At 38.3% G+C, this 144,179-nt stretch overlaps 1 protein-coding gene and 1 non-coding gene across 6 annotated transcripts; both read left to right on the forward strand.

Moving 5' to 3' along the window:
- Positions 1-37,770: 37,770 nt before the first annotated feature.
- CD28 (CD28 molecule) lies at positions 37,771-101,278 on the forward strand. Of its 5 annotated transcripts, XR_013173004.1 has the most exons (6): positions 67,302-67,522; positions 85,715-86,071; positions 87,758-87,882; positions 94,407-94,501; positions 96,593-96,694; positions 97,580-97,679. XR_013173004.1 is itself a non-coding variant. In XM_077154791.1 (5 exons), the coding sequence occupies exons 3-5, from the start codon at positions 85,744-85,746 to the stop codon at positions 97,706-97,708; spliced, it is 582 nt and encodes a 193-aa protein (XP_077010906.1). In that variant the 5' UTR covers positions 37,771-37,832; positions 38,132-38,288; positions 85,715-85,743; the 3' UTR covers positions 97,709-101,278. The 5 variants fall into 5 exon arrangements, 4 of the variants coding, with proteins under 4 accessions (XP_077010906.1, XP_077010903.1, XP_077010905.1 ...); XM_077154791.1 differs by lacking the exons at positions 67,302-67,522; positions 94,407-94,501; positions 96,593-96,694 and adding exons at positions 37,771-37,832; positions 38,132-38,288 and having other exon boundaries at positions 97,580-101,278; XM_077154788.1 differs by lacking the exon at positions 96,593-96,694 and having other exon boundaries at positions 97,580-97,688.
- On the forward strand, positions 66,000-66,106 carry LOC143678429 (U6 spliceosomal RNA). The gene has a single exon (XR_013173239.1). It is a non-coding gene; the product is annotated as a U6 spliceosomal RNA (small nuclear RNA).
- Positions 101,279-144,179: the final 42,901 nt, after the last annotated feature.

Consider the following 144,179-nt stretch of genomic DNA (forward strand, 5'->3'; position numbering starts at 1 on the left):
ACCCTGAGGGACAGTTATATCTCAAAGCACAAACTAAACTAAAGAGAATTTCTGAGATTATATAGAGACTTCAGATCTGGGGTTTGACTAATTTACTTTGACTACTTGTTTCTGAAAACTGCCTCTGGGGTGCAGGGTCCATCCTGAAATTAAGCCTTCCCCTTATTCCATATACTACACAAGGAGCTATAAACTCGAATCAGTGTCAATCTATATATATTCTCCAGGTTTTCCATAAAACTATAACACTTTTTGTTGTATTAGAGGTTCTCAATCTTCTGTGTTTTCAGCATAGATTTTTTGCTACATATATGAAAGGATTAAAAGAATTACACCTCCGTCCCCATGCTAAAATAATATCTCATGGTGTCCATAAGAGGAACTACTGCAAGAACCTGGCTCACCTGCTTGCATCTTGGCAAGGTTGCAGGACAGCTGTTTACTGCTTTTACCTGGATGTCATATATACACATGGAACAAGGTGTTTGCATTTCCCAGAGAACTTGCAGTCTTTCTTTGTTGCTGGGGTGCCCATATGGCACATATCTAACATTTCACTCTCTGCAAGGTGAATCCTGACTAAGTATGTATACGTAGATGCTTCAAAAATAAATTTTATATGCTGATCAAAATTTAGTAAAGGGTTAAAGTGCTGTGGACTGAAGCATACTGTTTTAAAACCACTAACTTACGTAAATTAAATTTAATTTACATTAAATTAATAAACAAAGTAAATTAAAGTAAAAGGAAGAACAGAATAAATAGGAAAGACATAAGAAAGAAATGCATCTGAGGGAGTGTGCTGGTTTGAAACTTATGTGCTCCAGAAAAGCCATGCTCTTTTAATCCTAATCCAGTGTGGTGAGGGCAGCCATGTTCTTTAAATCCTGATCCAGTATTGCAGGGTGGGACCTCTTGATTAAGGTTGTTGCCATGGAGACGTGACACACCTAATTGAGGGTGAGACCTTTTGATTACATGGAGATGTGACTCTGCCCATTCAAGGTGGGTCTTAATTAATTTGTTGGAGTCCTTAAAAGAGCCAACACAGGGAAACATTTGGAGAAAGCTCATTTGCAGAGGTTTGGAGATGCGAAGAAAAATGCCAGAAGAACCCATAGGATCTGTGAGAGCCATTTGAAACCAGAAGCTGAGCAATGGGCCCAGCAGACATGGACATATACCTTCCCATAACATGCTAAGTGAACCAGAACCCAAAGTTTTTCCCTGGACAAGCTAAGTGAGGGCCCACAGATGCTTAGAGAGGAAGACCCTGGACTTAGAAGCACAAGGCAACAAACTGGGAGCAAGGACCTCAGATGTCAGCCCTGTGTCTTCCCATGTGACAGAAATCCTAGATGTCATTTGGCTTTTGAGTTAAGGTATCTTTCTCTGGACACCTTAGTTTGGGCATTTTTAGGGCCTTAGAATGGCACACTTGTAACTTAACAAATCCCCTTTGTAAAAGCTGTTCCATTTCTGGTATATTGTATTCTGGCAGCTTTAGCAAACTAAAACAGGGGCTTGCCCAGTGGCAAGTAGCATCTGAAACAGACCTTCAGCTTCTCCTTTTGGGGTGACAATTCTAGGTTGCATCCCAGTTAGTGACCCATGGAATTGGCTGCTTTGGGGATAATGTGCCAGGAATTTCAATAGTTTGGTGAGTTAGAGGTGGGGACATACAAAATAGCATAAATACATATTTTTAAAAGTTGGATCTTGTTTGGTAGTAAAGGATCAGGTTGGCAAGTGCCTGCCATACATTTAGAGAAGCTGTGGTATCATCATACCATGTTCAAAATTATTCAAGTGATCGCAAGGATATTAGGCAAGTTTATTTAATTCCTGTGCACATTAATTGGAGAATTTGGATGAAAACTTTTCCTTTTTCTTAAAGAAAATATCTAAAGATAATCCATTTTAAATGCTGCAGAATTCATTTTCCTCCAGTTTCTTAGTGTCATAGCCAAATGTAAATCCTGAGTAGTTTTGAGAAATGGACCAGAAAGAAAAGGAATGAATAAACCCAACAAATTTCATTCAGAATGGCACATATGAATTTATGCTTAATGGTAATGTGCAGGATGGCTAGGGAAGGGGTCCCTGATTCATTTATTATTCAGCAAATACTTTGGATAGTCTATCATGTACCAGATCTCTTCTAGACAAAACAGTGAACAAGACAGACAAGTTCCTGCTGTCACTTACCTTAAATTTTTGAGAGTGGGGCAAATGATAAATGAGTACATAACTGAATTGATAACACATCAGATAGGAAAGAAATAAAGAGGGATGGGGTGAGGCTATTGCCAATTCATATCGGGTAGTCAGGGAAGGCCTTCTGATAGGTGGCATTTGTACAGAGAATCAATGAACTATGTGAATATCTGTGGCAACGGTATTTTAGGCTGAAGAACATGAAGGGCAGAGAACCTGAGGGGGGCAGCCCAATGGGCAAGCTCAAGACCAGCAAGAAGCCATTGTATAAGTGAGCCAAAGAGACACTTGTAGATGATTAGATGGGGAAAGGAAGATCATACTGTTCCTTGTAGACGACTGTAAAAGTTTGGCTTTTCTTCTAAGTAAGACAGGAATCCATTGAAGAGTTTTGAGGAGTACTATGATCAGGCATACATTTTAAGCCCGCCCTGTGGCTGCCACGTGGGAGAGATATAGTGGCAGAGAGACTAGGTAGAAAGCTATTGCAATAATCCAGGTGAGAGATGGTGGCCTGGAACAGCCTGGTGATGGTGGCAGTGGTGAGAAGCGGTCAGATTCTGGACATATTTTGAAGATAGAATCAATGTGATTTGCTGCTGAATTGTATGTGGAGTATGAAAGAAATAGAGAAGTCAAAGATGACCTCAAGGTATTTGGTACTTAGTGCCCAGAGAAAGGCCAGTCCCCTGGAGGACATTGTGGGGACAGAAATGAGGACACAAGGAGATAGGATATGCACAGCTAGGGCTTCAGGTACCTTCGTTCTCAGCACATAATTATAAACTGCTTTGATTCAATCGACCTACTTGGTGCTGAGTCTGTAATGACATTTCGGAAACCTTGAACCAAATCAAAGCATTATCCCCTGGAATCCTGAGGGCAGTTCAGTTGCTTTCCTTCAAAAATGAGAGAAAGGTATAGAGAAGAGTTAGGAAAGAACAACTTTTGTTTTCTAACTCTTCTCCATACCTTTCTCTTATTCTTTTTTAAGAATGTTTTCTAACTCTTCTCTATACCTTTCTCTCATTTTGTTTAAACAGTTGTAGGGTAGGTCGAAAAGTTTGAAGTTCTTTCTTGCAAAGAATGAGGACCAGTTGGAAATTTGTAAAATTCTGAAAGTTATGAGAAAGAAACCTTATTTGTTCACCATTCCTTTTATATTTCAATTAGCCTGTCTAAGTTTAAAGGCTGTGATTTTTAGGCAATGAAAAAGAATCACTATTTTTCTTGGCGGATAATGAAATGTATTACTACTGAAGTGGTATAGACTGAAAAAATAAATGTGGTTGAAAAGCATTTAGAAAATTCAGAGATGGTATATATATTATTATGTAAATTAGGGATTCAGTTATAGTCTACAGAAACTTATGGAGTGCCTACTTGATGTAAATTATTATGCCAACTATTATTGGAAATAGTAATGAATAAAGTACAGTCCCTGTGCTTAAGAGTTTACATTCAAGAGGGATGAGGACATGTATGTAAATGGTTATAATACAAAAATTAAAATCCTTTTTAGGGCATTTTGGTAGATTGATATTATTAGTGTCCCCTCTCAGTTTCCATAGTCTTTGTCCTGTAATTTTGTAGTTTCCTCGTATTTTATGACGAGATGACTTTTAGTTCATCTATATGGTTTGCTTTAGTCTATGGAATGCTAGCAAACATGGGGCAAGAATATTTGTTTCCTCTTACCTTCTTGTGTTATTGGGTGTGTTCTCAGTTGCATCTCTGCCTTGTCATAAGAACACGTCCAGGTTAGGCTACTGTATGTATGTGAGAGATGTGGAGAAGAGCAAGGCTATCCAAAGCCTGCTGACAACCAGCCGACCTTCAAACATTTGGGAAAGCCCAGTAAAGATAAGCAGAACTACTTCTCCAATGCAGAATTCTGACTGCTGATGCATAAATGAGCCCACTTGAGACTAGAAGAGCCACCTAGCTGACCCACAGATTTAGGGGCAATAATAAATTATTATAAACCACAGAGTTTTGGGATGATTTGTTATGCAGCATTATGGTGGCAACAGATAACTGATTCAGGAACTCAAGGAACTTTGCAGTGCAGCCCTCTCCACTTTCATGTCCCATCATCCCAATGTACTTTTTATTCCAGGCATTGGATTTATCTAAATTGAAATGACACATCGGCTCCAAATTAGTCAGGGATCTCTATGGAAATAGAACCAACAGGAGATATCTATAAATGTTATGAGGTTTTTATAAAAATTGTCTCACGTGACTATAGGGATACACAAGTCCAAATTCCATAGAGCAGATTGCAAGCTGGGAACTCTGATTGAGGTTTTCAATGAATTCTCAGGAGAGGCTGGGTGGCTGAAGTAGAGATAGGAATGATCTCTTCTGACTGCTGAAATCATCACTTCTTTTAAAGCCTTTGACTGGTTGGATGAGATGACTGTCACTGTTGAAGACAGTCTCCTCAGTTGATTGTGCATGTGATCGACCATAGATAAAATCAACTTACTGTTGATTTAAGTCCACAAAATGTCTTCACAGTAATAATGAGGCCCTGTTTGCTTAATCAAACAATTGGGTACAATCACCTGGCCAAGTTGACCCACGATCCTAACCATCATGTTCTTTATATTCTTTCATGCCCCTCTATTTACTCATCTTTTTTTTTTCTTCTGAGATTCTCTTCATGCCCATGGACAACCATCTTTACTTCAGGGCTCAGTTTAGTTATTGCTCCCCTGGAAAATCATCCTGATGCCCCTGTCCTGGTTAAGTGCTCTTTCCTTGTGCTTCTGTGAGCATGTCTAGCACAGAAAGGCATACATATGATTACAATTCAGTATGCTAAGTGCTCTCTCTCCTTCTTAAACAGAAGTTTCCTGAAGGCAGGCTCTGCATGCTCTCTGTGTTATAAATACAGTGTTTGGCACAAAATAGGATCTCTATGCACATTTGTGTGATTATTAACAATATTTTTCACATTAAACAGAGTTCTAAGTCTCACAGAGAAAGAAAAAATTACTAAGAGAATGGGGAAGGCTTCTTGGAAGAGGCAGAATTTGAAATGCTCCTCAGTTTTAATGGTTGGAGAGAGCTTGTTCCTCCCAAGAATATTTCAGGCAGAAGTAACAGGCATGAACAATGCACAGTGGTACTTTGAAGGCTGAAGGAACTAATATTATTGTACTGAAAGATTTATAAACAGGTGTAATGACACAGTAATTTTGTGAGGTCTTGAATACCATGTTAAGTCTTTATTCTGCAGGGAGTGACATCATAGGACCGATATGTTAATAGGTAACTTCAGAGGCAATATGTAGGGTATATTGGAAGCCAGGAGAAAAAGAGACTGGATAGTTAGAGACCATCCCTTAGCTTTTGGAATAACTCCGACAAAAGACAATGGTGACAGTTGGAACATGTAGGAAGAATCTATAGAACTAAATGTGGGGGTTAGAAATGGAAATAATTGAAGATTTGTCTCCTAGTGCTTGAGAAAGAGGAACAACTTTGATGGGACAGTGAATCTAGTTTGGATACACTGAATTTGAGGAGTAATGTGTAGGTGGCCATCTCTAGCAGGCAGTGAGAAATGTGAACCTGGAGCTTTGATCGGAACTGGCAGATTTGAGGATATTATGCTTACAAAGGGTCTTCACCCAAATGAGGCCCATGGAGAAAAGGGGCCCAAAATCAGATTAATGCAGAATGCATTTATATTTGTAGGATAAGAAAAGAAAGTGGAGGGTGCAAGAGAGACAGAGGTAGAAGGAGAAACTAGAGCCAAAAAGGAGGAGCTGATGGGCAGGGGGATTCTAAGGGGAGGATCCTAAGAATGGGTTGATGGGAACAATGACCGAGAAGGAACTAGTGGATTTGATCATTGCTGGAATGATGGTCCCTTTGAAAAAAGAATGGTTTAGTTATAGGTAGGTATGGGGTTTGAAGCCAAACTTCAAGGATTGAGTGGGGATCAATGAGGAAGTGGTAGTAGACAGTGTCAATTCTGAGAGATTTAGTAAAGAAAAAAAAGAGATGAAGTAGTAGCTGAGGGTTGAGGGAAGGCCTTTATTTGACTTGGGCATTGTGTAATAAATGTACAGGGTAGGTGGGGGAAAGATGGAATAAGGGGTGGCTCAAAGCTTCCAGAGGCTGTGGAAGAAGGTAGAATGGAAAGCATTTAAGGAGGGGTTGTCCTTTAGTAGGGGGAATTGAATTTCTTTTTCTGAAATAGTAAATGGAAGAGTTGCCATTTATCTTTTGCCATTATGGGAGATAACCATGGCTTCACTCAGATCATATTTGGGCTCCACTTGTAAAGCCAAAATATTTCCCTGGATGATCAGATCCCTGACATATTATGGCAATTGTCAGTTTTAACTTCTTATCTTAGAGGTCAAAAGCATTTTAATAACTGTGCCAGTTTGAAATTATTATATACCTCAGAAAAGCCATGTTTTAATCCTGATTCATTCTTATGGGGGTAACCGTTTCTTTTAATCCTGATTTAATACTGTAGATTGGAAACTTTGATGAGATTGTCTCAATGGAGATGTGACACATCCAATTGGGGGTGTGGCCTTTTGATTAGATGGAGATGTGACTCCACCCATTCCAGGTGGGTGTTGATTAGTTTACTGGAGTCCTTCAAAAGATAAATATTTTTGGAGAGATATAGAGCTGACAGAAACGACATAGCTAACAGAAACGACAAAGCTGACAGAAACTTCAGATGCTGACATTTGGAGAGCAGAGACACAGATGTCTGGAGATGCTTGGAGCCCAGCCCGTGTCTCCATATGATGTTAATTTTGACTTGCTTCACATCTTAATATCTTAACTGAAGAGAGCCAAGAGAAGCCATGAGATGAAAGCTAGTCCTGGAGAAGCTAAGGGAGGAACTCCCACAGGAACAGAGTCTGAATGCAACAGAGCCCAGGAGTAAGGGGCCAGCAGATGACTACCTTTCATGTAGCTGTTTCCTGTTCCTGACTTTTCATGAATTAAGACATCTCTCCATGGATGCCTTAGTTTAGACATTTTCATAGGGTTAGAACTGTAAACTTGTAACTTATTAAATTCCCTTTATGAAGTCGTTCCATTTCTGGTATGTTGCAATAAGCAGCTTACAAACTAAAACAAGAACTAAATGTGAGTATAGTGGTTTTTTCAGTAACCCACTTGTTTATATGACCAAGAAATGTTAAACTGCTAAGAGGTTGTTTTGGTTTGCTAGCTGCTTCAATACACTGTACCAGAAACAGAACAGCTTTTAAAAAGGGAAATTTATTTATTTATTTATTTTTTAAAAATATTTTTATTGAGAAATATGTGCACACATACAGTCCAACCATATTATACAATCAGTGGCTCACAATATCATCACAGTTATATATTCTTCACCATGATCATGAAAAGGGAAATTTATTAAGTTGCAAATTTACAGTTCTAAAGCCATGAAAATACCCAAATTAAAGCAAGGATATAGAAATGTCCAATCTAAGGCACCCAGGGAAAGATACCTTGGTTTGAGAGGGCTGATGATGTTCAGGGTTTCTCTCTCAAATGGAAAGGCACATAGTGAACATGGTGATGTCTGCTAGCTCACTCTCCAGGCTTCTTGTTTCATGAGGCTCCCCCAGGGCATTTTCCTTCTTCATCGCTAAAGGTCTCTGGCTGTGTGGGCTCTCATGGTTCTCATGTGGTTCTTGAGTGTTTTCCAAAATTTCCTCCTTTAAAGGACTCCAGTATACTAACCAAGGCCCATCTGGAATGGATAGTGTCACATCTCCCTCTAATCAAAGGTTAATACCCACAATTGGGCATGCCACATCTCCCTGGAGATAATCTAATCAAGCTTCCAATCTGCAATGCACAAGTCCAAATTTAATAGGCATTAAAAGAAAGGACTGCCTCCACAAAATGGATTAGTATTAAAACATAAATGTTCTAGGGTACATAATCTTTTTAAACTGGCACAGAGGTCTTCAAATATGTACTCATAATAGTTGATGAATAACATTAAAATAAAATGTATGCTCATGATTTTTCAAAGGGTGGGAAACCAAACAGATATTTATCCAATGCTTTTTTTATCCATTAAAAAGTTTGGCTTATGTTGCCAAAATTTGGAAGTAATGAGAATGGAGAGTAATTTTGATGTAATGTAGATTCAATTTTTATATGTCCTTTAAGCAGTTCATCTCTCTTTTTGGCTTTAGTACTTAATAAAATAGAAAAATATTTTCAGAGGCGAAGTTTAAAAAATAGACCTGTAACTGGTATATATAAATCTTTATATGTTTATATAATTGTCTGAAATACATAAATGTGAAAATATTTGTGCTAAAATGGAAAAACTTTATGGACAATTTAAAAATTTATTTATCAAAATTCTCTTCAGTGTGGTTAATGTTTCTGTGAAAAAAAAAAACAAACTGTCAAGAATGGCTCTTTGAACCATAAGGAACAACTGAAGTGGGTTTCTCGTTCCTATATTGGTTTAGTTTAAAGTTGTTCCATTACTCTGAGTCTGCCCTTGAAAATGTTTCATTAAAATATTTGGTTGGCCTATTATTATTTTTTTGACTAGGGATGATAAGATGTAAATGAAAAAAAAGGGTAAACAAGGTTGTTGCAGGTATTTAGGCATTCTTTTGTGTGTGTGTGTGTGTGTGTTTTGGCAGGATGTGAACTGTCCCCTCCCTCCCACCCCTGCCTCCTTTCCTTCTGCCTTCACACAGGCTAATGATGATGTTGTGTAAGGACAGTGAGGGGGACATGAAGGGACTGCTCAGAAGTAGGGCTGCTTTGATCCTAGGAGTGACCCTGACCCCTCGGGCTCTGTCTCCGCTTGAGATTCCCAAGTTCATGATGGTGTCCAGATAAGGAAGAAACACTGTCATTACACTCCAAACTGTAGGGTGCTTGGATGTGTGTCCTGGCCCATTCCAAATTCCAGCACACCAAGTGGAAGAGGAACCGGTGCAAATCTGAACTTTGGTCTGGGCAACTAAGAATGAAAGTGTTTTTCTTTTGAACCATTTGTGCTTTACAAAACACCTCAAAAAAAGCGCCTTTAATACAGGAGCCCTAATAAGGAACATAAGACAATGTGGTTTCTTTGATGAGGAAAAACCTTGATGCATAAAACTGGTGATACAAGTAATTTGTCTCCCTATTTCTTAATCTATTTAATACATTTTTAATTCTTTGAAGATAAAGCAAAGTGTAACAAAGATGGGAGAGAAAGGTAAAATACTATTTTTTGCTGTTAGTATTTATAGATGCTAAGGTGTGGAAATTAATCCTGGGGTGTGTGTAATTCTTAATAAAAGTTTTAAAGAAATCAATTTTTGAAAATAATGTACCTCGCCACCCCCCCCCCCCCCAAGAAAAAAAAGCTGTATGTGAAGCTAAGGAGGAGAAGAATTTCATTTCATGGGGAATTCTTAAGGGCAGGTTTGTTCTAATGGTGTGTCACCTAAGTGTCAAAAAGAAAATTGCTGTCTCACTGAAACTTAGCTCTCCTGCTCATATTTTCCTCAATTCTTTCTAATAAGAGCTGATGCTGAAACTAAGGGAGGGAATTTCCCTTTTCTCTGATGGTTCTCAGGCAGTATTGGGTTTCTTTGGTGTTTTTGGCCCTTTTCTCTCCTGCAGACAAGGCTGCCCAAATAAGTCCTTTCTCTCTGCTCCCGTGTACAGGAAGGTGGCCCCTCAATTACAAACCACATTCTTATCCCCTGACAGAATTTCATTGCTAATAATCAGAATCTTAATGGTTTATTTTCAGTCAAGATTTTGGTGGCTTTGGGAGTTCATTTTGATGTTGGATTGAATTCATGAATGGCTGTTTATTATGCGTGTATGCACATTTTTGAGTGTCTGTATCACTTCCTCAAATACTCGAGTGTTTTCCCATCACCCGCAGATGAAGCCCAGGCTTTTCAATATCCCTCATTCTTTGTCTGGGTGATCCTTCCTTTTCCTGCATGATTCATAGGAAACCTCTTCTGAGGCCCCAGGCTGTGTACAGGTGCTTCATTTCTACTTAGCATATTATAATAAGGTCGTTCACCAATTCACATGCTCAGCAAACATTTATTGAGCATCTATTTTTATTAGCTTAGCAGTATAAGATTCACTAGGCCAGGACTTATTCTAAAATAGACCTCCACAAATATTTGTTGAACAAATAATAGAAAAATATTTTTAGTTTTAAGAAAAGGCTTAATTGGTTATTTATGAATGCAATTGCCATTGAGCAGGCAATGTGATATGGTGAAGAAAATAGACTTCACTGGAGATACAATCAGAATAATTTAGTGTAGGTACTGGCTAGAAGCCTGGATTTTGGAGTCAGATCATCTGGGTTCAAATTCTGGCTCTTCTGCTTGCTGGTTTTGTGATATCGACCTTATTATCTATAATCCTTATGTCTCACATGTTGGATGGGAGTCACGACAATACCTGATCCACAAAATCATTGAGTGGTTTAAAGGAAAAATGCACAGGAGTGCTTTGTGATGCCACAATGCTACCTTTATTTTATTTATTTTTTTCAGATGATAAACTTTCTCAATTTTGACTTCGGTTTTACTTATCAAACTTCAATGTGTATACGAATCACTTGGGAATCTTGTTAAAATGCAGTGTTTGGTTCAGTATGTCTGAAGTGGGGCCTGAGATTCTGCATTTCTGAGATGCTGATGCTCTGGTCTTGTCTAGAGCAGTGATTCTTAAACCCTGCATCAGTATACCTGGAAGGCTTGTTAAAACACAGGTCGCTATTTCTCATTCCTATAGTTCTGGGATGGAGCACTAGAATGTGCATTTCTAACAAGTCCTCAGGTGATGCTCATGCTGCAAGTTCGGGAATCCCATACTTTGAGAACTGGTGATTTAGATGAGCACATAAGATTATTTTCACTTAGAAAGTTACTTCACCATGCCAGGAATTGGAAACTTAAGATTTGGATTCTAGAATCTGACTCAGATTTTAGTTCTGGTGCCTAAACATATTTAATATTATTTTTACAAAAATTGTCACTAATGTATTCCTGTGAGCTTTGCACAGGGTAAGGTGTGCTACAGTTGTAGCTGTAGTAACCCAAATTCTAACCTGGGGCCCCTGGCAACGGTTGTCTGAGAGTCAATAAGATCTTGGCTGTTGACCAGATGTCCTTCCTCTCAGATGAAGATGGAAAAGAGAGGCATAGTGAAACACTGGCCTGTGTTTTGACAGTCTTTGCCATAAGAAATAAATATACTAGGATAATGAAATATCTTTGTGGACTTAATGGGAAGGTTGAAACAGAAACACTTGGAGCACAGGCACAGGTTACATGACTCCATGAGGGTTTCCCACAGCAAATCATTTACAAAGGGCAGGTGCATTGGAAGAGGATTCAAACCCATCTCTAATTGAAGTAAAAATTAGAAAGAATCAATACCAAAATAAACGGAGTTGAGTTCATCCTACATTTGTTGGCACTCTAGCTGTTTTGAGTGGAGAGATGTTGGCTGCACATCTTGGAAGGTCAATTGTTTTCCCCTGTTAGCTAGGTACTGTTAGACCAAGTAACCTTTTCAGTTTCAAGGAAAGAAGTAAAATGCTTATGGAACAAATCACATCTCTTTATCCAGAAAATGGGCCAACTGTCTAGCTTTAACATTTATTGTCCTTCTGCTATAGAGGATAGCATGCTCTACTCTGGGAGTGAAATCAAGAATGGGTCTTGCCTCTCAGATGTTTCTAATCTTACAACAGATGAGGATTTTTTGGTGAACAATTAACTATACTATATGCAGAATGGAATAGCTCAGATGTTAATCAACCACCAATGTGAAGAGAAAATATAGAAGAAATTATACATTCTGCTTGAGGATGCTGGAGAAGACTTACAAAGGAGGATGCATGTGGGCGGACCCTTTGAAAATTAAAAGGATTTCAGTAGATGGAGACCAGTTAACAGGCCATATATTTAGAACTAAAGTTTACATTTGATGTACCTGTGAACATGATAAGAGCTATTTTTCCTTAAATCAGTGGCCTATTAATGAAGACAAATGAAAGTGAACTTTACCAAAGAAAATATGTGTTATGTTTTGTGACAGGAAAGGTCAGTGTTTGCTTAGATACGTGTTAGATTTCTGTACCCTGACTGCCAATGAGATTTTGGCTGTTGTTGACCAGATGACTGACTTTTCTCTTGGCCCTGTCTGCACAACTCTAAAATAGAATTGAAGGTTGACTACAGTTTAAAGATTAATAACTTCCTAAGACAGACTTCAGTTCTGGAGGAACATTGCTAAGAGTTTGTTCTTTAACCTTGCAGAGTCTTGCAGATGACTTATAGTAAGATAACCCCTTGTGCCTTCATAGCATTAATTGATGTTGTCTTTACTTACCTTCCTTGATCATGAAAACTGGGACTCCTTTTTCTTCTTTTAATCTCACTTATGTATTGCATTTTAAAAAACATCAAATTCTAAGTGTTCATAAAGGGTACGATGGGGTAGGGGTAAATGTTAGCTCAGTCTGCAGCTTCGGCTCTCACATACTCTTCAAATCACTTTCCATTTACCTTCTGCCACCACCAACCATTGCTAATCACACTATACTGTCATATTTGTTTATTTCACTTATTTATGTCTTCTTGTGGAAATGCACACACACACATACATATATACCAATCATAAAATTTGCTATTTTAAGTGTTTTCAGGTGTATAATTCAGTGACAGTAATTATATTTCCAGTGTTGTGCTACCATTACCATCATTCATTACCAAAACTTTTCCATCAACCTAAACAAAAACTCTGTACCCATTAAGCAATAACTCCCATTACCCCACCTGCCAGTCTTTGGTAAGCTTTAATCTACTTTCTGTCTCTTATGAATTTGCTTATTGGAGATATTCCATATGTATTGGAATCATACAATATTTGTGCTTTTGTGTCTGACTTATCTCACTTAGTGTAATTTCAAGATTCATTCATGAATGTATCAGAACTTCATTCCTTGTTGTTGAATACTGTTTCATTGTGTGTGTGTGTGTGTGTGTGTGTGTGTGTGCGCGTGTGTATGTGTATATATGTATATACAGTGTCTTGCTTAGTTTGCTTTTCCATTCATTTGTTGATGGACACTTAGGTTAATTCTACCTTTTGGCTATTGTAAATGGTGTTGCTATGGTCAATTTTGTACAACTATCTGCTTTAAATTCTTTTGGGCATATAACAAGGAGTGGGACTGTTGGGTCCTATAGGAATTATATGTTTAATTTTTAAGGAACTGCCAAGCTGTCTTCCACAGTGGCTGAAGCATTTTTTTTTTAATTGACAAACATAACAACATAGAAACACAAACATTCTTAACATATGAACAATCCATTCTTTGTATACAATCAATGACTCACAATATCATCACATAATTGTATATTCATCACCATGACCATTTCTTAGAACATTTGCTTCCCTCCAGAAAAAGAGATAAAAAGAAAAAAGAAAAAAGAAAAAGCTCATACATACAATACCTCTTACCCCAACCTCTCATTGACCAATTGTATTTCTATCTGTCCTATATATGTATGTATATATATCATCATCATGATCATTTCTTAGAACATTTGCATCAATTCAGAAAAAGAAATAAAAAGAAACAGGAAAAAATTCATATATACCATACCCCTTACCTCTCCCTTTTAGTGATCACTAGCATTTCAATCTACTAAATTTATTTTAACATTTGTTCCCCCTATTATTTATTTATTTTTAATCCATATGTTTTACTCGTCTGTCGATAAGGTAGATAAAAGGAGCACCAGACACAAGGTTTTCACAATCACACAGTCACATTGTAAAAGCTATATCATTATATAATCATTCTTTTACTGGAACACAGCTCTACACTTTCAGGCAGCTCCCTCCAGCCTCTCCATAACACCTTCACTAAAAAGGTGATATATATTTAATGCATAAGAATAACCTCTAACCTCTGGACTCTGTTTGGAATTTCTCATCCATTAACACTTTATTTTGTCTCATTTCGCTCTTCCCCCTTTTGGCCGAGAAGGTTTTCTCAATCCCATGATGCTGAGTCCCAGCTTATTTTAGGATTTCTGTCCCATGATACCAGGAAGCTCCACACCCCTGGGAGTCATGTCCCATGTAGAGAGGGGGAGGACAGTGAGTTTGCTTGTCATGTTGGTTGAGAGAGAGGCCACATCTGAGCAACAAAAGAGGTTTTCTGGGGGGTGACTCTTAGGTCTAATTTTAAGTAGGCTTAGCTTATCCTTTGTGGGGTTAAGTTTCATATGTACAACCCCCCAGATTGAGGGCTCCACCTATTGCTTTGGCTGTCCCCACTGCTTGTGAGAATATCAAGAAATCTCCACTTGGGGAAGTTGAGTTTTCCCCCTTTCTCGCTATTCCCCCAAGGGGGATGTGCAAAACTTTTTTATTCACTGTTCAAATCATTCTGGGATTTATTGGGGTACTACTCTGGACAAACCTACAAAATCTTAAGGCTATTCAAGGTTCCATGTACTTATGGTGTTCAGTTAAGTTGTCCACATAAGTTATATTAGGAAATGCATTAGTCAAGATATAAATTTTGTACCAAATGAACATTTTTTGCTTTAGTCTTACACACACATTAGTTTTAAAATATTAATTATCATCTATTTTCAACACCCTGCAGTATTGACATTCCTTTGTTCTTCTTCATGCAAAAACATTTTTAAATTTGTACATTTAGTTGCTATCATTATACACTCTAGGCATTCCTAGGTTATACCATCTCAGTCTTTATCATCTATCTTTCCTTCTGATTTCATTTGTGCCCCCAGGCCTCCTCCCTCTATCATTCTCACATTCAGCTTCATTCAGTGTTCTAAAATTATTGTGCTACAATCAGGTAGTATTGTGCTATCCATTTCTGAATTTTTACAATCAGTCCTGTTGCACAATCCGTATCCCTTCAGCTTCAATTACCCAATATTTACCCTATTTCTAACTCCTGATGGCCTCTGTTCTTAACTGAAATTCTCCAAGTTCATTCATTAATGTTAGTTCATATCAGTTAGACCATACAGTATTTGTCCTTTTGTTTCTGGCTAATCTTACTCAGCATAATGTCCTTAAGGTCCATCGTGTTGTTACATACTTCATAACTTTATTCTGTCTCACAGCTGCATAATATTCCATTGTATGTATATACCACAGCTTGTTTAGCCACTCGTCTGTTGTTGGACATTTGGGCTGTTTCCATCTCTTCATAACTGTAAATAATGCTGCTATAAACATCAGCGTCAAATGTCCATTTGTGTCCTTGCCCTCATATCCTCTGAGTAGATACCTAGCAATGGTATTGCTGGATCATATGGCAATTCTGTTTTTAGATTCCTGAGGAACCGCCAAACTGCCTTCCACAGCAGTTGTACCATTTGACGTTCCCACAAACAGTGAATAAGTGTGCCTCTTTCTCCACATCCTCTCCAGCACTTGTCATTTTCTGTTTTATTGATAATGGCCATTCTGATGGGTGTGAGATAATATCTCATTGTGGTTTTGTTTTGCATTTCCCTAATGTGGCTGCAGCATTTTACAGTCCCAAGTATGCTCTAGAGTTCGAAATTTCTCTGCTTCCTTTCCAACAATTGTTTTCTTTCCTATTTTCTCTTTTAAATAATACTAATCTTAGTGGGAGTCAAGTAGTATCTCATTATAGTTTTCATTTGCATTTCCTAAGTGCTAATGATGTTGAACATCTTTTCATGTGCTCATTGGCCGTTTGTGTATCTTCTTTGGAGTAATGGCTATTTAAATCCTTTGCCTATTTTTTCATTGGTTTGTCTTTTTGTTCTTGAGCTGTAAGAATTCTTTGTATATTCTGGATATTAAACTCTCATCAGATATATGATTTCCAAATACTGTCTCCCATTCTGTAGGTTCTATTCATTTTCTTGGTAGTGTCCTGTATTGCACCAAAGTTTTTGATTTTGAGGAAATCCAACTTATCTATTTTTAATAGTTATTTTTAAAATGTAGTTTAAAAATTAATGTAATTAAAAAAATATTTTTGTTGCATCAGATAATAGCCATATCAGTTATAAACCAATTGTAGCATTAACTGTCATTGTTTTAGAATTTCCTGTTCCACACTGGCTTACAATTCATCCCTGAAAAAAATACATAAAAAATAAAATTAAAAAACAAAAAACAAAGTTGTTTTTCTAGGCTCGTGAGGCTTGGGAGGAAGTGACATGATCCCGGTGAGGAAAATTGCTACATGGCATACCTAGGCAGACAAGGCTTGGACCTTTGACCCAGGGCTCTCCGCACTTGTTTACAAAATGATAGTGGGAACTGCAGAGTTGTGAAATATCAGCATGAGGAGAAATCTTAGAGCTAGCCTCTGGTTTGTTTTCCAGGTGAATATTAAATGGCAGAATTGAGGTCATCTAGAGTTGGTCTATGTGATGCCATTATCTCAGGACCTAATAAATAGCTAGTAATCCTCTTCTAAATTTGTGTTAGTTGAACTTAAGGAAGCTAAGAGAAATCTTTATTTCAAAATGGAACAACAAGCAGTAGGAAATTACAGGAGATCTCAGTTGTTACAATTGGTATGTAACTGGTAAAACTGTTATCTGCCGCAACTAAAATATTTTAAAAATTACATATATGTACATTTGTTTTTTACCTAGGAACACTTTAAAATTTTTCCCATGGTTTCTTTTAGTGACCAATTTGTGTGTATGACAAAAGAATACTATTAAGAGAAATTTTTTTTCCTCTAGTCGTAGTCCACTTTTAGCTAATGTTTATGGGGGCCAATATCATTCCTCCTCAGTAGCTCTATTTCCCTGTTTCCTCCAAGGGTCATGTGAAAGGCTGAATAATTCAGAAGAGTTATTTCTGCAGTTATTTCTACCCCATATTTAAATCAATTCAAGTCTCTTCCTGACATCTAAGCTGTATCTAGGACACATCTGGACATTTGGAAACATCCACGTTTGACTGATTTTCCTTGTTTTCAGCAGAACATTTATTAAAAAAAAAAAAAAAGAGAGAGAGAGAGAACAAGGAACTTAGAGTAATTGTGTTAAAACGACAACCACAGCAAAGGCAGCAGCATGTGAGTGGGACCCATACCCCTAAAGCACAGTGTCTATTTCTTGTCCTGTGCCAGACTTGCTCCACGTTGGAGCAGGCACATATTCAAAGGGCGTGGTTTTTGAGGTTGCCACATGGACGCTCCATGACTTAAAATATCTTTGTCTAGCTGCCAGATGGCCTGGGGAAGCAAACACAAGACACAAGACTCATTGACCTCAGAACTCGGTGCCTTCAAGACCGTCGGCTCTTTCAGGGCCCTTCCTAAGCTTCTGTTTCTAAACACCTGGAACCCTTCAGGTCTTACCCTCAGATCTTGCTCCTCTCCTCCTCCTTCCTTCAGTGGCAGCAGAGGGTAAGAATGAATCTCAGGGATAGAAAGTGCACACCGACCTTTCACGGTTCCCCTGAGAACACTAAGCTTTAACCTTCTCTCAAAGGAAGTCTCCTTCTTCAGCCTAAATTCTTTGCAAATTGTGAGAATATGAGGTGTGGAGAAGCCCTATGGGAAACCCCATCTTCTATGTCTCAGGTCAAAGAAACTGAATTTTCTGAAAAGAAAAGGCTTATTTGCTACCAATGCTTAATATGTATATGCCCAGTCCTTGAGGTACCTGTCAGGGATGGGGAAAGCAGCCGGAGACATACTTTTCTGGCTAGTTCTCCACTGTGGGTAGGTGCAGAAAATGCAATTTACGTCTAGTTCTTGAATGATAATGTTTTGGAAAAATTAGAGAAACCATCATCTCAAAGAAAAAAATAAAGTCAATTATTTGTGGAGGGGAATTTTTTTTTTTTTTTGCTTTTATAGAATAGAAAAATGAGATAAATGGGTTTGAAAAGAGAAACAAATACTCTGCAAGGGAGAGTTTACTTATTGAGTGCTTACGATATGCCAGAGTCTGTTCTAGGCTCTTGAGATACAACAGTCAGCGAAGGAGGCTGGCGTGTTATTTGTCCTCATGGACTTCATGTTTTAGTGGAAGGGCAAGGCAGGGGCCTTCACCCTTCGTGTATGTGGAGAGGATTCACAGGAGATGCCTCTAAAGAAGTGATGTTTAAGCTAAGACCGGATAGGAGATAGGTGGACAAAATCCTCAATTTAATTTGGCTTTGTTTTTCATGATCCCATGAAAAAACAGAACAGAGCAAAAAAATCAGCTCTAAAATGAATGATTTTTTTCCTACCTTTTCATGGTTTCTTGGCCAGATGACAATTCTGATTTCAGCAGGAGACAATTGGACTGCTACCTCTTTCTTTACCCTTTACATAGAGAAGCATTGTTTCTTTTATCATTTTGTATTGTATTATGACTTATTGGTCTACATGTCTGTCTTCCCCACCAGCCTATGAGCCACTTAAGGTCAGGGCCTGTGTTTTAATGGTCTCTTTCCATGCACACTATAGCTCTATAAGGAGTAAAAAAGGAAATCGAGATGGATCGATGGATAAAAGAAACAAATGCTTTAACAGCATCACTTTGCATTAAGAAAAGTGTCATATCAAAATATCTTTCCTCTCATCTAATTTGCTCAACCCTTCAACAAGTACTTATGGAGCACCTACCATATACTGGGCTCTGTGTTTGTCCTGGGGAATGCAATGGAGTGTATATTCTGATGGAAGAAGAAGGAAGACAGACTGTAAAAATAGCCACCAAGTACATAACAGTGTAGGTAAAAAATATTTATAGAAAAGGTTTTAGTTGAAAGTTACAGGAAAACAGATCATTAGTCCAATTTAAAGTTTTAGCTGATTTTTGGATGCCTATAAGAAATATAACTTGAGAGGATAAAGTTATACCTTTTTTTCCCTCTTCTTCTCCTGTGTTCCTGCAATAATTATGTTTTTAAAATCAAGAGGCACAATTTTCTAAAAAGAAAAGCATTTCAACCATTCTAGATATTTTAGCTGCATGGCCCAATTGCCAAAAGCAAAACCCAACTTTTTGTAAACATCAGTTAATCATTACAGTACACTTAATTCCCTTAAAGTTGATTTCCCAATGGTCCTGATATTATCCAGAGAGTCAGAATCCAATTTTGAAGGGAAGTTTTAGAACTCTAAAAAATTACCAACATCAGTAATTAAGGGTGCACATTCTTGTATGATAAAATATGAAAGAACAGATAGATACAGAGGTAGAAAATAAGACCAACAGTAATTTGTACAATATACACTATGTCAGGAAGACTATTCCAAGAAGCTTATTAAATAATTATGCACAGCACATCATTTGTTTTTCTGGCCGCAAATCAAAGAAAATAACTTAAAATAACTTTTCAGCATTAGGAAATAAATCTTGATGGGCAAAATGACCTCTTTAATATATTGGGGCAAAATACTAGTAATTAAATGAATATTGATGGTTCATACTTCCCTTTGGAACTTGTGGCCATAAGTCAGAAAGAAAAAAAAAACCCTAGTATTCTTTTCTCTTCTTTTCTTTTTGCTGAATGCTATCATTTGGGTTTTTGTGAGTGCTGAAAATATTAATGATACATGTGCGATAGAGAGTAAACAAGTATGGAGGTGAGAGGGCACATGAAATAGTGTGATAACACTGGATAATACTTTTTACAGATCTTTTGTGTCTCGGGTCAAAGAAACTGTGAATTATGTGAAAAGAAAAGGCTTATTTGCTACGATTGCTTAATATTGTGTTATTCTTGTTGAAGATATGACCCTTTGGAATTCTAGTCTGGTGTTGAATCACTTACCATTTTAATAAAAAATATGAGAACTGAGTTGGTAAGAATAATGATAACAAGTTAAGAAAGATGAAATTAAAGAAAAAGAAATAGAAGTGTGGAACTTTACTGACTGTTTCACCACTGAAGGAGACCACTTCCCCAAACGCACATCCCATCTGTGTTCACTTTGTCAGTTGCCACAGATAACGGCCAAATAAGAATGGTGTGTAGGATGCTCTTCATATATCCTAAATCAAGCTTTCTCAGCAGGTGTGATATTGCCTCCAAGGAGGCGAAAATGCATTCTTATTGTGGGGCAAAAGAAAAAATTTTACTTTTTAATGTATAAGGTACAGATATACATATAGCATAGAAAAAGTATATCCATGGTAATAATATCTCAAGGCGAGATGATTAGGGAAAAAGGTCTAAAAAGGGGCTCCTTAGAGGCATGATAATGAAAAATAAAAAATAAAAAAGTTTGAGAAACACTGCCTTAAATGGTATCCTTGTGCTATGTAGAGGAGATAATTCACTGTTACGTCAAGCTTCCTAATCTTAAAGAACTTGATATTTACGCTACAGCATCAACAAGGAAATTACCCTGATGGGATGAAACCAAATGATGGAGGGGCCTGAGGCAAGTGGATAGGCCTCTTGACAGCCTTACTAAAACTCAACAACTATTTCTGGGCCCAAACAGACTCTATACTTGGCAAAAAGAAATCATGGGAGGTAAATTCTTTTATTGCTTCTTATTTCTAGAAATGTCTCTATAGTTTCCTTGTGTATATTTACAGGAGACATTCTATCAACTGACCACACTTAATTGACCTGACAGATTGCAGAGGTTCTCTATTCTCTCTATGATACATCCTGGCAGAAGCGCATGGCCCTTTGAATACTCCAGGCTAGTGGGCTACCGGCTATTGTGCCCCACACTTCCATTCTCACCATTGGAGTTATAGGTATATCAAGAGTTGATTTGTTTCCCAACCTGCTTATGCCAGTTGCATTTGTTACTAACTTTAGATATTCTTTCATGAAACAACCCTTGACTGCAAAAAGGAAAGAGGATTATTGTTTTTTGCAAAATTCAAGTTGACGTTAATAAGAAGAGTCACAAATTTAAATTGAGAACAAAGGGGTTGCATGCTTGTGTCCAACCATTTTCAGATACAAGTCAGAGTAGGCATAGTTTTGGACTTAACCAGGGTTGGAGCTTTTCTAGATGAGAGTATGAAGGAGGGAGAGGAGGGCAGGGAGTTAAAGGTGTATGCAAGGTAGTGAGAATAGTGATGGCTATGAGCCTTTAAGCTAGGAAAGGAGAAAAGTGAGAACATGCAGGGCATGAGAGAGTAAAAAGATGGTTGATTGGAGGGTGTTGGGGTGATAGTGAGAATCATCTGAAATATAGGAAGTTGTGATTGGAGAATGGAATGCTTGAAATTGAGATTACAGAGGGAGTGCAGTTAACAGTGGTGATACCATGGGATTGGGTCACTGAAATGTTATAGAGGTCTGCTCAATAGAGGTGAATAATAAAGGATATGAGAGGCCAGGTAGTTGGAAGAATATTAAAATCACCAAGAATTACACCAGAAATAGAGTCAGAGAGAGAAAGTAAAAATGGTTCAAAAAATAAAGTGCGAAATGCAGCTCAGAAAGTGGCAGGTTGGTAAGTGCCGGGGCTGCTCAGAGAACATCGTGGGTTGTCATGGTCCAGAAAAGCTTTGTGAAAGCTTGGGCCTTACAACTGGGTGTTGAAGGCTGAATGGTCAGAGAGGCACGGGGGCGGGGGCGGGGGGATGTTTCAGGTTTGGGTCACAGAATGAGCAAAGGGCAGCTGGCAGGAAGGAGCCTGCTCTGTTTCTGGTTAGGGAGGCTACCATATACAGTGGTATTTGGATTGTGAAAAGCTTGGAATACTGGACTGAGGATTTTTGTTTGTTTGGTTTTTTGCTTTTTTTTTTTTCTGTAGGAAATTAATTATTGTTTGGCTGCTGCCTTTTAGAATTGTCTCAAAGTGTTACTGTTTATTGATGTTATCCTATGAGTTAGAATCCATTCTTGCATTGAAGTTTTGAGGCTGTGAGAAATTGCCTACATTTGTAAACATAAGTAAATAGTCAAACACATTAAAATATAAAAGGGCAGATGGAAAGAGATTAGAAAGTTAGAAAACAAAATTGAATCTGCACCCAAATTCACTTGGAGGCTACATTCTCAGAAGCTTGGGCCCGGTAAACCTCAGATTCTGTATCTTAAAACTCTGACCTTAGAGTTCTTTATCTCAGAACATCACCCCCTTGAATTTCTGACTTTTTCCATAGAACTGAAAGTAAACTGAGTTAATTCTGCCACTTCCACTTCCCTTTGTCTTTCCATTTACTATTTTTTTTTACGAAGCGCAGTAACAAATTATTGATTTGAGAAGAGATATTGAATTATCATGAGAATCTATATACAAGGACAATCTGATCAGGGTGTTTTACCTCTTTAGCTGTACCAACATGGAAAGCCAAGTTATCAGAAGGCTGCTAGGTGAGGTGTAATTTTTTGAGTAAATTTTTTGATGAGACAAATCTTTAGTGACATCAGGTAAATGACAAAGATGATGAAGCACCTAAGGACTAGCAATGTTAGAAGCTGTTATTGATCCTCGGCTTGAAAAGACAAGGACAGTGAATAGTGTTAGAGAATCCAGAAAGAGCTGCAGCCATAGGAGAGGGGTATCCAACAGGAGTCATAGTCATGAGTAGAGGTATGCAACCACTGACCAATCCTAGCTAGTCAGGGCGTGAGCAGAGAGAATAAATACCCTAATCTCTCTCTCTTCTCACACTCCAGTCTCCCTGGTTGGTGGAACCCGACTGGAATCCAGAAGGCAAGAGAACCCAGATGATGTGGTCCAAAGTGCTCAACCTCCCAAGACAAAACAAGTAAGAGAAAAGCTGAGAATAGACCTAGAGAGGCAAAAGGCGGACAGTTCCTTTGTCAACTCTTCATTCCTCCAGAAATCCACATACTTTCAAGAACAACACTTTATTAAAATTCTGAATTAGTTTTTGAGTATTAAGCTGCTGTTAGGGTTTCAGAAAGGGACACCCCAAACAGAACATAATGGAAAATAATCCAAATGAATGGCAGAGAGAGACCAAAATGTTGTGTTGGAGGAAATGGTTTGGTATGATGACTTGTAGCTATACCAGCTGAGCTCAGAATTTGTTAGCCTTCCCCACTGAGCACCAAACAAGACAGGGGAAAGCTAGATTCTGTGGACAGTTTGCCTCCCAGAGGAAGAAGTGGGATGGGCAGCCATACCTACCTGGGAAATTCTGGAAGTTCAATATATACCCATTGAGGGCAGCTTGTACCCAAGAAGTAGATCGGCCACAATGCTGTTATTCTTTTTTTAATGGATTATTTGCTTTAAAACGTTATCTAGTATTCTGCCTTATATATAGCAAACACTCTGTAAATTTCTCAGTTGAATATCATAGGAATAATATGTAATTTGTGAGTTGTCTTTTAAGTGCTTTTAATTTTAGTGTCCAGACAAATACATATGCCCTAAGGTTTTTTTTTTTTTAAAAAAAAGACTTCATTTTTAAAACAGTTATAGGTCTATGGAAAGTACAGAGGTCCCATATACTCAACCTTTCCTGACAAATTTCCCTAATAGTCACACGTTGCATTAGTGTGTACATTTTTTCAAAATTGATGAACCAAAATTGTTTGAATTACATTATTTACTAAAGCCCATAGTTGACATTAGGATGCTCTCTTTTGTGTCATATGGCTTTATAGTCCTTTGTTGTTTAAATTTTTTATTATGGTAACATATACCATGTGAAATTTCCCACTTTAACTTTTTCCAAGCAGACAATCCAGTGGTATTAATTACATTCCCAATTTTGTGCTCCCATCTATTACTTTTTCATCACTCCAAACAGAAACTCTTTACTCATTAAGCAATAACACTCCTTTTTCCATTCTCCCCACCCACATCGATCTGTAATCTAGTTTCTGTCTCTATGAACTTGCATATTATTGTTATTTTGTGCAAGTGAAGATCATACAATATCTATCCCTTTGTGTTTGGCTTGTGTCACTCAATATGACATCTTCAAGGTTGAAGCATGAATCAAAACATCAATCTTTTTTTACAACCAAATAGTATTCCACTGTGCATATATACTGCATTTTGTTTAACCATTCATCTGTTGATGGGCACTTAGGTTGCTTCCTATTAATACTGTTGTGAATATTGGTGTGCAAATATCTGTTCAAGTCCCTGTTTTCAATTATTTGGGTATATATCTAGCAGTGTGATTGCTGGGTCATATTTCTCTGCTTAACTTTTTGAGGCCCTTCTGAGCTGTTTTCCACAGTAGCGGGCCCCATTTTACAGTCCTCACTTGCCATTTACCATTAAAAAAAAAATAAGTATAGCCATTCTAGTGGGTGTGAATGATATCTTGTGGTTTTAATTTGCATTTCCCTCAAGGATAATGATGTAGAGTATCTTTTCATATGCTTATTGCATGCTCAGTTATTCTTCCAAAACTTACCTGGCAGAAAAGTCTTTCCACTGCTGTTGGGTAGAGTAAATGAAGGATATTAAAAAAGAATGCCTTGGTATCCAGGGGAAAAATACAATCAATGCAAGCTAGGGTCTATAGTCAGCAGTAACAGTGTAATATGCTTCCACTGAATGTAACAAAGGCATTATGCCAAAAGTGAATGGCAAGAAGTGGGGGTTATGGGGGAGGGATATGGATTCATATAGACTATGGTAGCAGAGGCATGGCTATTTTCTAAGTTGGATTGTACAATGTGCGAATAAACCTCTTTAAAAATGAACTGTGAGAAACAAATGCTAGAGAAAATGTGGAGAAAAAGATGAACCTATTCACTGTCAGTAGAAGCTGAGAGATCCAGCCCCTTGGAGGGCAGTGTAGTGGCTCCATAGAAGGCTAGGGGTGGGGTTGCCATATGACCCCTTGCAACCCCTTGGTAGGTATATACCTGGAGGAGCTGAGAGTGGGGACACAAATGGAAATTTGCCCATGTATATTTATGGCATCAGTGTTTGTGATTTGCAATGGATGGAGGTGGCCTAAAGGTACAACCACTGAGGAATGGAAGGGGGAACTGTGGTGTATACATACAATGCACTACTGAGCAGCTGCAAAAAAGAATGAAGTTGTGAGGCATGCAACTAAGTGTATGAACCTTAAGGACTGTTGTCATGGTCAGGTTCATGTGTCAACTTGGTCAAGTGGTGGTACCTGTTTGGTTGGGCAAGTGCTGGCCTATTTCGATGATGACATTTCATATAATTAAATCATGATCATGTCAGTTGAATCCACATCTGAGTCCATTTGTAATTAGCCAAAGGGGAGTGTCTTCTGCGATGATGATGCTCAAACTAATCATTGGAAACCTTTTAAGGAGGATTCAGAAGAGACAGGCTGTCTTCCTGCTTCAGCTGGTGGGCCTCTCCTGAGTTTGTCCAGATGCTCAGAATCATCGGCTTCACAGCCTTCCCTGTGGATTTTGGACTCTGCGTTCCTGTGGTCACATGAGACACTTTTATAAATTTTATATTTGTAAGTGTTCCCTGTTGATTCTGTTTCTCTAGAGAACCCTAACAAATACATCTTGGTACCAGGAGTGGTTCTTAAGAAACAGAATCTTAAGAATGGGTTCTTATGAATGGTTTTCTACTCTGACTGGACTCAAAGGCACTAAGGACTCTGATTCCCATAATCAGAATGATACTCCCAATCCATGGAGTGAGTTGGCAAAAGAGATAGTCAAAATATCATCATTCGATTCTCCTAATGCTTTGCTAGTACAAAGCCAGGCTCTGGGGGATAATGTTTTTTACGTCTTTACAGAGCTTTGTGGAAATAAGAGGTATAGAGATGTTGGCTGGTTGTTGTTAGATACACTGGCTACGTTAAGGATGAAAAGGATGGGCTTAAGTCTTCAAATGAGAAGCTTAAATGCCGTCTGACAGATGTAGACATTTTTATGAGTATCCTGAAGGAAAATCTTATTTCCTGTACCTGTAGACTTGAGATCTCTGAAAATCAGACGCAGAATCTTATTGTTAGAGTAGCAGCTTTACAACGTAAACTGAAATCTCAATGTTGCATGGTGTCTGTCATCAAAGTGAGGGCATTGATTGGAAAAGAGTGGGACCCTGAAAAATGAGATGGTGACATATGGATTGATAATTATGTTAGGGGTGAAGTTGAAACCCTAGGTCATGCTGAGTCTTCTCTAGATAACCCTGTAATGGTCTGCCCTGAGGACATAGCTGCCCCACCTCCAGCCTGCCTTGAGGAGTTGGCCACCCAACCTTCTCCTGAAGGGATTAGCCCTAGAGTGATTAATCCTGTTTCACCAGATGAAGCTGCAAATGAAGGTCCTGAAGCAAATGGCTTAGAAGATATTTCTAATTCTTTTCATGACCCACCTCCACCACACCTTATTTCTTCCAGACCTATAACTAGACTAAAGTCCCAACAGGCCCCTAAGGGTGAGGTACAAAGTATATCACATGAGGAGATCTGTTATACTCCAAAAGAACTGTGTGAGTTTTCCAATTTATATAGACAGAAATCAGGGGAATATGTGTGGCAATGGATTTTAAGGATGTGGGATAATGGTGGGAGAAGTATAAGACTGCATCTGGCTGAATTTATTGATATGGGCCCACTAAGCAGAGATTCTGCATTCAATGTTATAGCTCAAGGGGTTAGAAAAGGTATTAACAGTTTGTTTGGATGGCTGGTTAAAACATGGATCAAAAGGTGGCCGACATTACCTGAGGTTGAAATGCCAGAACTGCCCTGGTATAATGCAGATGAAGGGATGCAGAGGCTTAGAAAGATTGGAATGTTAGAGTGGATTTATCAGGCAAAGCCTGCTCTTACACCCCAGGAATGTCCAGAAGATGCACCTTTTACCAGAATAGTAAGAAATAAATTTGTGGGATTAGTGCCATCATCCCTGAAGAGCTCTGTAGTTGCACTTCTCTGTAGGTCAGATATTACTGTAGGAACTGCTGTCACTGAGCTGGAATCCTTAAACACAATGGGGATGACTGGATCCCAAGTTGGCAGAAGCCAAGTGGCAGCACTTAATTGCCAAAGAAAGGGTAGACGTGGCTATTATAAGAGACAGCAAACTCAAAGCAGGAGTCAAAATAATCTGACTGGCAGAGATTTATGGCATTGGCTAATAAATCATGGGGTACCTAGAAGTACAATAGATGGGCAGTCTACTAAATTCTTATTTGAGCTGTATAAACAAAAGATTTCTAGGTCAAGTGAACAGAAGTCTAAACTGAATTACAAAAACACAGAGTCACGGCTCCTTAATCAATTTCCAGACTTGAGACAGTTTACAGACCCTGAGCCCCTTGAATGAAGGAGAGGCCAGGTTCCGTTGGGGGAGAAACCTGTTACACTGCCCCAAATTTATACTGTTAATCTTCCTCCAAGCCTTTCCCAAGGAGACCGACATCCTCTTGCCAGGGTAACTGTGCACTGGGGAAAAGGAAATGATCAGATATTTCGGGGATTATTAGACACTGGTTCAGAAGTGACATTAATTCCAAGGGACCCAAAACGTCACTCTGGACCACCAGTCAGAGTGGGGGCTTATGGAGGCCAGGTGATCAATGGAGTTTTAGCTCAGGTCCATCTCATAGTGGGTCTGGGGGCCCATTCTGTAGTCATTTCCCCAGTTCCAGAATGCATAATTGGAATAGACATCCTGAGCAACTGGCAGAATCCCCACACTGGGTCTCTAATTCATGCGGTGAGGGCTATTATGGTGAGAAAGGCCAAGTGGAAGCCACTAGAACTACCCCTACAGAGCAAAATAGTAAATCAGAAGCAATACTGGATTCCTGGAGTGATTGCAGAGACTGTTGCCACTCTTAAGGACTTGAAGGATGCAGGGATGGTGATTCCCACCACATCCCCATTCAACTCTCCTATGTGGCCTGTGCAGAAAACAAATGGGTCTTGGAGGATGACAGTGGATTATCGTAAGCTCAGCCAGGTGGTAACTCCCATTGCAACTGCTGTTCCAGATGTGGTATCATTGCTTGAGTGAATCAATACATCCCCTGGTACCTGGTATGCAGCTATTGATCTGGCAAATGCTTTTTTTCTCAATAGCTATTAGTAAGGACCACCAGAAACAGTTTGCTTTCAGCTGGCAAGGTCAGCAATATACTTTCACTGTCCTACCTCAGGGGTATATCAACTCTCCAGACCTAGGTCATAATCTTGTCCTCAGGGAACTTGATCATTTCTCCCTCCCGCAAGATATCACACTGGTCCATTACATTGATGATATCATGTTGATTGGACCTAGTGAGCAAGAAGTAGCAACTACTCTAGACTTACTGGTAAGGCATTTGTGTGTCAGAGGATGGGAGATAAATCCAACAAAAATACAGGGATCTTCCACCTCAGTGAAATTTCTAGGTGTCCAGTGGTGTGGGGCATGTCAAGATATCCTTTCTAAGGTGAAGGATAAGTTGCTGCATCTGGCCTCTCCTACGCCAAAAAAGAGGCACAATGCCTAGCTGGTCTCTTTGGATTTTGGCGACAACATATTCCTCATTTGCGTGTGCTACTCTGGCCCATTTATCGACCAGATAATGGTTAGTAAGTGACCAGAAAAGCTGCTAATTTTGAGTGGGGATCTGAACAAGTGGAGGCTCAGTGACAGGTCCATACTGTTGTATAAGCTACTCTGCCACTTGTGCCATATGATCCAGCAGATCCAATGGTGCTGGAAGTGTCAGTGGCAAATAGAGATGCTGTCTGGAGCCTTTGGCAGGCCCCTATGGGAGAATCACAACACAGACCCTTAGGATTTTGGTGCAAAGCCTTACCATCTGCTGCAGATAACTACTCTCCTTTTGAGAAACAGCTTTTGACCTGCTACTGGGCCTTAGTAGAGACTGAACGCTTAACCATGGGCACCCAAATTACCATGAGACCTGAGTTGCCTATCATGAACTGGGTGTTGTTTGATCCACCAAGCCATAAGGTTGGGCGTGCATAGCAGCACCCTATTGTAAAATGGAAATGGTGTATATGAGATAGGGCCAGAGGAGGTCCTGAAGGCACAAGCAAGTTACATGAAGAAGTGGCCCAAATGCCCATGATCTCCACTCCTGCCACATTACCTTCTCTTTCCCAGACCAGGGCTATGGCTCTGGTTCCTTACAGCGAATTGACTAAGGAAGAGAAAACTCAGGCCTGGTTTACAGATGGTTCAGCATGATATGCAGGTACCACCTGAAAGCAGACAGCTGCAGCACTGCTACCCCTTTCTGGGGTGTCCTTGAAGGACTGTGGTGAGGGGAAATCCTCCCAGTGGGCACAACTTTGAGCAGTGCACCTGGTTGTTCATTTTGCTTGGGAGGAAAACTGGCCAGAGGCGTGTCTGTATATTGACTCATGGGCTGTTGCGAATGGTTTGGCTGGATGGTCAGGAACTTGGAAAGACCATAATTGGAAAATTGGTGACAAAGAGGTCTGGGGAAGAAGTATGTGGATAGATATTTCTGAGTGGGCTAAATACATGAACATATTTGTGTCCCATGTGAATGCACACCACAGGGTGACTTCAGCAGAAGAAGATTTTAGTAATCAAGTGGATAAGATGACCCGTTCTGTGGATACCAGTCAGCCTCTTTCCCCAGCAACTCCAGTCATTGCCCAATGGGCTCATGAACAAAGTGGTCATGGTGGGAGGGATGGAGGTTATGCATGGTCTCAGCAACATGGACTTCCACTCACCAAGGCTGACTTGGCTACAGCCCCTGCTGAGTGCTCTGCCAGCAGTGGAGACCCACACTCAGCCCCTGATATGGCACCATTCCCTGAGGTGACCAACCAGCTACATGGTGGCAGGTTGATTATATTGGACCACTCCTTTTATGAAAGGGGCAGGGATTTGTTCTAACTGGAATAGATACATACTCTGGATATGGGTTTGCTTTCTCTGCACGCAATGCTTCTGCCAAAACTACCATCTGTGGGCTTACAGAATGCCTTATCCATCATCATGATATTCCACACAGCATTGCTTCTGATCAAGGAATACATTTCACAGCAAATGAAGTGCAAGAATGGACACATGCTCACAGAATTCTCTGGTGTTACCATGTTCCCCATCATCCAGAAGCAGCTGGATTGATAGAACGGTGGAATGACCTTTTGAAAACTCAATTATGGTGCCAACTAGTTGGCAATACCTTGAAAGGCTGGGGTAATGTTCTCCAGGAAGCTGCATATTCTCTGAATCAGCATCCACTGTATGGTGCTGTTTCTCCCACAGCCAGGATCCATGGGTCCAGGAACCAAGGGGCGGAAATGGGAGTGGCACCACTCACTATTACCACTAGTGATCCACTAGCAAAATTTTTGCTTTCTGTCCCTGTGACCCTGAGCTCTGCTGCTCTACAGGTTTTAGTTCTGAAAGGGGGAGTGCTTCCACCAGGAGAAATAACAATGATTTCACTGAACTGGAATCTAAGACTGCCACCTGGTCACTTTGTGCTACTCATACCCCTGGATCAACAAACCAAGAAAGGGATTACATTACTGCCTGGGGTGATTGACCCTGATGATCAGGGGGAAATAAGACTACAACTACATAATGGAAGTAAAGAAGAGTTTTCTTGGAATATAGGAGATCCCCTAAGGCGTCTTTTAGTACTACCATGCCCTGTGATTAAAATCAATGGAAAACTGTGACAACCCAATCCAGGCAGCACTACCAATGGCTCTGAAACTTCAGGAATGAAGGTTTGGGTCACTCCACCAGGCAAAGAACCATGGCCAGCTGAAGTGCTTGCTGAGGGTAAAGGGAACATGGAATGGGTAGTGGAAGAAGGTAGTGATAAATATGAACTTCGACCACGTGATCAGTTACAGAAACGAGAAGTGTAATGCTGTTCTGTTCGTGATATACTATTTAAGTTGAAAGATATCAAGTTTAAGAATGAATATTACCCAAGGACTTGCACCCTATTCTGGAGAGATTTAATGTGTTCCAGTTATATGCAGGACAGTTGAGTATCGTTAGGTGAAAGAAAAAATGTGTGTTTCATTGTTTTTTATTTAGAAATTAGGTACGGTTTAAAGTGGTATGTATAGCTGTCAAGTTGATAAAATGTCCTCCTATCAGATTCCATCGTTCTTCTCCATCATAGCACTTAAACAGCTCTATTAGAATGACTTCTTTCTGTGTTTATGTTCCCTATAAACTGTTAACTCCTTGAGAATATTGTTTTACTCGCTGGTATATTAATAGCTGTCATGGTCAGGCTCACGTGTCAACTTGGCCAAGTGGTGGTACCTGTTGGTCTGGTTGGGCAAGTGCTGGCCTATCTGTTTCGATGAGGACATTTCATAGAATTAAATCATGATCATGTCAGCTGCATCCACAGCTGATTCCATTTGTAATCAGCCAAAGGGGAGTGTCTTCTGCAATGATGATGCTCAATCTAATCACTGGAAACCTTTTAAGGAGGATTCAGGAGAGACAGGCTCTCTTCCTGCTTTGGCTGGTGAGCCTCTCCTGCGAAGTTCGTCCAGACCCTCCATCAGAATCGTTGGCTTCACAGCCTGCCCCGCAGATTTTGGACTCTGCGTTCCCACGTTCATGTAAGACACTTTTATAAATTTTATATTTGTGAGTGTTCCTTGTTGATTCTGTTTCTCTAGAGAGAAACTAATACAACAGTGTTTTGAATGAAATAACAGAAACAGAAAGACAAATATTATCATGTGTGCTGATTTGAAATGATGTATGTACCCTAGAAAAGCCATGTTTTAATCCTAATCCCATTTTGTAAAGGCAGCCACTTCTTCTAATCCCTATTCAGCACTGTATGTTTGAAACTGTAGTTAGATCATCCCCCTGGAGACGAGATTTAATCAAGAGTGGTTGTTAAACTGGATTAGCTGGAGGCATCTCTCCATCCATTTGGGTGGGTCTTGATTGGTTTCTGAAGTCCTATGAAAGAGGAAACATTTTGGAGAATGAGAATGATTCAGACGAGCAGAGCAGAATGACATAGCCACAAGAAGCAGAGAGCCCATCAGCCAGTGACCTTTGGTAATGTAGAAGGAAAACACCACCACCCAGGGAGCTTCATGAAATAGGAAGCCAGGAGAGAAAGCTAGCAGATGATGCTGTGTTCGCCATGTGTCCTTTCAGCTGAGAAAGAAACCCTGACTGTGTTTACCATGGGCCTTCTCACTTGAGAGAGAAACCCTGAATTTCATCGGTCTTCTTGAACCAAGGTACCTCTCCCTGGATGACTTAGATTGGACATTTCTATAGACTGCTTTAATTGGGACATTTTCTCAGCCTTAGGACTGTAAATTAGCAACTTATTAAATTCCCCTTTAAAAATGCCATTCTGTTTTGGTATATTGCATCCAGCAGCTAGCAAACTATACCTCACTTATATGGACTAACTATAACCTACAAACTGGAGTCAAGAGCATGGGTTATCAGGTTGGGACCTATTGTAAACGGTCTGTATTAGTTAGGGTTCTCTAGAGGAACAGAATCAACAGGAAACACTTGCAAATATAAAATTTATAAAAGTGTCTCATTCAACCATGGGAACACAGAGTCCAAAATCTGCAGGGCAAGCTGTGAAGCTGATGATTCCAATGGAGGGTCTGGACAAACTCCACAGGAGAGGCTCGCTGGCTGAAGCAGGCAGAGAGCCTGTCTCTTATGAATCCTCCTTAAAAGGCTTCCAGTGATTAGATTAAGCATCACTCATTGCAGAAGACATGCCTCTTGGCTGATTACAAATGGAATCAGCTGTGAATGCAACTGATATGATCATGATTTAATTTTATGAAATGTTCTCATCGAAACAGACAGGCCAGCACTTACCCAACCAGACAAACAGGTACCACCACTTGGCCAAGTTGACACATGAACCTGACCATGACAGGGTCCTAGATTGTAAGCTCTTACAGCAGTCACATATATTCAGGAGTTGTAACTGCTATTTCTAAATTCTGAGATACTGAGCTACTTGTGTATAACCTGGTTGCTCCCAGAAACTTCGGATATTTATGTGACACCTGAGTCTTAGAGTTAGCGCTCTGAGGCTGTGAAAATCAGCATTACCCCATTCAACAACTATTAAAACAGTTGAAAAAGGGATCAGATTTCGACTAGAGATATGAAGGAAGCTGATCTGGACAGGACTAAAGTAAAGGATGATACAGGGTAAAGGATGATATTGTCCATATTTTAAAACTTCAACTTCTGTTTGAGAACAAAAAGAGATGTTTATTTGGTACAAAATTTATACATTGGGTAACACATTATCTAATTTAACTTGTATGGTCAGTTTATTTGAACAACATAATTACATGGAATCTTGAATAGGGTGTGAGACCTTGCTGGTTTATATAGGTTAGTGTGATGCCCTGATATATCCCAGAGAATAAAAAAGTATTTGCGAAGTTCCCTTGGGGAACTAGGGAAAAAGGAGGAAATATTACACTTCCCCATCTGGGGAATTCCTGATATTCTTGTAAACAGTGGGGGACAACCAAATTAATAGGCTGAGCTCTTGATCTTTGGGTTTGGCCCTATGAAATTTATTCCTGCAAAGGATAAGCTAAACCTACTTATAATTATGCCTAATAGTCACCCCCAAAGAATCTCTTTTGTTGCTGAGATGTGGCCAATTCTAAGCCAACTCAGCAGGTCAACTCACTGCTCTTCCTGTTCATGGGACATCGCTCCCAGGGGTGTAAATCTCCCTGGCAATGTGGGAAAGGACTCCTGGGATGAGCTGGGACCTGGCATCATGGGATTAAGAAAGCCTTCTTGACCAAAAGGGGGTAAAGAGAAATGAGACAAAATAAAGTTTCAGTGGCTGAGAGATTTCAAGAAGAGTCCAGAGGATATCCTGGAGGTTATTCCTATACATTATATAGATATTCCATTTTTAGTTTATGGTATATTGGAGTGGCTAGCAGGAAGTACCTGAGAGTGTTGAACTGTGTTCCAGTAGCCTTGACTCTTGAAGAAGACTGTATGACTATATAGCTGTTACAATGTGATTGTGTGATTGTGAAAAATTTGTCTTTGATGCACCTTTTATTCAGAGTATGGGCAGATGAGTGAAAAAATAAAGAAAAATAAATAGATAAATAATGGGGGGGATAAGGGATTAAAAAATTGTGTAGATTGAAATACTAGCAGTCAATGAGAGGGAAGTATAAGGGATTTGGGTTCTTTCCTTTTTCTATTTCTTTTTCTGGATCAATGCAAATGTTCTAAAAATGATCGTGGTGATGAATACACAACTATGTGATATTGTGAGCCACTGAGTGTTGACTGTGGTTGGAATGTATACATGTCAAGATTTCTCAGTTAAAAAAAAAGAGAGCGAATGCCTTATCTCCACCATAGTTTCTCATTTATTGATTCATTCAACTCACATTTTCATGAGTTAAGTGCACTATGGATGCTGGGAATGCAGCGCTATAAGTAGGATGTGGTTTAGGCTCATTGAGGTAACAATAATAGCCAACATTTACTGAGGTTGCCCTTGAGGCAGAGTGAGTTTTCAGGCATTTTTCATGAAATAGTCATAGTCACCATATGAGACAGATACTATTACCGACTCTACTTAACAGATGATGCAATTGAGGCCTGGCAGGTTAAAGTACTTACTCAGAGTCACAGAAATTAGTAGCAAGGCAGGATTCAAATCCAGACACTTTGACTGCAGAACTAGTACTCTTAACTCCCGTCTTGCAGGCCAGTGTTGGAGCCGGGCCTATGAAATGGCTATTGCAGTGTAATGGATGAGGTAGGTGCTAATGGAAGGATGCACAGCGTGCTAAGGGAGCAGAGGAAAGGGTGACTAAACAGGTTCATGTGTACAACATTTGTGCAGTTTTGCTGGTCCACTTTCAGAAATTAACATGGAATCTTTTTATAGCAAGCTCTTTATTATTATACCTGGATTTAGATATAGAAGTCAATTCATATTGCCCTGCTACCCCTCCCAAACATAATAACACTTAAAATGATTTTTTTCTTGACTTCCTGGACTACCTCCAGGAAGGAGGTCAAGGCAGAAGCAGGAAAAGTATGTCCTGATGTTCTGTAACTAAAGTCCTAAGTAGGAATTTATAAGCAGGAAAAGTATGTCCTGATGTTCTATAACTAGAGTCGTAAGTAGGAATTTAGAATAATTTTGCAATAGAGATCATATTAAAATCATTAAGATTCTACCATCCCATACTAAATATGTGTGTGCCAACTATAAGATATATCAGCTGTGATATATATATATATATATATATATGTGCTATATATAATCACTCAAATCAGCTGCAAAATTGCTTAAAGTTTTACATTTCTATAGTTTCTAGGTTTTATGCCAAATGAAGATGATTTTTTTCTTCATAAAGTAAAATGAATATTTCTTATGTCAAAGTGTTTTTTTTGCTATGACTTTACCATAATTTAGTAGTTGCAATATGTCACAATTTCTACTAAAAACATAAGATGCATTCATTTTTCTCTTTCATATCTCTTGGTAGAAATAATTTCAATTTGGTATATTTTCTCTTAGCTTATCTTTGATAAATTGAGCATCCATTGGTTTTTGTATCACTTGTTATTAGATTATGCATCACTAAGTTTTTATGACTAGACTAGTCACTGTAGACAGGTGATGTATGCCATGGTGGCCTGTCATGCCAGGACATTGAGCACATCCTACAGTTGGTGTAAACATTATGTGCGTTTCCAATCCATTCGGCACAGAGTCCCTGACTCTTCCCTCTTTAGTGAATGAAAATCTCCAGGAAGTCCCTGCTCAGGAATTCTCTCTATATTTTTATAACTCAGTGAGTCTCACTCCAAAATGACCCCAGAAGAGGGCAGAACCAACTACTCCCCAGCCTTCTCTATTTACACCTTGTTTCTTGGAGTAATCTCAGAACTCAAAGAGAAGTCCCAAATTGACATGTTGCCTCTTTCTTGTTCTAGGCTACTCTATTGGGGTTTCACAGTTGGATAAATCCACCCCTCCTTTCCAAAGCTGAAACTACCCAGGAGCTTTGTCTCTCTGACTTGTTATTACATCATTTTCCTATTAGGGCTACAGAAGGCAGTGTGAGACAATCTTTCTCACAACATGGTACAATCTATGGGTTTTCAGGTAATCAAAGTAGTGTCTTTGGTCTATATGATAAATGGTGGTACTGCTCAGACTTAACAAGAGCCATCTCAATGGTGTTTCCCAGGAGGAGGTGCAGCCCTGCTTCCTGATCTGGCCAGGTATTACCATACAAGTCGCTCAGGCATTATGCTACGGTTCTATTCTCCTGGCTTCTGATTCCTTAGGCATATCAGTATCATGTCATACTGCACAGGTGGTCTGTTGAATGGAGTGATTTTGGAAGACAGTGTTTCTGTGGTAGCTTTGCAGGAAAAGAGTCTATGTCTTCTGAGAAGCTCCATTATCAAAGAATGATCTGAAAATTGTCTGCTATGGCAAACCATTGGCGGTCCCTCAATATTTATTCTCTCTTTTCTTCTGTAGTAACAGAATCCCCAATATATAATTGAACCTTTGAAGCTCGGTTGGTCACTTGTTTAATTTTGACCAATGGGATATAAGCAGAAGTGATGCTACTTCTGGGTGTGCCCTCAAAGGGAGGGCAAGGGCTCTCCTTTTTTCCACCTTTCTGGCTGGCTGGAATTCTGATGTGATGGTGGTTCACCCTGAACCATGTAGGTCTGATGATGGCAAAGCTACCAAACAGAAGGCACCCTGGTGCTGCCACATCATTCCTGCACTGCTTACTCCCAGATTGTTAGATGAGAGAGGAAAAAAGATCTATTGTATTTGAACTGTTAGTATTTTTGATCTTTGTTAAAGTAGTAAAATTTTGTCCTGATTAATTTAGTGACATTGGATTTGAGTAGAATAGAAGGGATTTTAGGTGAGAACACTGTCTCCTTAATCCAACTCATCTGCTTTCAACAAGTAGCTTTTACTTCCCTAAGGGACAAATTTCTTGGAAGCTCCACAGCTCCCAGTTAGGGTTGTGTCTTTTATGAGTTACACAGAAAAAGAAAGAACTAGGAAATTAGGCCCTAACTAGAATAGGGAGTGAAGGGCTAGACTTTTCATTTAGGTTCAAAAATCCAGCCCAAGAATTGTCACGTACTTCTGCAAATGTTGCCATATTTTTCTGGTACTCTCTGTGATTGAAGTCTGAAAGAGCAGGGATACATTCTCAGACATGACTGCAATGTTTAAATTCGTTGCCAGGACATCTATGGAATTTCCATATTCTATCCCAGGAAAGAAATCTAATTTTTCTTTGATGCTATGTTCTTCTTTAGCCAGAGATACAATGAAACCACTGTTTGCTGTGGTGTTTTGGCAGAACCCTGAAGTGTGGCCTGGCTCTGGGAACCCACTATCCAAGAATAAGGCACCGTTTATGAACAAAATTGTTGAATTTGGATAGAAACTAGGTTCGGCTATGCTTATGAAGCCACTGTCTTGCGGGGTCAAAAAGAGCTTATTTTTCAAGTGTGTTTCGCTGTTTACTGGCGACTACCAAAATAATTATTTCCTGTGCGGGTCACTGGGAGTGAGGTAATCCCAAGGAGAATGTTCCATTGTGCTTACTGGGTTGGGCCGTGCAGAAGTTCCAGACATTCCCTTAAAGCAACAGTAAATGCAGTGAATGGTAAAGTATGCCCTTTCAAGGGAGACTTATTTCCTAATTGGTATTTTCAGTATTTTGGGAGAGTTAGCCAATGGGAATGTACACATATCTATGAATATCTCTGTGGGTGCCTTTATCATGCAGATTCATTTAAATAGAGTTTTCTAGACTATTAAGAGGGAATCTACATGAGCCAAAGTAATGCCCTCTGCTCCTTTCAGTGCAAAAGCAGAAACTTTCCTTGTACAAGTTCTGTTATTGGTTTACTTGCCTGTTTCGGACCACTTGAAGGCATGTTTTATTTATTTTTGTATTCCTAGTCCATACCAATGAGCCTAGCACGGAAAACTGCTCACGAATCATCTGGAAAATGCAGGAATGGCCTGCAAAGGAAGTGATGACTCCTTCCCCCCAGATCACCATTTCTGGTACCATGACACGGAGTTGAGAGAGTTTGCCAGAGGGGGCACCTGGCCAGTAAGTATGGGAGGTGTTCCTGAAGTGTACACCTCTGTGGTTCTGGGGATTAAACAAGCTTGTGCTTCATACTACCAACCTCCCTGGAATCAGAGACAGAGGCATAAACTTCTCCACACCATTTGTTAGATGCTGGCACATCAAGTAGAGTGAACTGTGGCAGCCGGATCAACAGGTAACAGACAATCAGACTAGGCCAAAATCCTCTAATGCTTTACTTTTCTTTCCCAAATGGGGTTCTGCTTCTGGGCCATAAGGTTATGGAATGTTTTAAAATATATATTATCTGATACTACATCCTGCTTTACCTTCCATTACTGCTCTGGTACAGGAGTTTAATGTGTACAGTACAGATTCTAGAGCTGCATATTTCAATAGGGAATGTTCTCTATTACCTAACCTGTTTATCAAATTTTGGGTGCCTGCTATATGCTAGGCTTTGGAATTGTGCTGGGGTATAGAGGCGAATGGCCAGGATGAGCTCCCTGTCATTAAAAAGTGCTTTAGTATCCCAAAGCTGCTGGAATGCAATACACCAGAAATGAGTTGGCTTTTAAAATGGGATTTATTAACTTACAATTTACAGTTCTTAGGCCATGAAAATGTCCCAATTAAGGCATCAACAGGATGATACCTGGATTCTGAAGACAGGCTGCTGGCATCTGGGATACCTCTGTCAGCTGGGAAGGCAGATGGCCATGTCTGCTGGTCTTTAGCTCCTGGGTTTCATTGCCTTCAGCTGTCATTCCAGTAACTTCCTCTGTGGGTCCTTTCAGCTCCTTTGGGCCTTTTCTTCCTCTAAGATCTCTGGGTGTTCCCCTCTGAACTCTCTGGGCTTTTGTCTTTTATTCTCATAAAGGACTGCAGTAAAAGATTGAGACCCACCTTGATGTTGCTCAGATGTGGCCCATCTCTCTCTCTCAGCCAACACGGAAGCAAACTCACTGCCCTCCCCCCAACCCCCACGTGGGACTTGACTCCCTGGGGTGTAAACCTCCCTGGCAATGTGGGACAGAAATCCTAGGATGAGCTGGGACTCAGCATCAAGGGATTGAGAAAACCTTCTCAAGCGAAGGGGGAAGAGAGAAAGGAGACAAAATAAAGTGTCAATGGATGAGAGATTTCAAACAGAGTTGAGACATTATCCTGGAAGTTATTCTTACACATTATATAGATATCCCTTTGTAGTTGTGTTTTAGAATGGCTAGAGGGAAGTGCTGAAACTGTAGAGCTGTGTTCCAAAAGCCATGTTTCTTGAAGATGATTGTACAATGATATATCTTTCGCAACATGACTGTGTGATCATGAAAACCTTGGTGTCTGATACTACTTTTATCTACAGTATATACAGATGAGTAAAAAGTACAAATAAGAAATAAACAAATAATAGGGGAAGCAAAGGTTAAAATAAATGGAGTAGAGTGAAATACTAATGGTCAATGAAAGGGAGGGGTAAGGGGTATGACATGTATGAGTTTTCTTTATCTTTCTTTTGCTGGAGAGATGCAAATGTTAAAAAAAAATGATGATGGTGATGAATACACAACTATGTGATGATATTGTGAGCCATTGATTGTAACCATGTCAAGAATGCTTGCATGTCAAGAATGTTTGTATGTTTGTTTGTTGTTTATAATAAAAATATTAAAAAAAGAAGACCCACCTTGAATTAGGTGGGTCACATCTCAATTGAAACAACCTAATCAAAAGGTCTCACTGACAACGTCTGCACCCACAGGAATGGATTAAAAGAACATGGCATTTTCTGGGGTACAAAATAGCTTCAAACTAGCCCAAGAAGCTTCCCCTCTAACAGAGGAGACAAACACAAACTAATCAACACATAAAATAATTACAGATTATGGTCACTTATGAAAAGCAAACTGGATGTTGAGAAAGGTAATAAATTTGACACAGGCTGGTCAGAAATAACTGTCAGTAGGTCAGTAGGAGGAAAGAGCCCTGGGAAAAGAGAAGAGGAAAAATATTCCAGGCACCAAAAAGAGATGCTAAGTATCTAAGATATAAAGAAATTAGAGCTTTAGAGGCTTAAAAAAAATGCAAGTGGGTCTGCAGCAGAAAGATTGAGGGGGAGAATGTGTCTTAACTGCTAGAAGGATTTTTGGATCTATTGTCCAGACAATGTGCTCATAAAGAAACACATTTATTACTATATCACAAATATTTATTTTTAATTATGTAAACTGAATTTCAATAGAATCGGTTTTCTTTGCAATCCTATGTATTTTGGTTAAGACACTTCAAAACATTATTCTGAAAAGGATCTTTAGGTTCCCAGATGGCCAAAGGGATCTCTCAAACAGAAAGAGTTATGAATTGCTGGACTTTTTGGACACAGTCTTGCTAGTTGGACATAATAGGAAAGTTTGGGACATTTTTCACATGGGACATTTTTGCAATCTGAGTAGAAAAAGGGAAGAGGCAACAAATACTTGTCAACTCCATATTTGTACAGAAAGCTAAACATATTTTGGTCTAGCCTGGGACAAATTCAGAGATTGAACATCTGAGAAATAAAAAAATAAGTGCAAGATCTAGAGAGATTAGAGATAGACCTGAGGGAACTTGACCACACTCTTGGGTACGAAGTGTGCATTTCTGCCAACCTTTGTAATCGGAGATCCAGGAACAGAACGGATATCATTTTCTTGAAACCATTTCCTCCAGGGCCTGGCCAGACTGAGTCCTCCCTATTCCCTTTGGCTATAACCTCGTTGTCCTCAGAGGCAACATCTGCAAGCATGATGCGAATCATTAGCCAGTCTGTCACCTCCCACTATTTAGCCACCTTATGGATGTTATTTTTAGGAAGTCTGAATTTCTCAGTGGAGACTTAGCACCATTAGCAGGCCCTGAGAAGTCAGCCTATTTTCCCACAAGTCTGAGGTGGCATCCAGAGATGAGCACTCTATATTCACGCCACTCTGCTGAAATTAAAATGCTTCTATTTCTGCATCTTGAAGGGAGAGAGACGAGAGGGAGAGGGAAGAAGAGATGTTTGCTTACTTCTTCAGAATTTAAAGCATAACAGGCTATTCACCTACTCACCCCTACTGCCTCCCACTCCACCACACAGAATGTATGATCGTTTCTGATACACACAGTCTAGTGGAAACTTGCTCTGAAGTGATGGTTTAACAGCAAAGAACAAGAAGTCAGATGCCAAGAATTCACAAGCCTTCTCAAGGTCAAAATCTCAGAGGTGGGAGAGGTGTGTTTGAGACCTTTTCTGTAACTTACTAGGCCTTCACATGTGTAAAATGGATTGATAATAATGATTCCTACACAGGGTTTATATGAGATTACATGTGTGGGTTGAAATGTGCTTGATCAATGTTAGTTAATCTGTAACTGCTATAACTTCTGTTTTTCTAAACAAGCACAAAATTCTCAAAGGAAGTTTTTTCCTGTTTAGTTAAGGTTGAGGTCTTTCTCCCAAGCCTACTTCCTCTCCTGTCCTCTGGTACTTTTTGCTGTACAGACATCTCTTCTCTTATTTCTTCAGTATTGTTCTTTGCCATATAATTTGAGTGTGAGCATGAAAACTGCTTGGGTCTCTCCCACCTGAAACTCTCCCTTGACCTTGTGTTCCTCTGGTTCCTGCTGCCTGCCACCTTTGGGATCCATCACCTGCAGAGAGCTTATGTTCTGCACTGGACCATGTTGTGCTTAGCAGTAAAGACTCTGTCCCTGTAGGTGGCCTCTGGTTTTCTCACAATGCCCATGACTGGAGGGTAAGTCCACCTAATTCTGGGGTGTTTCATGTGATCATACATCTTAGCCATATTCTCTGATAGTACTCCATCAGTGATATTTTCATCTCTACCAACCTTCTTCTTTTATCTTCACAAGTCTCTCTTAGATTCAGAATTGAATTAGCAAGTAAAAGGGTATAATTTAACATCCTCAAACCCAACTCTGGATAATACCAAGATTTAAGGGACAGGTGAGGAAGAGAAGCCTGCAATCTGATCTGCATTCATGACTTTATTATAATCCAGATCAAGGAATCACATGATGACATTTCCTTGTCTCCCCCTACCCTTTCCCATGCTCCCATTGAAATGGGATGTGGTCACAGAAATCCATTTCAACATGGTGGTTCAGGCAGCTGATAGCAATCAGGTTTAGTTGCTGTAAGAGATTAAACCTATTTTACATCCTGGATCTAAGAGCTGATGTCTCCCTGTTTTGGTTTGCTAAAACTGCTGGAATGCAATACACCAGAAATGGGTTGGCTTTTACAATGGGGATTTATTAACTTAAAATTTACAGTTCTAAGGCCATAAGAATGTCCTAATTAAGGCATCAACAGGGTGATACCTGGACTCTGAAGAGTCTGGGGTTCCTCTGTCAGATAGCAAGGCACATGGCCAGCATCTGCTTCCAGCTTCTGGTTCCTGAGGCCTCCTCTCTGAGCTTCTGTAGGTCCTCTCTTAGCATCTCGGGGGTTTTCTCTCTCTCAACTCTCTCAGCTTTTTCTGCCTTTTATCCTCTTATAAAGGACTCTAGTAAAGGATCAAGATCTACCTTAACTTGGGTGAGTCACATCTCAATTGAAACAACCTAATCAAATGGTCCCACCCACAATAGGTCTGCACCCGCAGGAATGGACTAAATGAACATGGCCCTTTCTGAGGTATATACCAGCTTCAAATAAGCACACTCTCCAACCTATAATAGCAGCCCAAACCTTTGTGCTGATGCATATTGTGAAGGTTCCCCATTGCTCTCAGGACAAAGGTAAAGCTGCTGAGCATAGCATAAAAGGTCCTTCATGACAGGTCCCTGCCTATCTGCCACCCCCCTTCCTTTTCTCAGTGTCCTTTTCGCTCCAGCCACACTGAGAGCCTTACAGTTCTCTAAGCAAGCTATGCTTCTTTTATGCTTCTAGGCTTTTTTTTTATGTAGTATATTCCTTGCCTGGAAGAAAAGTCCCTTTCTTCCCTGTTGTTGGTCTGGCCAATATTACTCACCCTTTGACTCACAGTGGCCCTACTCTGAGAAGCTTTTCCTGATGGCTCCAGTCAAGTTAGGGGCTTTCAAGTTGAAGGCTTGTCCTCAATGTTTCTTCCAGACTTGAGATCCTTGAGGCAAGAGTGCTGTCTTTTCCACCCCTGGATCTCCAGGCTGTAGCGAGATGCCTTCTGTGTCATAGGCATTGACTACATATTTGTTGGGTGAATGGGTATATTTTCAGTGGAGGAAATTCTGGTTTATTCTGCTTAGAAGTCAGCTAAACAATTCCAATTTTTCTAGAAGAGACCTACAATGCTTTGGCATAGCAAAGTGGCTGTGAACAAGAGCATGAAAAAGTGATACCAACTAGTTTAGATTCCTGAAGTAGATGAGATTTCTATGTGATTCCAATCTTGTTCTGTGAGAACACATTTAGTGTGGAATTTACCTTGAGAAAATGTATAAAAGATATGGTGTATGCCGTGATGTTAATGGATATTTCTGGGTGGATTATTAGGTATGTAATAGATTTGTCTGGCCCTTACTCTAGGCCATAGCCTCTTCATTCTTTTTTCTTCCTGTTACTATTGGGAATCATATAACATCTCAGCCAAGTTCCCCCTTTTTTTCTCCCTGAGCTCCTTTTCTTCCCCCTCTAATACTTCTAAGAGGAAACACAGAGTCTTCAATTTTATCATCTGTGCCCATGGGAGGTAATAAGACTGTGTGTGTATTAAGATCTAGAAGACTTAGAGAGAAAGACAAGTTCTGTGTTTTTCAAAACTTAAAGGAAAAATTAAAGCTTAAGAATTTGGGAAACTTGTAGTTTTGTATTATATCTGGAACACAGCAAATGCTTAATAAATTTTAGTTAAAGTGATTATTATTATTGTTAACATTATTATTAGTGCTAATAGAATCCAGTACTTGAAAGCAGGTTGTTTTTACAGCCAGTGCCAAAGCAAGTATGGGGAGAATATACTCTTGGCTCTATATTCTTCATAGGAAGTAGAGATTGCATATATTAGCTGGAGTTTACCCAATTTACTTTTGGGACAAACAAGATCATGTGTTCAGAACAGAGGTCAGCAGCTGTTACTCTTCTTTGGCATTCCGGAGATGTGGACAGATGTATTCAGATTGACCTTCCTTATTCTGTGAGTGTGGGAGCCAGTAAAAAGGGGTAAGAGAGAGGGAGATATAGCAGGGGGAGTATGGGAAGGCTCCCATGGGGGCCCAGAAACATGAGAGTCCATGGAAAACAATTTTGAAGTTAATGGTTCTATTTCCTGGAGGTGCTGCACTAAACAATATGTTAGGGGACGAAGGCCCTTAAAATTGTTTCAAAAGGAGAAAAACCAAGCATGATAATTTTCCCAAGACAAGACAAGATTGTAGTTCCTGAAAGGGTCAGAGGTTACCTCCTTACTCTTCCGCTGATTGCACAGTAGGGAATAGAAGAGGGTCAGATCAGGTTCAATACAAGATGTAGAGTGAAATACATTCCTTACCTTGCCCTCCCAACCCCAGTCATATTTAATTAACATTCCTGTTTCCAGAAAATATCCAAATGTCCCAGTTGTTTAAAAAAATGAAAAATTCAGCCTAATACAGGATGCTTGATCTGATCTATAGTGAGACCAAAAGAACATTGTTCAGTGAGACCATAAAAACATTAGATTTTCAGAATAATAGGATTTTGAGGACAGCCCAGTAGACTTTCCTGATAGACTCTTTGGGTCCAAAAACCTGTAAGTTCACCTTGTCCTAATGGTTTAGCTGGGTTCTGATGGATAACAGTCTTTCTCAGTCTTTAATGGTGGTGATTGATGTTTTCTGTGTCTGCTACTTCCCTTCTACTTTTTTTAGATTTTCAAGTGAATAAAGTTGTTGTCATGGAACTGCCATACAGCTGAGATCAGCATTGCCTGGGCTCATCATGTATCCTTCTCTCTGAAAGTACACAACTTCTTGATCTGGTCAGGATGAATTCTTCCTGGATGGTGTTAAGACCAGGCAAACTTTGCTTCTTGCTCTTGACTCAGTCCACAAAAACATGAAGTCAGCAATGGAGTATTGAGAACTGCATACTCTTGACTGAGAAAATAATTTATAAATCACATATGGACTTTTAGTTGAGTCTTTATGAAGTGGCAGCTAAAGGTCAGGTGTGTCTATAAAGAAGACATGTTTTTCTTTGAAGACCTTGCTCATAATCACCATTTAGTACCAAACATATATTCAAGTTGTTCATTGATTGGGATTGTGTCCACTTCTCCGATGGCTCTTGAATCTGTAGTTCAGCTTTTAGAGTCAACTGAGCTGTGGAATCACTCTGTGATCGTAGGCAAATTACATAATCTTGTTTAGCTTCTTTTTCCTACCCTATAAAATGGAGATTAAATGGTCCCACCCTGCTAGAGTGGTTGTGAGGTTAAATGAGATAATGCATGCAGAATGCTTACCACAATGCCTGGCTGTAGAAAGCCTTCAATAAATGTTGGCTATTGCTTTTATCACTTGGAGTGATAGGGCTGCCTCTATAAGTGATCAAAAGGTTTTTAGATCATTGCTTTTCATTTTTTTAAGTTGGCTTTCTCTTTTAATCAAGAATGGAAGATAGAAAAACAGGACCAGATACTTTAAGCCATATTTTTCATATTTTAGACTATCCTTGATATAGCCTGATAGTTGCCTCTGCAAATATAATATATCTTCTTATAATACTTTTTGTAATAATTTCTGTAATTCTTTTATGATTCTTTGTGGAGTTAGTAAGCATATGGCAGCTGTTTCTTGTTTTTCATTTCTTGACTTAGCATCCGTTTTTTTTTCAGGCTGACTTGTGATAATATGCACCACATTCTTTGCTTAGTCTTTGTCTATATATTTGAATAAGTTTTTCATACAAACAGCTGGATAATACCACACAGCTCAAAGAGAGAATTTCAGGCTTCATTATTTTCCCACAATCACTGTGAGAGCATTTCAAAGAACTTCTGTAAGGCAGCACTTTGGGGAAAATAAGAAACTAAAATGAAAGACAAGTTTCTAACTGGAATTTAGATCAAAGAAGATATTATCTTTGTAGGCTTACTCTCCATGAGTTGGAAACAGCCATAGGACTTCTGGTTGACCAGCTGGACAACTATAATTCTTAAGGACTTCTCGATGATACTTTGTAGTTTATCTGGTACCTTCATCCTGCTTATTAAAAGACTGTGCATCAAGGAGGAATACTATGCTAATATCTAAATCAGGGTTCTGGTGGCACTCATGTCATGAAGTAGAATCAATCCCCATAAGAGTATTGAACATATACTCAATTATCAATTCTGGTTGCTCCAACAAACATTTATTCAGCCCCTATTATGAGTGTGAAATTGATATTCATTAAATCTTATTTCTGTCTTAAGGGTGGAAGAGATTCATACATTGTATGAAATATGGACAACATACTGAGTGAGGGTTTTTAATCTCTATTTTACACATGAGGAATTGAGGCTAAGGAAGATTAAGTGACTTTCTAAGATCAAAGTGGCTCAACTGGAGATTTGAAATCTAAACTAAGCAAGTGGGACTTCAAAGCCTGTGCTTTTCAGCCTTATGTCATTGAATTGTATACTTTAAAATGGTTAATTTTATGTTATGTGAATTTCACCTCAGTTCAAAAACCAAACCAAACCAAACCAAACTGTGATTTTAGCCACTTATTTCCAAGCCAGTTTTCTCTCTCCTTTTCTGCACTGAGTGGTAAGTTGAAGTTGTGCATGAATTCACTGTAGGAAACATCCTCATCTTCCAAGGGCCATGAAGGGAACCATGAGGGAGTCATGGGTGTCCTAGGGGAATGTGGTAGTTAGATTCAGTTGTCAACTTGGCCAGGTGAAGGTACCTAGTTCTGTTGCTGTGGACATGAGCCAATATTACATGAACCTCATCTGTTGCTCATTACATCTGCAGTCGGCTAAGAGGCGTGCCTGCTGTAATGAATGATGTTTGATTTAATTGGCTGGTACTTAAATGAGAGAGGTCAAGGTAGCACAGCCCAAGCAGCTCAGCATACCTCATCTCAGCACTAGCAGCTCAGCCCAGGCCTTTAGAGATGCAGAAAGGAATCACTCTGGGGAAAGTTGTTGGAACCCAGAGGCCTGGAGAGAAGGCCAGCAGAGACCACCCTGTGCCTTCCACGTAAGAAAGAACCTCAGTGGAAAGTTAGCTGCCTTTCCTCTGAAGAACTAATGAGATAAATCCCTTTTTATTAAAAGCCAATCCATCTCTGGTGTGTTGCATTCCAGCAGCTAGCAAACAAGAACAGGGAGAGGAGAGGGAGATGGTGGGTGGTTAGACATTACTCTGCCCTTGGATGTAAGATATATGCGTTGTAAAGGATATAGGTCTTTGTGCTCCCTACATTGTTTGGCTCAGCTCACAATAGGGGAGCAGACAGAGATATAAGACTAGCTGGTGACAGAGGCTGAGGAGTATGTTGAACTGGAGCGCTCTTGGTGTTATAATATTAGGGAGCCAGGCATAGGAAGATTATTCTGATCAGGGTACTGGAGAGAGGAACCCTCAGTAATAGGCATATTGATTGGGGGGCAGGAGAGCAATGGAGGACTGATTCTTTCAATAAATAACTTTGTGAGCACTCACCATATATTAGACATGGGATACAGCTATGAATGAGAGAGACATGGCCTCTACCTCATAATGCTTATAGTCTAAAGGGGACATTAAACAGGCAATAACACGAATAAATATGGAGTTACTTTTCCTTCATGGCATGTCACCACACTATAGAAGAACTGGGATGGGGTTTATAGCAGGGAGGGTGTATTAGTTTCCTAGGGATATTGTAATGAAGTACTGCAAACCAGGGGACTTAAAACAACAGAAATTATTGTCTCACACTTCTGGGGGATAGATGTCTGAAATCAAGGAGTGGACAGGACCATGCTGTGAAATCTGCAGGGGAGACTCCTTCTTTGGTTCTTCCAAGATTCTGGTGGTTATGAGGAATTCTTGGAGTTCTTTGGCTGTGACTGTAGCACTTCAATCTCTGCCTCTGATTTCACATGGAATCCTCTCCTCTCCTGTTTTTCTGTCTCTGTATCAAAATTTCCCTCTTTTTATTAAGATGGCAGTCATATTGAATTAGGACCTACCTTAATCCAATTTGGCCTCATGTTAACTAATCACATCTCCAAAGATCCTATTTCCAAATAAGGTCACATTCATAGGAGCAGGGGTTAGGATTTGAACTTACTTTTTGAGGGGACACAATTCAACCCATAATGGAGGTTATAAAGCAGAGAGATCTGATTTAGATGGGTCAGAGGTCTGAGAGTGTATGGATGATGGTGACGCTAGAAAGCCTCTCTGAGGAGGTTATATTTACTGTGAAGCTGAAAGGCTGAGTGGGTTTAGTTAGCCAGGCTTAAGAGAAACTCTCTGGTCATAGGGAGCAGTATTTGGTGAAGACCCAGAAATCCACCTCCTTCCCTTTTTTAAATCAGAGTCTTACCACCAGGCATAATTCATACTAAGTTTCAAATACCGTATAGAATATGGACTCCTGTGTTGTATTTTTCTCCAACAAGCCATGTAGTCAGATCAAAACTCAGAAAAATTATTGATTGCTTAAGGTTATTTGTTTCATCTGAATGCATATGCCCTTGAATTTCAAAGCATGTTTGGATTAAGGAATCCTGAGTTTATCTAGAAAAAAATAGACAGACCATTAAAAAGACATTGTGCTATTAGCTATTAACTGTAGTCCATGGTTTAATTTAGGGTTCATTGTTTGGGTAGGGTAAATCCATGGTTTTCTAAAATCTTTTGTTCTGTTACTATATACAATCTAACACTTCCCCTTTTAATCATATTGAGATATATATTTTAGTGCTGTTAATTATTTTTACAGTGATGTACTACCATCACCCATTACAAAACATTTCCATCATTCTACATAGGAACCCTGAACATTTTAAGCTTTAACTTCCAATTGCCTATCCTTCCCCATCTCCTGGTGATCTCTATTATAGATTATAACTGTATGGTCTTAAACCAGTGAGATCATACAATATTTGTCCTTCTGTGTCTGGCTTATTTCACTCAACATGATGTCTTCAAAGTTCATCCAAGTTGTCACATGTATCAGAACATCATTCCTTTTTTTGGCTGAATAATATTCTTTCTTTTCTTCTTTTTGTATGTTGTATGGTGGGGTCATATGTCATTCTTTCTCCATGTGGGTATCCCGTTATTGCAGCACCATTTGATGAATTTTTTGTTTGTTTGTTTTTGTTGGTTTCTCTGGGAAGTGCATGAGCTGGGAATTGAACCCAGGTCTCCTGCATGGCAGGTGAGAATTCTACCACTGAACTACCCTTGCACCCCCTGGCTGAATAATATTCTGTATACCATATTTTATTTATCCATTCATCAGTTGATGGACACTTGGGTTGCTTCCATCTTTTTCTTTTTTTGCGTGCGCTGTCTGGGAATTGAACCCAGGTTTCCTGCATGAAAGTTGAGCATTCTACCACTGCCCACCTGTGCACTCTGCTTCCATCTTTCGGCAATGATAAAGTTGCTTTGAACATTGGTGTGCAAATATCTGTTTGAATCCCTGTTTGAGTTCTTTTGGGTATATGCACAGTGAGATTTCTGTGTCATATGGTAGTACTATACTTAGCTTTCTGAGGAACTAACTATCAAACTGTCTTCTGCAGTGGCTGCACCATTTTAGATCGTCATCAACAATGAATGGGTGTTTCTATTTCTCTGCATCCTCTCTGGCACTTATTTTCTATTTTTTTTTAAATAGCACCCATTCTAATGGATATCAAATGATATCTTATTGTGGTTTTGATTTGCATTTCCCTGATGAATAATGACGTTGAGCATCTTTTTGTATGCTTCCTGGTCATTTTTATATCTACTTTGAGAGATATCTATTCATGTCTTTTGCCCATTTTTAAATTGGTTTGTAGTTTTGTCATTAAGTGAGGATTTCTTTGTATATCCTAGATATCAAGCCTTTATTGGATATTTGTTTCCAAATGTTTTCTCCCATTATGTAGGCTGTCATTTTACTTTCATGATAAAGTCCTTTGAGGCACAAAAGTTTTTAATTCTGATAAAAATTTATTATTTTCTTTTTTTTGCTTGTGTTTTGGGTATAAAGTCTAAGAAACAATTGCCTAATACAAGGTCATGAAGTTACTTCCTGACATTTTATTCTAGCAGCTTGATAGTTTTGTCTCTTATATTTAGGCCTTTGATACATTTGAGTTGATTTTTGTATAAGGTCCTTCCTTTTTTGCAAATGGATATCCAGTTTTGCCAGCACCATATGTGAAAGAGACCGTCTTTCCCAATTGAGAGTTCTTTGCCTCCTTGTCAAAAATCAGCTGGCCATAAATAAAAGCATTGATTTCTGAGCTTTCAATTTGATTCTGTTGCACTCTATGTCTGTGCTTGTGCCAGTACTATGTTCTTTTGCTTACTATGGCTTTGTAATAAGTTTCAAGATCTGGAAGTGTGAGTACTCCAATTTCATTCTTCTTTTTCAAGAAAGATTTAGCTATTTTGGGCCCCTAGCCCTTCCATATAATTTTTTTTAAGCTTGTCTTAGTATTTATTTTCTATTTCCCCTCCAATCCCTTTGTGGAAAAGTTCCCATTTCAGATATTCTGTCCCTATTATGTTCCTGTAAATCATTGAATGGCACAGAAATGCCAAAGTTTTGTCCTCTTTCTTTTCTCATACTGTCTCTCTCTATTTTTAAAAACTCTTTATTTCCCTGTATTATTATTTATTTTTTTAATCTTTTTTTGCTCATCTGTCTATACCCTGAATAAAAGGAGCATCAGACACAAGGTTTGCACAATCACACAGTCACATTGTTAAAGCTATATAGTTCACAGTCTTCTTCAAAGATCAGAGCTACTGGAACATAGTTCAACAGTTTCAGGTACTTCCCTCTAGTCACTTCAATAAACCACAAAAGGGATATGTTTATAATGTGTAAGAAAAACTTCCAGGATAATCTCCCAACTCTGTTTGAAATTTCTCAGCCATTGAGACTTTATTTTGTCTAATTTTTCTTTTCCCTCTTTTGGTCAAGAAGGCTTTCTCAATCCCATGATGCTGGGTCCCAGCTCATCCTTGGGAGTCCTGTCCCATGTTGTCAGGAAGTTTACACCCCTGGGAGTCATGTCCCATGTAAGAGGGAGACAGTGAGTTCACCTGCCATGTTGGCTTAGAGAGAGAGGTGACATTTGAGCAACAAAGAAAGTTCTCCAGGGGTGACTCTTGGGCATAATTATCAGTAAGCTTAGCCTCTTCTTTGCAGGAATAAGCTTCCAATATTGAGGGCTCATCCTATTGAATTTGTTATCCCCACTTCTTGCAAGAATATGAGGAACTCCCCAGGTGGGGAAATTTAATATTTCCTCCCTTATCCCCAATCCCCCAAGGGGACTTTGCAAATACTTTTTTGTCCTCTGCCCAAATTACTCTGGGATATATTGGGGTATCACGCTAACCTGTACAAACCAACAAGATCTCATGCCCTATTCAATATTCCATGTCCTTATGGTGTTCAAGTAAACTGATCATACAAGTTAAATTAGATAATCTGCTACCCAAAATATAAATTTTGCTCCAAATAAATATCTCTCCCTTTAGTTGCATGCAAAGATTGAAGTTTGAAAATCCTTCCATATAAATATGGAAAAGACAATCATCATTTCTGCAAAGAAAGTGTTAGACTTTTGATTGGGATTGCGTTGAATCTGTAAATTACTTTGGATAACATTGACATATTAGTGATAATTAGTCTGCCAATCAATGAACATGGTATACCCTTCCCTTTATTTAGATCTTCATTGATTTCTTTTAGCAATGTTTTGTAGTTTTCTTGATGCAAGTCTTTATATTCTTTATTAGATTTATTCCTAGATATTTGATTCTTTTAGTTGCTATTGTGAGTGGAATTTTTTCTTGATTTCTTCTGATTATTCATTGCTTATGTATAAAAACACTACTAAGTTTTAGATGTTGATCTTGTACCTCAACATTTTGCTGAATTCATATATTAGCTCTAGGAGTTTTGGTGTGGATTTTTCAGGATTTTTGTATATAGGGTCATGTCATCAGCAAGCAGAGAAAGTTCTACTTTTTCTTTTCAACTTGGATGCTTTTGTTTCTTTTTCTTACCTAATTGCTCTGGTAAGAACTTACAGTACAATCTCCAATAACAATGGTGACAATAGGCATCCTTGTCTTGATCTTAGAGGAAAGCTTTCAATCTTTCACCATAAAGTAGGATGTTAGCTGTGGGCTTTTAATATATGCCCTTTAACATATTGAGGAAGTTTCCTTCTCTTCTTAGTATTCTAAATGTTTTTATAAAGAAGGGGTGCTAAGTTTTGTCAATTTTTTAATGCATCAATTGAGATAATCATGTGTTTTCCCCCCTTCTTTGTGTTAATGTGGTGCTTTACATTAATTGATTTTCTTATGTTGAACAAGCCTTGCATAACAGGGAAAATCCCACTTGATCATGGTGTATAATTCTTTTAATATGTTGTTGGATTTGGTTTTTTTTTAGTATTTTGTTGAGAATTTGCACCTATGTTCATAAAAGATATTGGTCTTTAGTTTTATTTTATTGTGGTATCTTTATTTGGCTTTTTATGAGTAGATATTGGCCTCATAGAATGAATTAAAGAAGTTTCAACCTCTTCAATTTTTTGGAAGAGTTTGAGCAGAATTGGAGTCAAGTCTTCATGGAATGTTTTGTAGAATTCCTCTGTGAAACCATCTGGTCCTGGGCTTTTCTTTGTTGGGAGGTGTTTTAGTTTCCTATCCTGGTCAAAGCAAATACCATGAAAAAAGTTGGCTTAAACAATGGGAATTTATTAGCTTATAGTTTTGAGACTGGAAAAATGTCCAAATCAAGACATCATCAAGGCAATGCTTTCTTCCCAAAGACTAGTTGTTGGTGATCCTTGGCTCCTCTGCAACATGGCAAGGCACATGGTGGTGTCTGTTAGTTTCTCCCTTGTCTTCTGGGTTTCATTACATTCAGCTTCTTGTTTCTTTGGCTTTCTCTTTCTGTCTGAATTTCATTCTATTTAGAAAAAACATTGGTAGTAGAATTAAAAACTATCCAGAATGAGGTGTGTCACACCTTAACCAACGTAGCCTCATCAGAAGTTTCAAATTACAGTGGGTTTACACCCATGGGAATGGATTAGATTTGAGAGCATATTTGTGAACATATGTACAACTTCAAATCACCACAGGAGGTTTTTGATTACTGATTCAATCTCTTTCCAGTAATTGTTTTTGTGTGTGTGTGTGATATTTTTTTTCTCCTTGAGGCAATGTAGGTGTTTTTGTGTTTTTGAGAATTTGTCCATTTAATCTAAGTTATATAAGTTATTGCTCTACAGTTGTCCATAGTATCCTCTTATCATCCTTTTTATTTCAGTGGAGTTGGCAGTAATTCTCCCCTTTTCCTTTCTGATTTTCATTATTTATATCCTCTCTTTCTATCTTTATTATCTAGCTAAAAGATTTGTCAATTTTACTGGTCTTTTCAAAGAACTAACTTTTGGTTCTGTTGATTTTCCCTTTTGTTTTTGGTTTCCTATTTCCTTTACCTCACTCCAATGTATGTTATTTCCTTCCCTTTGCTTGCTTTAGGTTTAGTTTGTTCTTCTTTTCTAGTTCTTCTAGTTTTCAGGTTAGGTCTCTGACTTGAAGTCTTTTGTCTTTTCTTTTCTCTTTCTTTCTTTCTTTTTTTTTTTCATAGGCAGGCACTGGGAATCAAACCCGGGTCTCTGGCATGGCAGGTGAGAACTCTACCACTGCGCCACAATCACCTGCCCTTTCTTTTTTTAATGTAAACATTTAGAGCTATAAATTTCCCTCTCAGCACTGCCCTCACTGCATCTATAAGGTTCAGTATGTTGTATTTTCATTCCATTCACCTCAAGATATTTCCTAATTTCACATGTGTCTTTCTCCTTAACCAATTGGTTGTTTAAGAGTAAGTGGCTTAATTTCCAAATATTTATGAACTTTCTATTTCTCTTTCTTTTATTGATTTCTAGCTTCATTCCAATGTGGTCAGAAAATATACACTGTATAATTTCAATGTCTAAATTTTTTATTATTTAGTATATCATATATACAAAGCAAAGAAATAAAAAAGCAATAATTTTCAAAACACTCTTCAATAAGTGATTACAGGACAGATCCCAGAGTCTGTCATAGGCTGCCATATGATCCTGTCATATTTTTCCTTCCAACTGCTCTAGGATATAGGAGGTTAGAGGGCTTACACATATTTTTTTATCATCACATTTGGCTTTTTCTTTCTTTTTTTTGTGAAAAATAACATATATACAAAAAAAGCTATAAATTTCAAAACACAGCGCCACAATTAGCTGTAGAACATATTTCAGACTTTGACATGGGTTGCAATTTCACGTTTTTACTTCTAACTGCTCCAAAATACTGGAGACTAAAAGAGGTATCAATTTAATGACTCTGCATCGATATTCATTTGTTAAATCCTATCTTCTATGTATAACTCCACCATCACCTCTGATCTTCCCATATCTCTCCCCAGGGTTGTTTGGGCTATGGCAATTCTATTTTTTCTTCTTTTTTTTTTACATGGGCAGGCACCAGGAAACGAACCCAGGTCTCCAGCATGGCAGGTGAGAACTCTGCCTGCTGAGCCACCATGGCCCCAATTCTAAATTTTTTGTATTGGAAGGATCTGTCACTAATATGGGTAGGGAGATGGAACTAACTGATGTTCTAGAGAGGCTAGGCTAGGTTTCAGGACTTGTCTGGACCAGGGACACATTCAGAGGTTGTAGGTTTCTGGAAAGCCACTTCAGTGCATGAACCCCCCCATGGAATCCCACACATTGCCTTAGGTGTTCTTTAGGATTGGCTGGAATGGTCCTGGTTGGGGGCTGGCAGATTATGATAGGTAGCAAGGTCTACCTGAAGCTTACATAAGAGCAACCTCCAGAGTAGCCTCTCGACTGTATTTGAACTCCCTGTGCTACTGATACTTTATTAATTACACTTCTTTTCTCCCATTTGGTCAAGATGTAATTGTTGATCCCATTGTGCCAAGTCTGGATTCATCCCTGGGAGTCATGTCCCACATCACGAGGGAGACTTTCACCCCTGGCTGTCATGCCCCAGGTAGGGGGAATGACAGTGATTTCACTTGCAGAGTTGGGCTTAGAGAGACTGAGGCCACATCTGAGCAACGAAAGAGGTCCTCCAGAAGTAACTTTTAGGCATTTCTGTAGGTAGTCTAAGTTTCTCTGCTACTTATATAAGCATCACAAGAGTAAGCCTCATGATTGAGGGCATGGCCTAATGATTTGGATGTCCCTAAAGCTTGACACACTACCAGAGGATTCCCTGATGGTAAGGTTTAATAGTTCCATATTCTTTCTCCCCTCCCTCAGGAGGCTTGGCCAATACTTCTTGATTATCTGCTTGATATTCTAGGATGTATCCTGGCATTATAATAATCTATACAGGATTAAAGGTCCTCTTTTTTATTCTGGAGTCCCTGTGTTTCAGTTGTTCAAATGAGCTACAGAGATAGGTTGAGTTAGATTACGCGCTATTGAAAATTTCAGTTCCAGACCAAATAAAACTTTCTTTCATTGATCTCAAAGAGTATGTGTGGTTCTAAAATATAGACACTGTCTTCCATGCCCCTATGTTCTGAAGTACTTTAACCCCAACTTGTTCGGCTTCATTCTTATCTCTAAATATCAGATTATATATATGTAAAACAGCCTCTTAAAATCCAGAAATAATAATCACCTCTCCAGACTTAACGTGTCTGCTCTAAAAGCTTACAATCTAGGCCCCTGTTTTCTTATAAGCATTTTCTAAAGGTAACCATACCATTGTTCTTTTGTTTCTAGCTTATTTTGTCTCACCAGATGTCCCACATGTTCACTCACATCGTTGCATGCTTCATGACTTTGTTCCTTTTTGTAGCAGCACAACCTTCATTCATAAATATACACCATTGTTCACCAATCTACTTCTCAGTCAGTGCATCCTTCAGCCAGCTGCATTCATTGGGCATCATGTAGAAGGCCCAAAGTCCACAGTCCATCAACATTCTCAATTTTAGATAATTTCATTGTTTCCAAGAGAGAGAAAACCAATAAACTCACCCTCACCAAAAAGGAAATCTAAACCTCCTCTTAACTCTTGTCTCTCACCCCATTGTTTACCTCTGCTGTTGCTTTGGTAGTGTTGACGGTTTCTTTTTGAATATAGCTCATAGCATGCAATAGCAGTTTTCTCCCTGTACCCTGGGCTTGAAACTCTTTACACAAGAATCATATTTTTGAGGTAATTCTTATAAAAACTAATTCATATTTCTAGTATGAATCAGTGGGGCCTATAGGTCTATACAACCCCTTTCAATCTTGTTCTTCAATATGGTAATATTACTTTTAGACCCACTAGAGCATCACTTTTGCTTCCTATTCCCTTACACTGGAGTTCAATCTCATTGCCTAACAGCTCACCCATCTCTAGCTTCTGTGTTTCTCTAAGTCCCCTATATTCTGTGTTATAAACCTCTGATTATACCTTTATGGTGGTCATAAAAGTGGAATCACATAATATCTATCCTTTCATGTCTGGCTAATTTCACTCAACATTGTGTCTTCAAGTCTCATCCATCTTGTCATGTTCAGGACTTCATTTTGTCTTACTGCTGCATAATATTCCATCATATGTATGCACCACATTTTGTGAATCCACTCGTCTGTTGATGGGCATTTGGTTTGTCTCCATATTTTGGTGATTGTGAATAATGCTGCTGTGAACATCAGTGTGCAAATGTCTGTTTGTGCTGTTGCTTTTAGCTCTTCTGGGTATATACCAAGCAGTGCTATTTCTGGATCATAGGGCAACTCGATATTTAGTGTCCTAAGGAACCTCCAGTCTTCCATAGTGACTGCACTATTATACATTCCCACCAGCAGTGCATAAATGTCCCAGTTTCTCCATATCCTCTCCAATATTTACGGTTTCCTGTTTGATTAATAGCTGCCATTCTTATAGGTGTGAGGTGGTATCTCATTGTAGTGCTGATCTTCATTTCCTTTATAGGCAGTGAAAATGAGCATCTCTCCTTGTGCTTTTGAGCCATCTGTATTTGCTCTTCAGAAAAATACCTATTTATATCTTTGGCCCATTTTATAATTGGGTTATTTGTCCTTTTGTTGTTGAGTTGTATGATTTCTTTGTATATAGAGGAAATCAAACCTTTGTCTCATATGTGATTTCCAAGTATTTACTCCCTTTGAGTTGGCTGCCTCTTCACCTTTTTGACAAAGTCTTTTGAGGTGTAGAAGCATTTGGTTTTGAGGAGTTCCCATTTATCTATTTTTTCTTTTGTTGCTTGTGCTTTGGGTGTAAAGTTTAGGAAGCTACCTCCTATTACTAGGTCTTGAGATGTTTCTCTATATTTTCTTCCAGGAGCTATATGGTGTAGTTCTTATATTTAGATGTTTAATCCACTAGTTAATTTTTGTGTAGGGTGTAAGATAGGGATCCCCTTTCATTCTCTTGGGTATTGATATCCAATGCCCAATTATTGAAAAGAATATTTTGTCCCAGTTCAGAGGATTTGGGGGTTTGTCAAAAGTCAGTTGACCATAAATTTGGTGGTCTGTTTCTGCACTCTTGATTCAATTCCATTGGTCAATGCTTCTATCTTTGTGCCAGTACCATGCTGTTTTGACCACTGTGGCTTTATAATAAGTTTTAAAGTAAGGGAGTGTTAATTCTCCCACTTAGTTCTTCTTTTTAAGGATGCTTTTAGCTATTCGGGGTCTCTTTCCCTTGCAGATGAATTCGGTAGTTACCTTTTACAAATCTTCAAAGTATGTTGTTGGAATTTTGATTGGTACTGTGTTGAATCTGTAGATCAATTTGGGGAGAACTGACATCTTAACTATATTTAGTCTTTCTATCTAGGAGCAGGGAATGTCTTTCCACCTATTTAGATCTCCTTTGATTTCTTTTAGCAATGTTATGCAGTTTTCTGTGCACAAGTCCTTTATGCCCCTAGTTAAGTTCATTCCTAAGTATTTGATTCTTTTAGTTGCTATTTTGAATGGACTATTTTCCTTAACTGACTCCTCAGCTAGGCCATTGCTTGTGTATAGAAATGTTACTGTTTTTGCAAAATAATTTTACACCCACCACCTTGCTGATTTGTTCATTAGCTCAAGTAACTTTGCTGTAGATTTCTCAGGATCTTCCAAGTATAGAATCATATCATTTTCAAATAATGAGAGTCTTACTTCTTCCATTCCAATTTGGATGCCTTTTATTTCTTTGTCCTGCCTGATTGCTCTAGCTAAAACTTCTAGCACAATTTTAAATAATAGTGGTGATAGTGGGCATCTTTGTCTTGTATCTGATCGTAGCAGGTAAGCTTTCTGTCTCTCTCCATTGAGTACGATGCTGCCTATAGGTTTTCATATATTCCCTTTATCATATTGAGGTAGTTACCTTTGATTTCTATCTTTTAGAGTGTTTTTATCAGAAAAGAATGCTGAATTTTGTTGAATTCTTTTTCAACATCAATAGAAATGATCATGCAATTTTTCCCTTTTGATTTGTTAATGTGCTATATTACATTAATTGATTTTCTTGTGTTGAACCATCCTTGCATTCCTGGTATGAACCCCACTTGGTCATGGTGTATAATTCTTTTAATGTGATGTTGGATTTGATTTGCTAATATTTTATTGAGAATTTTTATATCTGTGTTCATTAGGGAGACTGGCCTGTAGTTTTCCTTTCTTATAGCATCTTTACCCAGTTTTGATATTAAAAGATATTAGCTTCATAAAATGAGTTAGGTAGAGTTCCTTTTTCCTCAAGTTTTTGGAAAAGTTTGAGCAGGACTGGTGTTAGTTCTTTCTGGAATGTTTGATAAAATTCCCTTGTGAAGCCATCTGGCACTGGGCTTTTCTTTGTAGGCAGATTTTTGATGACTGATTGAATCTCTTTACTTTTGATTGGTTTGTTGAGATCTTGTATTTGTTCCTGAGTCAGTGTAGCTTGTTTGTGTATCTCCAGGAATTTGTCCATTTCATCTAAGTTGTCTAGTTTTTTGGTGTATAGTTGTTCATAATATCCTCTTATGATTTCTTTTATTTCTTCAGGGTCTGTGTAATGCACCCCTTGTCATTTCTGATTTTGTTTATTTGCATCCTCTTTTTTTTCTTTGCCAGTCTTGCTAGTAACCCATCAATTTTATTGATTTTCTCAAAGAACTAACTTTGGTTTTATTGATTCTTTCTATTTTTCTTTTGCTCTCCTATTCATTTATCTCTACTTTACTCTTTGTAATTTCTCTTTTCCTATTTGCTTTAGGGTTAATTTGCTATTCTTTCTCAAGTTCCTCCAGGTTTGCTGTTAAGTCTTCTACTTTTGCTCTTTCTTAGTTTTTTAGTATAGGCATTTAGGGCAATAAATTTCCCTCTCAGCACAGCCTTTGCTGCATTCCATAAGTTCTGGTAAGTTGTATTCTCATTTTCATTCATCTCCAGATAGCTACTGATTTCTCTAGCAATTTCTTCTTTGACCCAGTGATTGTTTGAGAGTGTGTTACTTAATCTCCATATATTTGTGAATGTTTTTGTTCTTTGGTGGTCATTAAGATCCAGCTTCATCCCATTGTGATCAGAGAAAATGCTTTGAATAATTTCAATATTTTTAAATATATAAAGACCTGGTTTGTGCCCCAGCATATGCTCTATCCTGGAGAATGTTCCATGAGCAGTAGAGAAGAATGTATATCCTTGTGCTTTGGGATTCAATGACCTATAAATGTTGTTAGGCCTAATTCATTTATCATGTTATTTAACTTCTCTATTTCCTTGTTGATCTTCTGTCTGGTTGCTCTATCTTTAGAGGAATGTGGTGTATTGAAGTCTCCTACAATTTTTGTTGAAACATCTATCACTTCCTTCAGTTTTGCCAGTGTCAGTCTCATGTACTTTGGAGCTCTTTGATTGGGAGCTTGAATATTTATGATTGTTATATCTTCTTGGTGAATTGACCCTTTAATTAGTTTATAGTGTCCTTCTCGACCTCTTATGATGTCTTTACATTTAAAGTCTATTTTGTCCAATATTAGAATAGGTACTCCTGCTTTCTTTGGGTTACAACTTGTGTGGAAAATCTTTTTCCATCCTTTTACTTTCAATCTATTTGCATCCTTGTGTCTAAGATGAGTCTCTTGTAAGCAGCATATAACTGGATTGTTTCTTAATCCATTCTGCCAATCCGTATCTTTAAATTGATAAGTTTAGTCCATTAACATTCAAAGTTATTATTGAAAAAGCTTTGCTTGATTCCACCATCTTATTTTTTTAATTTTGTTTGTCAGATCTATATATTCTTTTCCCTCTTTCTCTTTGTATTCTTTAAATTTTCCTTAGTGATACTCTTCAATTCTGTGCCCTCCTCTAGATGGCCCTCTCCTTTTTTTTTTCAGCTGGCAGAACTCCTTTTAGTATTTCTTGTAGGGCTGGTCTCTTGTTGACAAATTCTTTCGTGACTTCTTTGTCTTTGAAAACTTTAATCTCTTCCTCAGTTGTGAAGGACAATTTGGCTGGGTACAGAATTCTTGGCTGGAAGTCTTTCTCTTTCAGTATCTTAAGTATATCATACCACTGCCTTCTCACCTCTAGGATGCTAGTTGAGTAGCCTGAACTCAATCTTATTTGATTTCCCATGTATGTAGTAGATTGTTTTTCTCTTGATGCTTTCAGGATTTTCTGCTTCTCTTCAACATTGACAGACTGATTAGTATGTGCCTTGGGGAAGGCCTATTTGAATTTATTCTGTTTGGAGTTCTTTGGGCTTCTTTGACTTGTATATTTATGTCCTTTATGAGGATTTTCTCCCATTATATCCTCAATTACTCTTCCTAGTCCTTTACCCCTCTCTTCTCCTTCTGGAACACCGATGATTCTTATATTTGTGCACTTTGTTTTCTCTATCATTTCCTTGAGTTTCCATTCAATTTTTCCATCTTTTTTGCCATTTGCTGTTTTGAGTCTTCAAAGTCAATTATCCTGTTCTCTATATCATTTATTCTTTCTTCTGTCTCTTCAAATCTGGTGCTGTGTGCCTCTAATATGTTTTTTATTTGGTTAATAGAGTCTTTAATCTCTGTAATATCAGCTATTTTCCTATTTGTTCTTTCAAATTCCTCTTTAGGCTCTTTTACTGTCTTCTTGATCTCCTTTATGTCATTTGCTATCCCACTTTTTTTTTATTAAGTAGAGTTATATGAACCTCTTTGATTAGTTGTTCCAATATCTGTGTTTCATCTGGTGTTTTAATTTGATAATTAGGCAGGGGTGTATCTGTCTGCATTGTGAGATGCTTAGTGATCTTCTGTTGTTTTCATGGCATGTAAATATCTTTTTTTGGTTTACTCTGGGAGTTGATTTTTTTTAGTAGTCTAAGGCCTTGTGTTTTTGGGATGGTTGTACAGCATCTAGCAGGGCACGGGGTGGGCACTCAGTGTGGTGATTTGTTTCAGGGCATGTATAGGTGCAGGTTGGGGGTGTTACACTGATGCTGATGCTTGTGAACATGGACACTCAGTGGCCAGGGAGGATGTAGCTGTGCGGGTGCACCAGTCTTGGGGGCATAACCCTGGTGTGTGCTGGTCTATGGCATGGAGCCCTTTGTGTGCATGTGTAGAGCTGTGGCAGCAGGTTGGCATTATGCCTTCATAATTGGGTGCAGACATGACCCAGCTGCACAGGTCGGCACTTTCTCAGAGCTTGGAAGTGTGACTGAGGACCGTGTGCATATGTGATTCTAAGACTGCTGTAAATGTGGTTCCCAGAGCTGAATGATATGATTGGGGGCCTGTGTATATGCATGAGCCTGGGAGTGCCATGAAAAGGTGCACAGAGTTCAGGCAGGGTGGATTGAGACTGTGTGACATTATAGGCGGGGGGTGAGGGGCGGCAGGGATAGTCTAGGTATGGAGGTTAGTGCCTTTTATGCACTGGCAACAGCCTACAGGGAACAAGGAGGGGGAAGTAGTGCTCGGGAGGGGTGCAGGAGAGGTGGGTTGGGGCTGCACTTGGGGTGGGAGTGTGCACTTGGGGTGGGTTAGGCTGCACAGGTATGTGCCCTGGGGGCTGGTGTGGTAGGGGTGCCTGGAGCATGGGAAATGGGAGCGGATGAAGGGATTCAGGTGCATATGGTATGAGGTGAGTCGCTGGTCATGGGACTGCACTGATGAGGGTAGTGCGCTCAAGGAATGTGGCCTGGCTTACATCTTAGTCCTGGGTTCCCATCTGTGCACTCCTATGGGCTCCCCAGCTCCATGCCTCCACACAGGGTCCAGCTTTCTACCTCTCAGTTCCTCGGCCTCTGCAACCAGCAATTTCAATATTTTTGAATTTATTGAGACCTATTCTGTAACCTAAATATCATCTATCCTGGAGAAATTATCCATGTGCACTAAAGAAGAGTGTATATTTGTTTTTTTGGGGGGGTAAAGTTCTAAATATGTCTGTAAGGTTTAGTTCATTTATAGCATTATTCAAGTCCCATATTTCCTTATTGATTTTTCAACTAGATATTCTATCCATTATTGAAAGTAGTGTATTAAAGTCTCCTACTATTAACATAGAATTGTCAATTTCTTCCTTTAAATCTGTCAGTATTTGCTTCACATATTTTGGGACTCTGCTGTTAGGTACATATGTATTTATAATTATTAGATCATCTTGTTGAATTGTTCCCTTTAACAGTGTATAATGACTGTCCTTGTCCCTTATAACTGTTTTTGACTTAAGGTCTATTTTGTCTGATATTAGGATAGGTACCTCAGATCTCATTGGGCTACTATTTGTACTTTTTTTCTATCATTTCACTTCCAACCTATTTGTGTCTGAATTTAAAATGAGCCTCTTGCAGACAAATATAGTTGGGTCATGCTTTTTAATCCATTCTGCCAATCTTTGCCTTTTGACTGAAGAGTTTAATGCATTTACATTTAAAGTCACTACTGATAATGCAGGATTTTCTTCTTACATTTTTCTATTTAGGCTTTGTATATGTTGTATCTTTTTTGTCCCATCAATTCTTCCATTCATGTTTACATTCATATTTATTTGATTTTTTTGGTATTGTACCATATTGAGTCCCTTCTTATTTCTAAATGGGTATATTTTTCATATATTTCCCTTGTGGTTATCATGGGTTTAAAATTTAACATCCTAAATGTATACCAATCATATTTGATTTGTTACTAGCTCGACTTCAATAACAGCACATACAGTCTTCCTATGCCCTTCTGTCCCCCACACCTTTATTTTTTACTTGGTACAAATTATATCTTTGTACATTTCATGTCCCAAACACTTGATTTATCATTACTTTTTATCCATTTGCATTTTAGCACCTGTAGGGAGTTATTGTAGTTTTCTACTTCAGTAATACATTTGGTTCCTTTTTAAAATTTCTATCTCTTTACTAAGATTCTCATAATGCTCATTCACATTTTCTCATTTACAAATGGTTCACATCCACAAGAATTTGGATTAAGATTAAGAACATGTCTTTTACTGAGGTATGTCATTAAATCTACACAAATATAAGAGGGCCATAAATTCTGTGTTTGTGAGAAAATTGAAATGTGGGCAAAGGGAATCTAACAGGAGAGGAACTACTTTTGATCTATCATTGATCATATCAAGAGGGAGAAACATAAGTACTTCCTCTGTTTATAGCTAGTCATCAACGATATTCACTGTAGCATTAAAAAAAACTGTGGTGAGATATACATAAGGTAAAATTTACATTTGTGACATTTAGTACATTCATAATGTTGTGCAAAGTTTGTCACTTCCTAGATCCAGAATATTTTCATTACCCCAAAATAAAATCTCATACCCATTAACCAGTCACTCCTATTTTCTCCTCTCCTCAGTCCCTGGAAAATACTTTATTTCTTCATGGATTTACCTATTCTGGAAATAACTGCAGAATGGATCTGGGGACCCACTGGACCCACTGTGAGATTGATCTGAGCTAAAACTCCATTGATCACCTGATCTCCATAAGCACCTACTCTGATGGTGGGCCAGAGTGACATTTTGGGTCTCCTGGAATTAATACCACTTCTGAGCTATTGTCTTATAATCCCTGACATATTTGATCACTTCCTTTTCCCCAGTGCACAGTTACCCTGGTAAAACACTGGAGGTCTCCTTGGGAAAGGCTTGGAGGAAGATTAGCAGTATAAATTTCTGGCAGTGTAACAGGGTCCTTCTCCAGCAGAACATGGCCTTCCCCTCATTCAAAGATCTCTGGGTTTGTGAATTGTCTCAAGTCTGGAAATTGATTAAGGGGCCATGACTCTCTGCTTTTGTAATTTAAGTTAGACTTTCGTTCACTTGACCTAGAATTCTTCTGCTTATACAGATCAAGCAAGAATTTCATAGACTGCCCATCTATTTTACTTCTAGGTACCCATGATCTACTAGCCAATGCCATAAGTCTCTGCAAGTCAGATTATTTTGACTACTGCTTTGAGTCTAATCAGAGTAGAAAACCAATTGCAACCATCCAAATTTAAGATTCTGTTTCTCAAGAACCTCTCCCAGTATCAAGCTGTATTAGTCAGGGTTCTCTAAGGAAACAGAACCAACAGGAAATATCTGTAAATATGAAATTTTTATACAAGTGTCTCGTGCACCTGTGGGGATGCATGAGTCCAAATTCCATACGGCAGGCTGCAAGTTCACAGCTCCGATGAAGGTCTTCAATGAATCCCCCAGGAGAGGCTGGCTGTTGAAGTGGAGAGAGAGATTCTGTCTTCTGACTTCTTTAAAGCCATCGACTGATTAAATTAAACACCACTAATCGTGGAAGATACTCCCCTTGGCCGACAACAGATGTAATCATCCATGGATGAAGTTAATGTGTTGATGATTTAATAAACAAGTCACAAAATGTCCATGTAGTAACACTTAGGCCGGTGCTTTCTTGACCAGACAACTGGGCACCATCATCTGGCCAAGCCGACACATGAACGTAATTGTAACATATGTTTATGCTATACTTAGTTCATATTTTCATCAGTTCATAGACTTTTGGGTTATTTTTACCTTGTGGTTATTGTAACTAGTGCTGCTATGAAATGAACATTCATGCACAGTTTTTGTTCAGATATCTATTTTAAGTTTTTTTGGGTATATAACCTGTAGTGGAATTGCTGGGTTATATTGTTATTCTATGTTTAACTTATTGAGGAGATTATCAACTGTTTTCCACAATGGCTGCACCATTTTATGTTCCCACCAGCAATGTATGAGCTTTCCAGTTTCTCCACATCATCTCTAGTACTTATTTTCCATTTTCTGGATGATAGTCATCCCAGTGAGTGGGAAGTGGTATTTCACTGTGGTTTTGATTAGCATTTCCTTAGTGACTAATGGTGCCGAGCGTGACTGTAGCATTTCAAAATAGCAAAAAAAAAAAAAAAAAAATAGGTAATAACACCAGGGATGGTTAAATAATTCATGATAAGATTATAGTATGGAATGTTAGGCATCAATTACAAGTGTTGTTTATAAAAATTCATGAATGGTGCTCGCTTCAGCAGCATATATACTAAAATTGGAACGATACAGAGAAGATTAGCATGGCCCCTGTGCAAGGTTGACATGCAAATTTGTGAAGCGCTCCATATTAAAAAAAAAATGATCCATGAATGATGTGGGAAAATGTTCACAATATAATATATCAGATAATAGTATATATATATGTTCAAAAATATAAATAAAATACGATATTAAATATAGAAAAATCCTAGTAGAAAAACGGGTGGATTGCAATGGATCAGAATAATAACAATATTTATATCAATGTGATAAGATTAAGGGTGGATTTTGTTTTAATATTTATATCTATCTTTTTTCTTATTATTCTATATGAAATATATCTTACTTTTATAGGCAGATTAAAAAGCAATATACAAAAAAAAAGCAATACAAGTTATCTTTAAAAATACATATAAACCCCAAAACTCTAGTAATGATATAAATCCTAGGTTTTCAGGAAAGGAAAAAAAAATATTGGATAAAATTTGAGAAGGCCATCATGTTCAAGACACTGACCCAGGCCCCAGGGGAGAATAGTGGAGCTTAGCTGCCACTGTAATGACCCTATCTGCAGCAGGCCTGGCCAGTGCATGTGGTTGAGGAGTGTAGAGGTGTGGTTATAGACCTTGGGGATCCTGCTATGGGGACCCTCCTTCCATGCCTGTTTTATTTAATGTTGAATAATTTCTTGAGGGACACAGACAGCATGAGCTCTCAAAGAGCTTTAGGTTACCTTACTGACCCCTAGGAACGTATGATGTTTCTTTTTGACTTTCCCTTTGCTTAGGAAACCTTCTCCAGATACTCAGCCGGCTGTGCTTGCAGGTGGGGTGGATTTGGCATAGTTCCCAGAACTGAATTTGGAAAGGGCTTGCCCATAAAATAAACAGTGTGTGCTAAATGTTCCATAAAGCTACTTTGCCTCCAAAACAAAAGTTAAATTCCTAATATTTACAACTCCTTTAAACTCTGATACAAATGTTTCCGCACCCCTCAATGTAATTCTTGTTGTTGTCTTTTTGACATAGTCTATTTCCATTGCTATGAAAGACTCTTCCGAGGAAGTCTTATTCCTCCTCTTCAAACACCCTTAAATTTCTGCTGAATTTCAAACACCATTTTTCATAACTCTGATACCCATCGATAGAGAATAATTCTCATGAGCCAATCATGGAGTGACCACACTCAACATTTTTTTTTTCAATGACAAGAAAAGGCTTGTCTTTCAAAGAAGAGGTAAAAGCCTAAAGTCATCAAAACATAGTAATATTCTGTGTGAAATGTTGCAGTCACGATGCCTGTGGTTTGAGTCCCTTGATCATGTGCTCAGAGAGAAGCTGGTGGCGGACGTGGATGTCTGATCATCTCAGAGCTCGGAGGGTGCGTCTGCAGTTCCCTTTGCTCTTTGGGCTCCTTGGGGAGGAGGGCTGGATCCCTGGCCCACCAGTAGGACGATGACCTTCAGGCTGCTCCTGGCTCTCAACTTCTTCCTATCCATTGAAGCGACAGGTAAACAATTGTTATTACGCTCTCCTTCTGAATATTTCTTTTGAGGTGTTGCCATCTGGCTTGGTTTATTCTAAATTTCAAACAACTTGTTAAGTTTGGACATTTGAAGTGTAGTTTTGCTCTTTCATGGCAGCCTGTTATTTAGAAGCTCATGGATTCTTAGACATGGTATGGTATTTCAATGCATGTCTCCGGAATAAAAGTGATTTTATTTAATTGTTAGGTCAGTAGTGTGCCAGGGATTTCGGGCTTATATACAGCTTTCCTTTTTAATTTAAGGAAACTGTTTTAAGCAGGTTGGTTCTGAAAATTCTGAATTTAATTCATATCACCTGGGTTCACATCACAGCTCCATTTTTCACTAGGAGAACTTAGGCTGGTATTTGAACTCTCTAAGCGTTAGTCTCTTTAAGCCTCATCAGTAAAATGAGGATGATAATGGACCCCATCTCACAGTCATTGTGAGGATAACATGAAATAATCTTTGTAAAATATACTGTACAGTCAGTGCCTTGCTCACAAGGTAAATGTTTGTTGTAATGAGTCCCAGAATGAATCCCGAAGTTGCTGCAGAAAGTAGGTCACTGTCTTTTATAATTGGCTGAAAACTGTTTTCTTAGATTAAGTCCTTTTGGATCTCAGTCATGATAATGAGGCACATGATACATCTAAACTTACAGAGCACCTACTCTGTGCAGCAGTTAATTCTTATAGCTACCACGTAGGTATTACAATGAACCCCATTTACAGATGAGAAAACCAAGGCCTAGGGAGGTTAAGTAATTTGCCCACGAATGCACAGGTACTAGATGTTGGAACCAGGGTCTGAACCACCTTAGTCGGCCTCTGGAGCCTGTGCTCTTGAGCATTAGGTGATTTTACCTAACATGGTATGGTTTATAATTTAATAGATGAGGATGAATCTGGTTGCATCACCATCTGAGGACACAATTCCAAGCCGAAGGAGCTTGCCACTTTGGTGAGCTGGAGTAAAGTGCTTGCTTAACATGTGCCCAGAGTTAGAAAAGTTCTCACTTGGCTCAAAAATAGGGCCGATGGTGGTCAACTGGTGTGGTTAAGTAAGGGATATTATTATTCCCTTAAAGATAAATTGAAAGGCCAGTATCTTATATTTTCTTTTTCCTTTATTTTGGTGGTGCAGTTTTGTTGCTCTTAAACATCACGTGCGTGTGCTCCAACAGGTATCATTTCCCAACCGGCACAAGTACGATAGTTATATAATTACCTATTTCATTGTCTGATGTGCCAGTAAACATATTTATATATTGTGTATTTATGAAAAGGTGTTGATGTAATGAAAGGCAGGAGCTGGTAATGAGATAAATTATGCCCCATATATCAGATACTAATCACTTACAGTTACTAAATACATTTTAAAAGAGTCCTTAAAGTGTATTTTTAAAGGATCTTTACAATTTATTGTTAAAGAATCTTTAAATTTTCCTAAGTTATTAGTCAGTAAAGGATGGTGAGAAAGGTAAGGGAAATCTCATTCTGACTGAAAACTACTTGAAATCGGTGATTATGCACAAATTACTTCTCTGAAGTGCTTTGTGTACAACTGTCTGTCATCAATTCATTCATTTTCTTTTGAAGATTTTTTTTGTAAGACTCACAGCTTTATAATTTTCCTCTGGAACTTTATTAAAAGGGAGATAGTTGAAAATAGCAGTTGGTGAGTTCACACACACAGAGCCTTTGTTTTCTGCTTTGAGGTATTTCTAATTTTCAAATGCTAGCTTACCCTCATAATGATTTGGTGCTGAGTGGTCATCTAATGAAGTCGGAAAAGGAGGCATAGAAAGGGCATTTCTGAAATGCTTCTTCCAGTAAGAAAATTTAAGAGAAAAGACAAAATTACAACCTCCAAATATATACGATTCAGTGTAACTGGATGGTGCAGGGCCCTCCACGAGCTTTTTGTTTCTCTGAATTCACCCCTTACGAAGAGATTAGAGACAGAAAATTCTCCAGTCAAAGTGTAATTCTCCTCCCCAGGATTGTGAGAAACTATTCTTATGTCTGTGCTGATTATATGCATATAAAGAACAGGTTTTTTTCCCCCTAATTAATTTAATAATTCTAATTCGTTGGTTCATGGCATAGCTTGAAATACTCTATCCTATAAAGGTTGAGCTTATTCTGATTCTTCATGATTTTGATGCAGCTGTGGAAAGATCTTGATGGCTAAATTAAAGGAGTATGACCTAGGAAGAGAGGAAATCTTAGGATATCCCATTACTAAAGTTACATGTTTTCTACCAAACTTGGGTAATTGTGCAATTGATAACCACAAGAGAGGATTCTGTTGGACTTTGGAACATGAATCCAACTTGGAATAGGAGGCCCCTGAAAGGGAAATGATTTATAATTGCCGATAAGAGTAAGCACATAATGCATGGCTCAGTCCACATATTTGGCAGCCAATTATGGTTATTTTTCTGCAAGCTAATCATCCAGTATGAAGCCAAAATCAGGACACCACCACTTATTTTTCCATGAGAGCACTTTTCATTTCTCCCCAAACCTTAGCAAATAAGCTTCCAAAATGGCCATTTGGACCACAATTGATTTTCCCAATCCTGCTGCCTTCGCCTGAGCACTTCCTTTTCCTGAGAGAGGCACAAAAGTCAGGACAGTGATAGGTAATTAATAAAAAATCATCAGCAAGGCAAGGTAATTAAAAACTTCACTTTTAATTCAGCCTTCAGCAAATGACTCCTTTGATGTAGTTGTACACAGAAAGAAGTAATTTACTTCTTACAGGAAACTGTTGCTCTGAGGCTGGACTTGGGAAAGCAAGGTAAGAAGATGAATGTTGAAAAATGCTATGTAATCAACAGATTGCTGTAGCTATATGATATCAAATACACTGTAGCCAGTTTTTCTGACTGTTAAAAAATGGACTGTTTTGCCATTACAAGTCAAGTTGATGGATATTTCAAAAGCATGGATATTGCTTAGGGATTCATTTTACCCTGATACCTTGCATTAAGATAATATACTATAATTTTTTTAAGGCAACCATCCAGCAAGCACTTTTACTGCAAGGACTGTGAAATTAATATCAATATATCTATACCAGGAAATAGAATGAGTCATCTCCACCAATAGATTAGAAATAGAAATGAATCTGTGATCTTAACTCTGAAGCTCTTGCATTCAAACCTTGACTATGGGTGGGGAGAGGACCTCACCTGTGTCCTCTTGTTTAGAATTAGACTTCCCCTCTTTTCAGTGTCTTTATTTTTGTTTCATGGGTGTAGAAATGCCATTCTTCTTTCATCATATGTAGATATCATTCTCCAAGTACTTTCTGCATTCAGTGCGCTGACATTTACAAAATGAAAATTTTTATGTCATCCCAGAGGAATGCTGTGTGTACTTTATCATCTCTAAAAACAATAGCTATGTATTGATTAGTATAGGCATTGGTAAGGATACACAATTCATTTCAGACTCTCTTGTCTGAAGATCAGAGGGCAGGCACTCCATCAAAGCACAATTATTTCGCAGCAGGTCAGTGAAAGGGACAAAATCTTTCTTTTCTCCTTTTCATCTCTGTCAAGTTTTGTTTGCCTGTTTCCTCAAGAAATTTATTTGTGGAACTTCACAGAAGCTGGGATGTTTCTTCTCAGTAGGTGGTCTACTTTTTGACTGACCAAAGGGGTCTCTGGTTTTCTAAGCAGTGTTAAGGGATCTGTGTCTCTCTTCTGGTGGTTTCTTTGATACTTTTTGATCAATGACATTGTGTGGGTACCAAAAAATGCATCCATAGCTTTCAGCTAGAGAATCATTGCATGAACATCAGTCCATGAAGCTGGAGGGAAGGTAATTTAGGCCACATCGGGAAGTAATTGCAAAGTAGGGGTTTGTTTTACTTGCATGTTACTCTCGTTTTTTAGAAAATGCTGCTTTATTGAGATATATTCACACACCATACAGTCCATCCAGAGGGTACAATCAAAGGCCCGCAGTATCACCACGTTACTCTCATTTTAATGGCTCTTAGCACTAGAAGAGAGGTATATTAGATGGGATCAAGAGATTAGAAGTCACCCAGTCACTTGGTAGAGGATCTGAAAAGGAGAGTTTAGATTTCTTTGGCCTTAGTATTTCGCTGCTAGTTTAATGGGATTCTTAATTTAGTCTGTCACCATGCAGATGATGCCTGTTTTCATGGCTGGAAGAGCACCTGTAAGGTGGTGGAGAATGTCCTTTTTAGCTTGGCGCTACCCCTTCATCTGCATCATCATTACCGTCACCTTTATCTTTGTCGTCTTCATTATCTTGGGGACTTTGGTTGACAAGGTAACTAGGTTAATAGTTCCTGATGTGTCATTAAGAGTCACCCACTCACAGTTCACAGTAACCTTTGATCTAATCAAGACACCTTTTCCTGCTCTACCTGAATCATCTGTTGGCTCAGAATTTACCATGTAAGGTACTGATTATAACAGTAACTCCTATTCATCACCCATTAATTCATGGGAATCTGAATTTTTGACTCCGAAATTATTGACTCTGAATTATTGAATCTGTGCCTCACATTCTAACAATGTTATAGATTCTTTTGTTTGGAGAACCTAATGGGATGTTGTGGGTTTTTTTGTTTGTTTCTTTGCTGAGAAGATAGACGATGGTGCTTTTCATTGCTTAGGGGTACTTGACATGTAATGAAGCATCACTGCGGCTGTATTTGTAGCTTCCATGAGATCTGATGACTTTCTTTGATATTGAGTACTACTATTAATAAGGGTATATAATGCAGGATCAACCTGAGCTAAGACAACATATTAGTAGATTCCTTTTCTCTAAAGTGTCTGGTCCTTTGGTGAGATGGGTCTCACTTGTGTGTGCTCACTCAACAGGTATTTCTTAAACACCTGCTATGTGTAGGATTTTATTCTAGGTGTTGTGACAGATACAAAACCCACTTGGGTGTTCAAGGAAGTAAAAATTATAAAATCTTACTAGAAATTTGTTTCTAGTTTAAGGACCTTTGGGAATGATTCTCCATTCCTACTATTTTATTTTGTGGAAAACATTTATGAGCAGAAACATATATAGAATTGTTGAATTCAGTCATGGACATTTAGAGATGGGAAGTAACTTAGAGGTCTCTTAATTTATAGAAGAGGAAGTTGTTCTGATGGTTCCTAGAAGATGTTAATAGAAAGATGACACTGTTTTGGGTACCCTTTATCTGGATCCATCTTACTTATCTAATTTATATTCTCTCATACCCTAAAATAAGACCTTCAACTTCGATTTTTCAAGTTTCTTTACTGTCCCACACACCCCGTATTCTGCCTTTAAAACTTTACCAATGCTGTTTCCCTCTTCGATTTCCCTGTCTTCCCCTTTTGGCCCATCTAAATCCTACTGTTTTTCATTCCATTTCTTTAGTGCAAAACCACCTCCTTGAGGAAGCTTTCCCTGGCTACTTTAGCCTTTATTATGGATTTGTAATAGGAGCTCCAATGAGAGTATAACTCAGCCTACAAATATTTATTAAACTTTTATTATATTTCAATCTGTTAGGGTCTGGGAGAATATAAAAAGAAGGAAAGAAATATAAAGACTTAGCCTGCAAGAACTGCTTGGGAATTAATTGACTTCTCTCTACCCTCCTGGACTTTATGATCTAGTTGTGATAATATTTAACAGTATAAATACCTGGAAACAGATAAATGATAACAGTTGGCATGTTAACTCACCATGCTATTTAATGGCTCAATGACTTTGCATATAATGTTTCCATAACCTGGAATGTCCCCTACACTTCCCACCTGAAGCTGCCTTCTTTGAGACCCTAACTGGCAAAGTTAGAGATTTCCCTCTAGGGTTCCTAAAGGATTCTGTACTTTCTTTTATTTTGGCACTTATTATAATTGTATCATCATTAGGTGTTGGCGTCTCTATTTTTTCCAATAGATTGTGAACTTCTTGAGTGGAGGATAATGTTTTACTCATCCTCATAACCTCAATTTCATGCACAGTGCTGAAAATATTGTAGCTGTTCAATAAATATTTGTTGAAGGAGGAAATGAATGAATTAGCTTCAAAATGGGGAAGCACAAAATAAATACTCTTGGAAGATTAAGAGGGGATTGTAACTTTTATGGATAATTGAGAATTAAGCTGGAGTCTAAACATAGGTAGGATTTGAATAAATGATAATATCAATAATAATTTCTAGTTAACATTTATTTTGTGCTTATAATCTTCCAGGCACTGTTCTATCTGGTTGTCTCTGTATTAAATAATTTAATCTCTCATACTATGAAGTAGTACTATGATTATTCCCATCTTATAGATGAGCAAATTGAGGCACAGAGCAGGTGGAACAACTTTCTCATTGCCACACAGCTAATAAATGCATGAATTCAGACAGTCTTGATCCATGGTTCATGTTCTTAACAGTGCTATTTTGCTAAGGAGGAGAAGCTATGTAAGTAAAGAAATCAAACCAGAAAGACTATAGCGTGTTCTTGAACAGATGGCCAGTCTGGATTTATGGAGGGCTGGGGAGGTTAAACAAAGGATTAACAGAACAGAACAGGTTAAATAAAGGATTGAGTATGATCATAGAAATTCAAACTTTATTTTCAATGCATTGTGAAGCAACTGAAAGTTTTTGGAAACAGAGTTCAGAATGGTCTAACATGTATGAAGACTATTGAGAAAGAAACCAAGTTATATACTCTGTCACTTTGCCAGGTAGTGAGTAGTAGACTAGGATTTGGGTGGCAAAGGTAGAATAGAAAAAAGTCACTATTATAAGAGATTTTTTTTTTAATTGTGAAATATAGCATATATACAAGAAAGCAATACATTTCCAAGTACATTTTAATATGTAGTTATAGAACAGACTTTAAAGCTTGGTATGGGTTACAGTCCACAATTTTTCATTTTTCCTTCTGGCTGCTCCAAGACATTGGAGACCAACAGAAATATCAATATAATGAGTCAGCAGTCTCATTTATTATATTAAATTCTGTCTTCTTTGTTATACTCCTCCTTTTCTTTAGATAACATATATATATATATATATATATATATATATATATATATATATATATATATATATATAAAAGCAATAAATTTTCAAAGTACATCGCAACAATTAGTTGTAGAACAGATTTCAAGGTTTGGTATGGATTACAGTTCCACAATTTTAGGTTTTTATTTCTAGCTGCTCTAAGGTAATGGGGGCTAAAAGAAATATCAGTATAATGATTCAGTACTCAGACTCATTTGTTAAACCTAACCTTCCCTGTATAACTCCACCATCACCCTTGATCTTTCCATCCCTCTCTTTAAGGGTATTTGGGCTATGGCCATTTTTAATTTTTCCTGATGAAAGGGGCTTTCAACAGTATGGGATAGGGGGATGGAACTAGTTGATGTTCTGGAAAGGCTGGCCCTCTGCATTTCAGAGATTATCTGGTCCTGGGACCTATGTGAAGGTTGTAGGTTTTGGAAAGTTATCTTAGTGCATGAGACCTTTGTAGAATCTTGTATAATGCCCTAGGTATTCTTTAGGATTGGCAGAAATGGTTTTGGTTGGGATTTGGCAAGTTATGATAGGTAGCAATGTTTAACTGAAGCATGCATAAGAGTGACCTCCAGTGAAGCCTCTCAACTCTATTTGAGCTCTTATGAGAGATGTTTTGAAAGTAAAAATGCTGGTACTTAGTACTTGTTATGAAGGTAAGGGTGCAAGATGTGGAAGAATCAAGAATGATTCCAAGGTTTTGGCTTAATAGGGGGAATTATCTTAATAGGGGGAATTATCATCGTCTGAAATGGAAATGTTTGTAGAGGTCTATTGTGCAACTGAATTTAAAAACACATTAAAACAGTTATTGTGCAACAGAGTTTTGAAGAAAACTAGTAAGCTTGGTTTAGACCCATTAAGCTTGAAGTCATGGCTTGAGATGTCAGAAAATTGTCCAGTAGATAGCTGCAGGTATGGAAACTGGGTCAGAAGAAACTATTTAGGAATCCTCATCTTTGAAATAAAGCTGAAGCATTGAGAATGAATGCCTGCACAAATAGAGAGGATATAACTGTAGAAAAGCCGAGTTGAACTGAATTTGGAAATTACCTATGGTTTAGGGGTCAGCTGAAGTGGGTGATGATGTCTTCTCTTTGAAGGAGACAGAGAACATGGTTGGAGAGGTAAGAGGGGAAAGAGGCTAAGGGAATGTTGTTAAAGTCAAGGAAGGAAGAGTTTCATAAAAAGATAGTGGTCAATAGCATTAAATGTAGAAGTGAAGGAGAGGTGAATAATGGCTTGGGAATAATTGGATCTGACTAAAGGGTTGGTTGGGACTTCTGAGTTTAAGTAGAGTGGCATGGAAGGAAGATAAGATTTTGAAGAGTTAAGAAAAAGTAGGGGGAGACAAAATGGAGGCAGTAGTTTTTGGCCTTGAAAAGAAGAGGGAATTGATAGCTAGAATGAGGGCAATTAGGAATATATATATTATCACCCATATATCTACCATGGTATTTTGTAATCATTTAGAAATAGGAGGACAAATCTTTAAGAGTAAGGTGGAAAGGAGATTTATAGGAAGAGCAGAGATACATTAGGAAGGAGCTAGGGTAGATGAGTGATTCCATGCTTTAAACCTGAGGTTAAGAAGTATTTTTAAATATATGTATTCAATTCTCTTAGAATAGGACATTGTGCTAAACCTATATGACCAAAGGTTAATGGGATAATATATACATTGACTTTGCAGAGTTAGTCCAAACATATTTTAAATTCTTGCTTGGGCCTTTTAACGGAGACAATATGGTTATGTTTGGCCTTAGCTCATGGCTGGGATAACAGGGCCATAAAGTTCAGACTAACCCTGCCCAGCATTGTGGGCAGGGCTCCAGGTTCCAGACAGGGAAGTTAATCTCAGCATCTCCCCTGTGTTTTTCAGTATAAGGATGTGGCTGCTTGACCTTAGCTTTGGGGAGGCCAAGTCTGCTATTCTTTTGTCCCCTCTTTTTTTCTAACTCAAAAACTAAAGACACTGATTTCTCAAGGAGGTGTGATTAGGAGTTTTAGTCTATCCCATCGTGATATAACTTTTCTAGGCCTCAGTAATTATTTTCAAGCTTCCAGGCTACAGCACTTACCTACCAGATTCTGTATGTGTCAAGGTAGCCCTGAATAGGCTCCTCAGAGGTGTAAGATTTAGGGAGAATGGAGCAGACAGAAGAAACATTGCCATCTTCTTTACAGAGTGTTTTGATTCTGTGCTTACAATTCGAGTGACTTAGGAGAGAAATAGGGTTCCCAAATTTGATTATGAGATTAAAATGCATATTCAGAAAAAAATTTTTGTTATAGGCTCTTCCTTGATATTTATGGAATTTCTTTTGATCTGTTAACTGAATGACCATAATATTTACGTAAAAAGCTGTTCAGGGGTGACCTGCTATTTGGAATATAGCTGACCTTTAGTACAATAAAATTTGATCTTGGAAAGTGGTATATATACTTCAATTGTATAAGTTAACATGCTCTGCCATGCTGTTCTCTTAGATTGTCCTTCTAGCATTCAGGAGATGTGAGGAATTGCAGAAGTTTGAATTGTAGGGGCTGGGTCACATTGCACCCAAGTTTACATTGCTCTTTGTTTATGAACTTTCAATCCTAGAGTGCTTACAACATCCTAGGGTGCTCACACCACCGTACTTAAGTGATAAGATTGGACTGTAGTGCAGGCTATCCAGTTTAATATTAACTGTCACCCTAATGCCCGTGGCTTCCCAACATCCCTTGACTAGCTTCCTTGAGTTCTAGTCTCATATTTCTAACTCCTTCTGGATCTTTCCTCCTGGATGCTTTACCTGCTCCTCAAGCCCTGCTAAGCTAAAACTGAACTCAATAGTTTTCCCCACATTCCCTCTCTTCACTTCCCTAAATTCGCCAATGGTGCCTCTGTTCCCTCCTACGTCAAGCCCAGGGACTCTGTGTCATTTTCAGTTCTAGTTTCACTATCAGTCTGTACAATTGAGTACCAAGGTATTGTCCATCCTTTCCATCCCAGCTGCCACCGCCACAGCCCAGGCCTTATGTGTGCACATTGATGCTCCTGCAGTACCCTCCTGATTGGTCTCTGCCTCAGTTCTACCCTTTCTCCAAGCCAATCCACACCCATGCTGTGCTCATCTCCTATAGCAGCACTTGCTATACTGTTCTCAACTCAGCCATCTTCAAGTTGAGACATCTACCATTGCCCTCTTAGGCAATGCCTCTCCTTGTCTTCTTAGTAAATTCCATGTGCCTTTCATGCATTTAAGGTTCTGAAAGGACTATATCAGCCATCTACTCTTTACTTTCCCCCTACGTAAATTGGATGCTCTTCTAGTCCTCCATAAATGCTGTGCCTTCTCATTTTTGCCCTTACACTAAGGTCATTACCTTCATCTTTAGCCTGCCTAATCTGTACCAGACTTTATGACCCAGGTAAAGGCCAGCCTGTACAACTCCTCAAGAATTATCCTTCCTTGAAGAAGTCCTCTTTCATGTGAATTCTAATGATCTTCTATAGGACATGCACTGTACATGGTTTTGGAGAGTAGTCATGTTCCTGCCTTAGGATTTCTCCTAGAAGGAAGGAGCTACATCTCTTACATCTTCCCATCTTCCAAAGAACTTAGTACAATAGGTCCCAATATTTATTCATTGAATGAATGAATTTGTCATGCCAGAATTCAGAATACCAGAGAACAATGCTCTGACTCATCAAAATCTGTTTTCAGAAAGCACTCAATCATTTTGATAATTTTTTTCTCTCAATAATTAATGCCTTAGGTCTAGGTGCTTAGATGGGGCTTTTTGCTACTGAACTATTTGATCTCTGATTTACTTCCTTACAGTTGCATGTAGCCCAATATATATTTTTTAAAGGACAAGGACAGGCATCCTCTCCATTTCAGTGTCTGTGTGCATAGGAGAAATCCAGTTTGGGGTAAAGGTAGAGCTTAGTGCTGGCTAACAACAGCTTGTTTAGTAAATTTGTCAATCAGCCTTCTATTTCTATTTGTGTTGTTACACGTAATAATTTGTCTTTGTTTGAACAAAGATCTCTAGATTTTGTTTAAAAATTATGCTTTCTGTCAATAAGAATTAATGTGCTTGATATAACTGATCATTGTGACATACAGGATCTTGGACAGGGCTGGTTGCTTGGCCTGACTGTGTCTCTCAACAGATATCATTGCTTCTGTCATGGTGGCCTCTTCTACACAACTCCTTTTGCTTCTGATTCCAGTAACTTCTCCCTTTCCTTGCCTCTTCAAACATAAGGGTGGTAAAAACTCCACTTTTACAAGCCACAGCTTCCAGCACCACCTCTCGTGTGGTTCTGCTATATCCACACCTTTGCCAACAGTCCTTTTATAAGTAGACCCTCCTGTATTGTCTCTTTTTGAACGTATCATCTGTTATCTGTGGGGATCTTGAATGAGAGCACATGTATAGGTGTATATCATGCTTATTCAGAGCCTTTTGTTTTTGTTTTGTTTTTTTTTTTGAGAGGCTTTCCTTTAATCTCATTCCTTGTAAAAATGAAAAAAGTTTCAAGATGATGATCGACAGAAAACAAGATGAAATGTCCAGAAAGTTGCTTTAAAAGTGTAATCTGCTTTTTCTTCATTTTAATATACATTTCATAGTGTCTGGGGACATTCAAAATGTGAAAGATTATTAATAGCTTTGTTTTTATCCTCCTATTAACTCAAAGAGGATGGAGAAAGATGTTGTAGGCTGGCGAATGATTTGTACTCTTCTTTCTCACATCTGTTTGAGGCCAAGCCACAAGCTAGAGTTACCAGAGCCATAGCTGTTGAGTCTCTTTTTTCTTCCAGAAAGCACAGCTTATTTTACAGGTTCTGAGCAATACCCAATGGGCTCATGGGGCAGCCTGCTTCTTAAGGAATCTGAAAAGGAGCAAGTAGTCAGATAGTCCCATGTAGAAGGGTGCAGGAAATGTGCTTAGAAGAAAGTTACAGTAACTTAACCAGCTTTGTGGTCAGGAGGGAGGTGTTCTTTTGTACCAGGGAAACTAGTGTCACCTTCACAATAAGCTCACAAACATCATAGGGCAAGATTGTTGAAAACAGAAAGATTTCATTCATTTTGGTTCCTCCCTAACGTGTTCAACTCTGTTCAGTCGGAATCTAAAGAAGGAAACAACATGATTAGATTACTAATCCTGATTTTTAAACTGCAAAAGAAACTGACTGTGAAGTGCATCGATGGAACCTAATAAAACTCTTTTGATGTTCTGAAGGAAGATCACTTTGCTAATTAAAAATGTGTTATAGCCTTGTGATTGTTTCCTCAACGTTTCAATGCATACTTCAGCCTTGAGTGCTCCAACTCTCTGGTTCATCAGCCGCTATGTGCCATTTGATTTCTCCATGGTGTTATATACAGAAAAGGAAAGAAAAAATATTGTGAATTCTAAAATGAAAAACAAATGTAATTCACAAAGGCCCTAAAGTTAAGAATTTTCCCAGAGGATCTTAAGATTGGAAAGTGACGGTACATGCTGCCCATTACCCATGTTCAATCCCTTTTGAAAACCAGGGCAAGTTGAAAGGGAACAGTCACAATGATATCATTATTTCTTGTGGATCTGAAATAATTTTAAGAGGTGCTTTCTGTAATCACGTTATGTGTAGGCCTTATCTCGGAACTACCTGTGGGTTTCAGGAAGTTTCTGACATTGGAGGCAAAATGTGTCGTGTATATGCATTAGAATAAAAAAAAAAGTTTGAAAATATACTTTTCCCTAATATGACCATGGAATCAATTCAGTTTTGCTGGATGAAAAAGTTGTTTTCTATTCGTTCATGATTTAAAACATTGCTTGTAGAAAGCATAAATAAATAAATTAAATAAATAAATTACCATCTAGCTCTTCCACTATTATTGTGACTGAATTAAAAAAAGTCATTTACTTCTTTTATTTACGCTTGCCTTTTCTAATGGGTTGGTTTTGATCATCTCAAAGATCCTGCCAGCTGAACATTTTTTTTTTGGTAGGATGAGACTCCAGCAAAAAGGTAGAGGAAATGGAATTGATGTTAGTGCATTCCTCTTCTCACCCTGTTTACTCCCTTATTCGATGGAATTCTCCTCCCTAACTCTCATTTCAGACACCTAGTACTATCCTCTCTATCAAGTCCAACTTTGAGAGGATCTAGAATCAATCATTGAAAATGTATTGACATTTTGATGCAGTCTAGCATAGGGATGAGAACAATAGCTTAGAAGTCTTGAAGCATGAACTCAAGACCCAAAGGTCACATGCCCTATAGTCTTTGGCAAGCCACATGACCTCTTTGACTTCAGTTTTTTCATCTGCAAAATGGGGATAAAAATGACTGTCTTACCCTTGTGCCTTACATGTTTATAAATAGTTCAGATGAGATTAAAGTGTTTTGTAGTCCTCTGAATATGGTCTGTAGTCACTAATTTAAGTCAATGTGCTTCCCACATTGCATTTTAGGTTTCATCATCTTAGGAAATTCAAGCATTAATTGAGCTGATGGGGAGGATGCTTTTAGGGTTAGGGTCCCTTTGCCAGTGCCTTAGAGCCACACCTTAGAGATGGTTATCCATTCCACCTGTGCAGAGGGCTGACCTGATTACTAAATATAGTAATTGACCCATTTACGATAGGGGTAGAGGGAAAAATTTTTTTTGCACAAAGAATTTGTCCTCTCTTATTCTCACGGAAACACAAGAAACTTTCAATTTTCCAGAAGTCAACGGTGTCACGAGATTCACAGATTATCTGTGGGAAATCTTTTGCCCTCAATGCCTCGCTCAGAAGTAGTAGATAAGTACCTTCTCACCTCCGATCTTACTCTTCACGTTGCCTGTTGTCAAGCAGGAGTTGTGAGGGAAAGAAGTTTGAGGTTACTGCTTCCTGTCTTCACACCTTTAGCTAGTTTAGCTACTTAGGAAAGGCTTAGAAAAGCAAAGCACTAAATTCATCATCAAAACAACTAGACAATTCAGTTAGAGAAGTGTCAGTTAAGTCGATCTTTTGATAGCAGAGGCAAAAATGATTGATAGGTTGACAATATTTCTCTTTTAACTTAATAGGTTTGGCCTAGGTAGACCAGGCCTAACCACTCACAAAAGGGAAAATCAAATATTTAGGTGCCAGGACTTATCTGGATCAGGGACCCATTTGGAGGTTGTAGGTTTCTGAAAAGTTACTCTAGTGCATGGCACTCTTGTGGAATCTTATATATTGCCCTAGGTGTTCTTTAGGATTGGCTGGAATGGGCCCAGTTGGGGGCTGGCAGGTTATGATAGGGTAGCAAGGTCCACCTGAAGCTTGCATAAGAGCAACTTCCAGAGTAGCCTCTTGATTCTATTTGAAATCTCTCTGCCACTGATACTTCATTAATTACATTTCTTTTCCCTCTTTTGGTCAGGATGGAATTGTTGGTCCTATGGTGCCAGGTCTGGATTCATTCCTGGGTGTCATCTCTCACATCGCCAGGGAGACTTTCACCCCTGGATGTCATGTCCCATGTAGAGGAGAGGGCAATGATTTTACTTGCAGAGTTGGGCTTAGAGAGACTGAGGCCACATCTGAGCAATGAAAGAGGTCCTGCAGAAGCAACTCTTAGACATGCCTATAGGTAGTCTAAGCGTCTCCGCTACCTACATAAACCTCACAAAAGTAAGCCTCATGATCAAGGGCATGGCCTATTGATTTGGGTGAAAAGTTTGACACAGCATCAGGGGATTCCCTGATGGCAAGTTTTAATAGTTCCATATTCTTTCACTCATCCCTCAGGGAACTTTGCCAGTACTTTTTGATTATCTGTTTAATATACTCTAGGATGTATCTAGGCATTACAATAATCTATATAGGATTCGAGGACCTCTTTCTTATTCTGTGCTCCCTATGTTTCAGTTATTCAAATGAACTATACATTTAGGTTGAATTTGATTATGCACTACTGAAAATTTCAGTTCCAGACCAAATAAACCTTTCTTCCATTGGTCTCAAAGAGTATGTGTTTCCATTCTTATATCCTTCAAATTTATCCTCACATTTTTGCTAAAGTGAAATATATAAAATGATAAATGGTATACATCACTTTCCTGCTTAAAATTTCAATAGTTTTCCTGCCACCTTCGGGAGAGAGTCCAAGCTCCCTAATGAAGTGAAGCATGCCTGCTCTTCTAGCCTTGTTTTTGACAATTCATGTCCAGAAAAATTGACATTGAGTATTTGCTGAAAGAAAAATAAATGAGGTTAAGTTGTTAAGATACAGGTTTTGAAGAAGGATTTAAAGAGATGGTAGTCAGCTCTAGGTTCTCGTAAGAATTATACAGATTGCCATTTTTCATTCATTATTTAATGAGATCTTATTTGCACAATATTATACAAAGAAATACAGTATGTTGTTCTTGGCTCTTGAGAGACCTGGAAAGCAGGTCCCTAGAGAAAATACACATGAATCAAAAGCTAAACAAATTGAATCATATGAAATAATAGGTTCTGAAGGTTGAACCTGACCAAATGGCAAATGAGGGCTACAGACAGTAATTGTTTTGAAATCGGAGAGGAGAGAGGCACTCTGGGCCATGAAACTAGTGGACAAAGTATGAAGATAGGGGTGCTTGAAGTATGTTCCTGAGTTGTTGACTTAAGTAATCTGGCTAATTAGAGGTTTTAGTTTGAGGAAAGGGTTTGGAAAAACCTGTGGAGGCCTAAGGATTTGGGGATAAGGAGTGAGGTTTCATCTGTTAATCTATTAGTTCTCCAAATTAGCCACAAATTAGAATCACATGAGAACCTTTAAAAATACTGATGCCTGGATCCCACATCCAGAGATTCTCATTTGATTAGTCTGGGTTACTGCTTGGGAATCAATGATTTTTAAAGTGCCCCAGGTCATTTGAATATGTAGCAAGTTTGAGAAGTCTATTAGGCCATAGTGGTTTTCAACCCTAATTGAATATTAGAGTCAACTGGGGGAACTTTTAAGACAATACCAGAGACAACCCATAGAGTGGTAGAAAATATTTGCAAATATGTATCTGAAAAGGGTCTGGTATCAAAATATATAAAAACTCTTACATCTCAACAATAAAATAACATATAACCTGATTAAAAATGGGCAAAGGCCCTTGAGAGACTAGGGGAAAATGTGAAAATACTAAACCTCCCCACCTTGGGAATTCCTGTTATTCTTGCAAGCATTAGAGACTTCTAAATGAATAAGTCAAGTCCTTGACCTTGGGGTCTGCCTGTATGAAACTTATTCCTGCAAAGGGGAAGCTAAGTCTACTTAAAATTATGCCTAAGGGTCATCCCTAGAGAAACTCTTTTCTTGCTCAGATATGGCCCCTCTCTCTCAGCCAACTCTGTAAATAAACTCACTATCCTCCTGCTATGTGGGTATAAGTCTCCTTGGCAATGTGGGACATGACTCCTAGGGATGAACCTGTCCCTGGCATGATGTGATTGAGAATTACTTCTTGACCAAAAACAGGAAAAGAAATGAAAGAAAATAAACAAAGTTTCAGTGGCTGAGATAGTTCAAATAGATTTGAGAGGTGATTATGGAGTTATCTTATGCAATATACAGATATTCCTTTCTAGTTTCCTGTGTATTAGAAAAGCTAAAAGTAAATACCTGAAACCGTTGAACTGTAATCCAGTAGACTGGATTCTTGATGACGAATGTGTAACTAGATAGCTTTTATCATGTGACCATGTGATTGTGAAACCTTGTGACTAACACTACCTTTATCTAGTGTATGGGCAGATGAGTAATAAAATAAAGACAGACAAGTAAATAAATAAATAAATAAATAAATAAATAAATAGGGGATAAGGGGTCTGGGATGTTTTGGGTGTTCTTATTTTTTTTTTCTTGGAGTTATAAAAATGTTCTAAAGTTGATTATAGTGATAAAATCCCAACTATATGATGATACTGTGAGCCATTGATCATATACTTTGAGTGGATTGTTTGGTGTGCAAATGTATCTCAATAAAATTGCATTTTAAAAAATGGGCAAAGGAAAAATTGGGCAAAGGATCTGAACAGATATTTTTCTTAAAAGGATATACAAATGGCTAGTGAGCACATAAAGAGATTCTCAACATCATTTGTCATTAGGGAAATGCAAATTAAAAACACACTGCTAGCACTACACCAACTAGGATGGCTATAATAAAATACATGGACAATCAGAAGCATTGGCAAGGATGTGGAGAAAAAGGAACCCTCGCACATTATTAATGGGAATGTAAAATGGTGCTATTGCTTTGGAAAACAGTAAGGCAATGCCTCAAAAGCTGAAGAGAGAGTTACCATGTAACCCAGAAATTCCATTTTTGGTATCTACTCAAAAGAATGTTAACTTTAGCATTGTTCATAATAGCCAAAAAGTAGAAACAATTGATGAAAGGACAAATAGAATATGGTATAGCCATACAATGGAATATTATTTGGTCCTTGATTTGCTCAGCATTTACTCAGGGACTTTAGACAAATCATCTAATGTCTCTAGGTCTCATATAGTCATTAAAAAAAACAAAACCCTTTGAACCTATTTTCATGTGTCTGAATTTATTGTGAAAGAGAAATTAAAGCAAACTTTTTGAGTTACCTTTTCTCTTACCTCTTTATCCTACTCTTGGATGACCAATAAAAAAGGTGAAACTATTCTAAACATTTTAATTCCTTTGCAAAAGTCTGTGTCTCAACTTAAAACACAAATTTATTTGTGCATCTGTGCCAGGCATTAAAAGCCATTTTCCAAGTTTAGTACTCAAGCAGGAAATTAGCCTGATGCACAATTAACACCCTAGGAATCTCAATACAGGTTCAAAATTTCAAAGTGCATAGCTATGGTGCTCAATGCGAACAGGCCACATTATGCCTTCCAAGTGAAAATATGGTTCATTTTTTCCATTCAAAGGAGGTTGAAAATAATATCAAAGAGTAAACTTTTAAATTCCAGGTATAATTACCCCTAAAGAGTTCTTACATCTTCCTCTGCCAAGAGGAAGGCTTGCTGGTTAATTCATTTGTTTAATTAATACCTCTTTATTTCAGAAAAAAATTATCCTTATCCTCTTGTTCTAAGCAAATGATTTCCCCCCACCAGAAAACAAGATTTTGGTGAAGCAGTCGCCCATGCTTGTGGCATACAACAATGCGGTAAACCTTAGCTGCAAATACACCAACAACCTCTTCTCAAAGGAGTTCCGAGCATCCCTTTATAAAGGAGTGGATAGTGCCGTGGAAGTCTGTGTTGTGAATGGGAATTACTCCCATCAGCTTCAGTTTCATTCAAATACAGGATTCTACTGTGATGGGAAATTGGACAATGAAACAGTGACATTCTACCTCTGGAATTTGAAGGTTAACCAAACGGATATTTACTTTTGCAAAATCGTGATCATGTATCCTCCTCCTTACATAGGCAATGAGAAGAGCAATGGAACCATTATCCATGTCAAAGGTAATATGCATCTTTAATAGTGAACCCTAAAGTAATGGTTTTCACCTGGAGCCTTGAACCTAGTTATGGTCACTGATGAGGCTGGATCAGTCCCAAGTGATTTGAAACTAATAAACTGAAGTGATGTTTATCTTTTTCTTTCTTTCTCTCCTTTTTTCTTTCTCCTTCCTTCCTTCCTTCCTTCCTTCCTTCCTTCCTTCCTTCCTTCCTTCCTTCCTTCCTTCCTTCCTTCTTTTCTTTTCCTCTCTATTTTTTTACTTTGATTAAATTGAACGTTATATTTTTACATATCTTTAATTTCCCTAAGTGACATTCAGTGGGAGAATAAGAGAGGAAATCCACACAGCCCATACAAAAGGAGTTTCATTGATATTATTTTCCATTGAGTGTTTGATAGCAGGAAAAGGGTGGAGGGCTGCCATTAAAGTGTAAGCCCAGGTATTCTCAAGAAGCAGCTGGACCTAAAGGATCAGGACTGGGAAGAATGGGTGTTATTTCCAGTTAATTTGTAAACTTGGGCTTTTAGAATTTTTGTACTCTATGGTCTTCCTCTGTAGAAGTACCTTCCCATTTTCTAGATCATACAAGGACATACAGCTGAACTAGAAGCCGGGGGACCTGAAATTTGCTATTAGCCAACTCTGTGATCTTGAATACGTCACCAAACTTCTTTATGGCCTAAAACTCAACACTGTTACGCAGTATTCAGGAATTAGTGGAAATAAGTCTACTGAGTTTATGTTGAGATTGTGCTCTTTCCAAATGTTGGAAAGAAAAATCATGTAACTCCCAAACTCAGAAAAAGTTTGTTGACAAGAACAAAGAAAATTGAGAGAGGTCAAAATAGATTTTTGGGGGGTACGTCTTGTGAATACACTATAGCTTTTTCTTTCTGTAGTAATAAATTACTGGTAATAAATTGCTTTGAAAATAGAATTAAATTTTAGATTATACAGTTCCACACAAGAATCATAATTAGTTTTGAAAAGGATCCCAATAATCCTTTAGTCTAGTAATTTTCAGTCATGACTCCATATTTTGAATCTGGGTAGGTTCTAAAAAATACCCATACCAGGGCCCTTTCCCGGGAGATTCTGAGGTGATTGATTTAGGTTGGGGAAGAGGCACCTGGCATTATCAAGTTCACAAATTTACTCACATAATTCTAATGTGCAGCCAGGATTGTAAATCACTGGACCAGAGAATTTTTTGGTATTCTTTCTAGTTCAAAATTTCTACGATTCTTAAAAAGAATTCTGGAGATTCCCCCAACTCCCACCTAAAGATGTAAAATAATTGTCCATTATCACATAATCTATTAGAGGGAGGTGGAGCCAGCAATTTATCTTCTGATTACCAGTCCAGTGTTGTGATTTCCATATTAAGCTGATGAGTTTCTTATGGCCTAAAAATGTGTACATCATACAACTTATTCCATGGCTATAGCTCAGGGTTGAGATGAACTTCTGTCAGAAATGGCGTAGCTCATTGGAGGTCACCATTTGGAATCACACAGTGATTCAACAGTCAAGTGAATTACCAAAGAAGAAATCAACATATTTTAAGTTGGTGATACTTTCTGCATATTTTTCTTTCTCTCAACATTCTTCTGTGATGTTTAGAAGGAAAGCAATGTACTCCAGGGTTGCTCCTGTATCATTTAACCTATTCTATTCTATTTTTCAGAGAATCATCTTTGTCCACCTCACCAGTCTACTAGGCCTTCTGTTCCCTTTTTGGCACTGGTGGTGCTTAGTGGAGTCCTGGCTTTCTACAGCTTGTTAACAACCGTGTTCCTTTTTAAATGCTGGGTAAGAGATGCAGCACTACTTTTATGCAACTTTCCTACTGCATACACAATCTGAACATAATCAAGAATTTTGCCTACATGGTTATTTTCTGTTTAAGATGTGGCCATTATTATTTTTTCTTTCCTACCAGGATTGAGTAGGTTCTCTATCATTTCCAACTTTATCTGAGATAAAAATATAATAGGTGTTTTATTTTCTAAAAGGCACTGAACAGATGGCCAGGCAGGTTGAGAAGCTAAATGGACAAATTAGGATGGGGTAATAAGGACAGTTAACTTTATTTTCCTCATTTTGCTATATGATCATAACACATAATGCAGTAAATATGTATGTGTACACACACACACACACACACACACACACACACACACACACACACAGCCTGGTAATCTAGACAGTTGAAGCCAATGAGCAATTTTGGTTCAGGGTCCAAAATCATGAGAAACTTTACTACTGAAATTGTATATTCAAACCTAGCAAAGAAACTAGATCTGTTTATTTGAGTCATATTTTTTTCTTCTCTGAAGCAGTTGAATCTTGAGAGGCCAAGTGTGGCGCTGTCATTATGAAACTATTATGGCAGTTGGTCTTTTCTGAGTTCTCACCACTGAATTGGTGCCTACCAACTTTTGCAAATGTTCATGCAATAACTTTGGTGAATTTTCTTTGCCCTCTTCAATGCTGAATTTTTTGGCCTAGGTGAACATGTCTCAGTTAATATATTTATTTCAAGAAGCCATCTCCTGAGCAAGGATCTTTCCCTTGCTCAAAAACTTTCTTTTCTTATGTGTATAGTATATTACAGAACACCTCATGCTTTGCTTTTATGTTATCTTAGAATTATTTTCCAGAAATTATATATATGTATTGGTAATTTCTTCAACTAGATTGTGTGCTTCTCAGTTATAAAGGGCTGTTGCTCATAATATTCTCTGTCCATCTGATATTATGTACCTTTAGTGCTTAATGAATATTTATTGAATCAACTAATTTAATGATCCCCATACAGACCAAACTAAGAGTTTAAATGAACATATCTGAAGCATGATGCCCATCTTTTAAGGTTTAATCCATAAATCTAACTAACCTATAATTTATGATTTCTGGAGGTCATGCTATGTGACACCATCCTATTTACTAAAGCCTGGATGCTGGGAGAGCAGCCTTGGAATCATAGCCATACTGTTCTATTATCCAACCTTCGATTCTTTCTTTTAAAAATATTTTTATTGAGAAATTTTCACACACATACAGTCCATCCAACGTCTACAATCAATGGCTCACAGTATCATCACATAGTTTTGTATTCATCACCATGATCATTTTTAGAACATTTGCATCACTACAGAAAAAGAAAGAAAAAGAAAAAACTCATATATCCCATACCCCTTACCCCTCCCTCTCATTGACCACTAGTATTTCAATCAACCCAAATTTTTAAAAATCTTAGCCCTCCACTAGTTATTTACTTCTTATCTTTAATTTATAACTCATCTGTCTGTACCCTGGATAAAAGGAGTGACAGACACACTGTAATAGCTATGTAGTTATACAATCATCTTCAGCATCACTGCTACTAGAATATAGTTCAACAGTTTCAGGTACTGCCCTTTAGCCACTTCAATACACCATAACCTAAAAAGGGATATCTATATAACGCATAAGAATAACCTCCAGTATAACCTCCCAACTCTGAGGTTAGACACTGAAACTTTATTTTGTCTCATTTCTCTCTTCCCCATTTTTGTCAAGAAATCTTTCTCAGTCCCATGTTGCTGAATTCTGGCTTATCCTGGGAATTCTGTCCCATGTTGCCAGGGAGATTTACACTCCTGAGAGTCATGTCCCATGTAGGGGGGAGGGCAGTGAGTGGACCTGCTGAGCTGGCTTAGAGAAACAGGCCACAACTGAGCAACAAAAGAGGTTCTCTGGGGGTGACATGTGGACGTAATTATCAGTAGGCTTAGTTTCTCCTTCGCAGGAATAAGTTTAATAGGGTGAAACCCAAGATTAAGGGCTCAACCTATTGATTTGGTTGTCCCCACTGCTTGCAAGAATGTCAGAAATTCCCCAGATGGGGTAGCTTAATATTTCCTCCATCTCCCCAGTCCCCCAAGGGGACTTTGCAATACTTTTTTATTCTCTGCCCATATTGCTCTGGGATATATCAAGACATCACACTAACCTGTACAAACCAACAAGATCTCATGCCCTATTCAAGATTCCATGTATTTATGGTGTTGAAATAAACTGACCATACAAGTTAAATTAGATAATGTGCTACCCAAAATATAAGTTTTGCACCAAACAAACATCTTTCCCTTTGGTTTCACATAGAAGTTGAAGTTAAAATATGGACCATATCATCCTTTACCCTGTATTCTGATTTACCTAAGTCTTATATAATCAGCTTCATTCATATCTTTAGAAAAAGTCTAATCACTTTTTCAACATTTTAAACAGTTGCTATATGGAGTAATGCTGACTTTCATAGCTTCAGAGCTCTAATTCAAGTGTCACGTAACTACCCAAAGTTTCTGGAAACAATCAGGTTATACACAAATAGCTCAGCATCTCAGAACTTAGAAATAACAATTACAACTCCTGAATATATGTGACTGCTATAAAAGCTTACAACCTAGGACCCAATCTGATAACCCATGCTCTCGACTTCAGTTCTCCAAGATTTATATTATAGTTAGTCCATAAGAGTGAGGCATTATGATATTTGTCTTTTTGCTTCTGACATTTCATTCAACATACTGTCCTCAAGGTCCACAGACCTAGTTGCATACCTCACAACTTCATTTCTTCTTGCTGCCACTCAGTAGTCTGTTGTATACATATACTATAGTTCTCCCTTCCATTCCTCAGTGGTTTTACCCTTAGGCCACCTCCATCCATTGTGAATCACAATACTGCTGCCATAAACACCAGTGTGCAAATGTGCATTCATGTCCCCCTCTTGGTTTCTTCAGGTAAATACCTAGCAACATGGTTGTAGGATCAGATGGCAACCCCACCTCTAGCCTCCATGATGCTAGCAACCACCACACTGCCCTCCAGAGGGGGTGCACTTCTCAGCTTCCATATCCACAGTGAATAGGTACACCTTGGATTCTTCTTTTTTAAAATTGTTTTTAAACATAACAACATACAAACATGAACATTCTTACCATATGATCGTCCCATTCTTGGTGTATAATCAGTAGCTCACAATATCATCACATAATTGTAAACTCATTACCTTGATTATTCCTTAGAATATTAGCATCAATTCAGAAAAAGAAATAAAAAGAAAAAAGAAAACAACTCATACATACCATATCCCTAACCCTTCCCTCTCACTAACTGCTAGTGTTTCCATCTACCCAATATATTTTAGCCTTTGTTTCCCCAATTTTTTTCTATACCCCTTATCACTCCCTTTCATTGATCACTAGCATTTCAATCTACTAAATTTATTTTAACATTTGTTCCCCCTATTATTTATTTATTTTTAATCCTTATGTTTTATTCATCTGTCCCTACCGTAGATAAAAGGAGCATCAGACACAAGGTTTTCACAATCACACAGTCACATAGCGAAAGCTATCATTATACAATCATCTTCAAGAAACATGGCTGCTGGAACACAGCTCTACATTTTCAGGCACTTCCCTCCAGTCTCTCTTGGATTCTTTTTAACTGCTGTTACTCTATTGCCAAAATTCTCTCAGTTGTTCCACACATGCTCCTCCCAGTGCAGGAGACACTAGAAGACAGACAGGCACATGTCAGACTGTCTGTTGCCTAATCTGTACCTCATGTAGGGTAGGGGACAAAGTGATTACTTGTCCCTGGAAATTCTTTATATTCGCTATCATCTTGGGAATTCACCTGGCTTGCCTTCTTTCTGCAAGTTTACCCCATCGTAAAGGGGGCCTTGGCATGGCAAAATATTGCTTAAGTTCTGCTTCTGACGTTAGTTGAGTGAATCCCTTTTTATTTTTGGATCTTGGTGTTTTCATCCATGGCTCCTGCCAGCTTTGACCCTTGTGGTGTTTATCAATGATTTTAGAATTAAAAATTCTTACTGCTTAGTCTTTCCTAATCCTTGACCATTGGCTTTTATGCTTGCTATATGGCTTTCCAGTTCTCTCATTGGTAATCCTAACTTCCTTATTTAAACGCCAGGTGCAGTAGCTCTTTGGGTACTTTTCTAGGAAATTTTGCTCAGCTAGGTCAAAGTGATATTTTAGCTTCTCAGGGGAGGAGTTTTGGGAACTGCTTTAGCTTTCATGACCAAAAGAGTACTGTTCATCATTAAACTATTTTAAATATGCATTAGAGGAACAGTTACTGTTTTGAGGCATTAAGTTGCTTAATGACCCAAGTCACCCAAAGGGATGAATGCTATCGGTTTTTCTTTGGAAGCAATGCTTATGCCTAGTGAGGTTAATTTTGCCTAGCCTTGAGAAAACATATTTTAGTCTTTTTTCTGTCTCACAAACTCCTTATGATTTGAGAAGTCCCAGTGCTTGGCATGTATTGTCATCAGTGGCCTTTTGTAGTCAATTACGTTACCTAATCAGGGTCTTTGTACTCTCTGGCCAAAAAAGTGTGAAATCAAAATATATCTATATTTCATTGAATAACAGCATTTTTACTGGACTCATCTCTTCCTGCTGCTGTAGCTTCTGTTAAAGCAGCAACCTCCTTGCTGAACGAGGCAGTCGTGCCATTAGGGATCCCTAGAGGTTAGCCATGCCTGGGCACTTTCTTAGGATCCTATTTTTAGCTAGTCTACAGGGTACCTTAGTGTAAGTTGCCTGTTTCTGGAACTTCCTGAGGGTGGTAATATGCTGCCATAGGCAGTTCTAGGCTGAGTGGGTGTCTGGGAGCAGCTGCAGATTCTATCTCAGTTCTTGACCAGTTGCTGACATTTGAGTAAATAAATAAAGCACTCCCTTCTGGCAGGCTACCACAGATCAGCACCTGTTACTTCACTCAATCCTCCATTCCCACAATTAGGCTGGTAAGTTTGTTCTCTTCCCTAGTCTAAGCAGCCTTTTAAGAAGCACTGTCTTCCCCACTGTAGATCACAATGTTAGGAACGCAGATAATGTTTGTACAGGTAATATCTGCCTTTAGATACAGTAGGTACTTTTTAAAAAAAAATTTATTTATTAAATGTAACCATACACAAACACAAACATTCTTACCATATGATCATTCCATTCTTGATATATAATCAATAACTCACAATATCATCACATAGTTGTATATTCATCATCATGATCATTTCTTAGAACATTTGTATCAATTCAGAAAAAGAAATAAAAAGAAAACAGAAAAAAATTCATACATACCATACCCCTTACCCCTCCTTTTCATTGATCACTAGCATTTCAATCTACTAAATTTATTTTAATATTTGCTCCCCCATTATTTATTTATTTTTAATCCATATGTTTTACTCATCTGTCGATTAGGTAGATAAAAGAAGCATCAGACACAAGGTTTTCACAATCATACAGTCACATTGTGAAAGCTGTATCATTATACATTCATTTTCAAGAAACATGGCTACTGGAACACAGCTCTACATTTTCAAGCAGTTCCCTCCAGCCTCTCCATTACACCTTAACTAAAAAGGTGATATCTAATGTGTAATAATAACCTCCAGGATAACCTCTTGACTCTGTTAGGAATCTCTCATCCATTGCCACTTTATTTTGTCTCATTTCACTCTTCCCTCTTTGGTCGAGAAGGTTTTCTCAATTCCTTGATGCTGAGTCCCAACTCATTCTAGGATTTCTGTCCTACATTGCCAGGAAGGTCCACACCCCTGGGAGTCATGTCCCACGTGCGGGGGTGGGGGTAGTAAGTTTGCTTGTTGTGTTGGCTGAGAGAGAGAGAGAGAGGCCACATCTGAGCAACAAAAGAGGTTCTCTTAGGGGTGGCTCTTAGGCTTAATTTTAAGTAAGCTTAGCCTATCCTTTGTGGGGTTAAGTTTCACATGAAGAAACCCCAAGATTGGAAGCTCAGCCTATTTCTTTGGTGGTTGCCACTGCTTGTGACAGTATCAAAAATTCTCCACTTGGGGAAGTTGAATTCTCCCCCTTTCTCACCATTCCCCTAAGGATCCAGTAGGTTTTGAAGATGGTGCCTTTAAGTGGATTGTCTTTTACATGCCCTGTGTCCATGGGAAAAGTGGTAAGGAGTGGGGTAAGGAGGGCAAAGAAGGAGTGATCCTAAAACTGTACATGTTTAGCAGACATTGAATGGTTATAGAGGTGGAATAGATCACCCAGTCACACTGTCACAAAAGGTGGGTACTTCCTACATACATATATGCATATGCTAGATGCACATGGACACTGTGGATTCTCAATAGCGTTCCCAGCCAAGCATGTTTCATATACATCCCACTGTGTGTGTTTAGAGTTAGGGTGATAGTAATTGAATCCACCATCTGATAAAGGTGTGATGGTAATTATGGGAATTGAGTGCAGCAGATCTTTCCTAATCTTTGTGTGCAGCCTGGAGACCTTCAGTGTCAAGAAATCTTCATGATATCTACAAGCTATAGTTTTGTTTGAGAATCCAGAGGCAAAGACTGTCACTTGTGAGTCAGGTAAGGGGGTCCACCAGATTGGAGTAGGTACTCAAAATGCTTCCCAGGGTATCATCAGCATCCTTCAACACTTTATTTGGAAGCAGACATTTCCTTGCCTTTACCCCTGCCCTCCTGTACCCTGTACTCAAGAGAGCTTTAGTCATTCATTTATAGAGAGAATGTGGAACCAAGATGTTTGAAGAGTAACTTCATTGTCCCACATGGTTTCCATGACTACTTCTATGTGAATGAATTCTCTATTTATGTGTTTAATGCTATCCTATCTTCTGAGTACCAGGTAGATAACCCAGCCACCGTTTCAAACCCCAAATACCAAAGCTGAATTTAATACATTTTTTTTTCCAAATCTACTTTGCCTTATATCTGTGGATGGAGCAACATTCTTCCAGTCACCTGGGCACAAATCATCAGCCATCTTTGAGCATTAGCCTTGAGCAAGAAGGAAGAGTATGTTAGTCAAGCAGTCTAACAATAGTTATTCTAATTAAGTAATATATTTGGAATCCATTGCTTCTTTTTCATGATGGGACTCTGAGGACCAGGAATTCTCAATCTTGGCACTATTGACCTTTTTTTTTTTTTTTTTTTTTTTTTACTACTGACATTTTTGGCTGGATAATTCTTTGCTGTGGGCGGCTATATAATGGTTAGCAGTATCTCTGGCCTCTACCCACCAGATGCCAGTAACATCTCTCCCACTGTGACAATCAAAAATGTCTTCAAACATTGCCAGCTAACCCCAGGGGGAGGAAGGATGGGTAGATAGCAAATTACCCCTGGTTGAGAATTGCTACAGACCTATATTTTCAGTCTCTCTTGCTTTCAAAATATCTTGCATATCACTGCTAGATTAGTCTTCCTAAATCAATCATCTGATCATGCCACCCTCACTGCCACCAATGTGTTTGATTGGTTGTAGAATTTGTCTCAACTTTATTTATTATTTATTACTGATAATTGAGTGCAAAAGTTTCTGAATACAAATTAGTTCAGATCCAGGATTATCCCTATAATAATGATATTGGTTTTTGCTTTAATAATAATATTGATGCTAATAATAATACTATTATCATTAATAACAACATTTCTCCTTTCTTGGTGTTCAGGAGCACAGACACCTGGGAATTTTAGTTTGTGCTTATTCCCCTTAAAGTTTCTTCTAAATCTTTTTCTTCTAAACAGTTTTCAAGGTCCTCTTCATCTCACACTACTATCTCAAGAGTTGGTCTCTACTCCTAAATTATTGAAATTATCTGCTGTGATTTATTTCTCTGAATAAATCTTATAAAGTTAGATATTCTCTTCCTCCCAATTTTGTTAATGCTGTTTCCTTCGACTAGAAACTGATTTTGCTCTTTCTGTCTATGGAAGTCCTATCCATTCCTCAAAGTCTGGCTCCAAAGAATCAGACTACAGCATGAAAAAGGTAGAAAGAGGCTAGAGTAGAATCAGGGTTCCAGGTAAGAGGCTACTGAAGTAGCTCAGGTGAGGAATGGTGGTAGAAATAGGATGGTTGTGGTAGAGATGGACAGAGGTTGATGGATTTCAGGGACATTTAGGGGAATTCAACAGAATTTTGTAACAAAGCTGGAGGTGTCAAGATAAGGGTTAGGTTTCTGGCTTGAGCAGCTGTATGCATATAGTGTTATTCGTTGAGATGGGAAACACTGGAAGGGGACTATATTTTGGGAGATCATCCTGCATTTAGTTTTGGACATGAGACATAAATTTAGGTGAATAGGTGGTAATTTAAGCTGTGAATGTGGATGAGATTGCTTAGGGTGGGAAGATAGAGCGAGTCACCGTGAAGGCCTAGGATCGTCATAAGGGATTCTAACATTGAATGGCTAGTTAGAGAAGGATGAGCTTGCAAGGGGATGTTAGCATTCTCTAGAATATGAGATGAGTCTCAACAAGCTTTTTCTGAAGAAGGAGTGACTGGAAAAGTAAGATGAAAGCTGAGATGACACCATGTAGAGGGGAGGTGTGTTTTAAAAAGGAGAGGGTAATCAATAGACTGCTGCCAAGAGTTTAAGAAGATGAAGACTGAAAACATTGGATGATGGTATTTTTCAAACCTTTCTTTAGCACTTACTCATGACCTTTTGACAAGGAAGGTATGAGGGGCTTGGTGAGGAGTGCATGGAAATAAGGCCAGAGATGAAGTCATTCTCTTATTTACTCATTCAGGTATTTATATCATTCATATACAGCATATCTACTTATGTGCCAGGTCTCTGTACTAGGAAGTAAGCACATTTTCATAATAGAGAATTCTGAATTCAGAAATCAGGACGACTTTCTATTTTTAGATTTTTTATGGGTCTTTTGCCAATAGTGGGGAATTCATCATGCCGTTGGTTGAAAAAAGAAGCTCCTCACCCTCAGTTAAAAACTATTCTGAGACTCATGGTGAGTTTAACTCTTGCTACATGTTCAGTATTGCCCCCATTTCTCTCACTGGTAGTAGAAATTCATCCTGAGAGAGCTAAGCCGGAAGAATAAAGATGAGTGCCACTTCTTTCCAGAAATATGTACATATAGGGGAATACAAAAATATTAATGGAGTCCGTGAATTTGGATTTAGAATTATTCCAGACACTGGATGAGTCAAAGGTCCTCTTTGGTTAATTGTGGGGGGGGGGGGAGACCCAAAATAATTTTGTTAAGCAAATGACTAATGTAAGAAGATTGTAATGGGGGCGCTTGACCTAGTCAAAAGACCAAAAATCTTCAAGTAGATTTACATAACACCACTAGATATGTTAATTAGATATGCTTTTGGTTCAATGACTGCATTGAGAGTAAAATATCTTTTTTGATTCATACCTCTTTTTTTTTTTTTTTTTTAGCTAATTTAGAAGAGTCCAAATTCGGTAGGCTGAATCAGTCATTATCCAAGTCCAAGCTGTTCATGAATGATGGTGTTCCCCTTATTTGACAGCCGATGCTGTGAAGTTGCCCCAGAGTCGGCTTGTAGCTTACTTTCTCAGTTGTCTTAGGGCCCCTCTCACTACATCTCCCTCCTCGTTCCCACGCCCCCCACCCTCACATTGACCCTTTTCTTTTCCGCAGATGAGGAATAAGAGGAGCAGGATCCTTCAGAGCGACTACATGAACATGACGCCCAAGAGGCCAGCACCCACCCGCAAGCACTACCAGCCTTACGCGCCCGCGCGAGATTTCGCCGCGTACCGCTCCTGACACCGACGCCTATCCAGAAGCGAGCCGGCTGGCACGCCCACGTGCACCCACCACCACTGCTCTGGATAGGAAAGGACCCCCTCGATCTGCAGCCGGCCACCGCGGGGCCCTGTTAGGCCACCACTGCCAGTTTTCTTGAGCGACTAGACCAAATATCAAGATCATTTTGGTAGTCTAAAATGAAGTTAAAGAAAATTACTGTGGCCTTACAGTACCCCGACCCAAATTCAAACTTAGTGTGTTTTTAACTTATTGACTTGACTGAGAAGTTAAGGTAGAGAAGAAATAGCGAGTGAATTTTTTTAACCCTGAAATCTGCTTCTAAAGCTGCTGGAGTTCCTTTCTCACTCACCTGCACCTCCCGATCAAGCCAAGTGTGATGTCCAAGGAATGTTTAGGGAAGAAAGGGTAGGAAATCATTCCTCTTGATATGATAAAATAGTATGCAGGGTGGGAGCAGGTTAGAGTGGAGAAGGGAGAGGAGACTGTGAGACTTTTTTTTTTTTTAACCCTTTAAACACTGTCTCCCCCTCTGATGAAACCGTTCCTATTTAATGTTGCTTTCCTTTTAGTTCAGAAAGATGTACACACTGTCTTTGATGAATTCTGACCATCTTTAGTTATTTTGACCAACAGGATCTCCTCAAAGCAATACTAGGCTAACTGACTTGCTTTCCTCAGTCCCTATGATGGGCATTCAGGTTATATGTCCATCACAGGATTTCAAGAATAAGGTAGTCCTCCCAAACCAAGAAAGAATATGTGTCAGGGAACACAATCATTTTATAGCAAAATAACTTGAACAATATGAAGAGTTATTTGTTTAGCAGTTTATCTATAAATCATATGGAGTATTTTCTTTTCTATATGTTTCTGGTTTGGACAGTTATCTGCATGAAATATTTGAAGTGGGATACTGAAAAGAGCATTTAAAGGGAAAGTAATGATGCCATGAGAAAGGAATGTTAGCATTCTCTAGGATATGGGATTAGTCTCAACAAGCTTCTTCTGAAGAAGAAAGAATGGAAGGAGATGATACAGTTCTTTCCATGTGTGGAGCAGGTGGCTGTCATTGGGTAGAAGCTGTCAGGAAAGCAGCAGATAGTAGGAACCCTGGTGAGAAATGCTTTAGAGTGACTTTATGTGGTTTAGGACTCAGAGCACCAAAATTCTTTGGATTCAGCTGCCTGTTCATCCTGGAAGTCCATGGATATGGAAAAGTATTTTGGATATGTGTTGCCTCTAATGAGACAGCATCAAAGTTCTCAAGAGAATCTGCAAGGCCTCTTGGAATGGCCATGGATGTTTTTCTGCATCCAGTTTTGAGGCAACTGGAGGATTCTCAGGGACTTTTAAGAATGGACTCTACTGCTGCCTTCACAACTTGTTCAGTGATTTGATTTATTTAGGTGTTAGAGGAACCTAGGGTTTGAGGCAGTAGACCTGGTTCAAGTCCCAGACCTGCCCTTTACTAATTGAATGGCCTTAGATAATTCACTAGCTCAGCATTTCAACTATAAAATGGAGATAAGAATCAGAAATGGCTTTTCCTATACTGTAAACTCCACAAGGGCATGTTCTAAGGCTGTCTTTTTCTCTGCTTGAACTTGGCACTTAGCACTACGCCTGGCATAGAAATGTTAGTTGTTATTTTAATTTCCATATAGATAAATTATGTATACAGATGAACTGGACAACAACCTAAGAAAGAGGGAATATTGTAATATAAATTTAAACTCACTACCCAGGGATGAGGTGCTATAAAATATGAGGACCTCTTCAACTTCCACCATGTTCCTGTTTCTTGGGATATTTTAGCATGTAATAAAATGTAGGGCATTTTTTTTGTTTCACTTTTATGTATATAAAGATAACTTCTTTAATTAATTTTTAATGTGGGAAGGAGAGAAAGAGTAGGAATCCTATGATTCTAGACACAAAATATTGTACTCTGGTTGATTTTCAAATGGGCTCCCATTCCACCAGTTTAATTAATCCAAAGAAGATCAAACATGGCAGTATTTGGATGGTTAAGGACTTTTGAATTTACACTGGTACATGTACTACATTGCCAGCTTGTTGGCATACAGAGTTCTTCAACCCAAGTTATCAGACTATTTGAAAATGACAGAGCTGGAGAATTTTAGAAAGGGCAGTGGCAAAAAAACAAAATAAAATAAATGGAAAGATTTGATCTTTGGTAATAAATGGTTTTGTTTTATGACTGGAAAAGATGGTTTACTAAAGATGAATCACACTTGAGATTTTTCTTACTCACTCTGAACAGAACCAAAGTAGAAATGTTATGTAAGGAAGTCTGTTTTCATTATTAGTATGAACCAAGAAATGGTCTAAAAACCGTGGTTGGAGCAATGCATTTAAAGTTTCAGACATGGTAATTATGAAGAAAACAATGCCATTTGCTACTATTATTGTTAGAGTCTTAAAATTAATGCTATCTCTGTAATTTTTTATTATGAGGTTACATATTTGGGCTGTGTATGCCAGTTTAAAGAGACAAGTGTACATTACTTTTGTGTATTCAATGATAAAATTATTGAGCAACCAAGATGTGTTTTAAAGTTTGCATCTTAATATTGTTTTTCAGTGTAGTGCTTCATTTTGGCAATGAATCTGAAGGAAAATTGCTACTTAAAAGAGATGTGTGGTAGTTCCTTTCCTCCAGGTTAGTTTTTTAATGAAAACTTTCAAATATTAGTTTCAAATATTAGCTTCACCTCAAGCAAAGCACCCTTCTGATGATAATTTACTTGGCTCCAGTCACAATTTCTCTTCACGTCAATGGTTTACCTTTCTGAAATGTAGGGCTGGGCTCACCAATCTGTGTATTATGAACACTATATGAGAGAGGTCAAACTTTAGCCTTGATTCCATCAGTCCCTTGGGTTAACTAACTGAGCCACCAGCTCTCATGGCTACTTTCATGAAGTTATAGTTGGGCAAATGGACATCCCAGATGTTCTCATATGGTTCTCATATGCCGGATGAGAACCATAGAAAACCTGGGACTGATCCCATAGTGTTAAATTCAACTACATGTTTGAATTTGGAGAGAGTGCCGATGATGGATCTAGAATTAGGGTCATAACTGCCATAGACCTACTGTCAACCCAGGTCAAGGACAGTAGTGGCGCCTTTCTAAAGACCTTAGGCAGAATGAGTCTTTAGCATCTAGCCTTTAGCATTCAAGGCTCAGGACAGCTCTCTTTTTCATGCTTCTCTGACATGTTCCTCCTCAAACAGGACAGACATGTTCCCATCTCAGGGCCTTTACATGTATTATTTCCTCTGGAATTGTCCTCCTCAGATATCTGCATGGCTTGACTCCTTCAGGTTCCTTCTCAAATGTCACCTTCCACCCTGGTTAAACCCCGCCACCTCCTATCTGCTCTACTTGATTCTTTTTCTCCACAGCCTTTTCATCATCTGTCAACTGGAGATTTTACTTCTTTATTTGCTTATGTTTAACTCCCAACTAGAATGTGAGCTCCATGAGGGAAGGGATTTTGTCTGTTTTGTTTATTTCTGTATCTTCTGTGCCTAGAACAATGCCTTGTATGCAATAAATATTTATTGACTGAATGAATGAATTTCACATGGCCTTATGAATTAATGGTTAGTTTAAATATTCTAGTCACACTCTGAGAAGGAGACAGTTTTGCTTTCCAGTTTCCTATCAATAAATTTAAAAATTCACCATATTAGAGAAATAGGTGGCAAACCCACGCAATCAAAACTAGGTATGAATCTATGCCATAACTGAGCACTCAGCTTGCAATTCTTTAACAACAGCAACAGCAACAACAAAGCAAATAAGCATGTGGCATTTGGAGCAACCTGAAAATTCAAACCAGGCTTACATTTAACCATTGTGCATGTGCTCACACAGAGAAACAGACACCCTGCTATCATTTTGTGGGGAGGGGAAGACCCTTGAACAATAGACCCAAGGGCAGGTGTGATAATTCCTTTAGTATCCCGTTTCCTTCTCTGTTAATTGTACTCTGTGGGTGGCCTGAATTTAAACGACTTCATCTCCAGACTCTTTTCTTTGCTGAAATGGAGCTCACTAAGTTTAACCAAAGTAACCAAAACTTGAGAAAAAGATGGCTCAACATGGCTTTTCCTACACTAAGAGCAAGTCGAATCTAACAGAAAGGGACAAAGTTGGTAAAAAATCAGCTGCTGAATGAATCTGCTCAATAAGCATTCTTTTTCTAGGCTGACAAAAGGAGTGTAACCAGTTCTGGGAAAAGATTCTAGTACTCTGAAACTAAAGTCAAAGTGAAATAAAATGCAAACTTCAGGGCATCATCTAACAGATGTTCTAGCATGTTCTAACTGCATAATTATGCAAATAGTATACTTGCCCCCCTCTCTGAGTCTTGTCATCATTTCTTTTCTCAAGTTGGATAAAACAGATTATGATTCCTTTTGAAATAGTATCTTATTTTTCTCTCTCTCCTCTCGTCTCATCTGGAGCAGAAATAATGGATGGGTGAAAACAATCAGAGAAACTTCTGGATCGATACAGAGGCCAGACTGCTACTCAGCAGCAGCACATGGGATGACCTAGGAGCCATATCAGAATCCTGTTTGGAAACTTTGCTTTTCCTAATATCTACTTTTGCCTCCTAAAGCTAGGCACTGCCTAAACCTTAACTCTTCAGTAATGAGGCTTGATGCAATTTTGTCCTTCAGGAAAGCCTCTGAGTTGATAGAGTTCTCAGCTTTCCTTGATTTGATTTCCTAGAAGAAATGTGTACTTTCCTTTCAAAGTATCCCAAGCTACCTATACTTAGAAACCAAGGCCACTGTTCAGAGCAGAATGTGAAACACTTTCTTTCTTTCTTTTAAATGCAATTTTATTGAGATATATTCACATACCATATAATCATCCAAAGTGTACAATCAGTGGTTCACAGTATCATCACATAGTTGTGCATTCATCACCACAACCAATCTTTGAACATTTTCATTACCTCAAAAAATACATATAAGAATAAAAATAAAAATAAAAATGAAAAAGAAGAACCAAACATTCCATGTTCCTTATCCCCCCTATTATTGATTTGCTTTTTGTCCTTTTTTAAAAAAAAAATTCATGTCTATACATACACTGGATAAAGGGGGTGTCAGCTGCAAGGTTTTCACAATCACCTGGTGACACACTTTCTTAATGGACCTTTTATCATTTCAGGGTAAGGACACTGGGCCTCCCACTTGAAAACATCATGGATAAAATTTGGGTGACCCAAAATATAGCAGTTTTCTCCTTTTGGTGCAACTCTAAGGGCCAGAATGTGCCCATTCTCATTTCCCTGGTTAAGGGTGCCAGGAAATCGAGGGGGACAAAAGTCACAGAAGGGTATATTTATCTCCTGGATGAAGTGGATTCTATTTATGCTTCATCGAGCAAAGCTATCTCGATGGCAGATTTAAACACTAACTCCTTCTGGCTCCAAAGCACAAATTGTGAGAACTGGGTGGAAATGTCAGTTGAAACAGAAGAGCAGCAAACAGCTTTGTTTTCCTATAGTTGTGGTTTTACATGGTGATGATGACACAAGAAGATGAAAATGTGCGGCATGAACTCCAGTTGCTATCTGAGTGAGCATCTCTGCCAACACTGAAGGATATGTGTGGGTGTCACCTGCAAGCAAAGAGAGAGAGACAAAGAAAAAGAGGCCCTGTTTCGGAAAGAAAGCCAGCTAATCAAAGATCAACAGCGACAAGTGGTGCTGTTTATTTCATGAGCTTAATATTTGATTTCCTTCCCTCCTCTAATCCCCAAGCCTGAATTTAGTCTCTGTATATATAAGCATCTGGTGACTAAGGAAGGGGGTGGAAAAGGTGGGCTGCATGTGCACCATCATAGCTATCTCAGTTTAGTCATTTCTGCAGTCTCTGCAGCCTCTGCAGAAATGCTTAGCATTCCATAGTGTGGATTTTTTGCTAACTTTTGGGAACAAGTGACGTATTGGTCCGTGGTAGACAAATTGAAGTTGTTGTTAAGCCCTCTTTCTTTCCTGATTGTGTGCAGCTCTTGCTTCACTTGTATAATTTTTCCTTCTCATTTCTTCTTCATTCGTGATTAACTAGTTAATGAGCACATGCCCAGCTGAAGGAAGTGGGATAGGTATTGGGGATGTGGCAGTGAGCCCCATGGACCTTAATATTTCTACACTTACCAAATGTAAGAGTGTATGCTTTTTATATCCTTTACCCTCCCCCCGACCTTATTTTACCTTGCTCCTTAGAGTAATCATTTAGTCTTGACTGTGGGAATCAGACCTTAATGGGGCCATTTGATAGCCATTTCCACATTGGTTTGCCTGAAATTTATTTCATTGAGATGTTCTTATCAACACCTTGGACACTTAGACCAGAAATCAGCAAAAAGTTCCCTATGAAGGGCCAGCCAGTAAATATTTTAGGTCTTGTTGGCCATGCAATTGCTGCTGCAGCTACTCAACTCTGCCAAGGTAGTGCAAAAGGAGCCGTAGATGGGGGGCGGAGGGCGGGGAGGTGCGAGGGTGGCTCTGTGGTAGAATTCTCGCCTGTCGTGAGGGAGACCCAGGTTTGATTCCTGGCCCATGCATTTCCCCTAAAAAAAGAAAACAAACAAAAAATTCAACAAATGATGCTGCAGTAACGGGATACTCACATGGAAAAAAAATAAAATATGACCCTGCCATACAGCATACAAAAAAAAAAAAAGACCACACACAAAAAGCAGCCATAGACAAGATGTTAAGCAAATGGACATATTCAGTAGACTTTTTAAATGGATACTTGATATTTGAATTAAAAATATTTTTCTCATGTCATGCAATATTAATATTCTTTGGATTTTTTTCAATCATCTAAAAATGCAAAATCCATTTTTAGCTCATGAACCTACAAAAGCAAGTAACAGGTTGGATTTGGTCTGTCGGCTGTGGTTTGCTGACCCTTGTCTTAGACCTAAGCCATGATTTTAGGATTGAATGCTTGTTTTTGAGTTCTAGTCACTATGTACATCTTTAAAGCTGGAAAGAATTGGTTCAGATGTGTGTAAAGGCTTCTTTGGAAAGGCAAGTGTCAAGTATCTGTTTTGAAAGAAGGACATGAATCAATGAAGAAGAAGGAAGAAGAAACTTTATCTGAGGGAAAGCCATTTTAGGTTGATGAATTGGAAATTAAAAGAACAGGGAATGAGAAACTGTTTCAGAAAGAGTCTCTTGTATATTCTTGTAAAAAGCCCACAAATCTTGGGAACTGTGGTTTCATCTTCTCTGAAGTCCTCCTTGCCCTTTCTTCTCTTTTTCAGGCAACAAATCCTTGCAACTAACACGGATATAAAGGAAATTTCTAGTCATAGTAGGCAGGAGACAGAAAATGGCCTATATTCTGTATAATGAACAATAACACTTTTCTTGCTAATTCTTCCAAACTTAGCCCATCCAATATTCAACCCAAGGTGGGTGAAGTAGAGGTCAGAAGTAATCCTCTCAGAATTGGCCTCCAACTTTCTATCCATCCCACACTTTCACTCTATACTTCATGGGTGACCCAGAGTGACACCCCTACCCCACCCCTTGAATCTAATCTAAGGCTTAGCATCTGACAAGTGACTGGTGAAGTCAGTTTCACCGTCAGAGTGCCACCCACCAAATTCTTACCACCCCACCCCCACCCCCATTCTCCATTTCCTTCTATAAGTACAAACAGGTTCTTGGAAGCAGCCCAGCATATGGTGGTACCTTGAGCCACACACCCATTCACATGATTTGGGCAATTTAAAAATAAGGCTAAATATAGCACCTAATCTGGTTGTTCCAAATGCAATCAGGAAATTGCCTTTAAAAAATCAGGTGATTAAGATTATTATGCCTTATTATTATAAGGGTCTGGGATATCAATGATGAAAAAGGCTTTGACAGAATAGATTGATCCCACTTTTTTCATGGCATTCTGAGTCCGGATGAACAGTCTCATGAACCCCGAAATTTCTCTTGTCTAGCATGCAGGGTCACTATGTACATTTATGCATTGTGTGTCCTCCACAAGAGCCCTTAGCTAAGGGGTTAGATGGGGCTGAAATCCAGTCAGGCTCCCCTTATAAATCTGCAAGAGCTATGTCCACCTCGGGAGGACACCTTTATGTAACGTCCACATACATGGGCTTCTGAGGCGAGGCCCTGCCAGAAAGCTTGACTTTCTGCCTCTTGGTTACTGAGCTGTTTGTAGAGCAAGTTACATCTCCATTCTCCAAACAGGCATTATTTAGAGTGAACAGCAGTTAAAACAAAAATAATAATAAAAAAAACAAAAAAGGAATGGGTCTGAATACCACAAAATGGCTCTCCTGGGTCCTTTCTCGAGCCTTTCTTTATCTTCTCTGCATACTTGTATTCAATAGATTGCTTTATCCTGACATCCATCAGGTAGGGCTATATTTTGGAAATAACGTGAGAAGAAACTTCCTGGTTATTATCTCTGAGGAAAAACAAGTAAGCTTTTGTGATCTGGAGAATCTAAAGGTTAGTTCTTGGGATGTCCCAGGAATCCTTCAGTTAATGGCAGAATCTACTCTTATTTTCTAGTTAAGAGTGAATGAAGGGGTTAGACTGAATAACCTCAAGTCTGATTCCTAGACTAGTTTTCATACTATTATAACTCTTCTAGAATTATCACTCCCAAATAAATGCCATCATTTTGGGTTTTTCCCGTCACCACATTTCTAATTTTTACAGGTAAATATTTTACATTTGAGATTTGTCATTCAGGATTACTTGAATAACCCCATAATTTCCTATAACTTTTAAATTTACAAATTTAACAAAATTGTTTCAATCACTTTCTCTTAGGAAAATAATGAATTTTATTTGTTAAGCTTATGCAAATCTTGCAAATTTTGTGAAAAAAATTTTTGTGTGGATATTTAATTTGAAAGGCACTTTTACATTACAGCATGAGAAGTCATTACATACTTTTATAAGCTTGGTATTTTCCAGGTAATAAATTTCTAGATGTTATAAACTTATACATTATTGAATTTCTCATAGAGAACTGTATCTTGAATATGATAGGTGATCTTAACATCTTAACTGAATAAGCAAATAGTTGGACACATGAATGAGTTTTGTATTAATTTCCTGTGGCTGCTGTAACAAATTACCACAGACTTGGTAGTATAAAACCATAGAAATTTATTCTCTCACAGTTATGGAGGCCAGAAATCTGAAATTAGTTTCCCTAAGTGGATCAGTCCAATTTTTGTCTGTCTTCCCATCGTCTTTTTCTCTGTGTGCGTGTGTGGTGTGTGTGCGCACGAGTGTGTGCATGCATACACATGTGTGATATCTACTTATGGGAATATCTATGATGGCATTCAAGATACGTATTGGGATAAGTTCTTTAACTTAATCACACCAGTAGAGACCATTTTTCCAAATAAAGTAAGATTTATAAGTTCCAGGGATTAGGACTTGCTGTCTTTGAAGGTTATTATCCAGCCTATCACAAATATTTTACATTTGATAAATATCTGCAAGCTGTTTTGACCTTTTACAGACTAGATTAATTAGAAAGTATGAAATGAGTTGGGGGGTGGTCCATGGTGGCCCAGCAGGCAAAATTCTCACCTGCCATGCTAGAGACTCGGGTTCAATTCCCGGTGTCTGCCCATGCAAGAAAGAAAGAAAAAAAAAAGACTTGGGAGACTAGGAACGAATGATAAACATTTAGCACTTCTTAAACTGTTGAAACTTATTCTGTTAATATGCATTTTTAAGACACTATTCTGATGTCGGGAAGCAAAAGATGTTTACCTGTTCTTGGCAACAGAACTCTAATCGTGCTCAGTAGTCTACTTTCTATGTGCTTCAGGGCAGGCAGGTCCCATCCTCAGTCCCAAAGGGTGGATAATGACTGTTTTAAGCTAGTTACGGTGGTCCTCTTTTTCTCTTCTTTGATTGATTGGTTTAGGTGTGGGCAAGTGTAAAAATTCTAACCAATAGCTGCGAAGGTATGTTCTGAGGTATCTCTAGGAAAGTTCCTCCTTTCTCTTAAAAGAGATCTTTAGAAATAAACAGTCACCTTTGTGTTTTCCATTTGTATCTGCAAATGGCCTCTAGAACAGTCATCTAGGGACCGTGAGGGGAATTAGAGGAGAACACGCTGTGGTGGGCAATGCAGAAAGAGGGAAGGAGCTCTGAAACGGCCTTTCCTTCAACTTCTTGACATGTGAGACATAAACAATTTGGTTATTTAAGCTGTTTCAAGTTGGATATTCTATCATATGAAGTTAAAGCCTAATGCCTGACAACTTCTTTGTGTTTATTTTTATACATAATATTCATAGACTATATTATTTGGGGAAACAAAGAACTTGCCTCAATAATATCTTGTTCTGCTGGCATGCTCAGTTATTAGTCTCTGATAACTCTGAATAATTAAATTATTCTCACACTCAGGATACATCCATATTTACTGATGTATGAAATTTGGGCAACTTGCTTCTTTGAGTATATTGCCTATTGTGGGTGCTACAAATCACAGAATAGAAAACCACAAGACTACCTTGAGAGATCATTAAGACTCTCCTTCTCTTCCTTTTGTTATATGAATTGATCAGAAGGTGCACTTCCTGGAGGGAGCCTGGGGAGTTTATAGTCATATTTTAACTTAAAATGTGTATGTGAAAAAATGTGGGGCAGTGTGGGACACCACACACCCAAGATTCTTGTAGTTGAGTGTCTCTTTATTCTCCTACGGTCCTTAATATTACCCTAAACTCCAGGGTCCAATAGGAGAGGTGGGCCCTATTCGTTGTAAAACAATAAAATATTTTAAAATATATTTAAAATTAAAATATATTTATATTTAACTGTACAAATGAAAACAATTAAATTGTTAATTTAGATCAGGGAGAGCGCTCCCGCCTTTTTCTTCTAGCAGCATCTTATCAGAAAGTCAAAATGGGTGTGGTACACTGCACCCTCATTGTTTCAGCCTTTCTTTACCTGGGTCAGCAGCTCCTCAGGTACCTCTGATGAGGTCCTTGGGGATCCTTGTGTTGACATTAATTTCTAGAGTGGTTTTGGGATCCCTCAGAGAAAGACTTGTGTCCTGTAAAAAGCACACAAAGTGAGCACGTGTGTTCTGTATAGTGACAGGCACTGAGAAGGGCAGGAAGAGGTTTAAGACATTCCTGACCTCAGAAATGTGCTCTCTTATTGGGGAAATAACTAGCCATGAAGCTAGGATATACTAAGCTCCAATTAAGTGACACACAATCCAAGTCCTATAGAAGTTCTGTGGTGAAAGCTTATTGTGTCTTGGGATTCCAGACCTGGCTCTGTATGCTCATTAAGCTGTGAATTCAGGGTGATGGCATACAGGGTTAACTCTGGGAGAGTGTAGAAGGTAAGTCTAATAGTAGAGACTGATGTCATATTAAGACGAACTGTTTATGCCAAGGAATTTGGACTTAATCCCAAGGGCACTGGAAAGCTAATAAAATAGATAAATTTGTAAATCTGTATTTTAAATCATTGCTTATAATTAATAACCTTACATTACAGAAAACTACAAAATGAAAACTAAAAGCCTTCCTCCTCCTTGTTCTCTCCCCTACAGTTCTATTCCTCAGAAGCATTCTTTACGGATTTTATTTTATCTCCATAACTCTCAGTAGTATATTTATATTTCTTTATTTATCAAACTTAGCAGTATTTATGGCCTTTCCACTATTGCCTTAGCTTCCTAGGGCTGACATAACAAAGTACCAGAAACCGGGTGGCTTAAAACAGCAGAAATGTATTGTCTTGCTGTTCTCGAGGCTAGAAGTCTGGAATCAAGGTAACGGCAGGGCCATGCTTCTTTTGAAGTGTGGACAGAAGCATCGGCTCCATGCCTGTCTCCTGGCTTCTGGCGGTAGCTTGCCGGCCACCCCTGGTGTTCTCTGCCTCAGCTGTCACGTGGTGTTCTTTCCTCTGTCTGTGTCTAATTCTCCGCTTCTTTTAAGGACATCAGTCATATGACATTAGGATCCACCCTAGTCCAATTTGGCTCATTTTAACTAATGACAACTTCAAAGACCCTATTTCCATACAAGCTCATAATCACCGAAGTGGGGGTTAGGACTTGAACATGTCTTCTGGGGGACACCGTTAAACCCATAACAACTTTGAGAGATGGAGAAGGTAGCTCACTCTCACTAGTGACTACTCTTCCAATTTTTTGGAAGGATTTTAAGCAGTAGAGTGATCTGATTAGATTTTAGAAAAATTATTTTGCTACCATGAGATTGGGGGTTTGGCAGTGGCTGTATTCATTCAAGCGAGAATGCTGGATGAAGAGGAGGGGTTACTGGAAGGTACCTTGTAAGTAGAAAAGTGAGGACTGGAGGCTGACTAGAAGTTAGACAGAGGAGTGGGTTCTGACAGGTGCTATGGCAGGTGGTACGTACACTCCCTGAGATAGGGATGCAGGAAGCAAAAGTGATTTTTAGTGGGGAGTTTCTCTTTGGTTATGTGAAATTTGACATGCCTATGGGAACCGAGGTAGAGTTGCCTTATGAGGCAGCTGGACACAATTGTAGCACTCATGAGTGAGATCAGTTAGAGTCAGGTTTGTGAGTAGGCATACCCTGTAGTTCGTTCATTCATTCAACAAATATTTATTATGTGCCTTCTATGAGTTACATGGTAGGTACAAAATGGTGAGAAAAATAGAAGTTCTGACCTCATGGAGCTTTCAGCTGTTGGGAAGGAGATACATATTAATACATAAACTCACAAATACATATGTAATTACAGACTGTGGTAGGTACAATGATTAAAGAATATAGGGTTATGAGTCAGAATAATAACATCAGCCAGGTTTAGATTGGGGATGGGTGGGAAACATATGGCCAAGCAAGGCTTCTCTGTGGCTACACTTGCGGGGTGTGGAGGAATTAGCCAGGCAGTGAGTAGAGGACATGTTGAAGTCCTGGGCAGGTCGAGCCCTAATCATTGTGGAACTTAGGATAAAGTACGGATGGGTGCCCATTAAATATCTAAATGTTATAAATCAAGCCACAAATTTTAAGAAAATATAGTCTATCAACCTACCTTGACAATTATACCTTTTTAATGACAAAACATGAAAATACAGTCAATTCTTGTTACTCGCATTCATGTTCTATCAAGTCTATGCAAACACTGAAGTAACACATACTAAACAAAACTTGTTCCACCTCAGCTGGGAATTTTTCGCCTCTCTTTGTCCATGAAAGGGCCATGAGCATGCGTATATCTAAAGTAAGATGGAAGGTTAGCAAAACAGCAATCACAGGCGAATTTAATTATTATTGTACGTGACTGGACAGTCTGTTAGTGGACTGGAGATGTTGGAATGACCAATACAATTACAGCAGATATAATGTCCTATTTCTTGAACTGGGTGTTGGTCAATGGGCGAGTTTACTTTGAAAATTCATTGAACTGTACATTCATTTGTGTACTTTTCTGTATTATGTTATACTTCAACAAAAGGTTTAAAAACTTTATCATATAATTATGTCACAAAATTTATTTTTCTTGCCTTTATTTCAGAACAAACTATAAGTGTTATATTCAAGATTTTTCACATACTTTGTGTATTATTGATGTAATGCTAAATCAGACAATTATCTTTACTTATCGTAGCTCTTAATCTCAGTTGAGATTACGTCTTGATCTCAAATGGCCAGTAAAATAATCTTTCGTAAAAGTAGTCTCAGGATTATTAGATAGCAGTAAAGATAGGTGAATCTTCATATCCACACAAGAGTTTTCTTTTCCTAACTTTCTTGAATTTATTGAAATGCCACTTTTGTTGCATTTTTTACATGTAGTTTCTTTTCATTTAGAAAAAATAATTTACTTTAAAATAAAAGTTAAAATTATTTTTAAAAGTGAAACATCAGGGGATGCAAGCGTAGTTCAGTGGTAGAATTCTCACCTACCATGCGGGAGACCCGGATTTGATTCCTGGCCCATGCACTTTCCAAAACAAACAAACAAAAAATTCAACAAATGGTGCTGCAACAACGGGATACTCACATATAAAAGAATGAAATGTGACTCCTGCCATACAGCATACAAAAAATATTTTATACCAAGCACTGTGGCCAGAACAAATGCAGAATTAACTTCATTTTCTGATAAAGATTTCAATTTGTTCTTTGTTTGAGGATCTTCTGATGTTTCATTAACTCCTCTAATGTATTCCATATCTTGTCTACATTAAATCCAATTAATTGCTTTACAGTATTTAGATGGCGTTTTCATGATGTGTTCAAAAGCAGTTGTAAGGTCAAATTTGATATGCGTTTCTTCAAGATTTCTATCTTTTGGCAGATGTATATGATATTATATATAATCTCTGAATTTTTCCAAAGAATGACCTAAGTATTAGCATGTTTAAAGTCATGTCTACTGGTGCCAAATAGAAACAATGAGTCATATGTGGCTTCTGTATTTTTGGCCAGAATTCTGCTTGTGTACATTTTTCTTTCCAATCCTATCAGTGTTGTTTTCATAGACTTTCTTTTGATAATTTGAAAAATTTATTAAAATGAATCAAAAGTGTTTTATTTAATTTTTGAAAATTTAAATAATTCATATTAGCATTTTTCAAAACAGAACTATTCGCAATTTTACCATTTAATGTCCATGTAGCTGCCACTGTGAATTGATGGACGCTATGATGTACCATCCAGATACTCTTGTAGGACCAAGGTATTTGTTTCTGCAACTGCTGAAGTGTTGGCTCCTGATGGTTCACAGCTGAGTCTCTCTCTAGGGATTGTCCTTTGCCAAAGGTAGCTGCCTCATAAAGTTATTTCTTCTCTTTGGAAACAGGTTTTATCCAAAGGATGGCCAATTTATGGATGCAAAAACCCAGCCCAGTTGTCTCCAGTGGAATAATTCTGAAGGGCCAGCCTTCCCTGATTCAGAGCCTCCAGTAGGATTGGCTGTGACCTCTGTTGCAACTGCATTGCAGTTCCGTTTTTTCCTCTGCCCAATTTGCTTCCTCTACACTCCTCCCTTAAGTGTTTTTCTGAAAATATTCTCTAATAAATTTCAGAGGTTCACAGTCTATTTCAAGAAGAATGTAACCTACTATAGTAAAGAATTTGTGTCAATCATTAGGCATTTATATCTACACTTATAGAAAATAGATTTGTCATTTAAATTGATTAATTTTACAAAATGTTCCAAAAGTTCACATAGAACTGTTGCAAATCATGTGCTAATAGTTTTAGCACATGATTTGTCTTAGACTGCTTCTTGAGGCTGGTAATTAAATGTCGATAATAATAACTTTACATTGTATAGCACTTTTCAGTTTATGGGCAGTCATCATATATACCACATATACTTTCTTTGTTGCCCTTCATGACAACATTTTGACATAGACATTATTGTTCCCATTTCATCGATGGGGAAACTGAATCATAGAGAGTTTCATTGGTTCTTATGGTAACACCTATTGAAAAGAATGGAGCTGATCTCGAGTCTTTTACAATTAAATGATGAGCCCACATTGATTGACTTATTGAAGGTGTTTTTGTGTGACTCTGAGTACTTGATTATAAGTGTATATAATTGGCCAGGAGGTGGCAGTGAGAAGTGTAAGTAGTGAGAGAAAGAGAGAGGGGGGTTGGGAAAGGGAGAGGGAAAGAAAAGTGTGCAACTGTATAAATATCAGTAATATCAGTGAAGTTCCTATGTTTCTAGTCTTGCTTTGGGCAACCAGCATTCCATGCTAGAGAAGACGTGGTGGTGTGAGCAGTTTTCTTGTTCTCCTTAGGCCAGCATTCAGGTGCAGGAATTTACCCTCAAGAAGATCGAAGTTGTTTAAGGACGAAAGAGCAAGTTAGACTACTCTGGAAGGTCAGGTAGAACCTGTCTTCAATATCTCCAGTGGGCATTGGAAAAAAACAGTTTATTTCATTGCTAACATGGATTCCATAATGACTACATATTTGTCATGATTTAAATTATTCCTTTTAAAAATTCTCATCTAAACTTCTATCAAAGGTAAGAAAGAATACAAAAAGCACCACTATTGAAGTGCAGAAAGTTTTATCCCTGTATTTGCTAATTGGACTTTGGATAAACCAAGGGTAATGTAATGTGTTAGATTCCAGAAGGATTTCTAATAGTCACAGCCAAAAGTTTTAAACAAGAATTTACAATGGTTCTGGCATGTGAAATTAAAAATTTCTTAACGTGGGTCTTGAGAATATAAGTTTATTCTCTAGTATAAATGCACTTTCCTCTGTGTGTGTGTGTGTGTGTGTGTGTGTGTGTGTGTCTTAGCAGCCACATGAGGTACAATATAGTTAGACTATAAGACCTTGATGAGTCAGGAATCATAATTTTTAGGTAAAGCTGTTGCATTCAGGGGTGAGAGGGCTTTTCAGAGTGTGAATCAAAAACAATCATAAGAAGGAAAAGACTTATGAATAATGGATGGAAGAAATTCAGGACACATTATCCCCAGATGCATAGTTTTTTCCTGCTTCAAGTAAGGAGGTGTTGAAATATATATTCTTTAAGATATAGAAACCATTTTTATAGAGATCTTTTGTAGGAAGCCATTTGCAGATGGCATCAGAGAACATATATCCCTGTAGGAGCTTTGCATTTCTTGAGCTTTCAGCATTTGCATGAATCTATGTAGTAATGTGTAGTACATTACAAGCTGTACAAATAGAGATATAGTTGATTTAGAAAGTGTGACTTAAAACAGAACTTCCAGCAGGTAGAGTGATTGGGAATGTTTTGCAGTTGGTCTGCTGCTATCAGGACTGTCACCAGAATGGGGTATGGGTCAAATAGCACATCAATGTGAAAGTGATCAGACGATCAGGACAGAAGGCGATGTTAAGAACTAGGATCCTTAGAGTGTTGTCAATACTCTACCTATTAGGCTTTTATTTAATTTTTGGTGTGAGCTCATGTTCCATGGAGATTTATCTGTAGAAATTCTCTGAGGTCTTGGCATATGGCATACTTTTCCAGAGGAAAGTTGCATTTGCTTTTGATATGTGTTATACTGGGACCACATTAAATTAAATTCTCAGCTTCAGTTCTTGGGCTACACAGATTATACGAACTATAGACAAAATCTACATGGGGTCCAGTTAGCATTTAGAAAATCTCCCTTCTGTTTTCTGTTCTCCTATTGGGACTCCCACAAAATATATGGCAATGTTGACAGTGTCCCACATGTTCCTAGGGAACAAACTCTTTCTTTTCTTTATTCTGTTCCTCAGACTGGATGATCTCAATTGTCTTCTCTTCAAGTACACTGTTTTCTTCTTCTGCCAGCTCCAACTTTCTGTTGAACCCCTCTAGGGAATTTCAAATTTCTGTTACTGTGGTTTTTAGAGCTCAGTTTGGTTCCTTGTTATAATTTCCATCTCTCTTGATATTCTCTCTGTGTTCATCTATCATTTTCCAGATTTCCTTTAGTTCTTTGTTCATGTTTTTCCTTTAGCTTTCTGAACATCTGAAATATATAGGACCATTTTTTAAAAGTCTTTAAAAATGTTTAAAAGAACATGTCCCATATGTTCCAGGACTGGTCCTCCTCATTGATGGTTTCTAATACTTTAATACTTTAACAGTTCTTGTTTGACTGGGTCATCACTTTTTTTTCTTTTTATATATACTATGCAATCAGTTGTTGAAACCTGGACCTTTTGTTATTTTAATGTGTTATTGCTGAAATTTAGACTCTGAAGCTTTGCTCCTTAAGCTTGTATTAGTGTTATGATAGGGTTTTCCTTGAATGTCGGCAGTTAACAAAAAACAACAAGAAACCACCTTTCCCAGTCTCTGCAGATTGACCCATGCAAAGTGCATTCCTTCAGGGCTGATCCATGCAATGAGTTTAGAGAATAGCTTCAGTCCAAAGCTTAGGGGCTGCCCTGATCCTTTCTGTACATACATCTGATTCGGGCCTGGGCATATAGCCCTGGGAATGCCCCAGTTTACACAGATATGAATATTTCCTCTTCTCTAGGAAACAGTTTCCTCACAGTCCTGGACACTGCATTGTATATTCTGTAGCTGGCAATCATTTACCCCAGGCAGCCATTTGACTGCTTTTCCAAGGCATTCTGTAGGGGACCTTGGTGAGCTGCCTTCTACATGCAAGGCAAATTCTGGGATGGCAAGTCCCTCGGGCCACCACCAGATAGATTGGGTCAGACATACAAATGCCCATTATGTGCACAAGGGTTACTGTGCTTCTTTTACAGAACCCGGATCAGGTCTCTATACTGGAATAGTGGCCAGCTTTGGCTGAGCTGATGGGGGTGGAGGAAGGGCCAGCCAGGATGCTACAAAGTCCTATCACTTTAGGATTTAGCCTTTTTTTTTTTTTTTTTTTTTCTATTTGACACTCTCCCTTTTACTTTGGTCCTTTAACTGTTTTCTGGACCTTTGAGAAAAATGCTTCTGACAGTTCTTGTGGGTTGTTCAAACTTCTATAGAGGGACCGAGCCCTAATGTCCCTCACTCTGTCATCTTGAATGATGTGGGTTCCTCACTCTTATGCTTTTTTTTCTCTCCCGTTTTCTCTTTTGCCTCCCTCCTTCCTTCTCTACATAAGTAAGAAAATGCTCTAAATTTCATTGTCTCTGAAGAAATTTGTGGTAAAGTGGACCATCTAAAAGAATTTTTGGCTTTTGTTTCTGAGGTTTTAAGCCATTAGGAATATTTAGAATCCCTCAGCAAAAAGGAGGGCTTTCTTGGGTAGGGGCAGAGTGGTGAAGGTGAGGGTTTCCACAGATTAGAAGGAGATTGCTCTTAGAAGGAGCAATCTGTGGATGTCTTCAGCAGAGGTGATCTGGGCACTGTTCTCTGGGTGGTTACCTGTAGCTGTATTCCAAGAGCCTAGCACAGTGTTTGGTTTTGGTGAAGGTTCATAAATATTTGTTAAGTGTATGGGATGCTGAACTGTAGACTGAAATGACTTATGAGAATTCTAAGGATGACAAAAAGAACTTTTAAAGAGCTCTCTAATAGAAGAAAAAGGAAGGGAAATCCCCATCTTCTGTTGGGTATTACATCAGATAACCCTAAGAAAGCAGAATTGCTAAATTCTTATTTTGTTTTCTAGTTTTCTAGCACTGAAAATTATCTTTAAATTGAGCTATGCAGCTTAAGCATGGTGGAGAGTTTTCCGTGGCGAATGTGTGGTTAGTCTCCATTCTCCACCGTCTTTGCCCTGCTGTGCAGCCCTGGGATGCTGACTCCTACAGATGGCGTTTGGTTGGGTTTGGGCAACGGGAGGCACCACTGGGAGGCTGAAAGCTGGATGAGAGTTTGGGGTGTTTCTTCCACGTGCCTTCCCTGCTTTGGCACCGCATTCCTGCATATCTACAGTTTTCCGATTCTAGTTCACAGAGGCTGTTGGTAACACCATTTCCTCCTCCTGTTCCTTTGGGCCTAAGGAGCTGTGATGGGTATTTCTCTGTCTTATTCATTTCGCTCACCCTCCATCTTGCTATATGTCCAGCAGTCTGTTTCTTATGGACTAAAGAGCTCCCTTTTCTTCTGGCTTCAGATTGGTTTCAGCCAATGAGAAGCATTAGGAGAATTTCAAAAGGTGGGGGAAAGTGAGACTGGGGTATTTATTGCTGTCCAACTCCTCTATAGTGGGTTTGCTTTAGGCCATGGGCCTTTATCAAAGGCCACACATAGCTGCTGTCAGGATGACCCCACACAGCATTCTCTGAGGGTTCTAGTAAAAGTTTTCTCCACTTACTCCTTTAGGCTCAGGGTATCTTCACCTATCCTGCTCTTACTGGCCAAGATACCACATTATGCCTTCTTGCTTATCCTCTACACTGCCCATAACTTTGTAACTCGTCCTTTCCCCAAATACCCAGTTTAAGAGTGCCAACTATTTCTTTCTAGAACCCTGACTGATTCTGAGTGGTAACAGCTTCCCAGTGTCTCTGGATGCTTTACCACTCCCTGTTTATTTCCTTAACTCTACTTGCATCCCTGTAAAGAATCCTATTTGAAGAGCACCTAGAATGCATGTTAAATATCCACACATTTTCTGGGGAAGTAGATAATAATCTGGGCTATAAAATTGTGATTTGAAATGACGTCAACCAGTTGGAATTTGGGGCTTAAAGCAGAAAGACCACATGTAGTAAAGAAGGCATGGGGACTGGAAAGGAAGAAATAAAATGACATTACTTTATTCACAAATGACATTACTGAATATGTAGACAGTCCAAAAGAATCTGCAAACTACATTAATAGAGGAATTTAGCAAGGTCTCTGGATATGAGGCTTATATAAGAAAAATCACTTGTATTTTTATATGCCAGTAAGAAACAAATAGGGAACAAAATACAATAAAGTTTTATTTTTTTCTCATGCCTCAATCCGAGCAGTGTTTGAAGGTAGCATTCTATGTGGTGGTTCAAACTTCTTGCATCTTATGGCTCCTACCTAAGGTTTCCTTGGAGTCCTTCACTAGATGTTCTACATTTAGCAGAGTGAAAAAGAACAGGGAGGATTTCATGGAACATAAGCCCAGGCATGGAAGTGGCACGTATCTATTGGCCAGAACATAGGTGCACGGCTCCTAGGTGGTGGAAAATGTGGTATCCCTATATGCCCAAGAAGAGGAAATGGGATTGGCGAGCACCTAGCCAATTCTGCCACAAATAGTAATGGATTCAAAGTTGTGTGGGGAACAGTTAAGGAAACTAGAGATAGTCAAACTGGAAAAATGATACCTGTTCTCAAATACATAAAGGAGGAACACGATAGCTTTCTCAAATATTTCAAGTGCTACTGTGTGGAATAAGTAAACTATTTATTCTGAGTAGCTCCTGAAAGCAGAACTAGGAGCATTGAGTGATGTTATTGCGAGACAAATTTTAATAGTTTTAGCATAAGAAAGAACTTGCTAAAAAATTAATAGATGCGGGCCACGGTGGCTCAGTAGGCAGAGCTCTCGCCTACCATGCTGGAGTCCTGGGTTCGATTCCTGGTACGAGCTTATGCAAAAAAAAAATTTAATAGAACTCTACATCCCAGGATTGATCCCTTTGCGAGTGCTAATTAATAATAATAATAATGTGTGCTAAATTATTTTAAAACATTTTTTATTGTGAAATATAACATATATATAAAGCAGTAAATTTCAAAGTACATTTTAACAAGTAGCTATAGAACAGATTTCACGTTTGGCTTGAATTACAGTTCCACAATTTCAGGTTTTTCCTTCTAGCTACTCCAAGACACTGGAAATTAAAAAGAAATGTCAATATAATAATTTAGTAGTCTCACTATTTGTTAGATCTTAACTTCTCTGTTATAACACCACCATTTCCTTTGATCCTTCTCCAAATCTTTAGGGATATTTGGGTTATGCCCATTCTGACATTTTTCATGTTTAAATGGGGTGTTGACAACATGGGTAGGAGGATGGAACTGGTTGATGTTCTTGGAGAGACTGGCACCTCTGGGTTTCAAGACTTATCTGGCCTAGAAACCATCTGAAGATTTTAGGTTTCTGAAAAGTAAACTTAGTGCATGCAACTTTTGTAGGATTTCAGATAGAGCCCTTGGTGTTCTTTAGGGTGAACAGGAATGATGTTGGTTGGTGTTTGGCAAACCATAGCAATTAGCAATATCTAGCTGCAGCCTGCATAAGAGTAGCCTCTAGAATAGCTTCTCAATTCCATTAAACTCTCTTAGCCACTGATACCTTCTTTGGTTACATTTCTTTTCCCCCTTTTGGTCAGAAAGGCATTGCCTATCCCATGGTTCCACAACCAAGCTCATCTCTGGGAGTCATGTCCCATGTTGCCAGGGAAACTCACACCCCTGGATGTCATGTCCTATGTAGGGGAGAGGGTAATGATTTTCCTTGCAGAGTTGGACTGAAAGAGAGAGAGAGGCCATATCCGAACAACAAAAGAGGTTCTCTGGAAGTAACTCTCTGGCATAATTATAGATAGGCTTAACTCCTTCACTGCAGAAATGTTTCATAACAGCATGCCTCAAAATCAAGGGCTTGACTATTAACTTGGGAATCCCTACTGTTTGAGAGACTATCTGGGGTTTCCCAGGTGGAAAAGTTTAATAGTTCCATATTTTTTCACCAGTCCCTCAAGGGTCTTTGCCAATATTTTAAAATTATCTGCCCAACATATTCTGGGATGTATATGGGTATTACATTCAGCTATACAAGCCCTTTTTCTCATTTTGGGCTCCATGAATTTGGGTTTTATGAATGAACTATCCAGACAGGATGAATTAGATTTTGTGCTACAGAAAATTTAGATTTTGAGCAAAATAAACCTCTCTTCCTTTCGTACAGTAGGTAAAATTCTAAAATACAGACACTGACTCCTTTACCCTGTATTCTGATTTACTTTAGTCCCAACCAGATTGGCTTCATTCTTATCATTAATTGAAGCCTGATCTCTTTTTTGGTTTCTTTAACAGTTGTTGTATGTAGCAATGCTGACTTTCAGAGCTGCAGAACTCCAATTCTGAGCCTTAGGTGTCACACAAGCACCCAAAGTTCCAGGGAAATACCAGGTTATACATATACAGCACACCATCACAGAATCTAGAAGTAACACTTAAAGCTCAGGAACAAATGTGACTGCTATAAGAGCTTACAATCTAGGTCCCAATTTTCTTATAAGTTATTTCTAAAACAGACAATATAATATTTGTCCTTTTTTTGCTGGCTTATTTTTTCAACATGGTGTCCTCAAAGTTCATTCATCTTGTTGCATGCCCCATTACTTCATTCCTTTCGTAGATGCACAATATTCCGTCATATTTATAAAAACTCGCCTTCCTTCTTCTCAGCCATTGTACTCCCCATCATTGGGCATCATGGATAATGTCAAAAATAATCCAATTCTCATAGTATCCTGTCTTGATTGTACAATCATCATCATTCTCAATTTTGGGCCATTTTCATTGGTCCAAAGAGAAAAATAACCAATAAACACACCCTCAACAATGAAATAATCCCAAACTCCCCCTAGCTCTTGTCCATCTCCCCAATTATTTACCTTAAATATTATTGTGGTGCTGCTGATATCTACCTCTTAAATATAAGGTGTAGCATGTAATAGTTGTTTTCCCACTATACCCCTTTGTTATTGACTCTGAACACGATTCATGCCTCCGAAGTAGTTCATGCAAAAATTTGTTTATATTTGTAGTGTTTATTGGTGAGATACTTGGTGAGATAGAAAGGCTCTATACAACCCTTTCAATCATATCCATTTCAATATGGAAATATTACTTATAAACCCACGAATGAACTACCATCTCTTCTATCCATTCCCATACATTTAAGTTCAACTTCATTAGGTAACCATTCGCCTATCTCTAGCTTCTGTGTCTCTCTATGGTCCCCTCTGTTGTACATTATAAGACTCTGAGTTTACCCTTACCAGGGTCATATTAGAGAAACCATACAGTATCTGTCTTTGTGTTTGGCTTATTTCACGTAGCATTATGTCCTTAAGGTTTATCCATGTTGTCATATGCTGCAAACCTTATTTCGTCTTACTGCTGCATAATACTTCATCATATATATATACCAGATTTTGTTTAAACACTTGTCTATTGATAGGCACAGAGATTGTTTCCATCTTTGGCAATTATGAATAATGTTGCTACAAACATCGGTGTGCAAATGCCTGTTTGTGTCACTGCTTTAATCTCTTTTAGGTATATACTTCATAGTGGTATTGCTGGGTCACAGGACAACTTGATAGTTTTCTGAGGAACCACCAAACTGTCCTCCACAGCAGCTGTACCATTATACATTCCCAGCAGCCGTGAATAAATGTTCCAATTTCTCCATATCCTCTCCAACATTTGTAGTTTTGTGTTTAATACCCGTCACTCTTATTGGTGTGAGATGATATCTCATTGTAGTTTTGATTTGCATTTCCTTTATAGCTAATGAAAATGAACATCTCTTCATGCGTTTCTTTTGCCATTGTATTTCTTTTTGGAAAAATGTCTGTTCATATCTTTTGCCCATTTCATAATTGGGTTGTTTGTTGTTTTATTATTGTTTTTCTTTATTCCTTTAAATATACTGGATAACAGACCCTTATCTGATATGTGGTTTCCAAATATTTTCTTCCATTTAGTTGGCTGCTTCTTCACCTTTTTGACAAAGGCCATTGAGGCACAGAAGCTTTTGATTTTGAGAAGTTTCCACTGATCTATTTTTTGTTTTGTTGTTTGTGCTTTGGGTGTAAAGTTTAAGATGCTACCTCTTCCTACAAGGTTGTACAGATATTTCCCTATTCTTCTGGGAGTTTTATGGTACTGACTCTTATATTTAGGTATATTTAGGTCCATGATTCACTTTGAATTAATTTTTGTAAAGGGTGTAAGGTAGGGGTCCTTTTTCATTCTTTTATCTATTGATATCCAGTTCTCCCAGGCCCATTTATTGAAAAGACTATTCTGCTCCTGTTCAGTGGATTTGGGGGCTTTGTCAAAGATCAATTGACCATAGATTTGGAAGTCTATCTCTGCACTCTCAATTAGATTCCATTCGTCGATACTTCTATCTTTGGCTAGTACCATGCTGTTTTGACCACTGTGGTTTTATAATAAACTTTAAAAGTAGGAAGTGTTAGTCCTCCTACTTTATTCTGCTTTTTTAGAATATTTTTAGCTATTTGGGGTCTCATTCTCTTTCAAATAAATTTGATAACTAGCTTTTCCGAGTCTTCAAAGTGGGTCACTGGAATTTTGGTTGGTATTTCATTGAATCTTTATATCAGTTTGGCTAGAATTGACATCTTAATGATGTTTAACCTTCCTATCCATGAACATGGAAAGTCTTTCCACCTATTTAGATCTTCTTTGATTTCTTTTAGCAATATTTTGTAGTTTTCCATGTATAGGTTGTTTACATACTTGGTTAAGTTTATTCCTAAATACTTGTTTCTTCTAGTTGCTATTTTGAATGGAATTTTTACATTAATTGTCTCCTCAGGTCATTACTTGTGTATAGAAAAATTACTGAGTTTTGCAGATTAATCTTATATCCCACCACTTTGCTGAATTTGCTTATTAGGTCAAGTAGCTTTGTTACAAATTTCTCAGGATTTTCCAAGTATAGAATCATGCCATCTGCAAAGAATGAAAGTTTTACTACTTCCTTTCTGATTTGGATACCTTTTATTTCTTTTTCCTGCCTGACTGCTCTAGCTAGAACTTCTAGCACAATGTTGAATAATAGTGGAGACAGTGGGCCTCTTGCTCTTAGGGGGAATGCTTTCAGTTTTTTCACTGTTAGACATGGGTTTATAATGTAATACGTATTACATTGATTGATTTTCTTGTGTTGAACCACCCTTGCATGCCTGGTATAAACCCATTAGATCATGATGTATAATTCTTTCAATGTGTCATTGGATTTGATTCGCAAGTATTTTGTTGAGAACTTTTGTGTCTATATTCATTAAGGAGATTGGCTTGTAGTTTTCCTTTCGTGTAGCATCTTTATCCAGTTTTGGTGTTAGGGTGATGTTAGCTCCATAAAACAAGTTAAGTAGTGTTTCTTTGTTCTCAAACTTTTGGAGGAGTTTGAGCAGCATTGGGGTAATTTCTTTTTGGAATATTTGGTAAAATTCCTCTGTGAAGCCATCTGGCCCTGAGCTTTTCTGTGTAGGAAGATTTTTGATGACTCATTGCATCTCTTTACTTGTGATTGGTTTGTTGAGATTTCCTGTTTCTTCTTGAGTCACTGTGATTTGTTTGTTTCTAGGAATTTGTCCATTTCATTTAAGTTGCCTAGTTTGTTGGCATATAGTGGTTCATGGTATCTTCTTACGATTTTTAAAAATTTCTTCAGGGTCCGTGGTATCAACCCCCTCTAATTTTGATTTTGTTTATTTGCATACTCTTTTTTCCTCTGTCAGCTAAACCAGGGGTCTGTCAATTTTATTGATTTTCTCAAAGAACCAACTTTTAGTTTTGTTGATTCTTTCTATTGATTTTTTGTTCTCAAATTCATTTATTTCTGCTGTAATCTTTATTATTTTTCTTCTTCTATTTGCTTTGGCAATAGTTTGCTCTTCTTTCTGTAGTTCCTCAAGGTGAACAGTTAAGTCTTCAATTTTTGCTCTTTTTTCTTTTTTAATATATGAATTTAGGACAATAAAGTCCCCTTTCAGTACTGGCTTTACCACTTCCCATAAGTTCTGATATGTCGTATTCTCATTATTATTTGTCTCCCAATATTTGTCGATTTCTCTAGCAATTTCTTCTTTGACCCACTGCTTATTAAAGAATGTATTGTTTAATCTCCATATATTTGTGAAAGCGCTGGCTTTTCGATGATTATTAATTTTACAACAGAGAAAGTGCTTCGGATAATTTCAGTCTTATTAAATTATAAAGATTTATTTTGATCCCAGCATATGATCTATCCAGGAACATTTTCCATGAGCACTAGAGAAGAACGTATATCCTTGTGTTTTGGGGTGTAATGATCTATCTATGTCTGTTAGGTCTAATTCATTTATCACATTGTTTAGGTTATCTATTTCCTTGATGATCCTCTGTCTTGTTGTTCTGTCTTTAGAGGAGGGTGGTGTATTGAAGTCTTCTGCTTTTATTGTTGAAACATCTATTACTCCCTTCGGTTCTGCCATGTTTGCCTCATGTACTTTGGAACTCCTTGATTGGAAGCATAAACATTTATGATTGTTATTTCTTGGTGAATTGTCCCTTTTATTAATATGTAGTGTCCTTCCTTGTCTCTTACGACATCTCTACATTGAAAGTCTATTTTGTCTGAAATTAGTATAGCTACTCTTGCTTTTTTTTTTTTTTTTTTTTGGTTACAGCTTGCATGGAACATATTTTTCCATCCTTTCACTTTCAACCTATTTGTATCCTTGGGTCTAAAATGAGTCTCTTGAAAATAGCATATGGATGGATCATATTTCTAAATCCATTCTGCCAATCTGAATCTTTGAATTGGTGAGTTTAGTCTATTATCATTCAAACTTGTTACTGCAAAGGCAGTTCTTGAATCTACCATCTTATCCTTTGCTTTTTATTTGTCAGATCTATATATTCTTTCCCCTCTCTTTCTTTTTACCCGTTAAGTTATCCTTACTCTTTAAATCTGTGCTGTCCTCCAGACCTCCCTCTCCTACCTTTTCTTTTTCCAGCTGAGAGAACTCCTTTTAGTGTTTTTTGTAGAACATGTCTGCTCCTACTCTCAGCCAACCTGGAAAGGTCTGGCAGTATGGCCCATCTTGGCTTGCTTCCTCGGCTGCACCTTTCTATCCATTCACACCTGAGGAGTCTGACCTGCGGGGAAAGGGAAGCAATAACAGGACCCAACAAGTTTCTTTCACCAGCCAATTGTCAGACCAGCTCCACACTGTGTGTCCCCATCCTCCTAAAAAGGATGACTCTCCCAGTCTCTGCCAAAAACCAGGTTCCCACAGCAAACCCCTCAGCAGTCAGGGGGCAGACACTGTACATTGGCTGGAAAGTCTCTGTGCGCAGGCAAACCAAGTCTGCTGGCTTCTGGGTTCCCCATGAGCTCCCAGCTGCACAGCTGAGAGGTAAGATCTCCCAAGCTAGCTGCAGAGGCAGGCAGGAGTACAGGAGCACCCTGCTCACTTGGAACTTGCTCCTTCCCTATGCACAGCTGCTTGCCCCTGATGGAGTCATGACTAGCACTCTTAACATATTCTTTCCATCCCAGTTTCTCCCCTTTTTCATACAGAATCTCCCTATATAGTGTAGAAGACCCCCTCTGGTCACTCACACCATGGAACTGCTGTCTGGTTGTTTTTCTGTCACTTCTCTGGTTGTCCTATGGAGCAGGGGTGAACCCATCCTATTCTATTCTGCCATCTTCCTGGAAGTACCCAAAGCATTATTTTTTAAAGAAAAAAACTGATGAGTTAGACTTCATTAAAATTTTTAAAATTGTGCTCTGCAAAATTGGAGAAATATGGAGATTCTTTCATCACTTTTCTCATTGTGATAATTTAGAGAGATGGGCTTCTGTGGCCAAGGAGGCTCCTTCAGTCTGGGAAGGGGTCGGCTGTTGTCCCAGGCTCACTGGTAAGAGTGAGTGTTGTATGCTTAATTCTTAAATCATTTAATCCTAATAACTCCTCTTGAAGTAGTACTGTTAATATTCAAAACTTTGCAGATGAGGAAACCAAGTCTCAGAGAGGGTGAATAACTTACCCAAAGACACACAGATGGTAAAAGTTAAAACCGGGATTAGAATTCTGTTCTTTCCAAATACAAAGTCTGTGCATGCACTTAAAATCTATGTGATATTGCCCTTAGAAAATTTATTATCAGGTAATGTGGATAACCATTCAGCAGGGATATTTCAGAGAGTATTTCTTCATTGTGTCCGAACTGGAAAGAGATAGAAGTTGTTTCAAGATAAGAATGTGTAAAGAAATTTCTGAGAATATTCAGAGACTAAAATAACCAGTGCCTTTGTGTTGGAGGGGGCTGAGGAAGGCAGGGGAATCATATCTGGAAGAACAGTTAAGCAAAATTCATAGCTGGTCCAGCCAAGCTTTGGTATAAGTGTGTGGTTGTCATAGGTGATTAATAGCATTATAAAGTTTGGATGAAAAATAGCCCATGGTACTATTTCCTATGCATGAGGGTTTGGCCACTATGGAAAAAATCTTGATACAGCTACCATCAGATGTGTGCTCCACATCTCCCCCTCCAGGACTCGTCGATGCAAATCCTCTATATTATGTTGGCAGTAGCAATTTGCTTGGTTCACATTCAGTCACCTAGAAGCAGGTTCTGGCAGCCTTAGTAATTTTGTCAGGTAGCCATGGAAACACTGTGTTGCTTCAGAAATTCATAGCCTACAAAAGAGGAATGGATTCTGAAAGCATTGGCAGTGCATCGTAATTCTCTATCTCTGGTTTGCATTCTTAAAAGTGGATGTATAAAACAAAAACTGTACCCAAGTATCCAATCCAATTAAGAGATTCAGACTGAATATAGCACAAGTCCTGCATCCTATAATAGCAAGTTTTTAATCTTGAGTCAAGCGGCCACTCAGGAATTGCTACATGCCAAGAATTAAACACTGCAGGAGGACTTGCAACCTCTACTTTGTAAAAAATTTATACACTGTCTAAAATGGTTCAGAGGTCAACACAGACAAAACAGTACTACAAGTCATTTAAATTGTAAAACAAAACATAGTTTACCTAAAGGAGAAGAAAAAGTAAATATTTTTAGACTATGGAGTTGAACAGATTGCTACACTTGGGCAAGAAAATTGCTGTAAGATTTCCAGTTGCTAAAGCTCAAGAGAAATTCAGAGTTACATATTTTTCACTTTCTGATGATTTTTCATTTTCTATAGCTAAATGAAATCACAAATGGCATGGGTCTTTGTTTAAAACACAAAGATTGAGAGAATAAACAGAACCTTCAACTTCAGTAGTTTAAAAGATACTGAAATAAACTCTTATTTATATTTCGAATCAGCCATCCATAAGATCAGAGGGCATAACTTTAAGAAGTGGCAATGAAGTAATATTTTTGCAACAGATTGAACTGATATGGTGCAAAATTTATTTTTTTATTTTCCAGGGTCTAAGTTAATGAAAGAATAGAACTATGATGCTCTATCAGTAATTCTCAAGCTTTAGTGAGTCATCTTGGGAGCCCGATTAAAATGTGGGTTCATAATGTAGAGCCCTAAATCTTCATTTTTACCCCCTTGCCCGGAGTGTTTGAGATGGAGTTAGTCTGTGGATCTGATTTTGAGAAGCACAGATGGGATGATACAAGCAGGCCATCTGGGTCAAGGTCTTTTTACCATGGGTGGGAAATTAACTGGAGGCATTTCACAGTGTATCTAGAGTTGAAGCTCATCTGGCAGAGGAAGGTCTCAGGGTCTAATGTGGGCAAGGGCTGTGCTAGATACTTTGCATATACTGATTCCTTTAAAATCTTGAGGAGCCACAGGCAGTATTTCTCTTCACAACACATTAGATTAGCTTTCTGTTTAAATGATCTCCCATAAATCTCTTAGATCAAAAATGCTATTATTTCTCTCGAGTTACAGAATTATGTTAGCTTAGAGGTATGTCCAGTAGCCCAAGAATGTTAAATGTATCCTTAAATGGTTCCGTTTTTTTTCTATAGCTCACAGTTATGAAACTTAGTTAGAAGATCATAGTGAGATTCTATCCCCATGAAAAGAAGTTATGCTTTGACATTCTTTCTACATCTGAGAAGTCTTTTAAACATGCTACCCGCCATCATGAATGAACCTGCAGGTCTGGAAGGGGCTATGTGGGTGACGAACAGGAAAGCTTGGGGCAAGATCAAAGAACACCTTCAGCTTTTCCCATTGCTGCCACAGGTTGTGTCCAGGTTTTGAAAAAAGAAACAAATAAAACCTCACCCGGCTATTTGGGTCAAAAAATGCTTAACTCTTTGGGCTTCGTGTCGATGCATATTGCTATTCATAATGGAGTATAGATCAGAAAGCACAGGTGGGAGAAGGAAAAAAATGCTTCCGAGAGTCTTATCTGAAGACATGTCCCAACAATTATGGTATAACATGAAATTTCAAAGGCCATATAAGAGATCTCCAAGCTGTGAATCTTACTTTTCCCCCTTATCGTCCCAGAGCACCTGGCATCAATCTTGGGGCAAGATTTTAGAAAGTAAGGAAAAGTTTAATTCTCTGGATTCAGACCAATCAAAGACTGGTCTTTGATTTGATACACAATACTACTCTGGTCCCAATTAAAAAATTTAAAATCTTATCAGACATTTGTTTTGTTTTCACAACATGTTACGATTACTTGGACCATTTTTTTTTTTCCTTCATTAAATGGTTGTTCATCCTAACACTATTCTTTTAATAGTGTCAATCCTAACACTATTATTTTGATTATTCATTATTTCACATTTGACCCTGATAGCATTATTAATTCTAATTGATAAAAATATGTTTAAATCAACTAAAATATTTAGGTTATGCTTTATTTAGGAGAGTTTTTCTCTGCTTATCTCTTAACCTCCTAAAAGCAGGTGGCCAAATATTAGCTCACTAGTTTTGGCAGAATAAAACGATTAAGAGTTTAAGAAGCTTGGAAAATATCAGACTTAGAAGAATCATAATAAAATCCAGCTCATAAGAGCTGTTTATGCACTTTCTATAGGATATGTAGCTCCATCCTGTGCAAGGATTTCCTTCATCCTGAATCCCCCAAGGTCACAGGCTGATTTCCCTCTTCCTTTAGTACTGTTTATGTTTTTAAAAATAAGATCCAAGAGAAAGATAGCTATCGCTCAGCTGCTTTGTGGATACACATGTGTTCTCATACAATTTCTGCTCCGTCTTCCTCATAAGTGATGAGAAGAAGAGCTGAGCTTAAGCATATCATCAAAACTGCACAGTAAGTGGTCGAATTTTTAAAACTGGCACTAAAAGAGACTGAATTACCAGTGCAGGAAAGAGCAGCTGCAGGCTAGATATTGCATCATCTGGTCTTCCTCTGCTGAACAAAGAAAATTATTTTGCAAAGTATTTACAGATGCTCTTATTTCAAGTGACATAATGCATTTGTTTCAATGGTGGTTTTTAATCTGAAATTTTCCCTAGTATGGAAAACCCCATGCAATTCATTGTACCCTGGAGTAAATTTGAGGGAAAATAGTTGACTCTTAAAGCTAAACTAGCAATTTGAATAAGCTTGGCAGCTGATTTTTCTGGGACATTTCCATTTTATTTGTACAATATGGAGTTTCTGCATTTAAGTCAAAAGGAAGATCTTTCTCTGGACCATGAACCTCATCATGCTGTGTAGAAATCTATCTTGAGCACTGTAATTTGAGTATTCAAATTGATATGCTTGAGAAATGTGAATTTTTCAGGAAAGCAAGGATCAAGATGGGCTTCCAAAATCAAAGCAATTGTTGTCATTTATTTATGACTGCTGGGTTGAAGCTTTCTGCTGAGCAGTAGAGGCAGATGACAAAAATCTAAAGTTATCAATATTAGTGATGTATGTATTGCTGGTTATTTTTATGAATTAATTGTTCGAGAGATAATTCCTGAATTTAATAAAGGAAAAGAGACACTTCTTCATGAGCCCAGTTAAAACCATGGGTGTGCTCCTATCCCTCTCTTCTGTCGCATAGGAAAGAAGTTTGTGGAAAGGAGAGACATTCAAATTGCTTAAGCAGGCCAAAGAACTGAAACAATGGAACAGGGGAAGTTTGTCTTGACCGAAGTCATCCATAGTTTTCTGATGCAGAATCTTGGGGAATTTCTCTGTGTATCTACTGGCCTTTAACTGACAGAAGAAAAATAAACAAGAATACCAGGAAGAGTTTGTTTGCATTTTTTAGTTCCCTAGTTTCTCAGAATTGATTATCAACAATTCCACCCCCCATGATGACTCACCTTCCCAACCCCCTTGTATTTCTTTATCTTCATTTCTTAGTTAAGTACAGGACAAAACACGTGTTGCATTGCATGTCAGGTTGAATCACCTAATCAACAAGTATTTGTTGATTACCTACTCATAAAATATCCTATGCTAGGCATTGTAGGGATCATAAGGAAGTGCTGGCTCTACTCCCTTCCAATAAGGAGCCTAGATTTTTACATTCTTTGTTAAGGTCCTTCTGCCCCAGCCAAGCCAATTCACTTGCTGTCCACACACAAAACTAAAATTCTTCCCTCTGTGTCTTTGCGGCTCATGCCTTCCACCTGAAGGCGTTCTCTTCTTCACTTTGCCAGTTCACATTCTCAAGAACAGCTCAAAATTGGATTTGGTCCCGAAACTCTTACAGGTGAAATTCACTCCACTTTGATTTTTCTGTGTCATGTCTACACTTAGGTATGCAGTTAGGTTCCTCTTTATGGTTCCTTATAAACTCTTCAAAGAGTTTATAAGTTTTATTCATTTTGTGTCCCTAGTCCCAAAATAAAAACCCATTTAAATAGACCATAAAAATGATATGTACATACCTCTCGTTATTTTCAATGGGAGGATTGATTTAAAAACCTAGCCTGCTATAATCAGAGATAGATTGCAAATCTCTCTTAAAAATAGTATGTGCCCTCCTCTCCTTATCACCTTTCCCAATAATAATAACTCTTACTTGAGGAGATCAATAATGACAAGAAACCACTAAGAATTTGATAATACTTTCAAACATAATTTAAAAAATTAATCTCAATATCTTATTCGTGAATATATATCATTTTTTAATGCTAAAGAAAAAGCATCACTGTGGATTTGTTCATCCCTAGACATCACTCCCTGGGCTCTTTAAGAATTTGCTGTTCCCTGAATGGGGAGCTCTGACTTAAAATATCAATAGTTTGATTGAATTTAGTAGAGTAATTTTAGACAAACTCTTATAAGACAAATGACAGATCTTGTAAAATAATCTTTTAACGTTATATTTAGTTTCCTGATTCTTTTCCTTCCTCCCCCCCATCCTCCCTTCCTTTCCCCTCTTTTCTTTTTTCCCCCTCTTATTTGCTATAATGATGGCTTGACTCTTTAAAGGAAGTATTGAGGCCAATTCTTTTCCTTTTCTTTCCTTCTTTTTTTTTGCACGGACAGGCACGGGAATCAAACCCAGGTCTCCGGCATAGCAGGTGAGAATTCTGCCACTGAGCCACCATTGCACTGCCCCAGTTCATTTTTTAAAAAGTATTTTTACTGAGAAATATCCACACACGTACAGTCCAACCACATTATACAATAAATGGCCCACAATATCATCACACCGTTGTGTATTCTTTACCATGATCATTTTTAGAACATTTGTATCCAGAAAAAGAAATAAAAAGGAAAAACAAAAGAACTTGTACATCCCATACTCCTTACCCTTCCCTCTCATTGACCCACAGTATTTCAATCTACCCAATTTAACCATTTATCTCCCCTTAGTATTTATTTTTTACTCTTGTTTTACCCATCCATCCTTAACCCTATATAAAAGGAACATCAGACATAAGGTTTTCACAATCACACAGTCACATTGTAAAAGCTATATTGTTATACAATCGTTTAAAAAGGGATATCTACATAATGCATAAGAATAACCTCCAGGATAACCTCTCAACTCTGTTTGAAATCTCGCAGCCACTGAGACTTTATTTTTTCTCATTTCTCTCTTCCCCCTTTTGGCCAAGAAGGCTTTCTCAATCCTATGATGCACATAGCAGGGGAGGGCAGTTAGTTCACCTGCCCAGCTGGCTTAGAGAGAGAAGGCCAGTTCATTTTCATAAAGGTAGAATTGAACCTTATAAGTATTAATAATCATCACTTATACAGGGATCGCCACGTGCTAGGCAAAGACTCTACATGTATTAACACATTTAGCCCTCATACCACCAGAAGATAGTTTCTATTATTATTATTGTTTTATTATCATCATCATCCCTTCTCTCTTTTACATGTCATCCTGAATCCAGATTCTCTTATCTTCATTATATTGGTTGACTTTTGGCCTGCAACTTGACAGGTGGTGAAAGGTGAAAATCTATTGAACTTCTATTTCTGACCCATTTGCAACGAAGATTGGGAGAAACTTCAGGCCTACAATTATTGTCAAAAGTAGAATTTCCCTTCAACGAACGGCAGGCTGGGCTCCCCATAATTGCCAAAGCAAGAAGGACTTATGGTACTATATAGAGTCCTTTTGTGTACTCACTCCTGGGCTGAGCTGATTTTCTATTTCTCCTATTTCACTATTGTGTGTGTATATGTATGCATTTAATTCAGGTCCTAATCTGCTTCTCTCTTCTGTTCCCAATATATTTGGAGCTCTTTCTACAGAGGTGATTCCAAAAGTTTATTTAGGGAGCCATGTTCTGGGTTTTATCTTAGGGGCAAGTATCATGACTTCCAGCTGTTCTGCATATATTAAAAGATGAGCTGGGCTGGCTAGCTCAGCTATGCTATAAGCAGTTGTAAAATTAATTATTTTTCTCAGGTATAAGGGCAGCTGAGGCTAACTCACCCTGGGTTCTACCTGCTGCTTTTTATTAGGGAACAATAATAATTTTTTTATGAATCGTAGGGGGAGTCAGTGAGTAGTGCCTTTGACATCTACCTTAACATCTTTACTGTAAATATAATTAAAAGTTTCATAGGTTAGTTATTTACAGCATACTCTAATACCTGGCTTTGGCACAATGCCAAAGCTCACATCAGTAGCATTAATTCTACTAGGAGGGAAAACACAGTGTGCAGGTTTCTGATGGTCCGATTTAATTTAAGGATAAAATTTTGGAGTCTCCTGTGTGGTGAAAAGATCCTTCACAAATATTATTTCTGGAACAGCAGTGAATTTCATTTTATACACTTGAATAAGTGAAAGTATTTTATGTTGGCCATTTGACGTTAAGGCAAGAAGGAACCTGAGAACCCACTGAGGGTCTTTATCTGAATAGCCAGTCCTCTTCTCCAATCAAGTGCTGTGTGGAGAAAGATTCTGGATGTTCTTATAAAACATGGGATTGACTCCAGCGCACAGAAAAATGGATGATTATAAATCTACAAAGATCATAAACCCCAAATTCACTGTCAGCCTTGATTAAAATTAAGTTGAAATAAAAATTGAGAGTTTTTAGTAGTAAGAAACTTGAAAGAATGAGAAACTGTTGATTCATGCGCTTTTGGAATATAAAACATTGAATCGCCTTTTTTTTTCCAGCTCTTTTTACGTATTTATTTTCTCCCAAATATTTACTCTTTGATTCAATTTGCTGCTTTGTCTTACCTGTATGTCCTGAACATTTATTAGTTTTTAAATTTAAAAAAAATAACAAAAAACACATGCATTCTTATGATAATTCCGTTCTACATATATAATCAGTAATTCACAATATCATCACATAGTTGCATATTCATCATCATGATCATGTTCTTAGAACATTTGCATCAATTCATAAAAAGAAATAAAAAGACCATAGAAAAAAATTCATACATACCATAGTCCTTACCCCTCCCTTTCATTGATCACAAGCATTTCAATCTAAATTTATTTTAACATTTGTTTCCCCTATTTATTTTTATTCTGTATGTTTTACTCACCTGTTGATAAGGTAGGTAAAATGAGGATCAGACACAAGGTTTTCATAATCACACAGTCACATTGTGAAAACTATATAATTATACAATCATTTCCAAGAAACATAGCTACTGGAACACAGCTCTATATTTTCAGGCAGTTCCCTCCAGCCTCTCCATTACATCTTGACTAACAAGGTGATATCTATTTAATGCGTAAGAATAACCTCCAGGATAACCTCTCGACTGTTTTGAATCTCTCAGCCACTGACACTTTATTTTGTCTCATTTCACTCTTCCCCTTTTTGGTCGAGAAGGTTTTCTCAATCCCTTGATGCTGAGTCTCAGCTCATTGTAGGATTTCTGTCCTATGTTGCCAGGAAGGTCCACACCCTTGGGAGTCATGTCCCATGTAGACAGGAGGTGGGGAGTGAGTTTCTTGTTGTGTTGGCTGGAGAGAGAGGCCACATCTGAGTAACAAAATAGGCTCTCCTGGGGGGTGTCTCTTAGGCCTAATTTTAAGTAGGCTTGACCTATCCTTTGTGGGGTTAAGTTTCATATGAACAAATCCCAAGATTGGGGGCTCAGCCTATAGCTTTGATTGTCCACCATGCTTGTGAGAATATCAAGAATTCAACTTAGGAAAGTTGAATTTTCCCCCTTTCCTATCATTCCCTGAAGAGGACTTTGCAAATACCTTTTTATTCACTGTTCAAATCACTCTGGGATTTATTGGGGCATCACTCTGGACAAACCAACAAAACCTCATGCCCTACTCAAGGTTCTATGTATTTATGGTGTTCAATTAAGATGTCGACATAAGTTATATTAGGAAATGCACTAGTCAAAATATAGATTTTGTACCAAATAAACATTATTTTGCTTTAGTCTCACACATACGTTAAAAATTTTAAATATTAATTACCATCTATTTTCAACGCCCTCCATTATTGACATTCCTTTTTCTTAATCATGCAAAAACATTTTTTAAATTTATACATTTAGTCACTTTCATTATACACTCTAGGCATTCCTAGATTATACCATCTCAGTCTTTATCGTCTATCTTTCTTTCTGATTTCATTTGTGCCCCCAGCCCTCCTCCCACTATCATTCTCACATTCAGCTTCATTCAGTGTTTTAACATAATTGTATGACAGTTAGGGAGTATTCTGCTGTCCATTTCTGAGTTTTTATAATCAGTCCTGGTGCATAATCTGTATCCCTTCAGCTCCAATTTCCCAATATCTTACCCTATTTCTATCTCCTGATGGTCTCTGTTATCAATGAAATTCTCCAAGTTTATTCACTAATATCAGTTCATATCAGTGAGACCATATAGTATTTGTCCTTTTGTTTCTGGCTAATCTCACTCAGCATAATGTCTTTAAGGTCCATCCATGTTGTAACATACTTCATAACTTTATTCTGTCTTACACCGCATAATATTCCATCATATGAATATACCACAGTTTGTTTAGCCACTCATCTGTTGATGGACATTTGGGTTGTTTCCATCTCTTCACAATTGTAAATACTGCTGCTAGAAACATTGGTGTGCAAATGTCCGTTTGTGTCCTTGCCCTCGTGTCCTCTGAGTAGATACCTAACGACAGTATTGCCGGATCATATGGCAATTCTATATTTAGCTTCCTGAGGAACCCCCGAACTACATTCCACAGTGGTTGTACCATTTGACATTCCCACCCACAGTGGATAAGTGTGCCTCTTTCTCTACATCTTCTCCAGCATTTCTCTATTTTATTGATAATGGCCAATCTGGTGGGTGTGAGATGATACCTCATTGTGGTTTTGATTTGCATTTGTCTAATAGCTAGGGAAGTTGAGCATCATTTCATGTGCCTTTTAGCCATTTGTATTTCCTCTTCTGAGAAGTGTCTGTTCAAGTCTTTTTCCCATTTTTAATTGGATGGGCTGTCTTTTTGTTGTTGAGTTGAACAATCTCTTTATATATTCTGGATACTAGACATTTATCTGATATATCATTTCTAAATATTGTCTCCTATTGTGTAGGCTATCTTTTTATTTTCTTGATGAAGTTCTTTTTTTTTTTTTTAACATGGGCATGGGCAGGCACTGGGAATCGAACCCGGGTCCTCAGGCTTGACGAAGTTCTTGATGTGCAAAAGTGATTAATTTTGAGGTGTTCCCATTTACCATTTATTTATTTATTTCTTCAATGCTCTTGCCTTGGGTGTAAGGTCTAGCTAACCGCCTCCTAGTATAAGATTTATATGATATTTCCCTACATTTTGTTATAACAGTTTTACGGTCTTAGATCTAATGTTTAGGTCTTTGATCCATGTTGAGTTAATTTTTGTATAGGGTGTGAGATATGGGTTCTCTTTCATTCTTTTGCATGTGGATATCCAGTTCTCTAGGCACCATTTATTGAAAGGACAGTTCTGTCCCAGGTGAGTTGGCTTGACTGCCTTATGAAAGATCAGTTGTCCACAGATGAGAGGGTCTTTATCCGAACACTCTATTCAATTCCATTGGTCAATATAGCTATCTTTATGCCAGTACCATGCTGTTTTGACCACTGTAGCTTCATAATATGCCTTAAAGTCAGGTAGCATGAAGCCTCCAAATTCATTTTTCTTTCTCAGGATATTTTTAGCTATTTGGGGAATGCTGCCCTTCCAGATAAATTTGGTTATTGATTTTTCTATTTCTGAAAAGTAAGTTTTTGGGACTTTAATTGGTATTGCATTGAATCTGTAAATCAATTTAGGTAGAATTGACATCTTAACTATATTTAATCTTCCAATCCATGAACATGGTATGCCCTTCCATCTATTTAGGTCTTCTGTGATTTCTTTTAATAATTTCTTGTAGTTTTCTTTGTATAGGTCTTTTGTCTCTTTAGTTAAATTCATTCCTAAATATTCTATTCTTTTGGTCGCAATTGTAAATGGAATTTTTTTCTTGATTTCCCCCTCAGATTGTTCATTACTAATGTATAGAAACATTACAGATTTTTGAGTGTTGATTTGTAATCTGCCACTTTGCTGTACTCGTTTATTAGCTCTAGTAATTTTGCTGTGGATTTTTTCAGGTTTTCAACATATAGTATCATATCATCTGCAAACAGTGAGACTTTTACTTCTTCCTTTCCAATTTTGATGCTCTGTATTTCTTTTTCTTGTCTAATTGCTCTGGCTAGAACTTCCAACACAATGTTGAATAACAGCAGTGATAGTGGACATCCTTGTCTTGTTCCTGATCTTAGGAGGGAAGTTTTCAGTTTTTCCCCATTTAGGATGATGTTAGCTGTGGGTTTTTCATATATTCCCTTTAACATGTTGAGGAAGTTCCCTTCTATTCCTATCCTTTGAAGTGTTTTTAACAAGAATATTGAATTTTGTCAAATGCCTTTTCTGCATCAATCGAGATGATCATGTGGTTTTTCTGCTTTGATTTGTTGATATGGTGCATTACATTAATTGATTTTCTTATGTTGAACCATTCTTGCATAGCTGGGATGAATCCTACTTGGTCATGGTGTTAATTCTTTTAATGTGCTGCTGGGTTCAATTTTTTTTTTTTTTTTTATTAATTAAAAAAAGAATTAACAAAACAATTAGAAATCATTCCAATCTACATGTACAATCAGTAATTCTTAATAACATCACATAGTTGCATATTCATCATTTCTTAGTACATTTGCATCGATTTAGAAAAAGAAATAAAAAGACAACAGAATAAGAATTAAAACAATAATAGAAAGAAAAAAACAAAAAAAAACAAAAACAAAAAACCTATACCTCACATGCAGCTTCATTCAGTGTTTTAACATAATTGCATTACAATTGGGTAGTATTGTGCTGTCCATTTCTGAGTTTTTATATCCAGTCCCGTTGTACAGTCTGTATCCCTTCATCTCCAATTATCCCTTCTCTTTTTTTTTTTTTTTAATTAACGGAAAAAAAGAAATTAACCCAACATTTAGAGATCATACCATTCTACACATGCAATCATTAATTCTTAACATCATCACATAGATGCATGATCATCATTTCTTAGTACATTTGCATTGGTTTAGAAGAACTAGCAACATAACCGAAAAAGATATAGAATGTTAATATAGAGAAAAAAATAAAAGTAATAATAGTAAAATCAAAACAAAACAACACAAAACAAAACAAAAACCTATAGCTCAGATGCAGCTTCATTCAGTGTTTTAACATGATTACTTTACAATTAGGTATTATTGTGCTGTCCATTTTTGAGTTTTTGTATCTAGTCCTGTTGCACAGTCTGTATCCCTTCAGCTTCAATTACCCATTGTCTTACCCTGTTTCTAACTCCTGCTGAACTCTGTTACCAATGACATATTTCAAGTTTATTCTCGAATGTCCGTTCACATCAGTGGGACCATACAGTATTTGTCCTTTAGTTTTTGGCTGGATTCACTCAGCATAATATTCTCTAGGTCCATCCATGTTATTACATGGTTCATAAGTTTATCTTGTCTTAAAGCTGCATAATATTCCATCGTATGTATATACCACAGTTTGTTTAGCCACTCTTCTGTTGATGGAGATTTTGGCTGTTTCCATCTCTTTGCAATTGTAAATAATGCTGCTATAAACATTGGTGTGCAAATGTCCGTTTGTGTCTTTGCCCTTAAGTCCTTTGAGTAGATACCTAGCAATGGTATTGCTGGGTCGTATGGCAGTTCTTTATTCAGCTTTTTGAGGAACCGCCAAACTGCCTTCCACAGTGGTTGCACCCTTTGACATTCCCACCAACAGTGGATAAGTGTGCCTCTTTCTCCGCATCCTCTCCAGCACTTGTCATTTTCTGTTTTGTTGATAATGGCCATTCTGGTGGGTGTGAGATGATATCTCATTGTGGTTTTGATTTGCATTTCTCTAATGGCCAGGGACATTGAGCATCTCTTCATGTGCCTCTTGGCCATCCGTATTTCCTCTTCTGAGAGGTGTCTGTTCAAGTCTTTTTCCCATTTTGTAATTGGGTTGGCTGTCTTTTTGTTGTTGAGATGAACAATCTCTTTATAAATTCTGGATACTAGACCTTTATCTGATATATCATTTCCAAATATTGTCTCCCATTGTGAAGGCTGTCTTTCTACTTTCTTGATGAAGTTCTTTGATGCACAAAAGTGTTTAATTTTGAGGAGTTCCCATTTATTTATTTCCTTCTTCAGTGCTCTTGCTTTAGGTTTAAGGTCCATAAAACCGCCTCCAGTTGTAAGATCCATAAGATATCTCCCAACATTTTCCTCTAACTGTTTTATGGTCTTAGACCTAATGTTTAGATCTTTGATCCATTTTGAGTTAACTTTTGTATAGGGTGTGAGAGATGGGTCTTCTTTCATTCTTTTGCATATGGATATCCAGTTCTCTAGGCACCATTTAGTGAAGAGACTGCTCTGTCCCAGGTGAGTTGGCTTGACTGCCTTATCAAAGATCAAATGTCCATAGATGAGAGGGTCTATATCTGAGCACTCTATTCGATTCCATTGGTCGATATATCTATCTTTATGCCAATACCATGCTGTTTTGACCACTGTGGCTTCATAATATGCCTTAAAGTCAGGCAGCGCGAGACCTCCAGCTTCGTTTTTTTTCCTCAAGATGTTTTTAGCAATTCGGGGCACCCTGCCCTTCCAGATAAATTTGCTTATTGGTTTTTCTATTTCTGAAAAATAGGTTGTTGGGATTTTGATTGGTATTGCATTGAATCTGTAAATCAATTTAGGTAGGATTGACATCTTAACTATATTTAGTCTTCCAATCCATGAACACGGTATGCCCTTCCATCTATTTAGGTCTTCTGTGATTTCTTTTAGCAGTTTTTTGTAGTTTTCTTTATATAGGTTTTTTGTCTCTTTAGTTAAATTTATTCCTAGGTATTTTATTCTTTTAGTTGCAATTGTAAATGGGATTCGTTTCTTGATTTCCCCCTCAGCTTGTTCATTACTAGTGTATAGAAATGCTACAGATTTTTGAATGTTGATCTTGTAACCTGCTACTTTGCTGTACTCATTTATTAGCTCTAGTAGTTTTGTTGTGGATTTTTCCGGGTTTTCGACGTATAGTATCATATCGTCTGCAAACAGTGATAGTTTTACTTCTTCCTTTCCAATTTTGATGCCTTGTATTTCTTTTTCTTGTCTAATTGCTCTGGCTAGAACCTCCAACACAATGTTGAATAATAGTGGTGATAGTGGACATCCTTGTCTTGTTCCTGATCTTAGGGGGAAAGTTTTCAATTTTTCCCCATTGAGGATGATATTAGCTGTGGGTTTTTCATATATTCCCTCTATCATTTTAAGGAAGTTCCCTTGTATTCCTATCTTTTGAAGTGTTTTCAACAGGAAAGGATGTTGAATCTTGTCGAATGCCTTCTCTGCATCAATTGAGATGATCATGTGATTTTTCTGCTTTGATTTGTTGATATGGTGTATTACATTAATTGATTTTCTTATGTTGAACCATCCTTGCATACCTGGGATGAATCCTACTTGGTCATGATGTATAATTCTTTTAATGTGTTGTTGGATACGATTTGCTAGAATTTTATTGAGGATTTTTGCATCTGTATTCATTAGAGAGATTGGTCTGTAGTTTTCTTTTTTTGTAATATCTTTGCCTGGTTTTGGTATGAGGGTGATGTTGGCTTCATAGAATGAATTAGGTAGTTTTCCCTCCACTTCAATTTTTTTGAAGAGTTTGAAGAGAATTGGTACTAATTCTTTCTGGAACGTTTGGTAGAATTCACATGTGAAGCCATCTGGTCCTGGACTTTTCTTTTTAGGAAGCTTTTGAATGACTAATTCAATTTCTTTACTTGTGATTGGTTTGTTGAGGTCATCTATGTCTTCTTGAGTCAAAGTTGGTTGTTCATGTCTTTCCAGGAACCCGTCCATTTCCTCTAAATTGTTGTATTTATTAGCGTAAAGTTGTTCATAGTATCCTGTTATTACCTCCTTTATTTCTGTGAGGTCAGTAGTTATGTCTCCTCTTCCATTTCTGATCTTATTTATTTGCATCCTCTCTCTTCTTCTTTTTGTCAATCTTGCTAAGGGCCCATCAATCTTATTGATTTTCTCATAGAACCAACTTCTGGCCTTATTGATTTTCTCTATTGTTTTCATGTTTTCAATTTCATTTATTTGTGCTCTAATCTTTGTTATTTCTTTCCTTTTGCTTGCTTTGGGGTTAGCTTGCTGTTCTTTCTCCAGTTCTTCCAAATGGATAGTTAATTCCTGAATTTTTGCCTTTTCTTCTTTTCTGATATAGGCATTTAGAGCAATAAATTTCCCTCTTAGCACTGCCTTTGCTGCGTCCCATAAGTTTTGATATGTTGTGTTTTCATTTTCATTCGCCTCGAGGTATTTTCTAATTTCTCTTGCAATTTCTTCTTTGACCCAGTCGTTGTTTAGGAGTGTGTTGTTGAGCCTCCACGTATTTGTGAATTTTCTGGCACTCTGCCTATTATTGATTTCCAACATCATTCCTTTATGGTCCGAGAAAGTGTTGTGTAAGATTTCAATCTTTTTAAATTTGTTAAGACTTGCTTTGTGACCCAGCATATGGTCTATCTTTGAGAATGATCCATGAGCACTTGAGAAAAAGGTGTATCCTGCTGTTGTGGGATGTAATGTCCTATAAATGTCTATTAAGTCTAGTTCATTTATAGTAATATTCAGATTCTCTATTTCTTTGTTGATCTTCTGTCTAGATGTTCTGTCCCTTGATGAGAGTGGTGAGTTGAAGTCTCCAACTATTATGGTATATGAGTCTATTTCCCTTTTCAATGTTTGCAGTATATTCCTCACGTATTTTGGGGCATTCTGATTCGGTGCGTAAATATTTATGATTGTTATGTCTTCTTGTTTAATTGTTCCTTTTATTAGTATATAGTGTCCTTCTTTGTCTCTTTTAACTGTTTTACATTTGAAGTCTAACTTGTTGGATATTAGTATAGCCACTCCTGCTATTTTCTGGCTGTTGTTTGCATGAAATATCTTTTCCCAACCTTTCACTTTCAACCTATGTTTATCTTTGGGTCTAAGATGTGTTTCCTGTAGACAGCATATAGAAGGATCCTGTTTTTTAATCCATTCTGCCAATCTATGTCTTTTGATTGGGGAATTCAGTCCATTGACATTTAGTGTTATTACTGTTTGGATAATATTTTCCTCTAACATTTTGCCTTTTGTATTATATATATCATATCTGATTTTCCTTCTTTCTACACTCTTTTCCATATCTCTCTCTTCTGTCTTTTTGTATCTGACTCTAGTGCTCCCTTTAGTATTTCTTGCAGAGCTGGTCTCTTGGTCACAAATTCTTTCAGTGACTTTTTGTCTGAGAATGTTTTAATTTCTCCCTCATTTTTGAAGGATAATTTTGCTGGATATAGGAGTCTTGGTTGGAAGTTTTTCTCTTTTAGTATTTTAAATATATCATCCCACTGTCTTCTAGCTTCCATGGTTTCTGCTGAGAAATCTACACAAAATCTTATTGGGTTTCCCTTGTATGTAATGGATTGTTTTTCTCTTGCTGCTTTCAAGATCTTCTCTTTCTCTTTGACCTCTGACATTCTAACTAGTAAGTGTCTTGGAGAACGCCTATTTGGGTCTAATCTCTTTGGGGTGCGCTGCACTTCTTGGATCTGTAATTTTAGGTCTTTCATAAGAGTTGGGAAATTTTCAGTGATAATTTCTTCCATTAGTTTTTCTCCTCCTTTTCCCTTCTCTTCTCCTTCTGGGACACCCACAACACGTATATTTGTGCGGTTCATATTGTCCTTGAGTTCCCTGATACCCTGTTCAAATTTTTCCATTCTTTTCCCGATAGTTTCTGTTTCTTTTTGGAATTCAGATGTTCCATCCTCCAAATCACTAATTCTATCTTCTGTCTCTTTAAATCTATCATTGTAGCTATCCATTATTTTTTCTATGTTTGCTACTTTATCCTTCACTTCCATAAGTTCTGCGATTTGTTTTTTCAGTTTTTCTATTTCTTCTTTATGTTCAGCCCATGTCCTCTTCATGTCCTCCCTCAATTTATCGATTTCATTTTTGAAGAGGTTTTCCATTTCTGTTCGTATATTCAGCATTAGTTGTCTCAGCTCTTGTGTCTCATTTGAGCTATTGGTTTGTTCCTTTGACTGAGCCATATTCTCAATCTTTTGAGCGTGGACAGTTATCTTCTGCTGCTGGCGTCTGGGCATTTATTCAGATTTCTCTTGGTGTTGGACCCAGCAAGGTTGTAATATTTTTCTGTGAAATCTCTGGGTTCTGTTTTTCTTATCCTGCCCAGTAGGTGGCGCTCGTGGCACCCGTTTGTCTGCGGGTCCCACCAGTTAAAGGTGCTGTGGGACCTTAAACTTTGGAAAACTCTCGCCGTCCTGGGGGTTCGCTAGCCGAAACAGCTTGAGCCGGCCCGGGGTCCGAACGCAGGGAGGGTTGCTGGTCGCCGCAGCCAGGGAAAGAGCCCGTCCGAATTTCCTAGTCGGCCCTGGGCAACAAGCGTGGCGGGAGGGCGCCAGCGGCAGCGGCCTGCCCGAGAGAGTGCACGTTCCCCGGGAGTCACGGGTTTGGAAGGGGCCTCCCCCACCCGTCACCGTTCTCCGCGGCCTGGGGGTTTCCGATCCAATTCTCTCAGTTGGTCCGGGGGCTGTGCGTGGTGTGGGCGCCAGCCGTCTTTGTTTCAGGGGACCGCCTCTCCAATTCTCCCAGCCGGCCCGGGAAGGGGGAAGGGAGTAACTCCGGCCGCTTGCCACCCCGCCCGGTAAGGCCCGCGCGCCTCGGCGATCTCACCCGAGCTGCTTCTCTCAGCCAGCCAGCCGTTCCAGGATGGGGTACGCTGTCTTTTTTATCTCTGTTGTGGCTTTGGGCACTTTCTGTATCGTTTCTACTCCCCTAGTAGGTGTCCTGGAGAAGAAACTAAGATCCGCGCGTCTTACTAAGCCGCCATCTTCCAGGAAGTCTCTGCTGGGTTCAATTTGCAAGAATTTTCTTGAGGATTTTTGCATCTATATTCATAAGAGAAATTGGTTTGTAGTTTTCTTTTTTGTAATATCTTTGTCTGGCTTTGGTATGAGGGTGATGTTGGCTTCACAGAACGAGTTAGGTAGCTTTCCCTCCTTTGCAATTTTTTTGAATAATTTGTCTAGGGTTGGTACTAATTCTTTCTTGAATGTTTGGTAGAATTCACACGTGAAGCCATCTGGTCCTAGACTTTTCTTTTTGGGGGAGTTTCTTAATAACTGATTCAATTTCTTTACTTGTGATTGGTTTGTTGAGGTCATCTA

This window comes from Tamandua tetradactyla, chromosome 3, assembly GCF_023851605.1.
Source record: "Tamandua tetradactyla isolate mTamTet1 chromosome 3, mTamTet1.pri, whole genome shotgun sequence".
Lineage (NCBI taxonomy): Eukaryota > Metazoa > Chordata > Mammalia > Pilosa > Myrmecophagidae > Tamandua > Tamandua tetradactyla.

Excerpts from the sequence above, each read along its gene's own strand:
- CD28 (XM_077154787.1), top strand. The coding sequence starts at position 67,468 with ATGACCTTCAGGCTGCTCCTGGCTCTCAACTTCTTCCTATCCATTGAA. Across the intron at positions 67,523-85,714 it reads CCTATCCATTGAAGCGACAG|AAAACAAGATTTTGGTGAAG; the intron begins GTAAACAATTGT and ends TCCCCCCACCAG. Across the intron at positions 87,883-97,579 it reads TGTTCCTTTTTAAATGCTGG|ATGAGGAATAAGAGGAGCAG; the intron begins GTAAGAGATGCA and ends TCTTTTCCGCAG.